Genomic DNA, 113,310 nt, shown 5'->3' with positions numbered 1-113,310 from the left:
TACAAATCAGTTTCCTTGGATCCGTGGAGTTTCGCGGAGGAAAAATGCCACTCAAAGCGTAGCTGTTACGACAGTTGTCGTAAAGCAGGACTGGCTGGTTGCTGCGGCGACGCTGTGTGGCTCCTGTGCCACGCCACAGCTAAACTTCGCATGTGGACATCCCAAACTTTTAGAGCTTTCAAGTTTTTAAAAGAAGAATTGTGCAACATGTCTGTGTCACGGACCGACGTCGCACAGAGAGAGGATGGCGAGAAAGACTGTTTGAAAAAGTCTTATAAGGACAAGAATCCGTGGAATCGTCGCTGGCTTCATCAACACACCTGAAAGATAAAAGAAACGGGAAAAGTGAACTGTGCCCTCTCAGGAAACACAGTAAGAATTTTTATCTCCCTGAAAAATAAACATTCTGCTGTTCAAACAGGATTTTAGACAAGATTATGTGACTTTTTTCACTAATCTAGACTCTTTCATTGTAAAAAAAAAAAAAAAAAGACATTGTGGCTTTGAATGGATTTAGGCTGCATGAATTTACACAAGAATATAACTGACTTTTTATTATGAGGTATGTTATTAATATTTTACCATGATTTTCCAAATATTCTACAAGCTTTAGCTGTGGTTTTTGAAGTCTTCATAAATTTCATGTAGTTTAATTGTTCTGAGTTAATGCATAATTTGGTTTACAATTAAAAGGAAAATCATTCCAGGTCCTACTTCCACGTCATATTCTGTTATTTCAACATCATCATTGACAGGTCAAATAAAAGGTTGAATATAGGATCATTTAAATATCCACTAATTTTGAGATTTGTTCTTCCAGGAGATGCTGAAAAAGTATCATTTATTTCTGGGCCCCCACAGTGCCCTAGACCCGGGCTCCTGGGGTGCTGAACCCCCCCCCCCCCCCCCCCCCAGACCCCCTGCAAATTTTCCTCGGATTTCACAATTTTCATTTCACAGCCCTGATAAATGGCATCAAAAGCCCCCCCCCCCCAAAAGAAAGTGATTAATTGAAAATGAGTGCAGTCTTACTTTTTTTTTCCCTCCTCTGTGTTGCACTTTTTGTTTACTCAACTTAAACTTTATTTATATAGCACATTTAAAACAACAGAGGTTGACCAAATTGCTGTACACATTAAAACAGATTAATCAATAAAATGCAGCAATTACAATAAATAGTACTAATATACACAACACAGTACTATGTTGTTGCCTTTATATCAATTAGGGAAACTGTTTGAATGAGGTGCATATACAACCCCTGGGAATAATTATGGAATCACCGCCCTCGGAGGATGTTCATTCAGTTGTTTAATTTTGTAGAAAAAAAAGCAGATCACAGACATGACACAAAACTAAAGTCATTTCATATGGCAACTTTCTGGCTTTAAGAAACACTATAAGAAATCAGGAAAAATAATTGTGGCAGTCAGTAACGGTTACTTTTTTAGACCAAGCAGAGGGAAAAAAATATAGACTCACTCAATTCTGAGGAATAAATTATGGAATCACCCTGTAAATTTTCATCCCCAAAACTAACACCTGCGTCAAATCAGATCTGCTCGTTAGTCTAAAAAGGAGTGATCACACCTTGGAGAGCTGTTGCACCAAGTGGACTGACATGAATCATGGCTCCAACATGAGAGATGTCAATTGAAACAAAGGAGAGGATTATCAAACTCTTAAGAGGGTAAATCATCACGCAATATTGCAAAAGATGTTGGTTGTTCACAGTCAGCTATGTCTAAACTCTGGGCCAAATACAAACAACATGGGAAGGTTGTTAAAGGCAAACATACTGGTAGACCAAGGAAGACATCAGAGCGTCAAGACAGAAAACTTAAAGCAATATGTCTCAAAAATCGAAAATGCACAACAAAACAAATGAGGAATGAATGGGAGGAAACTGGAGTCAACGTCTGTAACCGAACTGTAAGAAACCGCCTAAAGGAAATGGGATTTACATACAGAAAATCTAAACAAAAGCCATCATTAACACCTAAACAGAAAAAACAAGGTTACAATGGGCTAAGGAAAAGCAGTCGTGGACTGTGGATGACTGGATGAAAGTCATATTCAGTGATGAATCTCAAATCTGCATTGGGCAAGGTGATGATGCTGGAACTTTTGTTTGGTGTCGTTCCAATGAGATTTATAAAGATGACTGCCTGAAGAGAACATGTAAATTTCCACAGTCATTGATGATATGGGGCTGCATGTCAGGTAAAGGCACTGGGGAGATGGCTGTCATTACATCATCAATAAATGCACAAGTTTACGTTGATATTTTGGACACTTTTCTTATCCCATCAATTGAAAGGATGTTTGGGGATGATGAAATCATTTTTCAAGATGATAATGCATCTTGCCATAGAACAAAAACTGTGAAAACATTCCTTGCAAAAAGACACATAGGGTCAATGTCATGGCCTGCAAATAGTCCGGCTCTTAATCCAATTGAAAATCTTTGGTGGAAGTTGAAGAAAATGGTCCATGACAAGGCTCCAACCTGCAAAGCTGATCTGGCAACAGCAATCAGACAAAGTTGGAGCCAGATTGATGAAGAGTACTGTTTGTCACTCATTAAGTCCATGCCTCAGAGACTGCAAGCTGTTATACAAGCCAGAGGTGGTGCAACAAAATACTAGTGATGTGTTGGAGCATTCTTTTGTTTTTCATGATTCCATAATTTTTTCCTCAGAATTGAGTGATTCCATATTTTTTTCCCTCTGCTTGGTCTAAAAAAGTAACCATTACTGACTGCCACAATTTTTTTTTTCCTGATTTCTTATAGTGTTTCTTAAAGCCAGAAAGTTGCCATTTGAAATGACTTTAGTTTTGTGTCATGTCTGTGATCTGCTTTTTTTCTACAAAATTAAACAACTGAATGAACATCCTCCGAGGCCGGTGATTCCATAATTTTAGCCAGGGGTTGTATATCGGTGCTGGTCTGAAATCAGCTTAAAGTCCATGTTGCGTATCAAGCATTCAAAGCCTACTGTCTGTGTGATTTGCTCCTTCACAAAGAGCAGCTGGAATGATGAACTTGAATTCATATCGGTCAGGGTGAAATCCACTGCTGGCAGGATTTACAGCAGAAGAAAACTGGAACTTTCAGCCTATCAAGTCAGTCTGGTTCTATTCTGCTAGGTGACATGTAGACTGCAGTACGTAATAGCCACCAGGGGACACTGCTCTTATAAGTGTCTTTGTCTATTTATTTGTACTGTGAACTGATTTTAATGGTTCCCCTCTGCACTCAAAATGACTTTAAATATTTTTCCTCCAGTCTTTTAAGTTTGAAAAAGCCATGCCATATGTACAGACAGTAAGGGCTTTTTCCAGTTCTGTGATTGCACTGTGCAAAAGCTGTACTTCCTTGTTTCGATGTTGACAAATTGTATTTTACTACCTTATGGCAGAATGTGAAATGTGTATTTTTTTTTTCTTAGTTTGTAACTTGTGTAAGATTTCTGATACAAAAGAATTTCTAATGTAAACTAAGAATGAAGACAGAGATGTGATATGAAGCAGCTTTAATTCCACATTGTTGATTTACATATACATATAATATGTGAATCAGGAAATGAATTCCATTGCCTTAACCCATAGTTGTATATTGAGTGCATTGCATCCTTTTTTATAGCCTACATCCAACTTCAACTTTTGATGTCATAGTTAAGTTAGCCTTGCATGATTTTGGTAATAATACTTGTGAACATAAAAGAAGACACCACTGTAAGTGTTAGTACTTGTTCCTAAAGTACCACTCTGTATGCAGTATATACTGTAATATTCTTCCAAGATCAAAATGCAGGCTTTGGGAGGGGCATCCAGTTTAATAGAACAGAGTGGCGTAGTCTGTTGCATCTCGTGTATCAAGACATTGATCAGCTGATGGTGGTACGTTATCTTTATCTAAAGTTGCTGGTAGACACGATTACGTATAACATGTTTCTGTGGCTGCAGATGCCCTCAATTTTTACTGATGGTGATTATTCAATCAATGTATTTATATATTTGTCACTAGGAAATAGTTTTGTGACTGGTTTTGTTTGACAGATATTTCTATGTTTATTTGGTTAAAGATGAAAAATAAATAAGTGCTTGAAATTACAGTTTTATTTCCTTGCATTTTTAACTGCTTGTTTACTTAAACTGGAAGGACATTTAGAAAATAACACACCAGCATTGTGTTTGAGCTTTGAAGTTAACCATCTACAGAATAAACATAATTAATAATACATTTATTGGTATACCGCTTTCAAGAAAACTAATTCAAAGTGGTTTATAGTGAGTCAAATTTAGAATGGCATTCAATAAGCACAGAGAAAAGGGAAACAAATGAGTTGCATAAAAGCTTGACAGTCCAGGAAGTCTTAGGAAAACAATAAGCCTGAATCCTGAGACTGCAAGACAAGTTCTGTAAGATGACAAGTGGTTGCACAATCATTCCATGTTGACTCTCACATCACTAGCAATCAGTGGGGGGAGATAAATACAGGGGTGAGGTGATGGAATTTCTTAGCTCTATTTAAAACTCTAGCAACCATACAATGTAAACTGACCAAGAAGTGCAACCTCAAGGGAGAATAGTAGTAGGCCAAAAACAACCCTGAACTACCCTTCACTTAACTGGAATATTAAAGGTAGTGATGTTATTTAAAAAAAATAATAAAATACAGCACAAACAACCAAAAAAGTAAGATCTCAATCATTAAAGTACTAGACCACACATACCAAAATAACTTTTACATAATTTGCTGTGGAACTTCAGATAAATTTTATTTTTTCAGACAGATGCAGATTCTTCACTTTGTACACTGACCTTATGTATGTTAGCCAGAAAAAAAAGAGCCTGTTGTCCACTTTCAAGCTTCTGTGAAACATGTCTCAGTGAGCAACCACAGCCGTTACATATGTCAAGTCTAAAACAAGCAATTTCAGTCCTACATGTTATATTAATCGTTCTACATGCACAGATGTAGAAATGTTTTAACATGAATGCCGAAGCAGATTTAACTACAAAAGGCAGCACACATGTTGATACACTGTGTGGGGTTTATTCTCCAGCATTTATGAGACCAAAATAATAATAATCTTAAAAGGAATCTTATTTCCTGTAATTAAATCAGACCTGTTTTAATACCTGCACAATTGCTTCTAATTCAAACATTGTAAGTTTTATTAAAGTCTTTGACAGTATAGGTTAAAAAAGTAAAGAGTGAAATTTTGATCTTAAAAATGCAGTCTGGTCAATGTTAAGTCAAGGCAAGAGGGGAAAATCCCTGATGTTTTGATGATGCAGTCTGCCCACCAGGTCCATCTGTCAGTGTGTTTGCACAACCGGGGTGAGGGGTGACAGGAAATCTGAACTGATTTATTTATTTATTCTAATGCCAATGTGGCCAAAAAACAAGGCCATCTTAAGTTATTGATTTTTTTTTAACTAATTTATTAGGTTCCAAAGAAAAAATAACCTGATTTGCTAACAAATAATGTATGTGCTAGTCCGTCTACACAACATACACTGACTTCAGATATTAAATTTGTAATTTGAAATGGATGCACATTTCTAAACATTCTAGCAGGTGGCAGTACAGCATGTATAATGCGTTGTTATGTCCACGGTTGTATTACAGACGTAATAAAATCATTGGCGTTTATTTGTTTGTCAATTTCAATTTATTTTCATTTATATAGCGCCAAATCACAACAAGGCGCTTCAGACAAGTAAGGTCTAACCTTACTAAACCCCAGAGCAGCAGTGGTAAGAAAAAACTCCCTCTGAGGAAGAAACCTCAAGCAGACCAGACTCAAAGGGGTGACCCTCTGTTTGGGCCATGCTACAGACACAAATTACAGAACAATTCACAAAATGAATATACAAGAAATGCTGTTGGAGCACAGGACAGGTGGGTCTTCAGCACAAATACCACACCCATTTCTGGATGGAGCTGCACCTTAAACAGAATGAAAAAACTGAATTGGGCACCAGAAAGACAATAAATACAGTATAATTTGCCAGCATCAAACAAGAAAAACAGGATATTAAGGTGATCGCCGGCCACAAAGCCTAAGCTTCACTAAAAGACCAAGAATTTAGGTAAAGTTGAGGCCATGGCACGCTCCGTTTCCTAATAAAATGAATTAGAGTAAAAAGCGCAGAACTATACTATGCCAGTATGCTAGCCTGTCTGTCTTTTAGCAAGATAATGTCAAAACTACTGCACGGATTTTGACTAAATTTTCACCACAGATAGACAGACCAAGGAAGACTACATTAAATTGTAGAGGTCTGAATCCGGATTCTGGATCAAGTTTCACTTTATATAGGCCTTGAAGGATTACTGTTGGCAGGATTACGTCAAAGCTACTGCACAGATTTTGATGACATTTTCACCACAGATAGATATTAGGGCATGGAAGACTCCATTACATTTTGGAGGTGATCCAGATCAGGATTCTGGATCAAGTTTCACTTTATATAGGCTTTAAAGGATTACATCAAAACTACTGCATGGGTCGTCACCAAATTTTCACCACAGACACATATTAGGCCATGGAAGACCCCATTAAATTTTGGAGGTGATCCAGATCTGGATCCGGATTTTGAGATTTCCCTTTATATAGGCTTTGAAGGATTACTTCAAAATGACTTAATGTATTCTCACCAAATTTGCACCATAGATAGATATTAGGGCATGGAAGACTTCATTGCATTTTGGAGGTGAACAGTCCCCCCCAAAAGTCGCCTCCCACCCCACCTTCACTGTGCATGCATCATTTCGTAGCGTCAGCAGTGATTACCGATTATCACCTAATTTCTGCTTAAAACTGCACTTGTCATCATCTATCTCAGCGACAAATATCTGAAGCTTTTGTACAACAATAATTTCCACATAAATTCAGCATTATTTCATAATAAAAGATGGGGGGAAGTGATCAGAGTGCCACAGCAGCATGTCTGAGTCTGACATGCTGCAGCTGCACCTATGTCATTTCAGAGCGTCAGTAGTGACTCACCAATTATTGCCTCATTTCTGCTTAAAACGGCCTCGCTTCTGCTTAAAACTGACTTTAGAATGATTTCAGAGGTTTTACTTTGTCATCAGATGGTTAATAATCACATTATTCCCTTTCATCGTTGCTGCAGTGGTCCAAAATGACGCATGCACAGTGAAGGCACAGGATTTTTAGAGGGGACCGTCCAGATTGGCAGACGTCAGAAATCTCTGATTGCTCTTGTTTTTCATGTAGACCTCATTTTAACATTTTGCCATGGGTAATATGCAGATTATGTTTTCTCTCTATCGAATATATGTTGGAACACATTTTCAAAGCTAATATTACAAGGTGTTTCACAAATATGACTACCCTAAGATCGCAAAGAATTATCAGCAGGGCAAACTGCAACTGTCAAAACTTTTCTTAAGTGTCTTTTTACCTGAATATTTGGGGAAAGAACTGTGACTCAATTATTTTCATGCATATTTGTTGTAAGGAATCATACTCTCACGAGCGCCACCAGCTTAGCTTATAGCAAACTAAAAGTGGACGCTCTTGTTTTGGCCGAACTACTATACAGTTTCTGTATATTCTGTGGTGGCATGAGCCCGCGGCCGACGTGCTTGATGAATTCCCAGATAATTAGGCTTAAAACTTTCCTTTTTGCTAAAGCTTATAGTTAGGGCTGGATCAGGTGACCCTAAACCATCCCTTAGTTATGCTGCTATAGACGTAGACTGCTGGGGGGTTCCCATGATGCACTGTTTCTTTCTCCTTTTGCTCTGTATGCACCACTCTGCATTTAATCATTAGTGATTGATCTCTGCTCCCCTCCACAGCATGTCTTTTTCCTGGTTCTCTCCCTCAGCCCCAACCAGTCCCAGCAGAAGACTGCCCCTCCCTGAGCCTGGTTCTGCTGGAGGTTTCTTCCTGTTAAAAGGGAGTTTTTCCTTCCCACTGTAGCCAAGTGCTTGCTCACAGGGGGTCGTTTTGACCGTTGGGGTTTTACATAATTATTGTATGGCCTTGCCTTACAATATAAAGCGCCTTGGGGCAACTGTTTGTTGTGATTTGGCGCTATATAAAAAAATGGATTGATTGATTGATTGATAATGCTGTATTTGCAATGACAGTGCATTTTTGTGGGTAATAAAAACATAAGGAGTAAATTTAGCACAAGAACTTCTGTATATCGTGTGTTTTTATGCCTAAATGATCGCAAGTCAATATACTCACACTCGTAGCATCTTCTCATGTTGGAAAATTCAGCGCTGGGTCAGGCAAAAGTAGTCCGGCAAGCTATCCCTCAATGCCAAAATAGCAGAGATGTCGCTCCAGCAAGAGCGGCACGCTGAGCAGTGTGGTAAGAATGCAACATTGCATGATAGGTAACACACACACACACACACACACACACACACACACACACACACACACACACACACACACACACACACACACACACACACACACACACAAAAACCCACCAAATGTAACACTCAACCCACCATGACCACCTCACCTATAAAATCTGGAGCCGCCCCTGCGCAATAACCAGACCGCTCTGGGGAGCGATTATATCATTTGAGTGTGTTTCTATATAAATTAAAAACTGACATAAAATGGGAAGAAAAGTATAGGCAACGATCTCAGAGATGATTTGTTCTAGTTTCATTTGATACTAATCAGCATGTTTGAACTGTTCCCGAGTGAGGCAGTGAAACCTGATCACCCTCCCCTCATAAACGTGAGTAAAATAATATTTAGACAACTAAATGTTTTTGGATCGTTGTGTGAAAAGCCAGTGTCAACCATGGTGTCAACTAGCCCGACAACCGGCCCTGAATTGGGACCACTGATCTCAGATCAGTGATTGGGACAGATACTGGCCTCCATTTTGGAGTGGGCATTCCCACCTAAACGACCAATAGGAGAGCAGCGCTCGCGCCACATCAACGTGAAGCCGGCGTCAGCGTCTCGACCGCCAACCAATCACAGGCTAGGAGAGAGAGGCCTGTATCTGGCCCAATTTCGGGCTGTTTTCGGACTAGTGTTCCACCTCCCCCCACCCCGCGCGCGCTGGTCACGTGGTTCCGGGATGAGCCAGATTAATTTGCCTGGAGTCCTCACAGGGAGCACATCATTGTCTCAAACGGTCGTTAATGCAGCGGTTGTAACGCTAAGAACTCCTTTAGTTTTGGGGATAAATATTCATTTCCAGCAGCATTCATGAAATAGCGTGGAATTATTGGCAGAGTTAACGATGATTTCGCCTTGGGACCGCTGGTACTCGACAAACTGCTGCCTTTGTTGCCATGTCCGGACGGGCACCATTATCCTGGGAATATGGTACATGGTCAGTGAGCTTTTCTCCTTTATTTAATGTCAAATGTCAAAAGCGCGCGGAACACGCCGTGGAATATTTAATTCAAACGAAAAAACACGAGTTTAAAGATGCCCGCTAACGCTCGTTATTCCTTTCTCCTGTATGTAATTTAGGCTTAAATTATTTTTTTTAAACATAACAGTAAAAGTTTGAAAAACCTTTGTAAATCTGCGACCTTTAGGGAGTCACTGGGTTTTTTCCAAGTGTTAACGAGCACTGGGAAGCCACGGTATTTATAAAAGTTAATTTCGGGAAAATGGGTCAGAATACAAACCATAAATATTCCCAAGGTTTCACTTTTTTCCCACATTTTGTTATATTACAGCTTTATTCTAAAAGTAAGAAAAATATTCCCTCTTAACGATTCGCATGATATAATATTATTATTTGAAAATTTATTGATAAAAAAAAATCTAAGAAGTCACGTATACATAAATATTCACAGCCTTTGCTCAGTATTTTGTTGATGTACCTAGGGCCGCAACAAACGACTATTTGGATCATCGATGAATCTGATGGGGTTTCGACACGATTAATCGATTAATAGGATTAGCGGGGAATTTAAAAAAAAAAAGTGCCAGGGAAACAGTTTTTCTCTCCTTCCATCACTTTATTTAACAGCTGAACATTATTTGAAAACTTAAAATACTTGAAAATCAGCATATCGTCAAATCAATCAATCAATTTTTTTTTTTATATAGCGCCAAATCACAACAAACAGTTGCCCCAAGGCGCTTTATATTGTAAGGCAAGGCCATACAATAATGATGTAAAACCCCAACGGTCAAAACGACCCCCTGTGAGCAAGCACTTGGCTACAGTGGGAAGGAAAAACTCCCTTTTAACAGGAAGAAACCTCCAGCAGAACCAGGCTCAGGGAGGGGCAGTCTTCTGCTGGGACTGGTTGGGGCTGAGGGAGAGAACCAGGAAAAAGATATGCTGTGGAGGGGAGCAGAGATCGATCACTAATGATTAAATGCAGAGTGGTGCATACAGAGCAAAAAGAGAAAGAAACAGTGCATCATGGGAACCCCCCAGCAGTCTACGTCTATAGCAGCATAACTAAGGGATGGTTCAGGGTCACCTGATCCAGCCCTAACTATAAGCTTTAGCAAAAAGGAAAGTTTTAAGCCTAATCTTAAAAGTAGAGAGGGTGTCTGTCTCCCTGATCTGAATTGGGAGCTGGTTCCACAGGAGAGGAGCCTGAAAGCTGAAGGCTCTGCCTCCCATTCTACTCTTACAAACCCTAGGAACTACAAGTAAGCCTGCAGTCTGAGAGCGAAGCGCTCTATTGGGGTGATATGGTACTACGAGGTCCCTAAGATAAGATGGGACCTGATTATTCAAAACCTTATAAGTAAGAAGAAGAATTTTAAATTCTATTCTAGAATTAACAGGAAGCCAATGAAGAGAGGCCAATATGGGTGAGATATGCTCTCTCCTTCTAGTCCCCGTCAGCACTCTAGCTGCAGCATTTTGAATTAACTGAAGGCTTTTTAGGGAACTTTTAGGACAACCTGATAATAATGAATTACAATAGTCCAGCCTAGAGGAAATAAATGCATGAATTAGTTTTTCAGCATCACTCTGAGACAAGACCTTTCTGATTTTAGAGATATTGCGTAAATGCAAAAAAGCAGTCCTACATATTTGTTTAATATGCGCTTTGAATGACATATCCTGATCAAAAATGACTCCAAGATTTCTCACAGTATTACTAGAGGTCAGGGTAATGCCATCCAGAGTAAGGATCTGGTTAGACACCATGTTTCTAAGATTTGTGGGGCCAAGTACAATAACTTCAGTTTTATCTGAGTTTAAAAGCAGGAAATTAGAGGTCATCCATGTCTTTATGTCTGTAAGACAATCCTGCAGTTTAGCTAATTGGTGTGTGTCCTCTGGCTTCATGGATAGATAAAGCTGGGTATCATCTGCGTAACAATGAAAATTTAAGCAATACCGTCTAATAATACTGCCTAAGGGAAGCATATATAAAGTGAATAAAATTGGTCCTAGCACAGAACCTTGTGGAACTCCATAATTAACTTTAGTCTGTGAAGAAGATTCCCCATTTACATGAACAAATTGTAATCTATTAGACAAATATGATTCAAACCACCGCAGCGCAGTGCCTTTAATACCTATGGCATGCTCTAATCTCTGTAATAAAATTTTATGGTCAACATTATCAAAAGCAGCACTGAGGTCTAACAGAACAAGCACAGAGATGAGTCCACTGTCCGAGGCCATAAGAAGATCATTTGTAACCTTCACTAATGCTGTTTCTGTACTATGATGAATTCTAAAACCTGACTGAAACTCTTCAAATAGACCATTCCTCTGCAGATGATCAGTTAGCTGTTTTACAACTACCCTTTCAAGAATTTTTGAGAGAAAAGGAAGGTTGGAGATTGGCCTATAATTAGCTAAGATAGCTGGGTCAAGTGATGGCTTTTTAAGTAATGGTTTAATTACTGCCACCTTAAAAGCCTGTGGTACATAGCCAACTAACAAAGATAGATTGATCATATTTAAGATCGAAGCATTAAATAATGGTAGGGCTTCCTTGAGCAGCCTGGTAGGAATGGGGTCTAATAAACATGTTGATGGTTTGGATGAAGTAACTAATGAAAATAACTCAGACAGAACAATCGGAGAGAAAGAGTCTAACCAAATACCGGCATTACTGAAAGCAGCCAAAGATAACGATACGTCTTTGGGATGGTTATGAGTAATTTTTTCTCTAATAGTTAAAATTTTGTTAGCAAAGAAAGTCATGAACTCATTACTAGTTAAAGATAATGGAATATTCAGCTCAATAGAGCTCTGACTCTTTGTCAGCCTGGCTACAGTGCTGAAAAGAAACCTGGGGTTGTTCTTATTTTCTTCAATTAGTGATGAGTAGAAAGATGTCCTAGCTTTACGGAGGGCTTTTTTATAGAGCAACAGACTCTTTTTCCAGGCTAAGTGAAGATCTTCTAAATTAGTGAGACGCCATTTCCTCTCCAACTTACGGGTTATCTGCTTTAAGCTACGAGTTTGAGAGTTATACCATGGAGTCAGACACTTCTGATTTAAAGCTCTCTTTTTCAGAGGAGCTACAGCATCCAAAGTTGTCTTCAATGAGGATGTAAAACTATTGACGAGATACTCTATCTCCCTTACAGAGTTTAGGTAGCTACTCTGCACTGTGTTGTTATATGGCATTAGAGAACATAAAGAAGGAATCATATCCTTAAACCTAGTTACAGCGCTTTCTGAAAGACTTCTAGTGTAATGAAACTTATTCCCTACTGCTGGGTAGTCCATCAGAGTAAATGTAAATGTTATTAAAAAATGATCAGACAGAAGGGAGTTTTCAGGGAATACTGTTAAGTCTTCTATTTCCATACCATAAGTCAGAACAAGATCTAAGATATGATTAAAGTGGTGGGTGGACTCATTTACTTTTTGAGCAAAGCCAATAGAGTCTAATAATAGATTAAATGCAGTGTTGAGGCTGTCATTCTCAGCATCTGTGTGGATGTTAAAATCGCCCACTATAATTATCTTATCTGAGCTAAGCACTAAGTCAGACAAAAGGTCTGAAAATTCACAGAGAAACTCACAGTAACGACCAGGTGGACGATAGATAATAACAAATAAAACTGGTTTTTGGGACTTCCAATTTGGATGGACAAGACTAAGAGTCAAGCTTTCAAATGAATTAAAGCTCTGTCTGGGTTTTTGATTAATTAATAAGCTGGAATGGAAGATTGCTGCTAATCCACCGCCCCGGCCCGTGCTACGAGCATTCTGACAGTTAGTGTGACTCGGGGGTGTTGACTCATTTAAACTAACATATTCATCCTGCTGTAACCAGGTTTCTGTTAGGCAGAATAAATCAATATGTTGATCAATTATTATATCATTTACCAACAGGGACTTAGAAGAGAGAGACCTAATGTTTAATAGACCACATTTAACTGTTTTAGTCTGTGGTGCAGTTGAAGGTGCTATATTATTTTTTCTTTTTGAATTTTTATGCTTAAATAGATTTTTGCTGGTTATTGGTAGTCTGGGAGCAGGCACCGTCTCTACGGGGATGGGGTAATGAGGGGATGGCAGGGGGAGAGAAGCTGCAGAGAGGTGTGTAAGACTACAACTCTGCTTCCTGGTCCCAACCCTGGATAGTCACGGTTTGGAGGATTTAAGAAAATTAGCCAGATTTCTAGAAATGAGAGCTGCTCCATCCAAAGTGGGATGGATGCCGTCTCTCCTAACAAGACCAGGTTTTCCCCAGAAGCTTTGCCAATTATCTATGAAGCCCACCTCATTTTTTGGTGACCTCAAATGTCCCTTGGCTGTTTGAAATATAAAATAATAAAGAATAAAACAGTTTATAATAAAGAAAAAAATAATTATTTCAAATGTCATTGCTTTATCAAAGTGCCGAGTTGCCATAAAACAACATTGAATCATGTATGTTATAAAATATATGGTGAAAAAAGAGGTATTTTTGTTGCTGCAAATGGGCAATTAGCATAACCAGTTAACCATAAAACCTAAAACAAAAACTGTAGCCTGACTCATATGTGCAACATTCTGTGTATAACTTGTAACCTATGTGGTCATTTCACAATGACACATGTGACTCATGTCTTTCTCTAAAATTGTATTGTAGCATTATTAGTTATTATTACTATTATTATTGTTGCTATTATTATTAATATATAAATAAAAATAAATTAAAAAATATAATTTGTAATACATTTGACTCTTTTATGACAACAAACGCTGAGCCATTAATTATACAGAAAACAAATGCACAAACATGCTGAAATGCCAGCAGCTTCATGCTAACTTTAACATTGAAAACGCCATAGACATGCTAATGCATTAGAATCGGCGTTAGCATAAAATACATCTATCAACTGTTTCAGAAGACCATAACAGGTCAGTTTAACATAAAAAAGGTAAATATTCCTCACAGACATATGCTCTTTAGGGTTTTAGTCGGGAAAATTTAAGATAAAGCGAAATAAAACAAATGAAAACAATGAAACAACAGCTCGAAGCACTCCATTGGTTCAAGATTCAAAGCAAAGCTCCGTTGATTATATGGAAGAAACAAAACATTTGCGGTAAAACAAAGTTATTTAGCAACTAATTAATGACTAAATTAGTTGACAACTATTTTAATAATCGATTTTAATCTATTAACTCGATTAGTTGTTTCAGCTCTTGATGTACCTTTTGGCAGCAATTACAACCTCAAGTCCTCTTGAATGTGATGCCACAAGCTTGGTGCACCTATCTTTGGGGGGGTTTGTCCATTCCTCTTTGCAGCACCTCTCAAGCTCCATCAGGTTGGATAGGGAGCATCGGTGCACAGCCATTTTCAGATCTCTCCAGAGATGTTCAATTCAGGGCTCTGGCTGGGACACTCAATGACATTCACAGAGTTGTCCTGAAACCACTCCTTTGATATCTTGGCTGGGTGCTTAGGGTCATTGTTGTGCTGACAGATGAACCGTCTCCCAGTTTGAAGTCAAGAACACTCTGGAGCAGGTTTTCATCCAGGATATCTCTGTACATAGCTGCATTCATCGTTCCCTCAATCCTGACTAGTCTCCCAGTTCCTGCTGCTGAAGAACATCCCCACAGCATGATGCTGCCATCACCATGCTTCACTGTAGGGATGGTGCCTGGTTTCCTCCAAACATGATGTCTGGCATTCAGGCCGAAGAGTTCAATCTTTGTCTCATCAGATCAGAGAATTTTGTTTCTCACTGCCTGAGAGTCTTTCAGGTGCCTTTTGGCAAACTCCAGGCGGGCTTCCGGCTCTAGGAAGAGATCAGTCATGGTGGATCTGAGCTTCTTCCATTTATGGATGATGGGAGGCCACTGTGTTCATTGAGACCCTCAAAGGAGCTGAAATGTTTCTGTACCCTTCCTCAGATTTGGGCCTCGAGACAATTCCGTCTCTGAGGTCTACAGACAATTCTTTTGACTCCATGTTTGGTTTGTGGTCTGACATGTTCTGTCAGCTGTGGGACCTTATATGTGGACAGGTGTGTGCCTTTCCAAATCATGTCCACTCAACTGAATTTACACCTGGGCTCAATTTTGAGCTTGATGGCAAAGGCTGTGAATACTTAAGTACACGTGACTTTTGTTTGTTTGTTTTTTTGTTTTTATAAATTTGCAAAAATCTCAAATTAAAGTTTTCATGTTGTCATTATGGGGTATTGTGTGTAGAATTTTGACGGGAAAAAATTAATTTACTACATTTTTGAATAAGGCTGTAACATAACAATATGTGGAAAAGGCGAAGTACTGTGAATGCTTTCCAGATGCACTGCTTTATGAAACCTATGCTTGCAAAGCGACCATTGTCTCTTGTTGCTGCAAAGAACCCACTGGAATTGAAAATGAATGACAAGTGGTTGTTTTGCCTCTATGGCTTGTGGCTAATGTGTCCGTAGGGTTAGTGCATGAAAGTAGCATTTGCTTTTATTTATAATCACTATTTCACATCAAAATTCTAATATCTGAATATTTAAAGAAAGCCTTCATACTCCAGAGAGTAGAAGCATTAGCATTTTATATTTGTGTATTTATATTTGCAAACTGTTTTTACTTTTGGTGCTCCATGTCCTTCTTACGCTGCTGGAACTTCAATTTCCCTGAGGCAGTCTTCCCAAAGGATTAATAAAGTTCTGTCTAATCTAATGTAATCTAATCTCTAATAGATAGATAACACACAAATAATGAATGTTTGAGTGCAATGGTACAAATATTTCATGCGGTGAAAGATTGAATGTTTCATTCAACTCGGCTGTGCCTCGTTCCCACAAGCACTGCCTCTGGCAAACACTACTTTCTCAGCCCCCCCCCCCCCCAATCACTTCTGAACCCCCTCGGCACAGCTAACCTTCCCGTCCATTACCCAGCATGTCTGGTCACTGTCGGACCGTTGTTTGTTTTTAAGCTAAGCGCCGTTGCTGCTAGTGTGAGCGTGCGGCGGCATACAATAGCAGAAAACGTATAGAACCAAATTGCATGGTAAATAGAACACAATGGTAAAGGGTACCGTATCACATGACATACAAACCACCAGTTAAATGAGAAGGCTCTATTCAGCTGACCCACCGCTGAGCTGAGTGGGAGCCCGTAGGAGCGCAGTGGTATGTGTGGAAATGCACGTCTACTTTCCTGAATCCAGCAAAAAAAGAAAAAAAAAAAACGAAGCTGCTGCGGTCACTAAAAATGTCAAACATTGCTGCTCCTAGATTTAGCTTCCTGGAACCATGGAAATGTTTTTACAAAAAGCTAATGGGGCTGTGCAATAGAGTGGAACATGTGGAAGAAAAATTCACACTAGTGACAAAACCCATACAGTGGGACAAATACTGAATGTCACATGATACAGAATCCACCAATTAAATGAGAAGGATCCATTTAGGTGTCATATAATGAGCAACATTGTAGAATGCTATTCAGAGTAAATGGGTTAAGAGACACCTGTGGTTTGGGTTAAACAATGATATGAAGTCATATCACTTCATGAATGGATGTTTTATATTGGTTTACTTTTCCCCTACAGCTCATTAATGCAGTGGTACTACTCATCTTATTGTCAGCGCTCAGTGATCCGGTCCAGTATCGTTACCACCTGACCAGCTCTGAGCTGGGAACAGACATTGACGTCATGGATGATGCAAGTGAGTGTAATTAACCTTGTAGTTGTCACAAGTCTTATTGTCTAAAGAAAAGTTGAGATGTCCTCAGTGGGGATTTAAAGGGGGCATGTGATCTGTGATAATGGTGTCCTGGGAATTACCAGATTTCCTGATTTGGAGCATAGCCAAGGATTAAAGTTCTCCATCACTATGATTGATTTCCATCAGCTGGACTCCAGAAAGGCCACACATGAGATCAGTGCAGACCTGAAGTAAAAATAAATAAGGGGGGGGTGCACAGTTGAACCCGTAATGAAAACAAATATCAACATTAATCATCGTAAATTGTCAACTTTTTTTTTTGGATAGAAGCATCAAAATCTATCTTCAAGCAGGGTTAGATCAACTGTTTGTATATGACCATTTTTAGGATTGAAAAGTAAACTTTATTTTTAAGAATCATCTTCTCCTGATGTCCTTTTTCCACAAAGCTTGTGTTTGAATGACCTCTGGGAAGGAGGTGTAGAAACCGAACACATTTTATTTTGCAAATATTTATAATATCAAAAGTTACATGAATAATTTTAACATTTTGAAGAAGAATCTGCAAAAGAGAAAAAAAAACTTGAGTTTCTGCAACTATAGATATCAAAATTGTAAAATTATTCATGTAACATTTGATATAATAACTATTTGAAACCAAGGAGTGTTTTTGTGTTCACTCTGTATTATAAATTGGTGGATCTGGGCTCAGCCATCTAACAGTTATACATTTTAATGCAGCTGTGAATAAAATATTCAGGAGATATTTTGTGGCCCTCTCCTCTAATCCTCCAGGAATTTCCCCCAATAATGCTACTGTAGGCTCCCATGGGATATCTTGATGGAAAACCACTTTGAGGGTGTCAAATACCTCTCCAATAAACACTCAGCTTGGCACAGGACCAGAATATGAGAGTGTGATTAGCGATAAGTGCTCCACAGTTCCACCAGTCTGAGCTGGGCTCATCTTGGCTACTATTTCTTTTGTCCTGAAATAAAATCTAGTTTCCTAATTTCCTTCCATGTGTTTGAATTTGTGGCCAGGTGTGCCTCAGTGCACCCCTAGTTCCAAGTATCCTGTGATATGATCTTGCTCATCTCCACCTCCCACCTCTGCTTTATCTGTAGAGAGTTATGCAGATTCATGGATAAGAACAGATGGTATAATTTGCCAGTTATTTTCTTATCTCTAGTCCCCATTTGTATTTCAATTAGAAACTTTTCTCTGGAGGTAGGATTTGTGAGTTTTGTCCATTTCTTGTGTGCTGTCAGGAAAGTTCTTAGCTGTAAATATGTAAAGAAATCTGTCTTTGGAAGATCAAAGTAATTTTTCAACTTTTCAAATGTTTTCACCGTTAGATAATTGGTGTAAATGAGTCAGTCTATGATCAGATCATTTTCTAAAGCAGGTATCCAAGTTGTTCAGGTATGAATGTCTTCATAAATCCAATACTTGTTAATGGTGACATTATCTTTGATAGTCCAAAAGCTGACTATCTTTTCCAGATTTTAAAAATAATCTTGGTCCAGTCTGGCAATTCTTTGATGGGTGTGTCTAAAAAGGGTAGTATTTGCATGGGCTCTGGGCACAAACTTTGTTTAATATTAAGATATTGCGTATATGTGCCATTCTGGATCCACACTATTAGGGGCTTCAGTTGTGCAGACCAGAAATAATATTTCAAGTTTGGAAGCTTAAGACCACCATCTAGTTTAGATAACTGTATGGTTTTCAGTCTTACAGTTAGGGTGCTTTTTTGCCATATGAAATGTGTGATTATTCAAAAATTGACTTTGGGATTTCTACAGGTAACATCTGAAATAAAACAGCCTTGGCAGAACATTCATACAGATAATTTCAACATGGCCAAGCAGAGAGGGAGTGAGCACAGACCATCGTTCCAAGTCATTAATAATGCACTGAATCATTTTACCACAATTTGCTTCATAGAGATGGGGGAATATATATATATAATATATATATATATATATATATATATATATATATATGCTCTTCTTTATCTATGACAATTTTTCTATTATCATTGTCTCTAATGTGCTGGGCCAGTGGTTCAATGTTAATGGTGAACAGCAGGGGTGATAGAGAGCAGCCTTGTCTGCATCATCGTTCCAGTGTGAATCTCTCTGTTCTATACCCATTGACTTTAATTCCCGCTTGTGGAAATGGGTATAATGTTTGTATCCAATTTATAAAATTAGGGCCGAATTTAAATTGCTCTAATCTGTGGAACAAATATTGATAGGAAACCTGGCCAAATGCCTTTTGGGCATGTAGGGATATAATCATTGATTCTGGTTTCTGTCCTTTTTTTGTTGGGATATTATGTTTAATAGGTGCTGTAAATTGTCTCCATAGTATCTCCTAGTGATAAATCCAGTCTGATCAGGATGAATAATTTGGGTGATTATCTGATTAACTTGTCTGGCTAAAATTGTTGTGAGTATACGCAGATCACTACTGGTCTATAGGGCTGGCATTCAGAGGGGTCTTTACCCTCTTTATGTATGACTACTATGGTTGCTTCAGTCCAGGATGGTGCCATAGTTTTAGATCTAGTGCATGAATATATGCTTTTAACAATAGGGGAGACAGCAAGTCTTTAAAAGTTTTCTAAAACTCATTAACATATCTATCTGGCCCAGGGCTGCTGCTGTTGTTGTGTTGTTGTTTTTTTTACATTGAGATCATTTGCTTAATCTCCCCATTCCTTGATGGACTCATCTAACTCCTTGGTGTTGGTTCTGGTGCTAGTTCTGTCAATTTTATACGGTTTAAAACCATGACTTTTGCATCATCCGTACATGTATCTTTATTCTTAAATAAGGATTTGTAAAACTCCACAAAGGATTCAGCTTTTTTTTTTTTTCTGGTTTTGTGGCATCAGTGCCATGTGGTTTTATTCTGTACTATATTGGATGATTGCAGTTTCCTCAATCTAAATGCCAATAATGTACTTTCCTTGCTACCATATTCATAGTATCTTTGGTTAGTGAATCTTAAGTTTCCCTCAGTCTTATCCAATAAAAGATTATTAAGTTCTCTTCGAACTGCATTTAAATTATTTCAGACTAATTGAAGTAGATTGTTCGTGTTTACATTCTGATTCTTTTATCCTCTAAGATTGTTGTTTAGCATCTCTCTCCTTTTTTCTAGCCGAAGTAAGCCCCTAATCTATGCCTTTGCTCAGTCCCATAGTATGAGGCATTGTTTCACGCGAGGCATTGGTACCCTGATAGCTCTTGAGCTCTGCTGTGATAAAATAGGTGTTTTTTTTTTAATCATTAAGGAGGGATGCATTAAATTTCCATTGCTTGAACATTGGTCTTTGGCCTATATACCATTTTTAACACAACCGGTGCATGATCAGAGATAGTAATAGGTAGTATCCCAGTGTCAACAATCCTATGTAATTCTACCTTGGGTGTAAAGACGTAATCAATCCGTGAATAAGAGGTATGTCTACTTGAATAGAAAGTGAAGTCCCTGCTTCTTGGAAATTTACTCCCATACACACACGAGGCCCACTTCTACAGATTGATATTTGAGGACTTTGCTTATTCTAGATAGGGGAGCTTTAGAGAGAGGTTGTTGGTCCATTAGTTGCAACAACAGACAGTTAAAAATCTCCTCCCATCAAAAGCAGTTGAGAGCTGTATTGTAGTATCCTAGTAAACAGTGCTATGATGAAACTAGGATCATCCTCATTGGGTGCATATACATTTGAGGGACACTGATATACCATCAATTAAACATTAACCAAAGTATATCTCCCTGCAGTGTCTCTATGTAGCAAAGTTTGTCTGTGTATAAGAATGGATACTCCCCTCTTCCTGGCCGATCGACGTGAAGAATAGTATATTTTGTCTGCCCAAGATTTTCTTAGCTTTTCATGTTCCACCTCACATAAATGGGTTTCCTGTAGAAATGCTATTTGATGGTTGGCTTGTTTCAGTTGATGTAGAATTTTCTTTCTTTTAACAAGACTAAGAAGACTGCTAACATTATAGCTCACAATATTTTGCGTGCCTATTAGTTAGAATTCACAGTTTATATCATAATTCCCTGATATGGTACACTAGCAGAAAGATGTGGGGAGTGGAGATGAACAGTACACACGGATCATATCATTTTGCCCTGCAAGTTATGGGGAGTGGAGCCGTAGAGGGAGTAGAATGAACAAAAATGCTTACTACAGCTATACCAAGAATTTTTTAACTTCAGTAGGAGTAAAGGGAGTCTGAATAAAAAAAATTGAATGATAACACTGTTTCTGTATTTAGCACAGGATCCTCAGGAAAAAAAAACTGCAACTAACAAACATACAATAAATACTGAGACCTTGTCCCTAGCTATTAAAACAAGCAGCAAAAGTACACAGTCTAGCTTGAATTAGACTGTGCTTCAAGTGTGCTAAGATAAGGAGCAAGAAAGTAGTTAGTAAAAAAGAACAGATATTAGCTTTTCAGGCTCTTGGAGAACTTAACAAATATAAAAATCAAGCAGCTCCTTGTGGTAGAATGCTGTCCGTCTTCATTTGTGGATTATTAAGGCAGATAGTAATAACCTTCAAAGCAGCAGAAATGCTTCTGTACCCTTCCCCAGATTTGTGCCTCAAGACAATCCTGTCTATGAGGTCTCCAGACAGTTCTTTTGACTTCATGCTTGGTTTGTGCTCGGGCATGTTCTGTCAACTATGGGACCTTATATGTAGACAGGTGTGTGTCTTTCGAAGTCATGTCCAGTCCACTGAATTTACCTCAGCTGGACTCTAAACTGTAAAAACATCTCAAGGATGATAAGTGGAAACAGGATGCACCTGAGCTCAATTTTAAGCTTCATGGCAAAGGCTGTGAATACTAATCTACATGTGAGTTCTTAGTTTTGTTTTTTAATAAGTTTACAAAAATCTTTAAAAAAAAAACTTTCACATTGTCATTATGGGGTATTGTGTGTAGAATGTTTGAGGAAAAAAATCTGAATTTAATCCATTTTGTAATACGGTTGTAATATAACAAAATGTGGAAAAAGTGAAGCACTGAATATTTTCAGAATGCACTGTATTATAAAGGACGGGGAAACCCAACACCCTCACAGTTTTTTTCCCCCATAGATTGTGTATAAATACATGTTTTTATCTCTGTGATTGACTGCTTAATGGAACCTATGTTTGCATAGTGACTGTTGTCTCTAGTCCCTGCAAAGGGTCCACTCGAATTAAAAATGAATGGCAAGTGGTTGTTTTGCCTCTATCGCTTGTAGCTAATGTGTCCATAGGGTTAGTGCCTGTAAGTAGCATTTGCTTTTATTTATAATCACTTTTTCTCCATAAAATGGCAATATCTGAATATCTACAGAAAGCCTTCATACTCCAGAGAGTAGAAGCATGACATTTCTTGAGTATGTGCCGTACTGAAATAAATCCAACAAAATCACCAGCTACCTTCTGAGGTAAATAATCAGTATATTGCCTTTTTATTTCATTATTCCCAGAGTCACGAATTTTGTTCTATTATTATATTTGATATTTGAGAAGTGAAATGAAGTTCATAGGATTAACAGAAAGTGCGCAATAGTTCTTTAAACAAAATTAGGCAGGTGCATAAATTTGGGCACCCCAATAGAAAAAATACATCAATATTTAGTAGATCTCCTTTTGCAGAAATAACAGCCTCTAAACACTTCCTATAGCTTCTATTGAGAGTCTGGATTGTGGTTGAAGATATTTTGGACCATTCTTCTTTACAAAACATCTCCAGTTCAGTCAGGTTTGTTGATTTCTGAGCATGGACAGCCCGCTTACAGTTACACCACAGATTTTCAATAATATTCAGGTCTAGGGACTGAGATGGCCATTCCAGAACATTGTACTTGTTCTCTGCACGAATGCTTTAGTAGATTTTCAGCAGTGTTTAGGGTCGTTGTCTTGTTGAAAGTTCCAGGCCCAGCGCAACTTCAACTTTGTCACTGATTGTTGAACATTGCTCTCAAGAATCTGCTGATATTGACTGGAATCCATGTGACCCTCAACTTTAACAAGATTCCTGGTACATGCATTGGCCACACAGCCCCACAGCATGATGAAACCACTTCCAAATTTAACTGTCGGTAACAAGTGTTTTTCTTAGAATGCTGTGTTCTTTTTCAGCCACACATACCACCCCTTATGTCCAAATAACTCAATTTTAGTTTCATCAGTCCTCAGCACCTTATTCCAAAATGAAGCTGGCTTGTCCAAATGTGCTTTAGCATACCTCAAGCAATTCTGTTTGTGGCGTATACGCAGAAAAGGCTTCCTCTGCATTACAGCATCATCCAGCATCTCCTTCTGCAAAGTGCACTGTATAGTTGAATGATGCACAGAGACACTATCTGCAGCAAGGTCATGTTGTAGGTCTTTGGAGCAGGTCTGTGGGTTGACTGACTGTTCTCACCATCCTTCAGCTTATCTGAGATTTTTCTTGGCCTGCCACTTCGGGCCTTAACTAGTACTGTGCCTGTGGTCTTCCAGTTCCTCACAGTGGAAACTGACAGCTGAAACCCCTAAACCATGATGTTGAACAATTTTTGTTTTCAGGTCATTTGAGAGTTGTTTAGAGGTTTCCATGTTGCCACTTATTAGAAGAGATGCAAAGAGGGGAAACACTTGCAAATGGCCACCTTAAATGCCCTTTCTCATGATTGGATTCACCTGTGTAAGGAGGTCAAGGGTCAGTGAGCTTACCAAACCAATTTTGTGTTCCAATATTTATTGCTAAAAGTATTCAAATCAATAAAATGACAAGGGTGCCCAAATTTATGCACCTGCCTAATTTTGTTTAAATAATTATTGCACGTTTTCTGTAAATACTTCAAATGTCATTTCACTTCTCAAATATCAGTGTGTTCCTCTGCTATATGATATATTTAACTGAAATTTCTGATCCAGACAACCAATGATTTATAAAGGAAAATCATGAAAATTATCAGGGGTGCCCAAATGCATACAACTGTAAAAGTGACATGCCTAGTGGTTTGGGGGGTGGCGGCGGCACAGTGTTTCCTCATGTGTAGTTTGTGAGCACATCTTGCGTATGGAAGAGTATCAATTCATATCTTAGCGCGGTTTTCACTGATGTAACAGTCACTGCTGTTGATTGCACAAGTTTCTTTGTTTATTCAATGGAGCTGAAACAATGAGTCATTTAAAAGTAGCCAGTTTTTTTTTTTTTTATATATCATTTGTCATGGACCTGGTTTCACTTTCACAGATATGAATAACTGCAGTGCCTGTCATTATCTGACAGAAAATTGCACCTTGATTTTAAAATTACCATTTTATGTTGCAGTGAAAGAAAACACACTTTTGGGATTAACTCTGCACCAGTTTTTTTTTTTTTTTTTTTTTATAGATTATACTGTATTCTCTGTGTAGGGCTAAGGGGATTCCCCATTGACATCATGGGGAAAACCCCCCAAAACAACAACAACAAAATACACAGGGTTGCTATTGGTAATGAATCTTGTGTGGATAGAAGATTTAACACTACTGTATTTTATGTCAAAAACAAACAAAACAATTTACTGTGGTAATATCTTGGCGAAATATAAAGTGGATGCAGTTCTTGACAGTTGTTAATATTTGGAGAATTCTTGACGAGTAGCAAAAATCTATTGATGTCTTCTCTTTTGTCCTCATCCAACATCGTTCTCCTGAGGTTCAGTCATAATCAAAACCCATCAACTGTCATTGTGCAAAATTTGTTCAGAAAAACATTTTATGAGAACAGGCTCCAGATTGATATATTGAGGATAGTTAAGTGTTGCTGATACTGCACGTGGAGCTGTACATTTATTGAACGGTACTGTTGCCACATTCCTGAATCATTTTTGAGAGTTGCTGTGTTGAGTGGTAGCGTTAGCGTGCATGGTTTTGTTAAATTACATACCACTTGCATAACAGTTATACCCAGATGTTTGTTTATATCCAGGACAGATTGAGTGCAAAATACTTAAGTGCTTAGTCTTAAAAAAAAAAAAGCAAAAAAAAAAAAGCATAAACCTTGGTTTTTGTCACACGTAGTCCAGTAAATTATGACAAACAAGATTTGCTGTTCTTATATTTGTTTTCATTTGTTTTTCGCAGATATCTGTATAGCCACTGCAATATCCCTCCTCATGATTCTTATATGTGGCATGGCAACATATGGCGCCTATAAGGTAACTAAGCACTTCATATGAGATGGGGTTCATACAGTACATGAAGATGGATCACTGGCTTGATATTATCCACACAGCTTTTTGAAATTGAGGAACAATGTTTGTGTGCTCGTTCTGAGTTGATTTTCATTTCCTGCATAGCAACACGCCGCCTGGATCATTCCATTCTTCTGTTACCAAATCTTCGACTTTGCCCTTAACATGCTGGTAGCCATAAGTGTGGTGGTTTATCCCAACACCGTGCAGGACTACCTCCAGCAGCTGGTGAGAATCCTCTGCTTACCAAAAAACCTAAGCCATATATGTTCTGGCCCATAAGTCGTGTGCATGTTTTTTTTGTTTTTTTTTGAGAGAGAGGTTCTGCATCTTAGATTCCAAAGCAATTTATATATGAAAAATACTGCAGTATCATCTAGGGCAGTGGTGTCCAAACTATTCCAGAAAGGGCCGAGAGGGTGCAGGTTTTCCTTGCAGCCACTGACTCCAGCAGGTGATTTCACTGGTTAACATCACTTTGAGCAGGTGGGATGAGTTCATCAGTGAAATCACCTGCTGGAGTCAGTGGCTGCAAGGAAAACCTGCACCCTCTCGGCCCTTTCTGGAATAGTTTGGACACCACTGATCTAGGGTCATAAGATGGTAACATCTACACACGTGACAAGCTACTCCTGTGTACTTAATGAGGTACTGTGATTCACACTCCGGAGCAGAAAATGTCAGTAATGCAACATGAAGCTGGATGCTACCCACTATAAAACAAGAAGTTATGAATGAGAAAAACATTCTTTGCCTTATAGAATAAGTGAATTCAATAATCATGCTCTCAAACTGAAAGGCCACATTCTGGGATAAAAGGAGGTAATGGTAATTAATTACACTGCATGTTTACCTTACCTATGTTCATCTGTTCAATGGCAAAAAAAGCAGTTTACTCGAGTTTTTCAGCTCGTACAGCATTTATTAGCTTGTTAGCTTCTGCTTGCTAACATGATGCATGTATTATAAATAACATAATTCCATTAATTTTGCTTTCTTGTTACACAAGGTAGTAGAATAGTGTTTCAAAAATAATTGTGACTTGTAAACCTATGCGACTTATATAGGTTTTCTTTCCTGTTCATGACACGTTTGGATAGATGCAGTGAATACTCGACTCAGCGAGTATGACTTACTCCAGAAAATACTGTGTGCTGCAGGTTTCTATTGTTCTCAATGGAAATGCAGTTATTAGGAGGTGGAAGAAAAGATATATTTCAGGTTTTTGGCTGTCATCAAGTTGTTCCAATCTGATTTGGGGAAAAATAAATTCTTAATTATATTATGTCACATTTCCCTGTATTGTCTTTTGTTTTACATCTCCCCTCCCAACCACCCATCTTAACTGATCCCATGCTATCTCTCTCTCAGCCAGGAACATTCCCTTACAAAGAGGACATCATGTCCACCAACAACATGTGCCTAGTTTTTGTCATCCTCCTCTTCATTGGCTGCATCCTCTCCTTCAAGGTAAGTCTGCACACAGTGGTGGTCTTACTGCAGCCTCTCCACAGCCATCAAACACTTAGCTCAGGCTATATTTTGCCAAGTTATTGTGCAGTTATCACAGTACTTTTTGGGGGGGCTCAAAAGAAAAAACATGCAACAGTATAAATATACATTACATATGAGTAAATCTGTTGTACAAAAAAGTTGTAATGTGCTGCAATGTATAAATATTACAAGTAGAAATGTGCAGACTCATCACATTTGCTTGCCTGCCAGTCTACACATTGTCGTCTTCATAGAATCATCATACAGTCAGGGACAGCATAGAAAATTGGCTGCAGTCAGGTTAATTCCTGTTTAATGCCGAGATGCTTCTCCAGGCGCAGCTCTGCTCTTGGATGCTGCGATGAAAGCGGACATGAAGTTACGGTCGTCTGTACAATCAAATCGAGTTGTGTCCCCTAAACGTTTCCTCAAAACATGATTTTTGTTTCACGCAGAAGCTGGTTTTCAGCAACGGGCCGCATACACGTCTGCAGTGGTGCGTACTGGCCTGTTTTCCCGGGAGTGATGATAGTCGAATCATTCAGCTGGAACAATGGCCAGATAGGAAATTGCAAGGACTCACTGAGCTCTCGTGGCCAGTGGCTACACCTGCTGAAGTCCTCGAGGAATCCAGCATCCTCCGGTTGGCTGCTCTTGGTGTAAATCAGGCAGATGGGAAGGTGGAGCCCTGCAAAGAACCAACAAAGGGAATGCAGCAGAAAGGAAGAGATGAGTGCAGCGAGGGATGGATAGATGGAGAGGCAGCCAACATTTCATCTCTGATGTACAGTTCTGTGCAAAAGTCATAAGCACCCTAGTGTACCCATGTTAATGTGTGGAGGAAGTTTTCTTCATTTTCTGCCAATAAAAGGCCACATTTTAAATTCTAAATGTTAATTTCAAAACACAAAACTATGTATTTTATTAAACAAAGTAAGCGACATCTGAACACTTCCCATTTTTACAATTCAGTGCATGATTCCACAAATAATAGTAATCAACAAATAATTAATTGACAGCATGTTTTTGCAACACTATGGGATAATTCGTCTAAATTTTAGTTAAAGGCAATTAGTCTACTTTGTAGTACTCCTGTACTGTACTACATTTGTCTGTTTTAGTTACTTACAGTACCGGTAAGTTTTTTATATATATATATATATATATATATATATATATATATATATATATATATATATATATATATACTGGAACTTCATTTCTGCTCTCACCTATGTCATGAGCAGGGCTGTGAAAACTCCGCGATTTCATCATGGGGAAATCTTTAATCGTGAACATCACCAAGTTTTTAAAATGCTTATCGCAAAGCGTTCGCTTTTTTTACGACATCATGTAAGTTTTATAAGTCCGCGGACACTGATCTGTGTGTTACAGATACAAATCAGTTTCTTCGGATCCGCGGAGTTTCGCGGAGGAAAAATGCCACTCAAAGTGTAGCTGTTACGACAGCTGTCGTAAAGCAGGATTGGTTGGTTGCTGCAGCGACGCTGTGCGGCGCTTAAGCTAAATGTAGCATGTGGACATCCCAAACTTTTAGAGCTTTCAAGTTTTTAAAAGAAGAATTGTGCAGCCTGTCTGTGTCACGGAGCGACGTCGCACAGAGAGAACGATGGCGAGAAAGACTGTTGGAAAAAGTCTTATAAGGACAAGAATCCGTGGAATCGTCACTGGCTTCATCAACACACCTGAAAGATAAAAGAAACGTGAAAAGTGAACTGTCCCCTCTCAGGAAAACACGGTAAGAATTTTTCTCTCCCTGGAAAATAAACATTCTGCTGTTCAAACAGGATTTTAGACAAGATTGTGACTTTTTCACTAATCTAGACTTTCTTTCATTGTAAAAAAGACATTGTGGCTTTGAATGGATTTAGGCTGCATGAATTTACACAAGAATATAACTGACTTTTTACTATAAGGCATGTTACTGATATTTTACCATGATTTTCCAAATATTCACAGCTTTAGCTTTGGTTTTTGAAATGCTGTAAAAGTCTTTTCAGTCTTCATAAATTTCATGTAGTTAATTGTTCTGAGTTAATGCATAATTTGGTTTACAATTAAAAGGAAAATCATTCCAGGTCCTACTTCCACGTCATATTCTGTTATTTCAACATCATCATTGACAGGTCAACTAAAAGGTTGAATGTAGGATCATTTAAATATGCACAAATTTTGAGATTTGTTCTTCCAGGAGATGCTGAAAAAGTATCATTAGATAACTAAAAGCACTCGGAGAGTGCAAACCTCCGCCAAGGCCATGGGTTCACTGATGCCATAACATCTACACACCGTGGAATCATTGAACCTAAAAAAAGTTTAGTAAAAAAAAGTTTCATCTGCTGTGACTGGACAGCATGTATCCTTAGCGCTTGGCATCAGTTTATTGCAACTTGCACCTTTCCCGGAAGCTACTGTCATCTGAGCACTGATATTGATATTGCATGTGCTTATAGACGAAAACAAATGAGACAAAATTCAATTTATTATTCAACTAAACTGCAAATATATGATTTTTTTTTTTTAACATTTCTGAAACACTTCTCTAAATAAATAGTAAATTCTGAAATAGAACTATTTTTTTTAAGTGTTGCATGTGCTACACAAGACCATAGGGTCACTGACCCTAAAGAGATTCCCTCCTTGGCACAGTGATCTAGTCAACAATTCAGTGTTACAACCAAAACTATGATACATACACTTTTCTTTCCTTTATATTTGACATCCTTGACCATGAAAACATACCACTAGAACTTGGAATCACTTTTATGTCTTTATTAGTTCAAAAGTTATTAATGGCGGTTTTCTTCTGGATCTAGCTCCATAACATTTGAAGCTACATCAAATCTGATGACACGTTACTGAATCAGTACAGATTCAGCTACAATTTGGTGTTGTGCATCTCTAGCTTCATTTGTCACCTCACACTGACACATTTTCTATTTTCCCTATATTTTTGCACATTCTGGATCACCAGATCAGGAATCCGGATCTGATCATCACCAAACTTTGTTGTTTGATAGAACATTTGACTGTTACACCTTAATTTTTTTTCAAGCCTTTCTGTCTTGTTTTTGTGGAGTTAGAAACTAGAATGTCAAAATTCCCCCTATCCCGCAATGGTGAAGAATCTTTTAAAAATTTCTGGATCCGGATCGTGATCCGGATCACCACTAAAATTTAATCACTTGTTCCTCTTGTCATTTCCAACCACTCCACAAAATTTCATCAAAATCCGTTCAAAACCTTTTGAGTTATCCTGCTGACAGACAGACAAACAAACAAACTCGACCGAAAACATAAAAGGTAAAAATTTAATTCTGGGGCCCTACAGGGCCATAGACCCCGGCTCCTGGACACTGCACCCACCCCCAACCCCCTGCAAATTTTCCTCGGATTTCGCAATTTTCATTTCACAGCCCTGGTCATGAGTGTTGGGTCATGACAGAAAGAACTAGATTGCACGTACCCACTGACACAGAAGTCATAAGAGACTCTTATTTTAATACTTTTTAGCCTTGCATATTGATATTTCTGAGCTTTTTTTTTCCTACTCCAGCACCTTTGCTCTGGGGTTTGTTTGTTTATTAATGCTTACATTTTTGCACAAAGCTGTATTTATCAAGAGTTCAGAGAAAAATATTAACTATTTGTTTAACTGATGAATCGTTGAAATCAGTTATCAGTCAAAGCTGCAACCATTTGACAAGTTGTACTTTTTAAAATACAAGGATTTTTGCATAATTTGGTTTTCAGTATGAATACTACAAAACTGTTATATGCAGTTTTTGTTGTTTTTACATTTTATTGATTAAGCAGTTAATCATAGAATATGCTGACAAATTAAGTAGTTGTTTGTCACAGAGCCATAGCTGCCTACCAAAAATTGTCTTTTTTTTAAATGATAAAGAGTTAAACAAAAAAATAAATAATTTTTTGACACAGAAGGTATCAAAATGATAAATGTCTGGTATCATTTTCTGATTCTGAAATGAGTTCAAATATAACCATTTATACATTTATTTAGTAAAGTATAAAATGATGATCATCTGACGTGTTACACAGTGCGTTGCGACCTTCGTTCACGGTTGTGATCACACTGAGGAGCTCCAGTCAGCAGGTTGTTTGCTCTTGCTGGCAGTTTTTAACTCGGCAGGCTGCTCACACACTCACAGCGACGCTCCAGTTCCTCTGCCAAGTCACACCAACCTAAGCAGAGCTGACGTGTCTCGTGGGCTCACAGAGGCAGTGATGGCTGTACCGCAGCCTTCATCACCACCACATTTAATGCATCAGCAGTGTTGAAATAAGTTTAATAAATGAATGATAGCATGACAAGCATCCTTAATATTTTTTTTATTGTGGTGTTGATGATTGTCCTTGTGTTTGTTGCTTTCAGGCCTACCTGATCGGCTGTGTGTGGAACTGCTACAGATATGTGAGTGGCAGGGGAACCACCGAGGTTCTGGTGTATGTAACCACGAACGACACCACAGTGAGTCCCCCATCGGCTGCATGAAAATGTTTTTTGTTTTGTTTTTTTGTTTTGTTTTGTTTTTTTGGTTGTAAAACTTTGCATTCCACCCTCAAGTCAGAGTCCCCCCCTGAGGTGAGCGCCAAAGATCGCAGTGGGTGCCCAAATTATATCAGTTCTGAGCTTGTCAGAATTACAAACTCACATTTTAAAACTAGAGCTGCGCTCAGAGCACAAATACCTCCAGTTGTTACTTTTGCTGTCACACTATGAAATAAAACGTTGGCCTTCAAAATGGTCAAACTCAAGTTGGATCAAACATTTCTGAAATAGCTGTGGCATGAAAGCCAACCGTGTCTTTCAAGTGGTTCCTCTTAATAATTCCGACTAAACATTGATCAAAATGACACTTCAGAATGGTGGGATCTAAAACGATGCATTTTTCATGTTTTTGTGACCTTGAAATTTGGACTGTGACCTTGAAAAGTGAACTGTATTGAAGGGCACAATACACCATCTCCATGCATCAGATTTAAATATAGAATATTCTTTTTTTGGGGGGGGGGGTCAACTTTGAACTTGACTGAACTTTTGAAGGTCAAGGTCTAAGGCCAGGATCAACCAGAAAGTGTCTCCCTAAGAGGACCGATGTGAGCCAAATTGGAAGTAGTAGTAGTAGTTTCGAATTTATGGCTAATTATGAGAGATTTCTTTTCCGTGACCTTGAAACTTGAGCTATGACCTTGAAAAATGAAATCGCTCTGTTGTAAGATTACCTGAGCTGCATATCCAAATTTTATGATGATAGTTGCGGCGATGTGCCCGTGAGACTAACTACCCCACAAACACAGGCAATCACATAACGGCCGTCCAACTTCATTGGTGGAGGTAATAATCAGGGCTGTGAAAACTCTGTGGATTTCATCATGGGCGGGGTGGGGGGGATGTTAGTGTTGTACTCTTTAATCGTGATCGTTACTGAGTTTTTAAAATGCTTATCACAAAGCGTTCTTTTTTTTTTTTTTTACGACATCATGCAAGTTTTATAAGTCTGCGGACACTGATCTGTGTGTTACAGATACATATGTTTCCTCGGATCCACGGATATTCGCGGAGGAAAAATGCCACTCAAAGCCTGGCTGTTATGACAGTTGTCGTAAAGCGGGAATTTTGTTGTCGTAAAAGAAGAATTTTGCAGCATGTCTGTGTCACGGAGCGATATCAGATAGAGCGAAGATGGCGAGAAAGACGGTTTGAAAAAGTGTGATAAGGACAAGAATCCGTGGAATTGTTGCTGGCTTCATGAACACACCTGAAAGATAAATGGGAAAAGCGAACTGGTAAGAATTTTTTTCTCTCTCTCTGGAAAATAAACATTGTGCTGTTCAAACAGAATTTCAGAAAAGATTGTGCCTTTTTTTTTTCTTTCATTAATCGAGACTTACTTTCATTGAAAAAAAAAATGACATTGTGGCTTTGAGTGGATTTACAGGACTTTACCCAGGAATGTAAATTAGTTTTTATTAATGTAGACTTTTTTTTTCATAGGAAAAAAGACACTGGCTTTGAGTGGATTTACAGGACTTTACCCAGGAATGTAAATTAGTTTTTATTAATGTAGACTTTTTTCATGGGACAAAGGACACTGTGGCTTTGAGTGGATTTACAGGACTTTACCCAGGAATGTAAATTAGTTTTTATTAATGTAGACTTTTTTCATGGGACAAAAGACACTGGCTTTGAGTGGATTTACAGGACTTTACCCAGGAATGTAAATTAGTTTTTATTAATGTAGACTTTTTTCATGGGACAAAGGACACTGTGGCTTTGAGTGGATTTACAGGACTTTACCCAGGAATGTAAATTAGTTTTTATTAATGTAGACTTTTTTCATGGGAAAAAAGACACTGGCTTTGAGTGGATTTACAGGACTTTACCCAGGAATGTAAATTAGTTTTTATTAATGTAGACTTTTTTCATGGGAAAAAAGACACTGTGGCTTTGAGTGGATTTACAGGAATTTACACAAGAATGTGTGGCTTTTTTACTATAAGGTATGTTATTGATATTTTACTCTGATTTTTAAAATATTCCACAAGCTTTAGCTATGGTTTTTGACATGATTTAACAGTCTTTTCAGTCTTCATGAATTTCATGTAGTTTAATTGTTCTGAGTTAATGTATAATTTGGTTTATAATTAAAAGGAAAATCATTCCAGGTCCTACTTTCACATCATATTCTGTTATTTCAACATGATCATTGATGATTCAAATGAAAGGTTGAATCTAGGATCATTTAAATATGCACTAATTTGAGATTTGTTCTTCCAGGAGATGTTGAAATGTGTCAGTAGATGAAATTTAATTTGGTTTGTGGGGCCCCACAAGGCCCTAGACCCCGGCTCTTGGGGAGCTGCGCCCCCCAGACCCCCTGCAAATTTTCCTCGGATTTTACAATTTTCATTTCACAGCCCTGAATAATGTCATAGTGACGCACTTCTTGATCATAGTGTTTTAAAATGTAAGCAGAAATGATTTGTCACATCATTTGTTCTGCTGCTTGGTGAGCCTTGTATTTGTTGCGGTCATGAAAGAGTGAAAATGCACAGGTTTGCAGTTCTGCTGACGAGCACTTTAGTGGCTCGGACCCATCATTGTGTAAATGTCATTGAAGGGACACTGATGCCGCTGGTAACTGAAGGTCGTGCCGGACATCCTGACATGTGATTGGCTGGCTGCAGAGAGGCGGGTGCCATTCATCCCTCATGTCCTTCCCCTTACCGTTGACTCGGAGGCTTTCTGAGAGGCTTTGCCATCGTCATGGTTTCCATTTGTCTGCCCGCTGTAATCCTCCACACTGATACATAAGATGATAAGCTGTCTCGCCCCCGCTCCGCTGGCCCCAGCACGCAGCAGTTCATCTGTCTGTCATTTTGTCCTTGTGCTGTTGTGGCCCCGAGTCACACTGCCAGTGTTTTTCTTATGAAACCTGTTTGGAATTTAACATCTACTGCAGGTCTGGTATTAACTATCATGTATTCTTTAAGGAAATACTGATACTTGCCGGGCAGTTTTGTCCACTGAAGCTGTTATTGAAGTATTATGGTCAGTTTGACAACACAAAATAATTAAAGTAAGGTGGAACACTTAAACATTTAGAAATAAAATCCAAAATAAAATAAATAGTTAGCTGAATAGAGTTAGAACTTCACTCAGGCAGCAGTTGATCCTCTTGTAGCAGAAGCAATAGGCCCGGGTGCCAACACCTGGACAGATACACACACCAACAGGGCCGGAACGTGAAGTTCCGAGAAAAAACTTAGTTGGAGAAACACAAAAGAAGATTATAGTGTGAAAATACCTTGTTTACAAATAAATGAAATGTTTGAGAAACAACTAATTTGGGTAAATTTATTTGGACAACTGTTAAAAAAACAAACAAAAAAAACATCATATTAGTAAAATTACAATGATTGTACAAATTATATATTTATTTTTATTTAATAATTGAATAATGAAATGTCCCTGTACAGAATGTTGGATAAATCAAATCTAATTTTTTTTTAATCGCAATTAAACTAGTATGAATGAAATCTTAACATGTATAAATGCACAGGGGGAAAAAAAATCTTGCTGCTGTCACACTCTGATCACATCTAATCATCTGAGTCCTTCTAGATTCATGCATATTGTTCGATTCTGATCATCTGAAGATCTTTTGTATCCTGTCTGACGTCGCTGGTTTTTATGTCGCAGGGATGCAGACACACAATGCAGTCAAGCAAAACCACCTCAGTCGTCTTCTTATTATGTTTGAGTGACTTTTGGAACAGCTTTGCACTACAGTGCCACAAATCATTCTGGCGTTAAAGTGCAGTCTGTGTGCACGTACCTCTCACACTTCTACAGATTGTCAGGAACAAAAGGATACGCACATTCTATGTGATGGACTTTAGAGTCTCTACTTGTGTTCTGAGAACATTTGCTATAAATGGACCCAGCTCCACGTGGGGAAAAGGAAATTTAGACGCCATCCATTAGCCCGGCGTAATTAAATGTGCTAACCAGTTTTCAACCTAGTTAGCACACGGTGACTGAAGGATGTGAGTTAGGGAAATTACAAAGAATCTATTTAAAACAAATACAGCTAACAACTAGGTCGAAGTAATATAATTTTAATTTCAGCTGTATGCAGAAATAAACGTGTGGCACAGGATATTTAACAGATTTAACAGGCCTTGATGACTAGAAAAGCAACCTCATGGTTCTTTCACAGTATTTCTTTGTTGAGCCGCCAGCGCACAGTGAATAGAGCGTTTCTTCTCCAACTGTTTTTGATGATAGACAGCCAGCAGCGTATCTAAATTAGTTTTTTTATTATTTTTTTCCCCACAGCCTTGAACCTGAAGTACCCAGCTGCTTGTCTGTCACCCTTTTACAAAATGTCTGTTAAAATGCACTGGTTCCCACCCTTCCTCTCTGTCCTTCATATTTCTGTCTGTCCTTCTCTTTTCTTCTGGACATGTTTTGTAATTGTCTGCTTGTCCACTTCATTGCAAATCATCCCTGTGATGTGTTCGCTGGGCATCCCAAGCTGTCTCGCAGTTCCGTCCCCTCATAGCGGCTCACATGCTCTCTTCTCCCTGAATTAAGCCTCGGTCCCACCGAATAATGAAGGCTGAAGAAGGAGCCACGCATGGGTGTGGGGTGTTTATTTGAAGAATGACCCACATTTTCATCTTAACACGTATCCACTATGAAGGTGCCACTATGTGCCTCTCTGTACCCCGCATGTGCCGCGTAGGAGCCTCTAGTGAGCCACGACCGACCTGTCATTACAGCCTTGAATGGCTCGCATCAGCCACACTAAGCTACGTAGTGCCATGATAACGCCATGTTGGCGCATGTTAAGGCGTGAGTTTGGTCCAAACCTCCAGCTCTCCCATACCTGGTCCCTTTAAAGTGTGGGTTTTCAATTCACAGATTCACAGCAGCATTTGAAGATGTCCCTTTTTTTTTTTTTTTAACACAGTCCAAAAATAGACACTCCATCACAGTTCAGTTGTGCGCTGTGCGCCAGGCTGCAGTCCACCTGTAATGCACCAGACCAGCTAGACCCGAACCACGGGTTCCTGGAGAGCCGCCTCTGTGCTCCTCACTGGCTCCGCGGCTCTCTGGCTTTTTTTTTTTTTTTTGCGGCTTTAAACACACAAAACTTTGTTTGTGCTTTTATTTCTGCAAAATCGCTCTTTTGCGCGCGCGCTGCTGTTGTCCTTTCATGGACAGCCGCCTCTCTGCTCTTTCTGGCTTCCGTTCCATCCGTGACTTGCTGGCTTTATTTTTTCCCTGGCTTTAAGCACAATCATTTTTACAACGCGATTCCACTTTAACTTTGTGTTCGTCTGTTTATTTCTGCAAAAGTGCTCTTTTGCACGCGGTGCCATTCTGCATACAGAATGAGGTGGCCGTTTTATTATATACACCTGTGGATCATTTTCAATATATATATTTCTTTATTTCCACAGCTTACAAGTCACCATGATACAACTTTTAACTGTGTTGTCTTCAAAATCGCTCTTTTGCGCGCTCTCCACCTGTGTTGCTGCACAGCTTCTGCTCTTAGCTGCTACACTGGAGTTATTATCTTCCATGGCTGTAAACACACATCCACTTTCACGCAGTCACCCAAATTTTAACTTTGTGTTCGTCCAATATTGACTGAAATATCACTCTTTTGTGAGCTGGCGTTCTGCCTAAATGCTCGTTTGAAGCGTGATGAGGAGTCACTACTGCCTCAGTGCGCACACACAGCGGAGCTCATGTGATACATTAATTGCAGAAGTGATTACAGGTATTTTCGGCATCAAAGGTTTGACAGAAAATGATTAATCCGCTACAAAATAATTATTTTATATAGAGTCCAGCACACAGAGCAGGTGGAATTTGGTGCGCAAAGAGGAGACCCGCTCCAAAAATAGCCTCTCAGGTCTTGCTTCAGTGCGCACACACAGTGATCCATTAACAAGATATTAAATCAACATACTTTTACATACAACAGACATCAACATACATACTTTTATAGCAAGGAACTGTTTATCAAGCTATAAAAAACTTAAAATAATTACCTTAAGCTGCTCAAAATACATTCCACATGGAGCAGGAAAGAGAGGGAAAAAAAGTGTCCAGATGAAACAGTCCTCTGTGATGCCAGAAGTGATTAGAAGTGTTTTCAACATCCAAGGTTTAGCAGAAAATGATTACTCCACTACAAAATATATAGAGTCCAGCGCACAGTGCAGGTGCAGTTGTGTGCGCAAGAGGAGGAGCCGCTCCAAAAATAGCCTCTCGGGTCCTGCGAAGGTGCCAGGCGCACGGATAATGGACTTTTTGTAGACTCGTAAGCACCACGCAAATGCCTCTAAGCTGTCGCAGTAACTCGAACACAAACTGCGCCACGCTGTTGTGCTAAATTTTGAACATCTTGAATTAGCGCCACGCTCAGAGAGGAGCCTCGTTAACTGAAGATAATGCCTCTAAGAGCCACTCTGAGCCACTATAATGCCAGGATAGCTCACGAAACAAAAAAACAGGGTGCGTGGCTCCTTCTTCACTCCTCCTTCACTCGGTGGGACCGAGGCTTTAGAAGCATTGTTTATATGTATGTATGTATGTGTGTATGTATGTGTATGTATGTAGATATGTATTTATTTTGACAGTACTATTGTCACAGCAGTAAAATCTGAACAACTAGAAAGTTCAGGGTTTGCCATTTAAAAATCAAAACAAAAATGCTGATATTAAAAATTAACACTGCAGTGTGGAAGATTTAAAACTAGGTCTTAGTGATGTCATTCTAAGAAAAGCTAAGAATTCCTGAATTCTAAGACATTTCTTCATATTTTCTCTTGGTAAGATAAGTTATTCACAAAGCATCTTAGGCCTTAAGAGTTTCTAAGGTGAAAAACTCTTAAGAGCAGGACTTTAAGAAGCCTAATGGGCCTTTCACACTGAACACGTCAGAAGCGTCAAAAATCGGTCTAAAAAGCATTATTTTCTATGAGACATGTTGCTTTTTAGACGCGTCAGAAGCGTCGTTTTAGCTCGGCTTTTGACGCGACACTTCTGACGGGAGCGCGCATTGCCGCTTGTCGCAGGCTGACGCGGTCAAAATTCAATCCAATCCAACTTTTGACGCGCTGAGCAGTGACGTAGCTTCACGCTGTCCAATAGGAACGACGTGTCGGGCCAAAACACGGAAGACTAGTGGCAGAAACCACTGATCTGTACAAAAACAGAAACATGTCACAGGGACTGTTCGTTTATAGAGCAGTTTCTGAAGAAAAATCCTTGGAAATTTTTGTTGTTACCTCAGAATTTCTGATTGCTGTTAAAAAAAAGTTTAGAACACTTGCAATTAAAATAGCTAAATAAATCAATAAATGGTTCTTTAGAAACCTTTCATCTGTAAATTAAAACCACCTGTTATTTCAGATTAGATAATTTCTTGTTTAACATAAGGAACCACAGACATTTATTTTTAGACAAATAAAATAACATGGAAACTTGTACATTTTTTTTAAGTCTGGTAGATTATTTATATCTCATCTCAACCATAAAAAGACACTGTAAATAAATACAAATGTTTATTATAAATGCAACGTTTTATTTTATTCTCACCTTGATAAAGCTGCAGAACTCAACTACGTTGGGCAAACTGGGACTTTGCATATATCCAAAAAGTGGGAGATTTCGTACTGAGGGGGTTTGCTCCATCCCCCCAGTTAGAATCGTTCTACTGCTGTTTTTTTTTTTTTTTTAAAGCTTTTTTTTTTTTTTTTTTTTTGTGGTTCAGGCGACCCAAATTCAAGATGGCGATTGCTGAACTTTTTCAGGTTGTGGAAACAGCCAGAGTGTGACGTAGCAATGTCCACCCCCTTGCCGCTTCCGAAGCGAACCGTGACGTCACGTATCAGACGCGTTGGAAACGCATCAAACAGATTGGGAAGCGTTGACGGATTGGCCTGAGGTATTCAGTGTGACAGGCCCGTAAGAGTGTCTTAAACTTGCTGGTGCAGGGATAGTGTTTGTCGTTGACCTCATCAGGAATCGTCTTACTTTTCCCACCCAGCGTAGCAACGTAATAATGCCTGAGATGAAGTTCATCACAACATTGTGATACTTAGCTACAGGAAAAATGTAAATTCTCTAACATGCATACAATTATAATATCAAAGTGATGCCAGCAGCCAGAGCCTAAACTCACCTGTTTGAAAAAAAAAAACTCTGCTTGTTTGCTGCAATCCCTACTCTTGCTTTGGATTGCAGGACATACCAGCACTCTTTGCTTGTGTGCAATTACCAGCCATGGAAAGTAAACATAACAATGACCTAATCAATATAATAATCGGCATGTAAATGAGACACGTTCAAACATTTTGAAGCTGTGTATCAATTAATTTAATTTTGCTGAGTTCCATCTTCATGATATTAAATTATTTCACGATTATAACTTTCTTAATACAGTTCAGGTTATATAGTCGGTTTGACTTTACTTTCCATTCATAACTAACAGCGCAGAATGCATTTGTTTGTTTTTTTTTCCTCTCTTTCTCTTTTTGTGACAACCAATTACAGCCCTTAGATGACTGCGTCGTACCTAGCAATGGGATCAACCCTGCCTTTTCACAAAAATAAACATTTCTGTCCCCTCCTTGCTCAGAGTTGCTCTCACACTTCCTGGATCACTGTTAGGCTAAGATTCCTTAATAGGAATCTTTACACTAAGTTGGGAGCTCTCTGAGAGGACTTTGTGAATACGGGCCCTGTTCATTAGTGTATAATTAACTACTTACAACAAGGAATCAATGGATTTTTATAACTTTAGAACGAGTCCTTCATATTACATGGGCGGCACTTGTTTTTTGTGTGTTTTGTTTTTCAGTATTTTGGTACAACAGACGGTAACACTTCAAGGTCTCGTCATATAGTGACATGACACTGTCATAACTGTTGTAACAGTTATGACAAACAGTTATGACGGTGTCAAGTAAAGGTTACCCAACAGACCCATGTTTTTCACCCTTTTGTGATAATTGAACCCATTATTTTTCATATGAAAGCATGGTGGGTTTAATTACCCTGTGAAATAAATACCTGATTTTTCTTGTTTTAAAGTTGCATTTGAGGTTGACCGACTGCTGTTCCTTCTGCTGCATTTCAGGTTCTGCTGCCGCCCCACGAGGAAGCCATCGCCATCCCGCCGAAGGAGCCCCCACCCCAATATACAGAGACATGAGAAATCCCATCCCTGCACCCTAAACGTCAACCAATCTGCCAATCCCCCCCCCCACACACACACACCAGATGTCCCTCCAGCCCTCGGACCCCAACACTGGCCTGAACCATGTTGTTCTAAAACACTTTCTTAGAGGCTGGTTTCAAGCTTGGGTGTATAAATATGCAGACTCTAGATTAGTTAATAGTGACTCTTGAGTGAGTGTAACTCTTCCCTCTCGTCTCTCCTGTCCTCCTTTAAGGACTGTATTACAGAAACTCCTCCCCCTTCTGCAGCCTCCTCTCTCTTGGCATCTGCTGTCTCCTGGCAACATTCAGACTCTTGCTTGCCATGAACATTTTGTTCCAACTTAATCTGCACTTTTCTGTGAAGGAAATGTGCTGCTTTTAAACCCCAAATACTGTGAATTTCCCTTATGGTCTTATCTAGAAACAAACTACCTGAAAAACAGCTTAGAAGAAAAGAGTGAGAGAGAAGGAAAGCAACACGCGATCAGTTATGCAAGAGCACTTTCTCAGCAAACGATAAATTCCTTTATTGAATGTAATGTTGGGGTATTTTTGTATGACTTTTTTGTCTTTGTTTTGTAAAAAGTAAGATCTGAGAGAAAAAGAATAACGAGAAGAGCATTCTCTTGTGGTTAAAATGTGTACTGACCCTGCCGCTCATCCAGCAGAAAATACCGGAAAGATTTCCTTAATCTGTCGCGTTTTCCACTGCCATCTATGTAATATGTCTGTAACTTGCCTGTAGAAGATCAGTTGATTCCAGTTTACGATCTCAAACAAACGTTCTGATTTTTGTGTAAGCCCTGTGTAGACTTGCCTCCTAACACTGATCTGTGATCCTTTTTATTTGACATTTCAATTTTGACATGTTGCAGTGATTGTTTTTATTAAAGCTACAGTCTGTGGGATTTAGTGCCATCTAGTGGTGAGATTGCATTATGCCAACGCCGGTCACTGTTATGTTGGCCTTCACATTTTGCTTCTTTGGCGAAAGGGACTCGTGCACCTTCGCCTTTTCTTGTGATAAGATATATATATATATATATATATATATATATATATATATATATATATATATATATATATATATATATATATATAATATATATATATATATATATATATATATATATCTATATATATATATATATATATATATATATATATATATATATATATATATATATATAATGAACCTCAATCTGACGAACAGGAGCATTCTCAAGCTAGTTAACCTGCATTAGCAACCAACAGAGTATGTTTAGGGGCGCAACCACTGAGTCTACTTGTGTTTTCTTCAGTCTTCCAGTCGTGCTGCAAACGCGAAAGATGGATTGTGTCCCTTTGGGCTACCATATCAACACGGTGGCATCATGATGGGGCCCGCGCCCATGTTGATATGAAGGACTTGATCCAATCTTAAGAAAATACATTGATTCATTGCTGAGTAATTATACATTAAATAACACCTAAATAGATTCTGGTCATTTGATTGGTGGTTTGTAGGTCATGTGTTTTTGCAATTTTGGTTCCATACATTATGTAACCGCGATCACCTCAGCGCAAAAACACGCAGCAATCAAGCATTGACGGACCCGCGCACTCACACTAGCACCTTTCGCAAACCTTTGACAGGGGCAACGGTGCTTAGTTTAAAAACAAACATGGCAGGGTTGGTCGTCTCTAGCTGAAGTAGAAGCTCTGTGGGATGAATGAGCTGTTGCCATTTTTCACTGGACTGAGGAAAGCAGACGGCAGTGTGTACACGAAAAAGTCATTGCACAACATCAGATGCAGACTACATCATCACCAAAACTGATGTTTCATATTGGATTGGATTGCTATTTAAAGTTTGCATTGGACTGTTTGGATCCTCTTGACCTGAAAGGACCAGTAACACACACCCTTTTCTCGTTTATGAATTCATAAAAAAATAAAAAAAATGACAAGGATCCATTTTAGGTGTTATGTTTTGTTTTTTTTTCCCCTATTTGTGTAATAGAATCTTTCACCTCATGAAATATTCTTACCTTTGCACTCGTAAATATTATTTGTATGATGGATATTATGAATGCTGTATACATATCTGCTAATAACACCCCTAAATCTCCTCATTGTAGCTTTAATGATGTATTACGAGGGCATTTGTAATGACAGTGTGACCCACTGCTGTACAGACGGTGTGTTTACTGTGTGTGATGTTATGGTGTTACTCTCGGGTACTTGACCCATACTGTAGTATGTTAAGGACGTCCTTGTATTTCCCTGTGCTGTTGACCTTTTTAAAAAGGACGGGCAGATGGTAAATTGAAAGCATTAATTTTGCAGGCTGAAGTAGATCAGCGCAGCTTTACGCTGTCTGCAGTTAAGATTTCAAATGCTGGACGTATGCCTGGGGATATTGAGGCAATAAATGGAAGTGTTATAAAATTGTTTTGGAATAAGTACAACTAGATGTGCTGCCTAATCCCCAAGTAGTGTTTAACACAAATCTCTTAAAATCATTACGTTCATTTATCATTCAGACTATGCAACGATTGCTTTATCAGAACTGGAAATAGAGCAGTACCGTGTAGTATTCCATGCTGTGTTGTTAATGTGGCCATTTGTTGGCTCCTTCATTGTGGTCTTTGGTGAATTATCACTGCTTTTTGCAGATCCAACAAAACCAATAAAGTTCTTTTAGTCAGTGTGAGTACATGAAATCTGTTTTAAATAGTAATGCTGCAGCTGTTTTATTGCTGCTGATTGACACTAGTTGTAAACTGATTACAAAAAAAAAAATGGCAGCACAAACAGACGTGACTGAAGGAGAATTTCGGCTGCCACTCCGGCTCAGCACAGATGTGGGTCATACAGGATTTAGAGTTTGTAGCTGGATTGAGAGTGATATCAGATTAACTTTGTTAGTTCTGGTTAATAAAAAAAAAGTTAAACTTCATAGTTTGTCACTGAAACTGAGTTAACCTATTTAATGCCAAGTGGCTGGAACATGTTAATACTCTTTCAACTGAGGCACTTTGACAGAGTAAATCAGATCACTTGTTTTTTCTTTTGATACAACCACAATAATGCTCATTACAGATGCATCCAGATTCTTGCTTGAATCTTCACTAGCTCGCTATTGGATTCCTTAGGAATTTACCAGTTTCAGTTTGATCAGATACTCACAATCCACCCTCAGCTGGGTGGGACAGGTGTGTTTGCAGATAAAATGATTTAGCTGCCTGCCTCAAAAGCCTGACTGGTGTTGCCTTACAAGCTGATTATGAAAACTCATCTGGATGAAGATCAGTGAAAATGTCTCCCTGTGAACATTTATAATTCCAAGCACGAAAGCACGCCCACATTCCATTCAGGTTGTTAGCTCCATCTTTACCAGTATTCCCCACCCATTCCCCAGATGGATGTTAACTAATGAAGTTGATCCAGCTGGTACAATGCAACAAATGTGAGTACTATGGTACGTAACTTTTTGCTATGGTGTATTACTACATTAACTTGTGCTTTTCTGCAACTTAGATAATTTTTTTTTGCAAGCTGGGGCCATGTGCAAACATGCACAGATTATCCAAGCGAGTCATTCAATGTAACTAAACAAAAAAAAAAAAAAAATAGGTACAGTGGAAAAACTGGGCCAACTCACTCTGTGGGTCAACACTTCTGGGTAGATGCATGTCAGGGTTTTAATCTGATTTTAAAGCTAGGTTGTGATATTTGTATTCACATAAGAGACAATCACCAAGTAGAATAAGGAAGAGCAGATGCTAAATTAAGACTTGCATAGCAGCCATCAGTCAGGGGATATTTGTGCAAACAATGCTGTTGTGCTTTAAGAACAACGTTACCTTGCTGAAAGTATTTTAAAATTTCAACTCCAGGCATCGGAGTGTTGACCTGACAATCTTGTAACAGCGGCCAACGCAGCTGTGGAAATTTTGAGACACTGGTCCCCTCTTGTGGACACCTGCAAGTTTGAAACAGTCTCACGGTCCGAAGAACTCAGAAACTCAACTGCAGCATGTTTCATTTACAGCAACTTTATTTGAACAAGGAGAGAGAGCCACAGCTTACATGCGGCTGTGGCTGCTGATCTGGCATGCTCCTAATGATGTCAGAATCACCTGTTAAAAATAAGTATAACAGTTGTGGATGAAAATAAAAAAGAATCATCACATTAACAGCATTCACCAGTACTTCTTTAATAAAGGTCCTCTGGAAATAGTGAACACAGGTGAGATAATGGCTGAGTGTGTTCCAGAAGAACGATCACATGGTCAGGTGGTAAAGGCCACATGGACTTGACGCTCAGACTGGTTTTCATTTAGTGAACCACTCGTCCTGAACTGGACCACTGCAGCAGCAGATCCAACAGGCGCAAAAAGTCACACACATTGAAAAGCAGAACAGACGAATTTAAAATCCCCGTGAGACACCGAGATCAGGCTCACTGACGGAATGCTCATCCCAATTTCTAGGTAATATATGGAATGCTAATAAAAAAATTAAAAAAAAAAAACCCTCTTGCTCCTCCTCTGGCTTTTATGATTGACTGTATCCTTTGGGGCGTGGATTTGTTTTCTCAAATAACTTGGCAGATGACCTTTGCAGAACAGAACCTATTCACAGTTTGGCTGCAGCCAGACTGCACTTTGATTTCTAGTTTATATTTGTTCTTGTGCAGGGCTGCAGGTCTGCGTTCTGTTATAGTTTATCTTTCCTCCTGTGACCGCGAGATGAGCATGCGCGAACGAACCGTCCGTGAGTGGACCGGAGATGTCCGGACATTTTAGTGGATGTGGACATGTCCTGTCTCTGGCAATCAGTCTGTAAGCAGGACTTAGGGATTTTATTTAAACACTTTTGTGAGAGAAGAGCCAGGAGCTGCAATCAGCATTTTTTTTTCTGTGCTCTTTTTTGAGCATGTAGTTTTTACTGCATTGTGTACACAGTATAAAAACAATCCTGCATGATTTATACTTCGAGAACAATTGAACACAGCAGGAATCATAAATTGGCGTCAGGTAATGTGAGTGGGTAGCTTCCAGTCACGCTGAGTATCGTCTGTTGCTCTGACTTGCTCAGAAACCACTTAATTCTGTGTCGAGCATTGGACGTAAACAAGAATTAAACATGTTTAATTTTTGGCGTCCGATTTGCTTCGTCCTTTGCAGTGCTGAGCTGCATCGTCTCGGCACTAGGTTGCTTCCACGTGGTGTCATGACGACGCACAACGCAACTGGGAGCAGTGTGAAAGGGGCTTTACAGTTCTGACAAACAGCAACTCCTGTTTGCGCCGATTTGTTTGGTGGTGAAGGCTGATTAACATTTTTAGATTTGTGCTGCCATTTGTTGTAGAAATGCAAATTGCAAGACGATTCTATTATGTGTTTACTGAACACCGAGTCATGCCAGAATGTCTTTTCCTCTGATCTGGAAGTAGTGTGAGGTACGTTTCACAAAGCCAGAGTGTTCAGTTGTTGCATAAAAATTCTAATCTACGAGCCATTTATTTCATATGAAGTTACAAAAAAATAAAAAAAACTTAAACACTACGTTAATGTTAGTGAAGTCTCGAGCATGTTTTTTGTGCCCCACCAGTCATTTAACATTGTTTTTTTCCTAGATATTGCACTTCCAGAGCACACTGCAAGCATTTTAAAGTCAATCCAATGTATATGCTCAGTAATTTAACAGCTACACTGGGTGAAAACACAAAAACCAAAAATGACTTCAAGCCGCTTCTTAATATTTAATTTTTAAAGTAAAATTTTTTTAATGTCTCATCAATTCCACTGTGGCAGTAAAACTAGGACACAGTAACGCTGGCTGATATTTTAGTTCTTAAAAATATATTAATCATTACATACAAAAAATGTCTTCAAAAGTGTATCTTTATAGGTGGATCTCAATCTGGCTGTGCACCTGCAGTGTCTGTGTGCAGCATGACAACAAACATGAGAAGGAAAAATATGTAGAAAGCACTACCTGACTAACCAGCGAGAACAGTATAGCACGTGCCACCCTTTCAGAAACAGACTGTGCGCATTTGAAGCACAGAAGAGTGAAATGTTTGTAAAACTTGCAATGTGGTTGTGCTGGCTGTATTAGCACTGAGCTATGAAACAGAGCAAGACTGGCACTGTTGATCTGTGTGAATAAAATAGACCTGTTGTACAACCCCTGGCAAAAATTATGGAATCACCGGCCTCAGAGAATGTTCATTCAGTTGTTTAATTTTGTAGAAAAAAAGCAGATCACAGACATGACACAAAACTCAAGTCATTTCAAATGGCAACTTTCTGGCTTTAAGAAACACTATAAGAAATCAAGAAAAAAAGATTGTGGCAATCAGTAACGGTTACTTTTTTGGACCAAGCAGAGGAAAAAAATATGGAATCACTCAATTCTGAGGAAAAAATTATGGAATCAACCCTGTAAATTTTCATCCCCCAAATTAACACCTGCAGCAAATCAGAATCTGCTCATTGACATTGACCCTATGCCATGACATTGACCCTATGTGTCTTTTGCAAGGAATGTTTTTAACAGTTTTTGCTCTATGGCAAGATGCATTATCATCTTGAAAAAATGATTTCATCATCCCCAAACATCCTTTCAATTGTCCAAAATATCAACATAACTTGTGCATTTATTGATGATGTAATGACAGCCATCTCCCCAGTGCCTTTACATGACAACGCAGCCCCATATCATCAATGACTGTGGAAATTTACATGTTCTCTTCAGGCAGTCATCTTTATAAATCTCATTGGAAAGGCACCAAACAAAAGTTCCAGCATCATCACCTTGCCCAATGCAGATTCGAGATTCATCACTGAATATGACTTTCATCCAGTCATCCACAAGCCACAATTGCTTTCCTTAGCCCATTGTAACCTTGTTTTTTTTCTGTTTAGGTGTTAATGATGCCTTGCGGTTAGGCTTTTCTGTATGTAAATCCCATTTCCTTTAGGCGGTTTCTTACAGTTCGGTCACAGACATTGACTCCAGTTTCCTCCCATTCGCTCTTCATTTGTTTAGTTGTACATTTTTTCGATTTTTTGAGACTATGGCTTTAAGTTTTCTGTCTTGACGCTTTGATGTCTTCCTTTGTCTACCAGTATGTTTGCCTTTAACAACCTTCCCATGTTGTTTGTATTTGGTCCAGAGTTTAGACACAGCTGACTGTGAACAACCAACATCTTTTGCAACATTGGCGTGATGATTTACTCTCTTTTAAGAGTTTGATAATCCTCTCCTTGTTTCAATTGACATCTCTCATGTTGGAGCCATGATTCATGTCAGTCCACTTGGTGCAACAGCTCTCCAAGGTGTGTTCACTCCTTTTTAGATGCAGACTAACAAGCAGATCTGATATGATGCAGGTGTTAGTTTTGGGGATGAAAATTTACAGGGTGATTCCATAATTTTTTCCTCAGAATTGAGTGATTCCATATTTTATTCCTCTGCTTGGTCTAAAAAAGTAACCGTTACTGACTGCCACAATCTTTTTTTCTTGATTTCTTATAGTGTTTCTTAAAGCCAGAAAGTTGCCATTTGAAATGACTTTAGTTTTGTGTCATGTCTGTGATCTGCTTTTTTTCCACAAAATTAAACAACTGAACGAACATCCTCCGAGGCCGGTGATTCCATAATTTTTGCCAGGGGTTGTATATTTAAAATGAAGGAGAGCCTTAATGTACTTTTAAAATCTTAGCTCTGTGATGAACTCGCGCCAAGCACGAGGGAACGTGCCAATTTGGTGACTCAGTATAATTTATCTGATACCAATGAATTAAAAAAGAAAAAAGTCCACCTTGTTAGGCCCAGTTACGATCACTTCTATTGGATCAGGACATCGCTACAATGTGATGAGAAATTTTGCTACTAGTCGTACTCACTGACTGAATAATTTACACCACGCATATATAACATACCTACAGTACAGAGCTTTAGTGCACTTCCAGTATATGAATGAATAGGTCCTTAACTTAACAACTGTTAGGAGAATATAAGAATGGGCAATCAAATATTGGTCCCACAGACTAAATATTGCCCATACATTATTTCTTCAACCCAAGTATAACTGGCACAAATGGACCAACATCATAACAGAATTATTTGTGCAGGGTAAACAAACAGGCTCAACTGACTGGGTAATAACAGTATTTGATTGATGGTGGCCACTTACCAGGGTCAATGATGGCCAGCGTGCAAACCCTGTAGTATTTCCCACAAGCTGTGCCAAGCTCAATGTTATTTCCACTGTAATGGTGGACACCCGTCTTGGCCAGCATGGCGTAGTACTCAATCTCAGATTTCCTGGGCAGAAAACAGACAGGAATGTAAGAATAAAAAAAAACAAAAAACAAAGTAACCGAGAAAACACACAAACTCAGAGAGAAAGAAAAAAGACAAATCTAGTTACACTGTGCACCAGAAGTAGTACATAAAGGGTACTGCAATCGCTTGCGTGGGTGTCGGTGTACAGAATAAACAGGTGATCAGAACTTCAAATATTTCTTGGGTGAGCAACTCCAGAATAAAAGATCAATGAAAGGTAAAGCTCAAGGTTCTCAGCAACAGACTGAAAAACACATTTTCTAGGACATCAGCACCAGCAAAGAAGGGTGACTACGTAAGACAGAAGCTCTGGTTTGTTGTTTGTTTTTGTGATCACTTTTGATTTTACTCAGAAGACTTGACGAAGCTTAAATGCGAAACTAGTGTGCCTTGATAGAGTGGCGACATGACGAGTGGAGAAAAAAAAAAAAATCAGTCACGTGACTCATGGTGCCATCTTGGGTTCAAAATAACATTCACTGTTTATCCGTCTACATGTAAATCCAGTTATTTTATTTATTTGCTGAAAATGCTGGGTTGCTGTGCATTTGGAGGCACAAATAGACACAAAAAGGGCTTCAAGATGTACAGATCCTCTTCAGATCCAAACAGAAGAAAAAATTTGGGAAAATAAAGTCACCCGTGTGGGATGGAAGCAACTTCATCGTCAAAGCTTTTAGAGGTAAGTTATTGTTCAGTCCCACATACAGTAAAACTCACCTAAACCGTCATCGTATAAACCGGATATTCGCAATCACCTGACAAAAAGTCCCAAAGTTTTTGTATTGTTTTTCCAAGTAAGAAACACCAAATATAAGATTTTGTACAACAGATTTTTTTCTCTCATCGGATAAAATGTCCTGTTCAATCGCAATGTATTTCCATTAAACCCATCGCATGTGGGACTGGAGTCATTTCCGTGATTAAAGTACGACCATTTTTTTTTTCCAACACGGTGCTCAGACTCACACTCGCAGCCTGTAGCAGTCCGAAACACAAAGCAGCAAACATGTTGCTCCTTATACATTTTGATAATGAATCAAATACATTTGGCAGAAAAAAAAAAAATTCAAGAGAAAACTTTGACCGATACTAATATATGAAATGTTAAAAAAAAAAAAAAAAAGAGAAATTGGGCCTAAGATTACAGGGCAATTCAATACATGCACTCACTTCTGACAAAACGAAATTTAGATCATAGATTACTCAGATAATAAAACATGCTTAATGCAAAATAGATGCCACACTGCATTACAGAAGCCAATACTAACATTTCATCCTATTTAACCAATTATTGGTAATCGTCAATACGTGGTAGCACATTTGATCCCATTTGGCATGTTATAACCGATCATCACCACGTTATGTATTTCATGAAATTAACATTTATTGATTTCGTGATTATTTAACCCCATTTCATATTAAGTCCCCATTTCACTCAATTTCATTACATTTTAACCCATTTTCTAATTATCTGTCCCCATTTCACTTTGTAAAAGTTACATGTTACAAGTTACATGTTTTTACATTTCACAATGTAAAAACATTTTACCCCCATTTTGTAATTAGCAGTGTCCATTTCGTTCCATTTCATATTTTAGTACAACTGCTGACAAAGATGCAACTGCTACCTCCCTCAGGAAGGTTCCGCTGCCCAGCCTTGTTGCTGATGATTCAGCAAGCAGCTCTTCCCACCAGTAAGTAATGCATCCTAGGTGGTCTGTGCACCGTGGCCACCAAACCTCTGTAGCGAGTCTGAGATGCCCCATCTCTCACAGCTGTCATCCAACAGCGCTTGCAACACACCAGTGGCACCAGGCTGGAAGGCGGTAGGGGCATTCCTCTAAATTACAAGTAAAACTTCTTGCCGTATCTGGTCCTGGCTTATGGTGGGACTTCATCATAATACTGGTATGACATCAGGACACCACTGTCGCACCAGTCTTCTTGTTTGTACCTTAAAGTGGCCGCTAAGCCCCACCAAATTTCCAGATATGTACAGATCACTTAACTATCTTTGGTGTACTCAGCCAATCAACATACTTCACTGATCAGCTGTGGTTACTGTACAGACAACATGCAGGAACAGGGGTGGTGACGACTTCTTTAGGTGACTGGAAAGAATGGTTTGACAGTCTAGTTGTTACTGTGGGTACCTGAGGGCAGGACAGTTGTTAGCCAGGATGACCAGCTTGGCTTTCCCCTGACGGATCATCTTCTGGGACTGTTTGTAGCCAAGAACATACTTCCCACTTTTCATCACTAGTTGGAGCCGAGAGTTGATGGACTCCATCGACTTTTTCTGCACAGCAGACATAAAGTAACTCACTGACAACGAACACAAACTACAGAACAAAGTCCCACAGACAATATACACACGAGAAGTATAACGTGGAACGTAAACGTAGCATTCAGTGTAAAAAAGAAAAAAAAGAATAAATCGCTGACTGATCCTTACTTAGCCATTAGCATTAGCTTCAAATGTTAGGGGACATCACCACAAGCAAACACACTGTGTAATAGCAGCAGCTAAAGTTAAGACATGCGACATTTGTATTTTTAAAGAGTTTAAGACAACCCACTTGAAGCTAAAAGAGCTAACGTTAGCTAGCAGGCCGTGCACGTGAAGCAGCCACTCACCGTCTTTTTAGCGGCCACCATCTTCGCTGTTTATTCGAATCCGACCGACCGACCGACCTACAAAGCAAATGACACAAGATGACAAGACTACCGTCAGTCTCCGGGTGATAACCAAAAGACCAAACAGGGCAAATCCCTATGAATTTATTGCGAAAACTCGGAACCCATCTTACTATCAATGATCGGCAACGAGGCCACGGAAAGAAAGGAAGTCCCATGGTGCATTGCGCTACTTTCCGTCAGTGAGCATGCGCAATCAAACGTCCAAGATGTCAAACACTTCCAAGATAATAAACACCCCTAAATTATCACCTTTTTTTCTACCTGCACACATTCTTTGTGTTTTTGACAGTTATTGTTTGCTTCTAAAACTATGTATAAACACTACACATTACGATTATTTGCATCAATAATATCTATAATGACAAAATGTCAATATGATATGCTTTTTTAATGATAATATTTGTATATATTAATATATCACCACCTTATTATTTTAATATACATGTAAAATATGGTAATATTTATAACAAATTTTAATATGATGTGTGTACAAATTCCACTTCCCTGAGGATAGGGAAGTGTGAACTGAGCTGCTTGGTCTACTGCCACAGACTTGGATCCGGATAAGTGGCAAAAAGTAAATGAATGAATATACAAATTTGGAAATGTTGGCATCATCATCATCATCATAATTTTGTTTATTTCTTTACAAGGAGCTATAACATGTATATAACATGTCAATTGTGGTTCATGGGCACACCGGCAGTGAGGAGGGGAGGGTGCGTTCGGTTCACTGTCCCCGCCCCGTCAGTCTCCGCTGCAGACTGATTGAATAATGTATTTGTGTCCTCGCGCCAGCCTCCTGGAAACAACCTAAGTTACACTACACAACACACTATACATTTCACTTGCGTGTCAAACTCTTTAGAAACTTGTACTCAAAGTTCTGCGCGCAGAGCACTTTTTTTTTTTTATCCAAGTACGCGATGCGTAATTACGCACGGGACTAGGGGAATGTGAGACGGTGGCACTTTCCCCATCGCGCGCACATTTGAGAACACTTCGTTTGCAAAGACAACATCTATGCACGGCGTCATCAGCGCGGCCAGATCCACATCTCCCCCTCAGCTCCAAACTCCCAATTTAACCACCCAGTGCTCTATGCGCACAGGACAGGATGGGCTGCTCCACCAGCTCCCAAACTGCAGCCGTGGATCCAAGTCGACCCAGTGCGAAACCCGAGGAGAGCAACGGAACCAGCACCACAGGCAAGTCCCACTTTGGATTAAGTTACAGCGAACATCCAGGTCAGAAAAAAAATATGGAATATACAGACGGCTGATACTTAAACGCACATCATCAGGATGTATGCTGTCATTTTATACTTTCAGAATGTTTTGCGTAATTTTTAAAAATGACCTTTCAACTGGTTGACACATCTGGATACTTTCCACAAGAAAACCAGTATGTCTGTAAATGAATATTTAAAGGAAATGCACTAATGGAAAAGTTACTACATATGTTACTGCCTTACAATAACATCACTTAATTACAGTGAGTCTGATACTGTCTATATGCAAATCACCAATCATGAATAATGTGTTTTAAACAATACTTCAGTTGTTTTTGTAACAAGCAGTTGGCAGTGAGAGAATGGGGAACTTTACTGTCATTATTTAACAGTGGAGAAGCAGAGATAGTGGCATGAGATCAGATTTGGTGACAGTCTACAGTTGCAGCAGGAACTGGAGAAGACGCTTTATTTATGTTGTAGTGGTGGATTCTTATTGTAGCACGCTTTTCAAACTAAATCCTCAATGCCAGAGCTTGGCCGTGTGTTACTGAACGTGGCAAACTTTGTTTTTGCCACGTCTTTGAGTCCTGTTTGTATAAAATGACAAATGTGATTCTGTTATTATAATTTAAGACGCACTAAATAACAAGTAGAGGTGGCCTTAATTGGTGGCCACCAGACTTAAACACTATGGAAAGGGGGGGGGGGGGGGTGTACAAATATGTTGTGAGTAGATTCATCAAATTATTTCCTTTGAAGGCTCATAAATTAACTAAAAGGCCACAGTTTCTCAAATAGAAACATCAGAAAATTATGTTATTTACAACCGATACATGTTAAAGTTGTGCTTTCTTTTTTCAGTGGCAAGAGCCTAAGCAAGCCTAGATTTGTTGTTTTTTTAAGTCTTTGTTTGGTCAAGCAACACACAAAAGTTGCTGTTTGCCTAGATTCTGCAATCACAGTCACATGGTTCCACTTCCTTCGGAGCTGTCAGTGGGCTCTTAGAAGCTTTCCTCATGAAAGAACATGAACATCCTGGGACCCATTGGTTCTTATCCCCAGATAGACTAGTGTGAAGTGCAATGGGACAACCTTCCATCACAGGTTACATCCCCGGCCAAGGCCGATAACAATTCCCAAGTGTCTTATCCAAGGAGGCAGACAGGTCGTGTGACTGGGAATCAAACCCAGGTCTACGTATTGGTTGTGTTGTATGGCTGGGGGGCCTGGCTGCCTTTTTGTTTCTGTCTTTTGTTTTTCCTTCCAGGTGGCTTGCATTTGGGACTGAGTGCTGTGTAGCTGAGTTTATCAGGACCTCACCCTGATCACCTGAGGCTGATCACCTGTGGCTCGTCAGGACTCACAGCTGTGGTGCATCTACATGGATTGGAACATGGTGGCATTTAAGACTGGAGTACACAGTGTGTATTTGCCAGAGACTCGACCTTGTGACCAGACGGGTGAGATCGTCGTCTCGGGAGCCATCTCATCATCAGTGGATGCAGAGAACGTCCAGGTTTGATGCATGGTCTGTGAAAGAGGAGGGGGTGAGGTCTCACGCTCGTCAGCACACTTCCTGAGGTACGTTAGATTTTGTGACTAACATTTATACAGTCAGTAAATGTGGTGTCCCTCACACCTTATTATATTGAGCTGTATGTTGGTCGTTTAAATCAGCTTCCACTGCAGTGGAGTTTTGTTAACTGGATGTTCCATGCCTGCAGGGTGGGAAGCTGATTAGTAATTAAGCCAGGAAGTGTTTGCTGTTTGTGCACCTTTGAGCGTTCTGTGTGTTGAGTGTGGACTCACATAATGATTCCTTCTTTCACAGACTCGGTTTGTCGCGGCCACCTGGGGGGTGTCGGCGGGGTCCTTGGGTCCGAACCAGTTCTGGCTCCGGACCGTTAGCGCTGCTGGGAGCGCACCGCAATCCACCACGCCAGACCGCGCACTTTTATATTTTTCACAGCACTGTTATGTTCATTAAACTCTGTTATCCTTTGTACCGTGCTCTGCTTATTTTATACTGGGTCCTTCAAACGCTGGTCGGTTCTCCGGGCTGCGTCCGACACATAACAGGTTGCCCATCCCTCTGATCTATTTGCTCTGCATTTATGAAATTGTCATATTGTTTCTTTTTATTGCTGACTGATCTAAATAAACTAAGTTAACTTAAATGAAGCAACTTTAGAAAAACTTAAAAAAAAATGATTGTAAATCTTAGTTAGCTTTTAGAAAGTGTGTAAACCTGTACTGACTTTTCTTGCACTGGGTTTCTACTTTTGGGGCCTTTAGTTTCAACATTGTCTTTCTGAAGTATTTATTGTTGAGTGTTCATTCGAGGAAACATTATTTTGTCAATTTGGATACAATACAATTTTGAACTAGAGCACCACACTCGTAGAGCACAAACTTCCACCACCTCGAGTTTACAATTCCACAAATTTTTAGCTTGTAAAAAAAAAAAAAAAAAAATTCAAGGTCAAAGTCCTGTTAGAAGTGACTTTTCATAAGCTCACAAAATCCAATAACCGCTAAATCCACAAAAAGGATCAGATGCAGATCAAACTTAGTCTATTCATTGAAAGTGCCAGTTTGCATCTCATTGTCACAAATGAGAGTGATTGAGGGACTTTGGTTTGAGATACAATGCAAAGTCAGAACCAGAATCAAATGTATTACCAAGTAAGTTCTCACAAGGAATTTGATCTGGTGTCACTGGTGCATAAACAACAATAAAAAGAAAATGAAAAAAAAAAAACTTCTGTAAGAAGTAATTGGTGCATAAACAACAACAGAAATAAAAAGGAAAAAATACTTCTGTAAGAAGTGGATTTAAATAGACAAATGGGCAAAACTATGTTCACTGTCAAATAAATATAACATAGTGGAATGGGGCTGTGCAAAGCATGCACAGTGCAGGGATGATCAATGTGTAATTTGTGGGGGGGGGGGCAGGGTAAATGAGGGCCTCTCGCATTATTTATAAGTCTAGCTGTGGACAGAAAGAAGCTGTTTTTACATCAAATGTACACCAAATGGGCTTTTCAATATTAAATTCAAATGTCCAAAAAATCCACAATCCAGATCAGATCTGGATTAAACTTTGTCAGGCGATAGTGAGTGCCAGTCTGCACCTCACTTTCAAATATGAGAGTGATTGAGGCATGTCTGATTAAGATATAATGTAAAATATACATTCAATGGTGTTTTCAATGTTAAATTTAAATGACCCCAAAATCTGTAATCTGGGTTAGATCTGGATCAAACTTTGTCAGACGATAAAGGATACCATCCTACATAACACACTCAAATATGAAAGAATTTTGACAGAGTTATGTATTTTTGAAAATTTGTTCAATGTTAAAAGATAGTTTCCAATATTCCACCCTTAACAATTGAATCAGTTCGTGTCTATGAGGATATGAATCTTCAGTTAAAAAAAGAAATTATAATGACATATGAAAAATTGTCAGCTCCAAGCTGTTCAAAACAGGTGAAAACATATGATATGGCCTTGAGGTGATATTGTGTTGTAGCAGTAATATCTAAAAGAAGATATATGCACATTCAATCCAGTGAAAATGTATGCTTCTTCTTTCTGACGAAGAACTATAATAATAGAATTATAATTTAATCGACTGTCATGACTTCTATTTGTGCAAATACTTCCAAATTCTTTAAGACCCCCCCCCCCCCCCCCACACACACACACATACCTGCTTGTTGTTGGAGGTTTGAGGCTGTTAACGTTTAGCAACAACAATTCACATAATAATTATTAACTCTGTGGGTCATATTAAGTGCAAACAGGACTCAAAGTACTTTAAATACTTTTTCTTCTTCTTCTTTCTTAAAATGTGTAAAGTGTTTATACACACATTTCTGTTGTTTTCCATTTTGGTGAAATGTGGACCGATCACACCACCAAATTACACCAAAATCTATTTGTCTGTTTTAGATATATTCTGTTGAAAATCAAACAAGCAAAAACAATTTTTTTTTCATATGTTGGTCCCCATCTTCAGTGAGGTGTCTTTGACTGTCCTAAAAATTTGAGTTCAGTCCATCACCAGGATCAACCGGATCTGCATCAGGATAAAAACAAATTTGTTTTATTTCTTAAAACATTTTAAATATCCAGACACAAAGTGCTTTACATTTTGTACAGAATTAACATCAAATAAAAACAGTCAACACACAAATGACAAAACATGACAAAATAAAACCTGCAGTTCACTATAAATGACAAGAAAAAAATCAAATCAAAATTATATCAAAACCAATTTATAAAGCATAAACATAGAGAAAATATATTTTTTAAGGTTTGACTTAAAAGCTTCCCCAGTTTGTCCGCCTGATATCAGCCAGCAGTCTATTCCATTTTTATTTATTTATTTATTTATTTTTCCAATTTATTATTAATAGCTTCTTACCACAAAAGGGCGGGACCATTTTCAATATTTTGGATGTTTTTCCATCTCTAATCTAAAAAATAAACCAGAATATTCACTCAGTATTGACAGATAGTAATGAATTATCCAACCCAAAGGTAGAAAATGTTTGTGTCTGTGTCGTCCTGATGCACTCGCTCTGTGACTCCTGATTAAATGATGCTTTAGTCTGAATAAAAAATGAAGTCAAAAAAGAGGGAAAGTGAAGAGCAGAGAGCTGAAGCTCCAAACTGTCTCAGCCTTAAATAATGAAACTCCAGTGCTTGTTTTCAGACACTTAGCTGTTTGTGGTGACTTCCGGTCATTCTATAACCAACATGGGGTGAAAGTGATGCCCACTGTCCTCGGCTGAACCATAACAGATGCATTCCTGCCCTTTAAATGTACTTTTCCAGAGAAGGGAAATAGAAGACTACTTTGTCCTTTGAGCCCTGGTGCCCCAATGTGCATCACTGCTATTAAGCATCTCACATGAGACTGGGTGTCAAAAAATGCTAAATCTCTCTGTGTGTTTTGCACCTGAGATCTAACATAACTAGAGCACCACGCTCCAATTCCACAAAAATTTACTTTAGAAAAAATGATTCAAGGTCAAAGTTCTGTTAGAAGTGGCTTTTCATAAGCTAAATCGGATGTGATCAAATGGCAGGTGGATGTATTTAATTCATGCACTTGAATCAAAGTTTTTTTGTCAGGTTTTTTCAGCTTTTTCAGTTTCTGAATTATTTTTCAGGTCATTTTCACAGAACATTGATTATCTCTGTTATGCACAATTTGTCATTGCTTTTTGGTGCTTGGTTTCCAACTAATAAATGGAATATAGACAAACAAGCATAAAATTGGAACCCTCATCCAATTTTGGTGGTGTAGGTAAATCCATAACAGAAAAATGAGAGTGACTGAGGCACTTTTGATTGACATATAATGCAAAATACACATTAAATGGGGTTTTCAATTTTAAATGTAAATGGTAATAAAATCTGTAATCCGGATCAAACTTTGTCCTTCGATAAAGGATACCATCCCACACAATGCTCTCAAACATGAAAGAAATTTGATCTTTTTTGACCGAGTTATGAATTTTTGAAAATTCATTCAGTGTTAAAGACACTGATTTTGTTTTCAGTTTTCCAAGATTTTTCTTGACCTTGACCTTTTTTTCTTGATCTTTGACCTTGAAAATGGAATCAGTCCTTGCCTATCAGGATGTGAATAATCAGTAAAAATTTCATAATGATGTATGAAATATTGTGGGCTCCAGGCTGTTCAGAAACAAACAGACAAACAAACAACAGGGTGAGACTGTTTCATAACCTCCGCCAACTTTGGCAGAGGTTATGAAACAGTCATACTTGCTTACGGTCTCTTCTTATTTTTCTTGCCAATGCTTTATAGTAGTATACTTGTAATAAGCGTTAGTTAACTGGTAATAAAGCATTCCTAAGTATTACACAATGTTTATTAACATTATTATGTTAGTTCTTGCAGAAACTGTGGCTCAGTGTCTCAAAGCTGTAAAAGAGTTAAAGTTCTTTGTCAAAACACCACAAATCTCTTGCAGCATGAAACACAGCACTCAAAACTGATCTCTTTCACCAAAACAATCCACACAACTATTGGCTGTTTCTGTCTTACAGAGCATCAAATAAACTCTGATGTGATAAATGCAAAACAGCATGGGTGTGTCTTGGCTTGATGAAGCCATGTTGCATATTCAAATGTGTAAAAGTGTGTGCAAAGCTTCCTTTCTTCTTTTTGGTGAATTGTTTTTGTCCCAAAATAGCACTACATTAAGAAGCAGTACAAAGAAAACCAGTGCACAGATATAAAATCGTAATAAAATAAATTTTTATTTGTTACTGCAACACAAATTGTTCAGCTGAGCTGATGTGACCGTTTGCCTCCTCCTGGCCTGCTGGAGCTCCTCTTACTCCCACTCTTAATTTTTCTTTGTCTTCTCGCTGCTCCATCTTCTTGCCAAACACCTGTAGAAGCCTCTCAAGGCGTCTTTTATACTCAGACACATGACTGAAGCATTCTTCTAATTGAGTTTGCACAGGTGCAACATGAGTAAGAGTAATGATCAGGGTGTTGCATTTTGAAAGCCCATGTTTCTAAGTGAACAAAGTGATGCAATCTGTGTTCAGAGATTTGCAATTCAGTTCAAGTTATTTAATTGATATAGCGCCAAATCACAACAAAGTGGCCTCAATGCACTTCACACAAGTAAGGTCGAACCTTACCAACCCCCATAGCAAGCACACAGGTGACAGTGGTTAAGAAAAACTCCCTCTGATGATTTGAGGAAGAAACCTCAAGCAGACCAGACTCAAAGGGGTGACCCACTGCTTGGGTCATGCTACCGACACAATTGACAAAACGAATATACTGGAAATTTTGGGCGTCCATGCTGGTGCACAGGACAGGAGGCCTGCAGAAGAAGACAACCACTCCCATCTCTGGATGGAGCTGCACCTCAAACAGAGAGAAAAAACAGAATCAGGCATCAGAAAGACAACAAATACAGTGTAATTTGTCAGCATTAACCAACAAGAAAAACAAAAGAAATACTAAGGTGATCGCTGGCCACTAGCCCTAAGCTTCACTAAAAGACCCAGAATTGAGATAAAGTTGAGGCCTCGGCCCGCTCCGTTTCCTAAAAAAATGAATTAAAAGAGTAAAAAGCGTAGTAACATACTATGCCAGTATGCTAGCCATACAAAAGAGAAAATAAGTGCGTCTTAAGTCTGGACTTAAAAGTATCCACAGAATCTGACTGTTTTATTGACGCAGGGAGATCATTCCACAGAACAGGGGCACGATAAGAGAAAGCTCTGTGACCCATAGACTTTTTATTCACCTTAGGGACACAAAGTAGTCCTGCACCCTGAGAACGCAAAGCCCGGGCCGGTACGTAGGGTTTAATTAGGTCAGCTAAGTAGGGAGGTGCCAGTCCATGAATAATTTTATAGGTTAGTAACAGAACCTTAAAATCTGATCTCACTGGGACAGGAAGACAGTGAAGAGATGCCAAAATGGGTGTAATGTGGTCAAACTTTCTGCTTCGTGTCAAAAGTCTGGCAGCAGCATTTTGAACCAATTGGAGAGCCCTAATGCTAGACTGCGGTAAACCAGAAAATAGAACATTGCAGTAGTCCAATCTAGAAGAGATAAATGCATGGATCAGGGTCTCAGCATCAGCCATAGACAGGATAGGACGAATCTTCGCTATATTTTGCAGGTGGAAGAAAGCAGTCCTAGTAATATCTCTAATGTGGAGGTCAAACACACACATCTGTGTATGTGTCACATTTGCACAACTGTGATTTGGAATGATATTTGAGTGAGACCAATGGTTAGAGTTGGACAGTTTGGAGTCATGTTGTTGGTTCAGGTTTTCATAATTGTGTGCGAAAACCATTTTTGTGAGTGTACAATGGAGGAAAACTGTTTTGCATCGTTTAGACACTGCTTTTGCGTTAGATCAAGTACAACGCAAAATTCATACATCCAAAAATCCATGATTTAACACTCAGTGAAGTAACAAACAAACAAAACATAATGAATTTAAAGCATTTTCTCCATGGTGGCCTCTTCTGGATGTTTCGGTATGTGATGTTTTAACACTTTTGTGCTTGACAGGTGCGGTCAGCGACAGCGGCAAAGCAGCAGAGGACAGTGAAACTATACCAGACCAGATGCCTGTGGAGGAGAGCACTAACCCTAAACCTGCAGAGGAAGCTGCTGCAGCTGCTACGACTGCAGAAGGCACCACTGCAGCTCCATCGGCAGGGGAGGAGAACAAGCCTGCTGCAGACAGCCCTCCTGCAGCAGCACCTGTAGATGTTACAGCATCAACTGCACCATCAGAAGTGACGCCTCCTGCAGAGCAGGCAACACCTGCAGACACGGCAGCACCAGCAGAGGCAGCCGATGCATCTGCTGTATCTCCACAAGGTAGTTCAAACTGAAAATACATCCTGTCAAGTCAGTGACAAATTCATAGTTTTGCGTTTTATGTACAGGCTGTATGTGTGTGGGGGGAGGGTGCGTGTGATGGAGTTATCATTGTTATAGCATCAAAGATGGAATTAAGTCACATTATAGCCACACTTAACCTTCCTCAATTAACTCAAGGATCAATAGTTTTGTCTAGATTTCCTGGTTCAAATCCCACCCCTGCCACATTTCTCCATGCAATGTGGAGTTTCGTCAGAAAGGGCATCCAGTGTAAAACCTTTGCCAAATCAACATGCAGATCCACCTTGGATCTGCTGTGGTGACCCCGAGTAAAAATAAGGGAGCAGTTGAAGGGACTTACTTAGATTAGATTAGATTAGATAGAACTTTATTGATCCCTTGAGAAGACTCCTTCGGGAAATTGAGGTTCTAGCAGCATTGTATAGCAGCACACAGGGTAAGAAGCACACAGAGTATCAAACGTGAAAGTTAAAAAAAAACAACAACAAAAAACAATTTGCAATATAAATACACAATATAAATATCAGACATACTGATCAATACTGGTTTACTGGTTACTACTGTTTCTCTCATTCCTGTCCTCTGTCTTCCTGTTACTCCTCCTCCTCCTGAGTGAGGAGTTTTTCAGTCTGTTTGTCCTGCATTTGGGCTGAAAAGGCTCCTCTGGTTGCCAGTTAACACTAGGAGCTAAAGTTTGCAAAGTATTTGTGTGTGTGTGTGTGTGTGTGTGTGTGTGTGTGTGTGTGTGTGTGTGTGTGTGTGTGTGTGTGTGTGGTGGGGGGGGGGGGGGGGGTGTATGTCAGGAGGTTGCCTTGGATACATTTGTCAGGCAATAGGCCAGTCAAAGGTGGACATATGTACCCACATATTTATATATGCAATTGCATAGGAAAGTGACTGGTACTGTGCACATACTGAATTTTACTTTATAGATATGCAATTATGAGATATATAACACTATAAATATAGAACACTGACACTTAGGAAGGTTTTTTCCATTTTGACACCAGCGGAAACTTTAGAGCTCCTCTTACCCGAGATAAATCAGCTGCATTTATACAGGACTATTCCATCTATATCACAAACTAAAAGTGCTTTACAGTAATGCCTCACATTCACCCCTTCACACACACACACACACACACACACACACACACACACACACAAACACACACACACACCGACATCAGGGTGCTGCCATGCAAGGCGCTCACAGCACATCAGGAGCAACATGGGGATTAAGGACCTTCAATCAATCAATCAATTTTTTTTTTATATAGCGCCAAATCACAACAAACAGTTGCCCCAAGGCGCTTTATATTGTAAGGCAAGGCCATACAATAATGATGTAAAACCCCAACGGTCAAAACGACCCCCTGTGAGCAAGCACTTGGCTACAGTGGGAAGGAAAAACTCCCTTTTAACAGGAAGAAACCTCCAGCAGAACCAGGCTCAGGGAGGGGCAGTCTTCTGCTGGGACTGGTTGGGGCTGAGGGAGAGAACCAGGAAAAAGACATGCTGTGGAGGGGAGCAGAGATCGATCACTAATGATTAAATGCAGAGTGGTGCATACAGAGCAAAAAGAGAAAGAAACAGTGCATCATGGGAACCCCCCAGCAGTCTACGTCTATAGCAGCATAACTAAGGGATGGTTCAGGGTCACCCGATCCAGCCCTAACTATAAGCTTTAGCAAAAAGGAAAGTTTTAAGCCTAATCTTAAAAGTAGAGAGGGAGTCTGTCTCCCTGATCTGAATTGGGAGCTGGTTCCACAGGAGAGGAGCCTGAAAGCTGAAGGCTCTGCCTCCCATTCTACTCTTACAAACCCTAGGAACTACAAGTAAGCCTGCAGTCTGAGAGCGAAGCGCTCTATTGGGGTGATATGGTACTATGAGGTCCCTAAGATAAGATGGGACCTGATTATTCAAAACCTTATAAGTAAGAAGAAGAATTTTAAATTCTATTCTAGAATTAACAGGAAGCCAATGAAGAGAGGCCAATATGGGTGAGATATGCTCTCTCCTTCTAGTCCCCGTCAGCACTCTAGCTGCAGCATTTTGAATTAACTGAAGGCTTTTTAGGGAACTTTTAGGACAACCTGATAATAATGAATTACAATAGTCCAGCCTAGAGGGCACTTAGTGATTCTCCAGCCAGATGGGGGTTTGAGACGAGAATCCTCTGGTCTCAAGCCCACTGCTTAACCACTAGACCAGGGGTATTCAACTCGTTCCAGAAGGGGGCGAGAGGGTGCAGGTTTCCTTTCCACCCACCCACTCCACCAGGTGATTTCACCCTCTTGCCCCCTTTCTGGAACGAGTTGAATACCCCTGCTCTAGACCATCACCCCCCCCCCCCCCCCCCCCCCCCCGAAACACTTTAGATAGAAAACAATAGTCCTGTTACATACACTCCCTATGAGGGAAGGAGAATTTACAGACATAATACACAATAGTTTCCACTGACCAACAGTAACCTGAGCAGTGCTCTGCCTCCTGCTGAGTGACCTGGTGAACCCTGGCTGCCATAGCGTCCAGGTACATATTGTCCTTTCCCTGTTTCCAGACCATCCACAGTCCCTGTGCAACGGCAGTAACCAGGTGGTATCCAACAACACACAACTTCAGTTTCTAATAAACACACAGGAATGTGTTTATCTTCTACTAATAACTGTTCATCCTCTGTGGTTCTCAACCAATGGCCTGTTACGTAGCATTTATTATATTTTTAATATAGTTCATGCTTATTTGGACTCATCAAACTGAAGAACTGTGAAATGAAACTGCTGTTGAAGTGATGTGTTACGCCCCCTGTGGATGGCATTAAGGTTGTGTCATCGCTGCCTCTTTCATTTAATACAAGAGTCATGATACTGACTCTTCATCATCAGGTGTCTCACAAAGAAACAGTCTGTTTTATTGCTGTTTCACTTTGGAGAGGATGCAGGTGTGCGCACCGGAATCTGTGTTTTATATTTTTATATTTGATACAGGAAAACATTCAGCGTTACATAATGTCATTTGCATTGACATTTTCCATTTTCCTTCAAGGAAATTAGTTGACGTGCTGACTGATCCTACTTTCCATCACTAAGCAATAAGGAAATGCCTTATTGCTTAGTGATGCAAATTAGAAGCAGTGAAAAGTCACAAAGTCTGCTCTCTGATTTCCTCTTTGTCCAATGCAAACGGTGTATACTATTATTTAGACCAAAAACTGCAAGCCCATATTAGAACAAAATGGAAAATGATAATTAAAAAAACCCCCTCCAGAGATTCTTACATTTTCTTTCATTTCTATGTCATTGCAGACACCATGACCCCAAGATATTTCATGTTTTATGTGGTTAACTTCATGTCATTTGTTCTAATTCTTGTATTAAGGCCTGCAACATGTTCAAAAAAAAAAAAAAAAAAAAGAGATGGGGTAATTTAGGAGTAGTAATGAGGTAAAAGAGAGAGAAAAAGTTATTTCTGTGATAGACTGGTGTGCTGCCAAGGTGTACTCCACCTCACACCCTGTGACTGCTGGGTTAGGCTGCAGTCCCCCATTAACCTTGATTGAAGTAAGCAGGTATAGAAAAAGAATGAATGAATGTTATTTCAGACAGGTGACATCAACAGACGATTGTCATCTTGATTGGTTACTAATGTATTATCCTCAAAAGGCCGAGTCTCTGAGGAGCAAAGATAGGCAAAGGATCTCCAGTTTGTCAGGAAATGCATGAGAAGATTTAATGAGCCTTCTCAGAGAAAATCATGCAGAAAAACAGAAGTTGGCTGGATGACCATCACTGATTTCCATGAAACTTTCCAGAAGTGAAGAACAAACATAAAAACTTGGACCCATACCATTTTTTCACTCCATAAAACATACTGAACAACTTTAGACAATTTAAAAAATGATCCACTTTTGGCCATGCTTGTCATCTAATATAGAGTAAAAAACCCAATTTTGAAAGTGAATATTCTCAATTCTCCACATCTGTATTGCTATTCCCTGTGTACCAGAATTTAGGAAATATATTTTTCTAAATGTTTTTAGTATCTGTGGCCCTGACATTTCAAAATTAGAAATACTCAGCACATAGCAGAAATTCAGACAAACCCCCAGATACAAAGTCTTCGGGTAACACTGCAATATTCTGATTACACATGGGACATATCTTATGGTAAATGTATATTGGTATAAAAAAAAAATTTAACAAGATTTTCATCAACTTCTTCTGCGTTTAGAATGCTCGGTTTGATAACCTCATGGAATGTAAAGCTACTTAAATTTGTGCATGTTAGCAATTAACTTTATGCTAACAATATGTTCTATCAATTGATGTATTCACAAACTAAATTTTATCAGTTCAGCTGCTAAAATGTCCTGTTAAGCATGTGAAAATTTGTAAAATTTGAGAATGACCTTGACCTTTATCAATGCACTTGACCTCTAATCACCAAAATAACCATATAAATTAATTCTGCATACTGGAAAACATAGGAAAGCACATCTTATTCGCTGAAATAAGCAGAAAATTGACTGATTTATGAGAAATTACAAATTTTCCGCTCACCCAGATTTGGGTGGTTGCTCAACTATAGGATTCAAAAAGCATTGATTACAGAAACTTAAGGAAATATGCCACAGAACAAACAATGGTTTTTGAGGGTCACTGACACCCCGTATGAGGAATCACACTCACTTTTTCTATCGACCCATCAAGAATTGAGAACTGATTGTCAAAGTCGGCCATTTTTACTATGTGTTTTTACTATTACAGCTGTAAATTACAGATGTAAATTAATATTCAAAGTTTTCAGCTATTTGACAGTAGGGCTGTACAAAATGGTCAAATTATCGTATCTCAATATTACCATATAAATTGTCATATAAATGTCACTTATATACATGCTGTCCATATTCTTGGGCCGCTTAGGTGGGTAGGGAGAGTTCCCATGGGATAAAAAAGCTTTTCAACCTACCATTCCTGGTTCTCAAGACCAGGCACCTAAGTGGCTCTACTAATTTATTTATTTTTAAGATATTTAGGTGTACCTTAGTAAACACTAGTGGAGTTTCACCTTAGATTTGGAATGTATAATAGAAGATATACCTTACTGAATGTTCAACAGTGACAATTAAACATTTTAAACAAAACAGTAATAATACCACACTCATTTTGTACTCATCATAAAGTTAGGATACTGTGTCCCTCCAAAAGTATTGGAACACTTGGAATTTCACACATTTTAATTTGTTTATGCCATTTTAAATACAAGAATTCCAAAATAATAAAGAATAAAAATTTCGAGAATTATCTTCCTCAAACTCAAACTGAAAGCAAATCTCTAAAACTTGATAAAACCTGGAAATAATAATCAGTTTTATTGCCAGTTTTCTTTAGACAAGTCAGGGGATGGAAACATGAACATTTCCAAGTCACTGAATAAGTCTTGGACTTTATTTACATCAGTTATGAAGAAAAACAAAAGTTTCTTTCACCAAAACATCAAATCTAGGCTTTCATCTCAAATGTACTTTCTGTCAAACTGTAGCTGAACTTTCAGGTCTTCTTTTTAAGAAAATCCTCCTCTACACCACTTCATCAGGAAGCTGGATTTTATATTTTTAATTCATTTATATGAAGTTGTAGAGATCTGCTTTCAGTTTGAGTTAAGGAAGATAATTTTAGGAAAAAAAATGTATTTGAAATGGAACAAACAAATTTAAATATGTGAAATACCAAGTGTTCCAATACTTTTGAGGGCAATTGAGAAACACTGAGGAGCAGCATCTTACATCTCATATATAGAGCAGCAGATAAGAGAATATTTAGAGTGGAATCCTGCAAATGGTGATACAAGCATCAATAGACATGAACTCTTTTGAAAAAACTGATTTGCCACTTTAATTTTCAATAGGCAGCCAGGTTGGGGTCAATTGAAGAATTACACAGGGGTCAAAATTAAAAGATGCTCCAATCAAGAAAAGAAAAAAAACAAAAAACAGCTGCACTTTAATGGATTTTAAATACAAAAATCTCCAGCACTGCACAGTTCCAGACAGAGCGAAGTCACCACTAAGTGCACATGTAAAAGGTAAAGTACTCATAAAAAGTATGAGGCAGAAAATAATTCCTATTAAAAAAAAAACAAACAAAAAACGTTGGTTCCTGCCTCTGTTGTTAATTCTCCACAGATTATCACTAACTGTGACCTACAGCAAACTCAACACAGAACTAGTCAGTTGTCCAGATCAGGTGTCGGACACAGCAGGGATCGAACGCACCTTCACGGCTTCCCACGACCACGTTTCTATGCGCTGCGCCACCTGATCACATCAACGGTTTATATTTATCCTTGAAAAACATTACAGGCCTCACCCCTCCCCACAGTGAGAATTATTCAGTTGAAAAGGCTTTATGAAACACCGATAACGTCATTTTATCCTATAGTGCAACGGTAAAAGAGTCCGTAGTGCAATCAACTGCTCACTGGTTCGAGGCCCGGTGTAGTGACTCTTCATTTTTCATACAGCCTATTTAAATAGCTTCCCTTTAAATACACAGCCATTTATGGTTTTTTTAATGATTATTATTACTATTACAAGAAATTGACATTACATGTAGAATAACTGAACAGATGAACAGTGTAAAAAACGACAAAACCAAACAGTTCAACATGTCAAGCTAGTCGGAGCAGATCTAAATGAAAACACTTATAGTGGTACAAGTTCTAGTTTTCATTGCCCTTTGCTTTGGAAAATAATTAAAAAAACATTTAAACGCCTCACAGAAGTCAAAGTATTTTTTTAAAGATATTAACTGACATTAACGAATATGATATTTGGCCGTTAATATGTCTGTGTCAGCTGTGTCAGAAGATCGATGAGATTTTCAACATTATAGCTTCAGATGGTTTTGTAATTTGCCAACTCTAATCATTATATTTTACTGTTTGCAGGGAAGCATGGCCAGCAGACCAAAAATAGCAAGATTTACAGCTGTACAAGCATTGAGACCCAGAGTGAGGATGAAAAGGATGACGGACAAATATATTAGAGAGTGAGATAAATATGAAGAACCCTAAATAATCACTTATATAGAAGTATCCTAATATAAAGTCAGTGGAGTCATAAATAACCCAACTCATATTAGTTGCTAAAATAACTTAGCTGCTTGGTCTCACACACATATGGCTCAGTGAGATATTGAGACCTTAGGACCTGGAGGAAGAAGCCACTGGGTCTGAAGTAACCAACACTGACATACAAATTTGAGAAAGGTTTGTCTGTTTGTCTGTCTGATTTCCACCAAACTTGGCTTATGGATGAAGGTCAATCCCAGAATTGACCTTAAAGGGTTAGTTTAGGCACAGGTCAAGCTTTTGGAGTCAAAGGCCAAAATTTTGATATTCACTTCAGTGTCCATCAAACTTGGCACACATGGGTGATTCTTAGACTACGGGCACTTATTATGTCCTTGGATCATATTGTATGAAAAACAGAAAAAAGGGGAAATTTCACACTTTTATAGTTATCTTTACAATGAAAGTGTGTTAAGAAATTTGTTCTAGTAGTCTATGATGACTTTTTCACCTTTTTTCAGCATCATTATATGCAAATATTGCCGTTTTGTGCTTGTCCCACACCCAGACTTTTGATCTTCAATGATAAAAATGAATGGTAAAGAAACGTTTTTTCTAATGTTTTAAAATATCTGTGAATAAAATATCAGTAAAATAATCAAAACATAATTGGGGTATTCAATGTCATACAACTGTTGTGATTTTTTTAAACAAAATGTAGTTGTCCCACACTATTGCTGTAATTTCCACCACAACACTGTAATTGTTGGGAAGGTGTCGTAGCACGGACCCACAACAGGGGGCGCAAATGAACGGACAATGAATAAGCCAAAAAGTAACAATTTAATGTTGTGATAATACACAACTAAATACACAGAATTTGCAAAGTCAATTGACACCAGGTGACGTGTGGGCAGGCTCGAAGATAGAAGACCCCCGACGAGAGAGAAGCCGCGTCCCACACGGCTTCCACCACCAACGGTATGAAGAACACCGGAGCCGCCAAGTCCCGAGTCCCCAGGTGGCCTCTGTCTTCGGCTGTCGACCCTGGTACTGCTGGCAGAAAGCAGAGACAAGATGAATGAGTGTGAGTCCGCACACTCAGTAATCCACAGTCTGTACACAGTTAGGAGGGAGCACCTCCACCTCCAATCACACACTCGTGCAGCTCCTGATTAACCACTTATCTGGTTTGGAGTGTGAGGCGAAGCCGTCGCTGTCACACCAAACGCCAATCCCATAGACAAGGAAAACACCAGGAAAACGGCTGCAACAGAAGTTCAGATTATTACACAACGTATTAATCAGCAGAGAAATTACCTCTTCAGTAGTCGATTTCTTGGCGAGGAGGTGGAGTTGCAGTCCGGCCTTTATGGTGATGATGATGATGATGAACGAGTGACAGCTGGTGCAGAGAATGAATGACAGCTGTCACTTCTTCTGGGTCTGGCGCCCTCTCGTGCTTGGAGCCCGCACTCCAAGCAGGGCGCCCTCTGGTGGTGGTGGGCCAGCAGTACCTCCTCTTCAGCGGCCCACATAACAGGACCCCCCCCACCCTCAACGGGTGCCTCCTGGCGTCCGACCAGGCTTGTCCGGATGTCTCGTGTAGAAATCGGCCAGGAGGGCCGGGTCCAGGATGAAGCTCCTCTTCACCCAGGAGCGTTCTTCAGGTCCATACCCCTCCCAGTCCACCAGATATTGGAACCCCCGGCCCTTACGACAGACATCCAGGAGCCTGCGGACTGTCCAGGCAGGCTCCCCGTCAATGAGCCGGGCAGGAGGCGGCGTAGGTCCCGGAGCACAGAGGGGCGAGGTGTGGTGTGGTTTCAGACGGGACACATGAAAAACAGGGTGAATCCGCAGTGAAGCCGGGAGTTGGAGCTTCACTGCGGCCGGGTTGATGATCTTGAGGATACGAAATGGACCGATGAACCTGTCTTTCAGTTTTGGGGAGTCAACATGGAGAGGGATGTCCTTGGTCGAGAGCCACACCTCCTGCCCGGGCTGGTATGTGGGGGCCGGGGAACGCCGGCGGTCCGCATGGGTCTTGGCCCTCGTCCGGGCCTTTAACAGGGCAGAGCGGGCGGTCCGCCACACCCGGCGGCACCTCCTGAGGTGGGCCTGGACCGAGGGCACACCGACCTCTCCCTCCACCAGCGGGAACAATGGGGGCTGGTACCCCAAACATGCCTCAAAAGGGGAGAGGCCGGTAGCAGACGAGACTTGGCTGTTATGGGCATACTCGATCCAGCCCAGATGGTGACTCCAGGCCGCTGGGTGCGCGGAGGTGACGCAGCGAAGGGCCTGTTCCAACTCCTGGTTAGCCTGCTCTGCCTGGCCGTTTGTCTGGGTGGTACCCGGACGAGAGACTCACGGTGGCCCCCAGCTCCTTACAGAAACTCTTCCACACCTGCGAAGAGAACTGGGGACCACGATCTGATACAATGTCCGATGGTATCCATGACGTGGTGGACCAGGAGGTCTGCCGTCTCCTGGGCCGTCGGGAGCTTCGGGAGGGCCATGAAGTGGGCCGCCTTGGAGAACTGGTCCACTATCGTGAGAATAATGGTGTTGCCCTGGGACGGCGGGAGGCCCGTGATGAAGTCCAGGCCGATGTGAGACCAGGGGCGATGAGGCACCGGCAGGGGTTGGAGGAGTCCCGAGGTCCTCCGATGGTCTGCCTTGCCCCTGGCGCAGATGGTACAGGCCTGGACGTAGTCCCGGACGTCGGTTTCCAGGGACGCCCACCAGAAGCGCTGCTGGACTACTGCCACGGTCCTACGCACTCCGGGATGACAGGAGAGCTTGGACCCGTGACAGAAGTCCAATACGGCAGCTCTTGCCTCTGGTGGGACGTACATTCTGTTCTTGGGGCCGGTCCACGGGTCCGGGCTCCTTGCCAGGGCCTCCCGGACGGTCTTCTCCACGTCCCAGGTGAGGGAGGCCACGACAGTGGACTCGGGGATGATGGTCTCGGTGGGGTTCGACAGCCCCGCTTTGGCTTCTTCTTCGTGCACCCGGGACAATGCATCTGATTTTTGGTTTTTGGTCCCGGGGCGGTACGTGATCCGGAAGTCAAAGCACCCGAAGAACAGAGACCAGCAGGCTTGCCTGGGGTTCAGCCGCTTGGCGGTCCGGATGTACTCCAGGTTCCGATGGTCCGTGAAAACCGTGAAAGGCAACGGCGCCCCCTCCAGCAGGTGTCTCCACTCTTCAAGAGCCTCCTTCACCGCGAGGAGCTCCCGATTGCCAACAGCTTCTTACTCCGCAGGGGTCCTAACAGTGAAACACGAAGGGCCGGGCAAGCTGATTACATAAACAACAGGGGCAGATGGTTGACTGCGCTTGGCACAATGCAGTGAGTGATCAGAGTCCACATACATTTTATCGAGACATCTTTGGAAACAATCAATGGGAGATGGCTTGGCAGAGGACCTGCCAGGAAAAAAGATGTGTGCCTTATCTCATTAACATGTCAGGCGGGGAGCACAGTAAGCTTGAGTGGTGGACATGTGAACAGGTTTAACATATGCAGGTCTTGGCTCATCAATATGTGTAAAGCAGGGAACACAATGTAATTGTAAATGGCTGGCATTTATGTGTGAACAGGTTTAACCTGGAGCGGGCCACCGGTGGTGGTCTGACTTGGTGAATTATGTTTGATGAATTATGTGCACGCTACACAACGATCAATAAATAATCATATTTCACCCACTATGCACATAATATGCAGATAATAACTAATCAGTACTCTTCTTAATCTTGCTGTTTGCTTGATCTTGACCCCTTTGAACTCAGATCAGTTGAATCTTGAAAGCAGTCCTTTTGGATGCCTGCACACAGACTACTACATCTTTGCAGTACTTTGTTGTCACCGTGGTCTTATTAAGATGCAATATGAGTCCACAGACGCACTTCCAGCAGTAATGAATGATGTTGGCCCGGCTGTTCTTGCCTGACTTGGTTTCACAGCCAATGGAGAAAAGAGATTGAGTGTCAGAGCAGAAGCAGCTGATCTGTATCTGCATTGGGGAGGAAATAGCTTTGTGGAATAACATGGAATCAAAGTCTACAAGAGAAAAAAATGATTAAGAAGTATTTTTTCCTTGTTGTGACTGTCTCTTAATAAATGGCATTATGGGTTGCAGAATTAGTATTCGGATGTGTGGTGCTTTTTATATTTGTTTGATGGTTTGTATTTTGCGCACAATTCACAAATCTCTGTCTCCACACAGAAAAGACTGAGACCACAGCTGCAGAAAACTCAGAGTCCAAAACAGAGACACCAGGTGAGCAGGGGTTAGTTTGACCATTGTGTCACATGATCCTTGTAACACTATAGCTGTATAGTTCTAACCACCCCCCCATCCCAAACTTTGTCTTTCCAGCTCCCACTGAATGAGGTGCAAAGTGCACACAGCACAGACGTGTTCTTCTCAAAGCGTCCCACCTCATCTGTATGCATGACTGAAAGTTTGAGCACTGAGCGTATGTGAGCGTGTGAATAACCGCAACATGGTGCCAAGACGCAGACCCCGTGACATCTCAGTCGTCACTGTGCCTCCTGCTCCCCACAATGAAGTACAGCTGCAACAGCTGCCCACAAACTGTACATAAATCTCAACAGAACTTAGCAATTGTGTCTAATTTCAGACAATGTATAATCTTTTACATGAACTCAAATAATCACTGAAAAATTCTATTTATTTTCCTGTACATTTATGATAGTGATTTGTGAAATGTGTCTTTAACTTGATTCCACAAATGCATTCTGTACTTTTCTGCAAAATTATAGCTAAAACTGAAGCCAAAATACAAATAATCATGAAATGATCTTTTTGTGTAGGTGGACTTGATTTTTATTGCATGTTGATAATGAATATAAAAATACTGCACACCATAGCTGTACAACACTGTGCAAAAGTCTTAAGCACCCTAATGTAGTTTTTGGCATTTTGTATTCATTAGTATGTCAGTAAAATATATCCAAATGCTATTTTTTAATCTAATCTCACACAAAATTTTAAGAAAATAATATTATAGTTCTTTTAAGATTTTTAAGAATCTGACTTTGTAGGTTTGCAGCTCACCACAATTCCTCACAAACTGGATAGTAATCAATGATTTAATCAACATGATTTTCCAATAAAACCATGATATAATTCATATAAAGGAATTCAATTTATTTGCTTTCTATCAGTCATGTTTAGAAACTTGAGATTTTTTGTAATTATGCCTAAGATATTTGCACAGTACTCTACGAACACAGTTTGAGTATCCTACTGATTCTAAACACCAATGTGGATTTTTGACAGGATAGTGTTTTTTTCCCCTTATAATGTGTAATTTATCTCCAATCTTTAAAAAAAAATCAAAATTTTATATTTGTGACCATTTATAAAAAAATAAAATGCAGCCTTAAAATTCATACATATTTCATTTAGTATAACAGTTGTCGAGATGACAAGAGGTTTTACAGCTTTTGTTTTTCCTCTAGCTTACCAACAAATGGCAATGAGGTAACACCCAACGTGATCAATCATTTTAATTTCAAACTATATGTTAAAGTTAGGGTTAGGTTTCCATGGCATACCAAGGTCACTTGAGAGAGAGAGAGACTACAACTTGTGTCTAAAACGGTCGGTTAGTCAAGATGAGTCTGAGAGAGGTCCGAGAACAGCAACCGCCTCGATTTCCACCAGTCCGCCCTGACAAGACAGACAGAGTGTAGACAGAGAGACATGCAGGAAACCAGGAAAAACTTACATAAATATTGCAATATTACATCATTCCAGTATTTTATTGCCACCAAAAAAAAAAAACCCCAACTGCAAAACCATTGTCAAACTTTGGTGTAAAAGCTTGTTTCAATCTTTAAAATGTGTTTATTTTATTTTTATCCATTTTTTTCTTTGTTAGCATTTAAAATTTTTGAGATTGTTAGGTTTTGGGTTTTGAGTTGTAATGACGTTTGTGGGAGAATATTTAACGGGAACAGCCGAAAGACAAAGAAGAAGAAGATTAAAAACCTGCTTCTCTTTAACAGCTTGTTGCTTAAGATATGGAATTAGAATTGCAAAAGGTACTACCCAGCAATTTAGGCTTTTTAGCTGCCAAACTCTTTTTCGATATCATTATGCTGTTTGATTTTAAGCTTTTTAAACTCATGCTTTTTAAAAACTTTCAGCTTTGTCTGTCTTCAGTGATTGCGTCCATCTTGTAAACTTTGCATTACAATTTTAGTTCCCTTTACTTTCTCTACCTTTAGCTAGCTAAATTTAGCTTTCTCCAACTTTATGGAGACAGCATTAATTTTCTCTAACTTCAGCTAGATAAGTTTCCACTGCTTTTTGCGAACTAACTTTCTCCAACTTCATCAAGATAGCATTAGCTTTGTTCAATTTTAGTGAGATGAGTTTTCTCTGATTTTAGCTAGCTAACGTTCTCTAATTATACTCAAATAGTTGCTGACAAATTTTAGCTTTTCTCTACACTCATACATGAACACATTCAGCACACAGGTTTTCTCAAGCCTTTTGCTGGCTAACTTTCTCCAACTTTATCGAGATAGCATTAGCTCAGGATGTCTTGTGTGTTTCTCTCAGAAGAAGGATGACACAGACACACCAATTAGTAAAGACCAGTTAAACTCCAGTTTTGAACATGTTCAAAACTTGTAGGTGCTCAACTGCTTTTGCAGCCACTTCCACCAAATCATAATTTGCTCAAGACAATCTGAGACTCTGTGCTGCTGTAGGGTGCAATTCAGAGTCCAGTTTTCATGCTGAGGGACAACTTTTCCTGACTTTGGCCGAGTGGTGTGCCTGTTTTGAATGACTCGGCACTGAGAGCAGCCATGCGAAAACCGCGTGGCAGCCAGCTGATGTACACTTAGTTTGTATCTTGGATCCTTACAGTGCAAAATGGTGCCAAACTCAACCCAGTCTGAGAGCACCTTAACCAACTTCTATTAGCATTGTCATACTTTAGCAAGCAAACTTGAACTTTCTCTAACATTAGCTAAATGACTTTAGATATCTCAAACGTTAACTGCTAACCTTATCTTAAATAAAAATAAAATAATCTAGCTACTAAATCTTACTTGGGGCAGGAGTCGATCCACTTTTAAGAAAGAATGAGCCAAAATGTAACATTTAAACAATGCAGTTTTTGCTTTTCTGTGGGTTTTGAGGAACTATAAAAATTGTTTGTGTAGAATGTGATGCACTGTTATACTATGTTGGTGTAAAGTATTTTAAAATACTTACTCTGGGTAGTGCAGCCACTTGGTAGGCAGCTCTGGCAGGGAAGTTACTGCTGAAAACTACAGAAAAAAGTAAATAAATAAATAAAAATTATATTAAAAATTAATAGTGAAAAATGATCATCTTTGAATAACATTTGAATTTTGGGTATCAAATTCCAATACACTTCAAAAAAGGCTTTATAGAATATAAGTAATGCCTGCTCCTCATTTTTCTTTTCTTTTCTCGCTAGGGAATTTTTTTCCTGTATTTTAAAAATAATTTCTCATTAAATAAAGCACGAACGTCAATATTTATTAGAGTAGGAATCAAATTATTACAATATGTGCTGGAAGTGTTGCAACTTGGCAGAGGCATGAACTCTACTGAGTGCCTTCTAATTTGAAATAAAAGTTATAATTGTGTTAATACTGTGCAGGTCTTTCCGGTAGTGTCTTTTACTCTTCAACCCAAAAGTGTTTGAATCAATTGTTCAATTTCTCTTAATAAAGTGCAACTTCTAACAATCTGTCACCGAACTCTGAAGTTAGAGACAAACAGGATTTAGTGATGACTGAAAATATTCACCCTCAAACTCCCATATTTGAAATTAATGTCTAATTTCCTAAAGAGTTAAACTTCACATGGCTGTCAGGATTCATTCCCGGCCTGTGGTTTAGGGTTCCGTCCTGGTCTGTGGAGGAGACAGGGGTTCGGGTCTGTGTGTGGGTCAGCAGCAGCCACGGCACCGAGAACTTGGGTTACATGTGTTTGGCTGCACAGTGGTGTCCACTTACTCCTCACCGGGCACTGAAGCTTCCATTACACCTGTCTGCTGTGATCCAACTGGAAACGGCCACAATGTGTTCAGAGGGACAGTAACTCCACCGTGTCAGCAGAGCTACGTGGACGGATTTCAGGTTTATACCCCTCTCAAATATTCCACACATAGTGATGGCTGAAACGAGGTTTTATAAAACGTGAAACCAGTTGTATCACAAAATGATTCTTTGTGTTGGCACATTTGAAAAACTAAATAAACCAGTTGTTTAAAAAAGATCAGCTGTTGCAAAACATTAAATGACTCAATTGTTTCACTGTGTTAAAAAGGTTGGAAAACTAAATGGAAATGACCCAGTTATTTCAAAAATGGTTCACTAGTTTGAAATGCTCAAAACACTACACAAAAGAATTCACAAGATGATTTACTCTGTTGAAATTCTTGGAAAAACACTAAATTAATCTGATGTTGCAAAATTGCTCTACCCTTTCAAAATTATGGAAACATTAGTTGACCCAGTTGTTTCAGAAAATCATTTGCTGTTTTTAAAGGTTCAAAACACAAAATGAACCAGTTGCTTCAGAAAATGATTCACTGTTTTGAAATGCTTGAACTGCTTAAGGCCCCCTGACACTTGCATGACTTTGATGCATGCACTTGCACGCACTGTGCCATGCACGAGAGTAAACTCATCTCAAACTGGTGTAAACTGTGCACAGCTTCGTGCAAGTGCGCAAGGAAAATTTTGAAATGTTCAAAATCTCCATCACCCATTAATGACGTGAACTTCAAGTGAATATTGCACAAACAATTCAAAAACACTGCGTGAGAGTGCGAGTGATTGCATCAGTCAGCGCACCACATCAGAGCGCAGCTCGTCTGAATGATTTTAATGCGATGTTAAATCTATCATAAACATACTTTTACAGCTGCACACAAGAAGGGATGAACATGCAACTGTTTTACCAACCTATTACAATATAAACATGACAAATAATTACCTTTTGAGATGGTTCCAAATGCTTTCTCTACCTCGTTCAGCACATGGGCGAGAAAAGCTGCACCTTGAACAGCGCTCTGTGATTCTGGAAGCGATTAGGGCCGTTTTCAACAGCCAACTCAGACAGAAAAGGATTAATCCGCTACGAAATAATTATTTTATATATGCAATGTCCAGTGCACAACGCCTGGCAACCAGTGGAACAAACTGTGGCATCCAGCTGGGAACACAGTGGATGGGATCATCACTACGATGTGTGTGCAAGTGTGCAGACGCCTTTAGTGTAACAGTGAATCCTTTTTTTTTTTTTTGACACAATGGGTTAAGTTCTTCAGCAAATACTTCAGTGTTTTGAAATGATCAAAACACACAAACAGTTGCCTTAGAAAATTGCTCACTGCTTTCATATGCTTGAAACAGTAAGTGTATTTCTCAATATTTTTATGAATTAACTAGTTCATTGTTTCAGAAAACAATTCCCTGTTTTACAACACTTAAATAAAACAATTGCTTCAGGAAGATTTGCAATTTTCAAACACTTGAAACATGAGAACAATTGGTAAACAAAGGAGCACTAAAACAAATAACTGTTTCAGAAGATTCTATGCGGCTGTTTCAAAATGCAACCCCCTCCACCCCGCCAAATGACATTTGCTTCATTATTGCAAAACAGTAAACGAACCAGTTCCAACAGAAAATGATATTTAGTAGTACACCTGGTAGTACACCAAAGTAGCCCCCATGTGGCTACTTTGGTGTACTACCAGGCACATAATTATGACAAAAACAAAACCTGCTGTCAGAAAAGAATCTACAACCCCTGGCAAAAATTATGGAATCACCGACCTCGGAGGATGTTCATTCAGTTGTTTAATTTTGCAGAAAAAAAGCAGATCACAGACATGACACAAAACTAAAGTCATTTCAAATGGCAACTTTCTGGCTTTAAGAAACACTATAAGAAATCAAGAAAAAAAATTGTGGCAGTCAGTAACGGTTACTTAATTAGACCAAGCAGAGGGGAAAAAAATATGGAATCACTCAATTCTGAGGAATAAATTATGGAATCACCCTGTAAATTTTCATCCCCAAAACTAACACCTGCATCAAATCAGATCTGCTCGTTAGTCTGCATCTAAAAAGGAGTGATCACACCTTGGAGAGCTGTTGCACCAAGTGGACTGACATGAATTATGGCTCCAACACGAGAGATGTCAATTGAAACAAAGGACAGGCTTATCAAACTCTTAAAAGAGGGTAAATCATCACGCAATGTTGCAAAAGATGTTGGTTGTTCACAGTCAGCTGTGTCTAAACTCTGGACCAAATACAAACAACATGGGAAGGTTGTTAAAGGCAAACATACTGGTAGACCAAGGAAGACATCAAAGCGTCAAGACAGAAAACTTAAAGCAATATGTCTCAAAAATCGAAAATGCACAACAAAACAAATGAGGAACGAATGGGAGGAAACTGGAGTCAACGTCTGTGACCGAACCGTAAGAAACCGCCTAAAGGAAATGGGATTTACATACAGAAAAGCTAAACGAAAGCCATCATTAACACCTAAACAGAAAAAACAAGGTTACAATGGGCTAAGGAAAAGCAATCGTGGACTGTGGATGAAAGTCATATTCAGTGATGAATCTCGAATCTGCATTGGGCAAGGTGATGATGCTGGAACTTTTGTTTGGTGCCGTTCCAATGAGATTTATAAAGATGACTGCCTGAAGAGAACATGTAAATTTCCACAGTCATTGATGATATGGGGCTGCATGTCATGTAAAGGCACTGGGGAGATCATTACATCATCAATAAATGCACAAGTTTATGTTGATATTTTGGACACTTTTCTTATCCCATCAATTGAAAGGATGTTTGGGGATAATGAAATCATTTTTCAAGATGATAATGCAACTTGCCATAGAGCAAAAACTGTGAAAACATTCCTTGCAAAAAGACACATAGGGTCAATGTCATGGCCTGCAAATAGTCCGGATCTTAATCCAATTGAAAATCTTTGGTGGAAATTGAAGAAAATGGTCCATGACAAGGCTCCAACCTGCAAAACTGATCTGGCAACAGCAATCAGATAAAGTTGGAGCCAGATTGATGAAGAGTACTGTTTGTCACTCATTAAGTCCATGCCTCAGAGACTGCAAGCTGTTATAAAAGCCAGAGGTGGTGCAACAAAATACTAGTGATGTGTTGGAGCGTTCTTTTGTTTTTCATGATTCCATAATTTTTTCCTCAGAATTGAGTGATTCCATATTTTTTTCCCCTCTGCTTAGTCTAAAAAAGTAACCGTTACTGACTGCCACAATTTTTTTTCCTGATTTCTTATAGTGTTTCTTAAAGCCAGAAAGTTGCCATTTGAAATGACTTTAGTTTTGTGTCATGTCTGTGATCTGCTTTTTTTCTACAAAATTAAACAACTGAATGAACATCCTCTGAGGCCGGTGATTCCATAATTTTTGCCAGGGGTTGTAAGATTACTCTAAGAAGAATAAATAAACAAATAACTGGGCTTACATGTCTTGTAGACTTCATTAACGCTGTTGAAATCATTTATATCTGCAAGCAACACGGTGGTCTTCACCACTGAAATGGAAAAATTGAATTGAAAATCGAACCAGCAGCTGCAGGAGAGCCTGAGAGGACTGAGATCTCACCGTTACTGTAGTCACATCCAGCTGCTTTAAGGATCTCACCCATATTGATGAGTGCCTGAGAAATCAGAAGGACAGACGGACTGAACTTCAACACAACCGCTCAGTATTTAATACCTCAACAACTATAAATTAAATTTACCAAACAATAGTCATAAATACTAATGTTGCCTATATGCAGTAACTATGCTATATTCTTGATCTGCTGCATGACGTTAAACTCTGCTTTTACTGAAGCATCGCTTTCATTGTTTGATGCTCCTTATTAATCCTAAATGATTTTCTAAATGGTGTGTGTCCTTATGAGGGGAGCCTGACCTTTTTGGCCTGGGCTTGAACCCCACCATCAACCAGCTGACCAGAGGCCACGTCCATGCCCAGCTGTCCTGAAATGTACATGGTTTTATCCACGACCACCGCCTGACTGAGAGAGAGACAGAGAGAGGCACAGAGAAAGAAACCTTCATTTGAATCACTGAACAGATGTTATTTCTTGGATCCCACATCTACATGTTTAGCCCATTTGATGAACAATGTCATAAAATATTTCTAACCACACAGATGTTTAGACATATAGGGGTAGCCACAGTGGGCCTGTGTATTATAACCGTAAACTGGCCCTTTTCCTACACCTAACCATAATCCTAACCTCAATTCCAACCTAACGTTGAGGGTATATAATGAGGACAAACTCAAAATTGGGGGACTTTTCAAGATTTCAAGCAGTTTTGTCTATGTAATACCCCATAGACATGTCTGCCACCTGCTGGATGGTTAACAGATGCTGGATTGCTGATGGATTAGGAGAAGGTGTGGCTGCTTATGGAATGCACTGTGATCAACGTGGTAATTAACATTAACACAACTTAAAATGTATTTATTTATTTATTTTTCCAATTTCTTTCGCGATGCTAGGATGATCAAAAATAGATTGTCAAACATGTCTGTCCAGGAACCAGAACCTGGTGACATAAAAAAAAAAAACAGCAGTACTGTACAAGATTCAGAAAGAGTGCAGGTGAACAGGGCCACCTAAAGGACAGTAGCTCCTATCTTGCCTGTGTTGTCTGTTGTTGGTTGTATCTTTTTTTTATTGTTCTGTCTGCAAATTTTGTCAAATGTTTCAATTTGAACTTGTGTATTCTCAAAGTCGGCGCTACGTCACTTCAGCAAAGTGACCAATCGGAAGGCGAGAATTCATATTTCCGTGACTGGCCCCTCGGTGAAAACACGCTCGGGCTGTATGCTGTTTTATTGAAATCAGCCAGGTTTTTACTGTCTCTAACTTGCTTCTAATGACCAGCTGACCACTATCATTGCCTGGAATGATGAGATTTACACTAAGCTGACCTAAAATGAACTGTCTGGCCAGTTTGAAAAGTGACCAAATTACATGTATTTATATAGAATTCGGTGATGTTTTCACCGAGAAACTCCACCCCTCGAGGTTAACCTGCCTGGATACCGACCTTGAGAATTGTTATGTCTTTTTTTAAAAAACAACTACAAGTAGTTCTATCTGTTGTGCTTTGAATGTGAGAATAAATGCTCATAATTTGCTTTATAGCGATCAAGTGCAGATTCAGAAGCAGTTCTGCTCCCTGGCCATCAATTATCAAGTCCCCACCAAGAAAAATCATCTCTGGAGCAGCCGCTGTCAAGCAGGACCAGCGCGTGCGCAACAATAACTCCGCCCACTGCCGAGAGAAAACACGCCCCACATTTGTGCTGGAAGGGAAAACGTATATATATATATATATATATATATATGTATTTATTTATTTTATTTTTTATAATTTGGTGCAGATTTACGTGTAGCAGTTAAACGCACACATAAATCCTTACCTGTATATTCCCTGTCTGACGGGCGCCTTTGGCGTGTAAGGGAACTGTCGACGAACGCTTTCCATTTTGATTGTGGAGACTGTCTGACAGATTTGTGCTCTGAAAGAAACCTTTGAGCTCTTTCGACAGACTTCATGTGGGGTCACAGACCAAATCAACTCTAGGACACGCCCCCTTTCCCAACTTGATAACCGTGCAAATAGTAAAATGCGCCCATATGGCGTTAAAACAGTATGAGCCACATTAAATACCTCCTACCTGTACGGTCCAATAGCAGCTGGGGCTGATGCGGTATTGATTATCTTTTTGGTGATTCCAGACATATTTTAATTGCAGTTTTTTTTTCAAAGTTCTACACCGTGGAATAAACGTGCAACAAGCTAACAAAAAGGAGCTCGTTTACTGCATTTTACCGTAATGCCTGTCAACATGATCGCTACGAGTTTCCATCGTAGTTTTTTAGCATATTTATTTTGGTAGCAAACACTTGATGCATATGTGAATAAGAAAGTGAGGTAAAGTATTCAGGCGCTAGCAATTTCAGATCTCATGCACATCAAAGTTAAAGCAACTACAAAAATAACTGCATTCATATTAGAAGAATTACGGTAGCCACTTTTGATCCTGCAAGAGTCCAACCGGGTTTAAATGTAATCCAATTCAAAGCCAGAGAACATAAGAAAGAAAAGAAACTCCCTTAACTGTATGCAACTTTTATTTATATATCATCAAAATTTTATAAAGTATTACAAAGATAAATTAAATGATTCAAGCACAGGTTTACATTCCACTATGCACGCTCTCGTCATTATAATGCAGAAATAACTGAAAAATCATATTGCTATTCACAAATGATTTCATATCAAAACATTTTACAATATATGGCAGATCCTCACCACGTTTTATTGTACAGAAAGAAAGAGTTTTGTTAAATGCTGACAAATTCAGCTTCTGTCAACACTATTCTTATACACTTGGTTAATAACAACAGCATTTTACTACATCTCAAACAGAAACATGCATAGACTAGGGCAAGGATGAATAAAGTCACGATGCAAAATTATTAACAGCCAAATCTAAACCAGTGAGACAAAAAGAAACATTAACACATAATAGAGTGAAGGTTTGTGTGGAAGCTGGAGGCCTTCTGCAGACTTCAGCATGGCCTTAATTTGACAAGTATCGATAAGAGGATTAATGGTACCAAAAAGAAAAACATATATATATATATATATATACACACACACACATATAACCACAAACATATTCATTCAAAGATGATATTTCACCCAATACAATTTGGATTTGTGCATTAAAAATGTAAGTTAATTCTGGATGCTCAGATAAAAGATCCACAACAATGTAACAGCCAAAACTGCATATCAGCATTCATATGTAACAGAACAATGCATTTAGTATTATAAAGGACCATCATGATTCTTTCTATTATTAACACAGAACATCCCACAGCCACACATGATGTTTGTTCCAAATGGTTTTTAATGGCATGTTTTTTGTGTGTGCATAACTTTTAACTTTACTTTAGCAACAGCACAGCAGTAACGCAGCTTTTAAAGCCATCAGATTGTGTCCCAACACACAAAGTGTACAAGCATCATCAGAACATCTTTCATTAATGACATCAAGCCTCCACATCAGCAAAATGGAACACATTATCACATATGACTGCAGAAACACAAAAACAAGCTGCAGGGAAAATGAATAAAGAAAAAAAAATAACGTGTGTTGAAGTGTTATAAATGATTTGAACCCGCACTGGATACAGTCATACAACAGGTTAAACATTGCTGTTTATTTTTCTCCCCTAACCTGTTCACCATCTTCTTCTCCACTTTAAACCTTTGTAAAGCATTTTTTTAAATTCCTGTTGAGAAATTTATTCCAGCATGGTTGGAACAATCTCTTTGAGCACAGTTTTTTCTTTGGAATGATTTTGTTTATATATAAAAGGGCATCAGATGATTTATGCCAACATTGGAATGAATTTCTGCACCACATTTTGCTTCATTTCCTTGTCAAATTAACGTTCATAATGAGCGGCTATCGAGCGTGTGCTCACAGCAGATAAACATGGAGCGGAGCTGCTATGAAGCACAGCACACTGAAGGTGTCGAACCGCGCGGCAAACACCTGAGGGGGGGGTCTGAATATTTTTCTGCACCATGCATGATTCAGAACATGCACACACACATTCTTCTACACATCCAGATTATCGCAGTCATTTTTCCATCTTTTCTTAATCCACTTCATTCTGAGTGATGAAACAAATTTATGCACCATGTGACTTGTTTTATTACATTTCTTTTGTCTAAACCAGCTTTCAGATATTTTAAGGCATTCTCATCTTACCAGTAATCAGCATCACCTTGATTGTCTTTGGTCAGGAACAAACCGCCACACCGTTTGCTTAAGTCTGTTATATTTACATTGTTGAAATATATGAGAGGAAAAAGTGTGCTGGTCACCGAGGACTTCACAGGAATCATAGAAATAAGTATGTCCAGAAAATAAAAGGGAGTAGTACAACTTAGACAAACTCCAACAAAGACTTGTGAGACTGGATTACAGCAGCCCAAACTGATGCTACCCAGGAAAAGAACCATCCAATTTCACATACAACCATGAAGACCAAGTTGCATCAGAACCCCAGTGAGCTTCCAACACCACCACCAAGGTCTTCTTAGCTCTTCACTGTCAGTGGGTCATACAGACGGGTGACAACTTAAAAGAAAAACCTGAACACAGGAGCAGAGAAACACAACAAATATACCCATCTACAGGGCAGGAGAGGTCAATGAACAGTTTGATGGGTAAAAAAAAAAAAAAATCAGGTCAATCGTACATTATGGCCTTTACACTCACCGCATCTCAACCATACCTTATGGGAGCATTTAGGCCAAAGTCTTAAGATGGTGCACTCCACCACCATAAAAAAAACAAACAAAATGAAACCAAAACCAGAGTGCACCAGGTACACAGCACTGTGCTACTGAAGAAGTGGACAGTGAAAGGATTCTGCTACATTAACAGATTAGTGCCGACCTGTCAAAGCTGACAGCGGCCACCAAAGCTGAGGTGAAGCAGTAAAGTGAGGTCCCCTAGTATTTAATAGTTGTTGTCATATTAATATTAAACTGTTACAGATGACTGGTAATGACATGTACCAGAAAGCAGGGTGTACATGCAACATGAAGCAGCGTAGGTAAACCTTGTCTCACTGGCGTGCTCTTTGTAAGGTACTACACAGCTCAGGACTTTAGACCAGGTTATTTAGTGGTCTAAAGACCAAACACTTTCTAGTGATGGACAATATCAACACAGTACCTCTGCAGCAAATCACACCTCAACTTTTAGACCAACACTTTCACTTGGGTGAAAGTGTTATTGTGAATTACAGCGTGTCGGGCATTAAAATGACAACTGCATCAGGTGGAAAACAGCAATGACACTTGGTCTGTGTCCCACTTTGCTTTGCACTGGGAACAGCATAGACCCCTTTATATTGTGTTTTCTTTTAATTTGTCACCTGTCTATTTTATGGTAGTGGTATCTTGGACAGTCCCAGTGGAGGTGAAAACCTGGCACAAAAGAGCCCTCAAAAGTTCTGTTGTCGCCTTTTCTTAGCATCCATCGCATCTAGGATTGGTTGCCTCTTGGCGGTGTAGCGTTGCCTGAGCTCCTCAATCTCCCGCTCCATCATGGGATCCAAGGCACTGAGGCGCATCTGCAGTTCCTCAAAATCCAGATTCTTCAACTAAGAGGTAACACATACACACACACAAAACAACAACAGAAGTTATCAGTCAACTCACAGCAGCGAGTGTTCTTCCCATCATTTGACCACACAGCATAAAGTGGTGATGCAGGTTTGAGACATCAAAATGATTTAAAGTTTTGGGTTGGCAGGTCTAAATGAATTGTAAGAAAGCTTAAGTAATTCCAAAATAAAGATATCAAAGTGGTTAAAATTACGTTAGCCGTAAGTCTAAGTCTTGGGGCCATTCTTACAGCAGCCACAGTAACTGATATTGTGACTCGGTGTGTGTTGCTAGCTCCTCATTAGCATAGTGGTAAATATCCACGCTTGCAATGCAGAAGGCAGGGGTTTGATTTGCAGACTGAAGAATTTTTTTTTTTGCCTCTGCCCTCAGCCTTTCGGCCACACGGGATCTTTGTAAAGTTGTTTTGTTATGAGTTTTTTGTTATGAGTTTTTTTGTTGTCGAACTGCGTGCCAAATAAATTCATTCATTCAACTCCTTTTATATGAACCAACAGTTCCCGTTTAAGCGATTATTTGGGTTCATGTATCTCTGTAACATTTAGGTTATTTGGGCAATTAAAGTGAGGGTGTCACGTCACCGCCGTAAGAATAAGCTACCAACACATAGTTACGGTTACCATAACAATATCCACGGCCTAAAACTTTTTATGAGCAATTTTCCCCATTTTAAGAGTCATGTCTGCTGAGATGGAGCACTATGAAATATTTTACTTTCAGCTGTGTACAACAACACAGAGGAACTTGGACATTCATTCACTGGGCTTCTCCTTTTCTCCCGAAGTTCCCATGAATTATTAGCTTGATTTCAAATCTCTAACATGCCACAAAAATCAATATAAAACACTGGAAAATTCTCCTCACAAAGTCAAAGTCTCCATCCTGGGGCACCTTCCAGTTGTCGGGGAAGATGTTCTTGGACTGGATGTGGTAGCCGGGCTTCTCCTGTGGCTGGTTATGGTTGTAATTCTCTTGCTGCTGGGATGCCTTGTTGTCTTGTTTGTCAAAATAGTCCATGAAAGATGGACGTATAGGCTGCTGAGGAGTGGCATTTCCTGTGGGAGAGGAGGTGAAAGAATGTCCTATTACAATTCATCAGGAACAAGATTATATCTTTAAAAACCATATCTTTTTAATCCATTCAGCAGTGTGACATTTCTTAAGTGATATGATGGAAAAGTTCTAAGCATGGAGAAAAATAGTGGCCTCACTCCTCATTGATCCCTGGTCTTCCTCCTCTTCTTCTTCATCACTGTTGATGACCATAGTTCCTAAGTCTGACTCCAACATGGTGCTACTGTGTTCAATCATGGTCTGTGCTCCATCACTCATAGTGCTCGTGGCACGCATGGTCCCTGCACCCTCGGAGCCAGACTTCACCATCGTGTGAGAGTCCACCTCAGTCTCTTCTTCCTGCAGGACACACGACATTTGGGGAATTTATGTATTTGCAAGGTGCACTGCTCTGCCAGAATTCCACTCAAACTTTAACTTCTCAGCACGCGTACAGAGTTGTCATCTTCCTCCTCCAGCTCTCTCTGCTGCTCCTGCTGTCGCTTCGCTTTCATTTCCATGGCCTCAGTGATCAGGTCCCTCAGGATGGTGACTGGCTTGGCTTGGCTGATGAACGGATGCTGAATGGTTGAAAAAATAAAAATAAAAAAAGCACTGTACATACATTTTCAGTAAAAAAAAAACAAAAAAAAAAACACAAACCTGGCAATGTTTACCAATGGCTTTGTTTACCCGTTTTTAACATCTTTAAACTTCAGTGCCTATTTGGCTGAAGTACACACTTTTAAGACTGTATGCTTATGTCTGTAAAAACCTGTAGGAGCTGTGTGGCAGTCGCCCTCTGCTCTGGATTCTTGACCAGACACTTTTTGACAAAGTCTGTGAAGTCATCTGTCCACAGTTCAGGCTTTCTAAATGTTGGAGGTGGATTGGTGGGAATCATAAATATGGCCTGTCAAAAGACACAAAGGAAGCAAAGTGAAGATTACAATGTTTTATCAAACATTGAAACAACCACTTCTAACATGTTATATCCAAGCCCCCACATCTTCAAAAAGGCCTGCCTAAATTTATACTCACTCTCATGGGGTGGATGTCAGCGTAGGGGGGCTTGCCCTCTGCCATCTCTATTGAAGTGATGCCAAGGGACCACATGTCAGCCACACAGTTGTAGCCAATCTCTTGGATCACTTCTGGTGCCATCCAGAACGGTGTACCTATCACGGTGTTTCTTTTTGCCATAGTGTCCTTTGAGATGAGAGAGAAAGAGAGAGACAGATAGATAGAGAGAGAGAACATGTTTCCATTCAGGTAATTACACTGTGAACAAAGGTTACAAATCAGTCAACAAGGATTCACAAAAATTAGTGAAAGCTCATGGACAAAGTAGAAATATGGCATTATTTGAATGAGACAATGCATCAATTTTGTAATCAAGCCAAATGTACTGCCTCTTGCAAGTAAATATGCAGAAATAATAGCACGCTGAAAGAAGCACTTCCACTGTCTTTGTTGCAGACGGGCGGTATAAATGGTATAATTTTGCTCTGTGGTAGAGTTTTGATTATACCGCACCATCAGGCAGAGCAGACTTTTTCTTCAACCTATCCGGTTGTTAAGCTCTGACGTAATGCATCACATGATAAATCTGTTTCCGGGTCCAAAGACCTGCAAGTTTACAATTAAAGTTACATCTGTATGATCCTTTTAAGGATCTACATTTTAAGTTTAGTTTGTGTTTACAGTGTGCGCAAACCTACGTCCCTCCCTTCTCCGCCTCCTTTAACCGCATTTGTCTGTTTCTAATGGCCCAGTCACACGGCGATTCCTGAATGAAGGGGAAAAAGTAAAAAACGTCACAATTTGTTGAGAAAAGTTGGACAAAAGAGCTTTTATCACCGAACAATCTGCGAAGCAAGAGTGCAAAAGGGACGAAAGAGGAACTCAACAAAACCGAAGCTCATGATCTGAACGCTTTAACGAAACGCGCCTGGAGCCACAGCTGGAGCAGTGTGTGTCTGCATCTCTGTGTTCCAGGACTCGGCGCTGGGTACTGGAGAAACTGCAAACAGAATCTGTGGAGATCTGTGCGCACGTTGGTGGACCACCTGCTCCTCGTCCAGAACAAAAGAGGGATCATCTCCATCATTATCAGAATCCACACTGTCTGTTGACACGCTGCGCGCTCCGTCTTCCTCTAATTAAAAAAAAAGAAATAAAAAGAAAAAACTGTGCCGTGGTCACTGCTGTATCACTGTATTATGTTCTAAGCCATATATATTGATTTATAACAGAAAACTGTCAAAACGGAGAATAAATATAAGTGTAAAGATCATTGAATATATCAGAGCAGTAAATTAATCAGTGCGTGTGAACACGCGCATTGACTCACATGTGCAGTTATTCCACCAGCTGATCATTGATCCACAACGTGAATTCTTCCTTCCAGAACAGCTCTTTAAATAATCATTTTGATTCAACTACCTGTTGCCACATGTACAGAAGGACTGGATTGTCATTCCTACACTCATATTGTTATATTTAATACAAAATAATACGCGCACGCAGCAGCTCCTGCTGCCGCTGATGCTGCATTCAAGTACTGTCGGAAATTACACAACTTTTTTGTTGTTTCAAATTCAAGTTGCTTGTGGCAAAATAATTAATTATATCCACACAAAAGATTAATTCTGGCCTATGTAAGGTGCCTGAGCCCATTGAAGCTGACCCCCCACACAGATAAAAAAAAAAAAAAAAATCCAAGCAAGTAGGCTGTTTGCCCTGTAATTTCCAACGGTACATGAAGCAGCAGCAGCCTCAGCGCTCAGAAACCGGCTTCTGCACTGTGTGAAAACGTTCAGCTGCTCCAACGAAGTCAAATTAAACAATAACGTTACAAAAACTACACAAATGATTAAAAAACGTCAAGAACGACAGCAAAACGAGACACAGACGAATTGAGGTTTTCGTTGCCTGTCGTTCAAAATTTTCAAGTTTAAAAATCCTGACGTAGCGCCAGCTGCAGGAACGAGGCTGCACGAAGGTTAAACGATGCCAACGACAGTCAACAAAAGTCCAGATTTTTTGTTTCGCCAGGGCGTCGTCACCCTTTGTTAAGTGCCGTGTGACTGGGCCTTAAGGTAAGAACACTTAATAAAACTTTTTTCCTTTTACTTTATATATTTTATTATTCATTCATTCATCTTCTACCGCTTAATCCAATTAAGGGTCACGGGAGGCTGGAGCCTATCCCAGCAGTCATAGAGCGCGAGGCGGGGTACACCCAGGACCGGACGCCAGTCTGTCGCAGGGCCACAAACAGACAAACAAACACAGACACACACACACACCTACGGACAATTTTAAAGACTCCAATCCACCTAACCCGCATGTCTTTGGATGTGGAGGAAACTGGAGCACCCAGAGGAAACCCATGCACACACGGGGAGAACATGCAGGCCACGGGAATTGAACCCACAACCTTCTTGCTGTGAGGCAACAGTGCTAACCACTAAGCTACCGTGCTTCCTATATTTTATTATGCACGGGTAAAATATACATGTCTGTTTGTTAATAAAAAAAAATATTTTTCCATAATTTAGAGTGATTTGGGGATGTTTTACAAGGCTGGAACGGATTAAAATTATTTTAGTTATTTTCAATGGGGGAAATTCGTTTGAAATATGAGCAGATTGGCTTACGATCTTGGTCATGGAACAAATTAAACTCGTAAATCAAGGTTCCACTGTACTAGTAAAATGTAATTTTTTAATGCTTTTCATCATGTTAATAAAAGACTGCATCCATGAGACCCTGAAAACTTGCTAAAACAAATACGTATTACCAGTGATGTGTGCCTGCTACGTTTAACCTGCTTGGAATTGAATAAACACAAACCGAATTTCAGACATCTTATATATATTGCTCTGGAACAAAGAGGATAAGAAGGATGTTAAAGTGCAAACTTCACTTTCCCCCGAACGACATGAAGAGGAAGCAATCGCAGCTCACAGCAACTCCCATTGAAAATAACGGAGAAACGACCTGAGCTTCTGGCATTTATTATTATAAACATTATAACATATTATTATTTTACTGTTGTCTTTGCTATCTATAAAATTACCGTTAGTTGCCCAGCCACTCCAAAGTCTGCCAGTTTGGCATGTCCCTCCGTGTTCAGAAGTATGTTGCCTGCCTTGATATCCCGATGGATCTTTCTCATGAAATGAAGGTATTCCAGCCCTTTTAGTGTTGATTTCAGGATGGTGGCAATCTCATCCTCTGTCAGCTGAAAAGGATAGGGAAAAATTAAGAACGTAGATAAACTACTATTCACAAATAAATAAATAATTTACATCAGAGAAACTGTTAATTATTATAATGAATGCCATATTTGAAATGTTACAATTATTTACAATTATAAACACTCATTAATAAAAATCATAGAAAATGTTGACTATTATCATTCATTAACGACCAAAACTGCATCTCTGTCAGAACACACCGTTTTGTTGCGCAGTCTAATGATGTCAGAGACAGAACCAGCTCCGCAGTACTCCATGACAATCCACAGGTCTGTGTTCTTGAAGTAACTGCCATAATACTTGACTACATAAGGGCTAAGAGGAAATGTAAACACAGTGGTTATAGAAGAAAGGACAAAGTTCTGTTTTCTACAAAAATAGGAGAAGTGGAAAATTGTCTCACATATCATCACACGTCAGCTATTCAGGCAACAGCAGGTGATGATAGGTTTGCTAACTGAACCATATAACTTGGGTGCAATGTAGACGTTATATGTTTTTTGTGTATTCAGTTTTGGGTTCTCCAATTTTCATTAAATTGGATAAACCTTAAAGCATCTGTGTAAAGAAACAAGTTAATTATCTCCCCCCCCCCCACAATTTTCTAATCTTGTCTCCAAAAATGCTTTGCAACCATGATATTGTTTTAATTTTGCTTGGGGTTCAGTTTAAAAATCCCTGCATCACAGTTACACTATATGTGAATGAATAAGTAATGAAAATCAAAATTTTCCTTGTAGTTGAAAGAACTTTTACAGTGGGAAGTGCTTAGGCTTTTAGAATGATTCTCTCTCTCCCTACCTGTCACACTGTTGCATGATGGAAATTTCTTTGATGATCTCCTGCAGATCAGATTCCACAGGAACCTGTTTGATGGCCACCACTTGACCCGACTCTTTATGGATGGCCTTGAACACACTGCCATAGGAACTATGCACACAGACCCAGGAACAATATATAATTTTTTAATAACTTGCAGTGTGAGATATATGGTCCATGGAATAAGACAAGCAAATCTTCAAATGACTGACCACTGGTTCAGATTTTTTTTTTTTTTAGTGACAAGGAAAAGGTTAAAAAAAAAAAAAAAAAAAAAAAAAAGACATGCCAGGCAAGTAATACAGCCAGTGGTGGAAACACAGGTCTTCTTACCCTTCACCTAGTTTCTCTAGAACATCAAAAACTTCCTCTGGTTGTTTGGTTAAACTGTCTTCACTCAGCTTCTTCAGCTTGCTGAAGGAAAAACACAATTATGTAAACAAAGATTTATTTTGGAAAAAAAAAAGAATTAAATGTGCAAGTAAAAATCAAAATACAAGTGACAGGACTTTACATTTTCTCAACAACTAGTCATGCTTTAATTACATCTTAATGTATAAAATATCAGAAAAATGCAGATCAAAATTTCTGGATGATAAAAAGTCTTTATAATTTCTTATTAGCATAGAGCTTAGAAAGCAAAAACTTTCGGAGTGACTTATCCAGCCAGCTTGTCCAAGCAGTAAAACAAAAGCCATAAACAAAGTGGGTATTGACACTGTACTGTATTCCTTTTTCCACAAGGCTATTTGTACAACATCCAATAAGAAAAAGTCCTGATTACTGGGACATAAAAACAGACATCATGGCCTTGAATTGGCACCTGACAAATTTAAAGCTCAAAACTTAAGGTTAAGGTTACTAGAGTAAGGGTTGTTTATGAACTTTGACATTGGATACATTAAATAATAAAGTCAATATCAACAGCAACAATAAATGCTACCAAACCATAACACACCAAATTAAAAGCATGCACAATGAGACTGGAGTCATCAGACAATGGTTAAATGCACCAGTAAGTCCTTATTGTGCCTGAGGTCCATCGGGTTGGTGCTTAGTTCTGGTCTGTGTGGCGTGAAACGGACGAGAGTCCACAAGTCCCCTGGATGGGATGCCAGCCCATCGCAGGTCAATTCCCAGCCAAAGCCGGTGCCTGTTTACAGCTGACTGGACTAAGACAATGCAGACAAAGTGTGTTGTTCAAGGACACAGGCAGGTAGCATGAGCGGGGCTCGAACCCAGGTCTATGTATTGGCAGCTCTGTTCCTTATCCACTGAGCTACTTGCTCAACTTTGTTGTGTTTATGTAAAATACCACAGTCCTGTCTGGCACCTTGTAAACACTCCCACCTGCTGACCGGTTCAGGAATGTGTATCCATATAATACATGAATTTCATATTTAAAAACTACAGACAGCGCAAGGTCTGAAAGGCATTCAATTTACAAATATATCTCGCACAAAAAGCAACATGACTGATGATTCAGAAAAGTTGTTAATTTTCGTTATTTTACTGCTGTTCATAATGAGCCGGTTATCACGCTAACAATGTGTCACTTGATACATAGCGGTATGAGACTGTGTCGAATGGAAAACATATTTTTTTGTGTGTGTGTACTGAGCAACGCAGTTAATGACAAGAATGTCCTTTAACGTCGCTAACACTGGAAAGTTGAAGAGAAACCTGGCTAAGCTAATTAGCATTTCGCTAGCACACATACAACACAATTAAACCAAGTAGTTATTAGCAAGCAAGCACGTGTTAAGTCGCTGAGATGGTAAGCACAAACCTTTTCGGCGCCGACGGCTCCATATTTAAAACTTTAAAGACAATAACAAGGCACCAAAAAATAAGCTGTAAGTCACGATGTGAGCATTGTTCACATTCGTTGTTGTCAAAAGAAAGTAGAAGCCAACCCAGCTGAGTTCTTGGAAGTGTATGTTTTACGGCAGCGCCCCCTGTAGGGTAGGAGGAGACCGCAACAATAAATTAAAAAAGAAAATTATATGAGCCATACAATAACGTATTTTAAACACGGCAATATAGTTAATATACACAAATATACAGAAAGTTTGATTAAACACAATAGAAATCTGGACTATTTTCGGGTGAAACACAAGTAAACAGAAACATATAAAATATTAGCCAATCACAAGCCGTTTTACTGCGGGGATCAGACGTTCGTACACATGCGCGTGTAGCCTGGTGGCGGTAATGCATCGTGTTGGTTTAGAAGAAGAAGCAGCCAATGTGATAGTGGTAATAAAAGTGGTGAGATACGGTTTTATTTATTATTATTAATGACACACATGTGATTCAGATTAGTTGTTGACGTGTTACATGTTGAGTTTCTTTAATGACGCAGTTAAGTTTTTGAGGGTGGTTGAGGTCGCTGCCATGCTGTTGTCTGTGTTAGCAAGATGCTAACAACTCTTCTGTCGTTACAGAAATTTTAAAAAGAAATGGATTCACAGAAAGATCTACAGCCGCCAAAGCAGCAGCCCATGATCTACATATGTGGAGGTAGTATGGAAAGTGCTAAGAAATTGGAGATACAGCAGGAGTTAGTTGTGTGTAATAATGTGGTCTTTAGTTCATGTTGGAGTTGTAACGTGATTATAAGTAACCTCTCCAGAGGTCCAGAACCAGGTAAGCAATCAGGCCTACCTCAACTGTAAACGCTGACCAGGTAAATATATTTTTGTGCATATAAAATGGCTTGGACAACAACTGGAAGTCTTTGGTATGGTAGCGAATGAAGTCACCCCACTGCGAACTAACCTCAAGTGAAGTCACCCCACTCCAGCTACCATGATTATTTTCTTAAATAATTAAGAATGTCCTCAACTTTAGTTTAAAGTTGAGGACCTGCTGGTGTGATGTATAGAACTGGCCAGTGCTCCCTGCTTCTCCCATCAATGGGGTTTTTATCTGACAATTACGTTTCCCCTACCTTAAACATCATCTCACTTACAAAAACTTGAGTAAGACCAGTGTATTATGCCACTGGTGTGTATGAATAATTTATTACATGAACATATCAGAATTAAAATATTGTTACTAGAGTGGGGTGACTTCACCTCGACTGGGGTGACTTAAGCTGGGGCAATTTTGCAGTGGGATGACTTAACCTGGTGTGAGTTTGGAGTGACTTCACTATGAACCCTTTGGCACCAGATCTCTCCAGATGATCCCTAGCTGAAAGGAACGGTTACAAAGGGAGACACAGATGAGATGTTCTACTTGCATTTGAAGGATGAAAGGAAGTGGCTATCTGTATGTAAGCAGAATTATTTATCCCATAGTTTTATTCTTTATCCCATAGTCATTCATATGTGGCATAGATAACTTCAAGCTATGACCCACTGCAGAGTAGAAGAGTAAGACTGGTGTAAGTTGTAGGGTGTGGGACTTCCGAGCCAAAGGCCTCAGGTTTGAATCCCAGTGATATTTAACATTTTTTTTTTCTACTTCAAGTGTAAAATGCATGAATAACAATCATAGATAATAACAAACATTTTGGATCCAAAGAAAATGTTTAAGATTGCCACTTCAAAAATGTAATTTCAGCCTTATGTACAAATAGAAAACAGAAGTAAAGGTATGCAGCCTCATAATAACGTGACCTTGATAGACCAAATGGAAGTGTTACACAAGAATACAATTGTGTCTTATCATTACAGCAGCTATGTATGGCTAGCCACTGCCTTGAAGGAACATTAGCTAGGACATATCGTTCTGTGGTACACTTGTCTGTGCATGATCCAGAATTCAGGTGTTTCACTGTTGAAAACCCCAAGAACTGTAAACAGCCAAGCGGACGTTATACCTGGCTGTGGCAGACAGATGGTTGCTTTGGACTGGTTGTCTGTCTGGGTAGTTTCCAACCAGGACCCAGGGCAGTTCTGTAGTGTGGAGGATGTGGGAAAATATATGCTACCAGACCTGACCTAGAAGAAGACTAAAAAGCCAGTGCCACGGCAACTTTTCAAACTTGCAGAGCACTTTTTCTAACAAGATGTAGGGTTTTATTTCTCTGAAATGCACAAAAAAGAATAATAAATTTCCTATGTGGTTCATCTTCTGTAAACTTGTACATGCATTTTTGAAATCGCAGTATGGTTTTGTCTGTGTGATGGGCCAGATGTTGTAGTTGGTTGGGTCATTCTGTGTCACATCAATGAAGAATCTGCTGACATCTTACAGAATTGTGTAGGTCTTAATTGTTGGTATTCATGAGTAACGCCCAGAACTCTCATCTGTTTGCTCATGTTCTCTTAATTATAGAGATACGCAGAATGAATTTTAATCTAATCAGTGCACCGTCACAAATTTAAATGTCCATATCTCAGAAGGTACAGCAGTTTGAGAGCTTGTTTTGGTGTAATTTTAAAGCTCTTTTCAACACCTTTTTCATAGTATCAACCAGAATAAACTTACAACAAATTAAATTCTTCAGATGTGCCCCCCCGCGCAAATAAATAAAGTAATATTCATCTTTCAAATTTTTCGATATTCTTGTCAATGTTAGTTTATTGTCTCCGTGGCATTCCCTGAAAGTTTTGTAATGGTCACTCTAACAGCCTCTGATCTATGGCCAAATATATGAATCATGTTCACTTGAAAATTGCCATTGGTAACACATCTTACTGTAACTACTTTTGCCAGCACTTCCTCATTGGGTACTTTCATTTTCAACTTTGTGTCGAAAGAAATTGATTGCTAGAGTGCTCCTGACAACGGCGCCAGGCCCATCACCACTTCTTGTTTTTATTTATTTATTTTTTTTTAAACAAAGGTTTTATTGAACATCCACAAGTCTTAAGATTTTTCAATTATCCTTCCAAACTAGGTTTTGCTGGAAATGTTCAACAAAACAAACTTTATTCCTGAATAATTACATAGGTGTACTTTGTGGATCGTGTCATTATTGTAAGAGTATTTTTTTAACACAGTTTCTGTCGTTACTTACAGAATGTCACGCTGAGAATGAAATCAAGGCCCGTGATCCAATCCGATGTAGAGAATGCGGCTACAGGATCATGTACAAGAAGAGAACAAAAAGATGTATCCTTTAAGAAAAATGTTTTTTTTTTTTTTTTTTATGTTTGTTTGTTTGTTTATAAACAAATAAAATGTTTAGCTGTTTATGTGTCTGTAATGCTTGGTTCACACGGCAAGATAATTAGGCCAATAGCTGACCCGATCTTCCCCTTCCGACAATTTTAAGGATGCCCCGACAATCGTGATGACGCTAAAGATGATAATATCAGATATTCCTGCTGTGTGTGGTGTCTTAACAGCGTTCTGATCTGCTCAGAAGGACATCAGGAGCTCTCCGATCGCAGATTGGGGATATTCAACATGTTGGATTGTCTTGGCCCAATATCGCAGTGTGTGTGGTGTCCTCCAACCACAAACGAGCACATAGCCTGCTGAATGTGACGTGCAGCCAAACAAAGCGAGGTGACGGATGCATGGAGCAGAAAATAAAATCAAAACAGCTGTTCTGACTTACCAGAAAGTCCGGTGGTCGCATTGTCTCCACTCCTTTAAAGAATGCCTTTTCCTTTTCTTATTGTGTCGTCGTCCCCCCCCCGTTTTAAATAGTCCACAAAGTATCTCCGTTTGTTTACTCTTAATTCACGTTTAATCTTGAGAGATTTTGCAAGATTTCCTGTCTGACCTGGGAATGTTCATGTGTGAAAGTGTGGCTAAACGCCACACACTGGACGACCAAACCTGTTAGATCTATGATTTTTTTTTTTTTTTTTTTTCTCCACGTGTGTGCCATGTGAACCAGGCTTAAGGTGTACATGACAGCATGAACTAGAGTGGGAGACATTAGCTGAAGGAAATTTACTCATTTTGAGGTGAATAAGAACTGGCTGTCCTGTTGAATAACACTGAGATCGAGGAAATGTATTTTGTGCCATAAGATTAATGGATTTTTGAGTCTAATTTATGTGCATACAAGAACTTTGTTTCCTTGACTGTTTAATTTCAGTGGTGGTTTTTGATGCACGATGAAGATGACAGTTAAAGTTTTATAGTTTTTTGTGTGTGTGTGTGTGTGTGTGTGTGTGTTTGTGTTTATTTACTCTTTTTGTAGTGTGACAATGTAAATAAAAAAGATTACCAACTCATAAGTCCACCAATGCTGTCTAAAGAGTCCAGTTATGGATCCCACAAGAGTAATATGGTGGTGCAGCTTAGCTAAAAATTCCATTAAAAAATGTTCATTTTGTGATAAAAGCATGGAATAATGTTTATTTTCATATATGGAGCCATCGTGGAGCTGACCTACTGAGCTACAGGGGTCAATAAAGAATTACACAGGGGTCAAAATTTAAAAATGCTCCAGTCATGCTGAAAACTATACCACAATATTTGTCTGATCATAACAATTACAAAAAGGTATAGTTTGTACTATCTATGACTGAATTCCATGGAGTTATGCGGTAAACACAGCAAAAATGGTGAAAAAGGTCAGTTTAAGTTTGTACAGGGGTCAAAAGTTAAAGTTGCTCCAATTTTGGTAAAAAAAAAAATGCTAATTATTGGTTGCATTAATAGCATTTAAAAGGAATAGTTTGCACCATCTCTCATCCTTAGTTATGTTACGGGGTAACATATGTCATACGTCATAGAATCCAATTGATGTCGACCTTGTTTGACCTTTATTTTGGAGACCAAACAACTATTCCATTTATTAATCCTTTTATTTCAACCTCAGCCGGTGATGTTGGGAGGTGATCTGAGCAGCTCTTGCTTCTGGTGTCAAGCACCCGACCCCACTGGTTGTGTCCTGCTCTGGGGACGGTGTCAGGTGAGGACTTTGACTGGGATAGTCCACCCGTCAAACTCACAGAGGACAGAAACCTCCCCCTCCGGTAAATGGCTCAATAATCTTAAGAGAAACGTACAAAAATAAGCAACACTAATTTCTAACCTCAGGAAGGTAGACAACAAGCTACAACCTCATTTTTGTCCATATAAGCCGTCCTCTGAGCCGGAAAAATAAATGTAGGAGCAGGTGGCTGTGAAACAGAAGCTTAGGGACCATCTACAAAGTGAAAAAATGTTCATGTATCCATCCCATGACTTGTCTAAAGAAAATACTGTAAAAGTGATGATTTACTGTAAATTCATCACGGAGTGCCAATAATTGTGTCCGGCATGCTTTTTATGTCTGGACTTTTTGCTTCACTTTATGAAAGCATTTTGTTTTATTCTTGTTGCCAAATACTTTGGACATTAAAAATACATATATTTTGATTAAACAAAATTGTTTTGTTTGCATTTATTTCTGGTCATATATTAAAATGTGTACATAAAATATAAACATACCAACAATTTTGTCCATGTGTGTATTAACCCAAATCAGTACTGCTGGGGTCCAAACCCCAGGGTTTTTTGTAATGGTATATTTTCTGAACCATTACACTTATTCAGCTGTAATTTTAGGTAATTATTGCTTATACAGTTATCTTCAATTTCACTTATTTTGACCCAGTTTCATTAAATACTGTGGGCTGTGTAATCATTTCTCTTCTGGGGTGCCCAGTTTTCTGTAATGGCATCTGGTTGAACACCATATCATAAATTTTGAACTTACTGTCAGTCTTTTAATTCATCAGAGCAGCTGCAGGGAGCAGAGGGAAGTGCTGAATATTTGTCTTTTAAAGACATGAATGCAAGAATGACATGAATAAAAGCATTAATAGTATTAAAACTAAGGTGCTTCCATTATGTACAGATTAGTGAATTTCATGACTTGTATTGATGAGGGTTCATGTGGCAGTGACAGCAAGAACTGAGGAGAAAACCGTCTTGGATTGGTCATACATACTCTCCAGCAAATACCAACTAGTATCACACCCTCGGGAGATGGGATCCATGTTGGAGAGAGCTGGAACCACAGGCCTAAATAATGTGACCTATATTCAATAAAACAGTTAAAATGCCATCACAGTCCAACTGTTTGCAAACTAATTTATTTATTTCTCCGCATTTACATCTTGTTCCTGTTTTATTCTTCACACTCTGTGTTTTCATATTCCTGAATGTTTTGTCTCATTGGAGTGTGAAGTTAGGTTTTCCCGTCAGTGCAAACCTGCTGCAGCTCTGCAACATTATCAGCCTACACCCCCCCAATCCCCAATCCAGTGACGTCACACGTGGGGGGCGTGTCCAACAGAAATCCCCAGCCGGTGAGTTAGATGTAGCTGCGGCTTTTGAGAGGAGAGGCTGGGAGGGAGTGAGGCAGGAAGAGTTTGGACAGACTGCAGACAGCTATGGGGAACACACAGGAAAAACCCCCAGGCGGCGGAGGAGGGGGCGTTAGACCGGATCAGGCCTCAGCGGGGAGCAGGACACGCAACCAGGGAGCTGGCAGCTTGAAGAACCCCCCTGTTCAGAGAGATTCCGAGAAAGGGGTGGCCAACGGCACTCGGAGAGAAAAGAGTCCTGCCGGTGGACAGATGGAGCTGAGCAGCTCTGCGGTGGACATGAGTTATCTGGACGCCCCGGCTGGGGCCTTACCTCCTCACCTGGGCAGACTCAAGAACGAGGGGAACCACCTCTTCAAACACGGCCAGTTTGGGGATGCCCTGGACAAGTACACCCGAGCCATTGATGGATGTGCTGAAGCAGGTGATGGACAGACAGTACTGTGTCTTAATGCTGGAACAACAGATGGGCGACCGACTAAAAGCTGCTTCTTACTGGTGTATTAGTCTCTGCGAGAGTATCGGGTGCAAGTCAACTTGTTCATCTCAATAATTCATTGCATCTCATGTCAGTTTTCAGTTCACATTTTACTCACCAGATTGGCGAGCACAGTGGTGTGTGTTATGGTGGATTTGGGATGAACTCAGTAGTAGCTCAAGTCAACAGTACTGTACTTACTCGAATGGAGTCGTAGGGTTCTGGGGTAGGATTGAATGCTGTGCCTTACTTGTAAAAGCATTTTGCTAACATTTGCTTTTGTAGCTGATCCGCGTAAAAACCTTTTTCTGCAGCTAATGTATTGGACTTAGTCTTTCAGTATCACTTAAATGTTTCCGTCTAACAAGCAGTGTGCCTCCTGCAGGAGTGTGACCTCTGCAACGGTCTCTTAGCGATCGCCAGAATGCTGATAAGGCCTACAGGAGTAGAAAATAATTGATGAGCAAGACATCCATCTTTCTATCATCCACTCAGCATCTTAGGACAGTCTCATTATCGCCACGTAGACTACGTATGCCACCGTGATGCTGCTTTTGGTCATCACTCCTGCAAATTATTTTCTGTGTACCAGAGTAAATGTTAATATAATGTACTTGAATTTTTTGTCCTGCAGGCATTGACAGTCCAGAAGACTTGTGCATCCTCTACTCCAACAGAGCGGCCTGCTACCTCAAGGATGGAAACAGCGCCGACTGCATTCAGGACTGCACCAAGTACGTAACTGCCGGCGACACCTGCATGTGTGCTTTCTGCTTTTTAATGAAGAGCTGCAGATCTACCTGTGACAGTGTGTGCAGGGTGTTGAGAGTTTCATCCGTCATGCCTCTCTGATCCTCTTAGGGCTCTGGAGCTGCAGCCCTACTCTTTGAAGCCTTTGCTGCGCAGAGCTATGGCTTATGAGTCACTGGAGCGCTACAGAAAGGCCTACGTAGATTACAAGACTGTCCTGCAGATAGACACGGGGGTACAAGCAGCCCACGACAGCATCCACAGGTTATCTCAACACACTTAGCTATCTTAGTTGTAATGTACCCCAGACTTTTTTTTAACTGATTTATAACTAACAAATGTACATGCTATTATCTTGTGACTCACAACATTAAAAGGGCATATAATGAGGGCAAAGCCTTTCAAGTCTAGTGAATTTTGACATGGCACATCATCCCAAAATTCAACTTTGTCTTCTTTATGTAATATACCATAGATGTCTAAAATACATTAAGGACTGTGCAGGAACTAAACGATATAGAAATGTGATATTCTGCATAGACTTGTGTACACCTGGGGCTCACAAATATATCACACCCCTGAAGTCTTAAAAAAAAACAGCAGCAGCGAGGAAGTGCAACCATCTGGTGGCCTTGTTACATCTACCAAGGATGTAATAAAATCATCAGTGTTCATTTATTTCCCTGTCTTTCTGTCTGTTAGCAGGATTACGTCAAAACTACTGCACAGATTTTGACGAAATTTGCACCACACATAGGTATTAGGGCATGGAACACTCTCTTGAATGTTGGAGGTCATCCGGATTGGTGGACCTTAGAAATCTCAGATTGCTCTTGTTTTCCAATTGTTTTCACGGTGGCTGCATGATAAAATTCAAATAACACGGTCTCAAATCTACACAACCCTGCAGAAGCAATATTTGTCTAAATGTAGCAGAAGCTAACACTTCTTCATTCTCTCTCAACATATGTGTAGTTTTGAAGTCACACATAGATTGAAATGAGCTTGTTTTATCAGTTTATTTAATTTCTAAAGCTGAGGTTTGGTGACCATCAACATTACCACTGGTTGTATTGAAAATGCAAAATCAAAGATGACAATGTGATGTCATATTTCACATGTGACATTGAGCTGCGCTTAATCATGCAACCGGCTACTTCGATTACATTCACAAGAAGCACCATTCACCCTGCACCTCATGTGAAACAGTTAATGTTCAAGTGGCCCTTGTAGGAGGCAACAACCTTCTCTGTAGACTCCTTATAATTGATTTTGAGAGCGTTGCCACAGAAACAGGATTTTTTTTTTTCTTCATTAGACCGTTATGCAACATTTTATACACTCTCATCACATAACCTTTCAGGATTTTAAAATAAAGTCAATAAAGTTAGGTTTCCCTGGTCTTTATTCCTATAAAAACTCAGAATTCTACTTAACAGAGTTGGGTCAGAAATGATGCTGTTCTCTCATGATGATGAGTCTGCATGATTTCCTTTCTAAGCATCCTGTAACTTTTTAATGCTCTCTGCCACTAGGACACAGCAATGGGATTCAATAGGCAATAACATTGTAACCAATATAGCATCAAAGTGTCACAAATGATTATGTGCAGTTTGGCTTCCTACTATTGCTACTTTTTGGTGTTTTTATTATTATTGCAATTTTTGTTGGTTTTTAACATTTTTATTATTAGTAGTAGTATTACTACTAATACTACTATTTTGTTGGTGTTCAGCATTGTTTATTATCAACCCAGATTTTTTGTGTATAGCACTGTTTTGTCAGTGTTCAGTGTTATTTATTATTAATCCTGTTTTTCGTGTATAGCACTGTTTTTGAAATTATTATAATTATTATTATTATTACTTTTGTTGTTGGTGTTCAGCATTCTTTATTATTAATCCAGCTTTTTGGGTGTATAGCACCATTTATTTTGTTATTATTAATATTATTTTGTTGGTATTCAACATTGTTTATTATTAATCCAGATTTTTGGTGTATAGCACTATTTATTTTATTATTATTAATATTATTTTGTTGGTATTCAACATTGTTTATTATTAATCCAGATTTTTGGTGTATAGCACTATTTATTTTATTATTATTAATATTATTTTGTTGGTGCTCAACATTGTTTATTAATCCAGTTTTTTGTGTATAGCACTATTTTTTTATTATTAATACTATTTTGTTGGTGTTCAACATTGTTTATTATTAATCCTGTTTTTTATGTATAGCACTGTTTTTTGTGATTATTAATACTATTTTGTTGGTGTTCAACACTGTTAATTATTAGTCCTGTTTTTCGTGTATAGCACTGTTTTTTAAATTAGTATTATATAATTATTACTATTGTTTTGTTGGTGTTCAGCATTGTTTATTATTAATCCCTTTTTGGGTGTACATTTAGCACTGTTTTTCATTATTATTTCTGTTCTTGTTGGCCTTTAACACTTTTATTATTGTTGATGTTCAAGACTGTTTTTATTTCCATTATTACTATTTGTTTGGTGTTTAACATGGATTGTTATCATTATTATTAATGGTATTATTATTATTATTATTGTTTTTAATAACAATATTTTTGTTGTTGTGCTTGATGTTTTGGGTGTTCTTGGTGTGCACCCAGAACACTGCGTCACAGTGTAGAGTTCAGGTAACTTGTTCAGCACCATGGACAGTGCCCTCATGACTGGTTACTCATTCATTAACATTTAACCACAAAAAAACAAACAAAAAAGTGTGCAAATCAATCCTTTCAATCACCTTTGTCATTTTTATGCTCAACTCTGTGTTACCTACCAGGATCACCAAATTACTGATTGAGCAGGACGGGCCTGAATGGAGAGAGAAGCTTCCAGACATTCCTGTGGTCCCTCTGTCCATTCAGCAGCAGCACAGAGAGAAGCCGATCAGTGTGGAACAGGCTCGGGCCCGAGCCGCCAGGGCCGCACAGGAGGAGGGTCAGTGACATCACGCTGTCTGTCATCACACAAGGGTTAAATAAGAAACATGCACAAGCTATATAAAGACCTCCACAAATCACACACATTCACACAGCTGGTCTAATTGCTCTATAAAAATCTGAATGAAAGCTATGTGAAACCTTCACGCTTTGACAAGCTGGGGTTGGTCAAATCTGTAGTAGTAAACTGTTGAATTGTGGGATTTCACAGCAGCAGAAGTCAGTCAGAGAATCAGTGTGTAAATCCTCAGCAGTGGAGAAGAGGCTCCAGCGGGGGTGGGGGGGGGGGGGGGGGGGGTGGATCATCAATAATGTAGATGAGAAGGTGATCCACACAGACTGTAGTGCTGCTGTAATGGAACAATCCAGGTCAGGTTTCCTATCACTTGCACATGCATTTATCACATGTACTATGATATATGCATGTATATTCACACATGAACCTGCGATGATGAATTTAAAACCCGTGCACAAAATTAGATGAACATGCACGTTGAATTTGAAGCATTAGTTTCTGCTCAGATGAATCAGTTTGATTATGTCGATAAATGGGTCACTGGGTGATGGCCGAATCAGGATGATCTCTGTGGATACGTTCAAGTGTCTGTGTGTCTGAGTCAGAAGATACATGGTGGCTTCCTCAGCACAGAGCTCAGTAAGCACAAGTTGATTCATCCAATGGCTTCAGTTAACTATTTTAAACTGTTTGCATCCTGATGGACATCGTCATTTACGATCGCATTTCACTGCTGACTGTCAACCAGCCAAAACCCCCAGTAAATTTTTCCAAACTTTACTTATAATTTGAACTTTTTTGCTCTTTCATTGGCGATTTTTAATTTTTTGTTTAATTGCAACAGCAAGAAGACGAGAAACCCGTTTCACAGCACTGAAACAGGAAGGCAATGAGATGGTGAAGCAAGGACATTTCAGCGACGCTCTGGAGAAGTACAGCGAATGTCTCGCCATAAAACCTAAGGAATGTGCCGTCTACACCAACAGGTATGTGCAACAAAACACCTGCCATGGACGCCCCGCTCATGAAGTATGCAATGGCATGGCTCATATATAAACACTTGTACAGCTCTGTGCAAAAACGCCATGTAAATCTCTGCATGATCAATGTTACATACAAAATATAAAATATAAAAGCCAAAATAATGGATTGCATAAGTACTGCAATGTTTTATAGCCAAGTCATACATGTTTATGTTCCTCAGGAGTGCCCGATATGCGTATAACTTTATATACGCACACCCTGAGTTCAAATTTCTGAACTCCACTTGCAGAGTTGATGAAAATTAGCGATCTTATTAAGCATGTGGGTGTAATACACACCTCTTTGGCTATATATACTTAGAATTACACGCATAACTGAGATAAGTTATACTGTACCTCTGCTGAGACTAGGATGGACTAGGATTATGTGCTGGGCCCCCTGTCACCACATCCACCACCCTACAGAACCATCTTGGGTCCTGGTTGGCACTACCCAGGAGCTCCAGAAAAGCAGCCAGCTGCCACAGCCTGGTGAGGCGTGGGTAACCTCTTGGGCTTTTCCAGTTTTGGGGATCTGCAGGGCTAAAGATCCTGTGTGCTGGGTCGTGTTCAGTGAAGCTCACCTCGTGGACAAAATGTCATAGATGCTCCCTTACAATACAATAGTACTCCTCATCTGAGTCTCCCTAAATACCTGTTTGACATGTCATTCCAGCGCTACCCAAGGATCCTTCGAAGAGACCGAGTACCGACAACATAGAGTTGTTCCCTTTTTGTCCCTGGTTAATCAGCCCACACAGTCCCTTTTGTGTAAATTAAACCCTAAATCACTTTCCATCTCTTAATTCACCCTAATTTATTTTGTACAGGTATACTTTGGACTAAACTACATCTATTGGTAAAGAATGCTGGGATACTGCAGACTCGCCTTTGATCCTGATGGTTCTAATAATTCTTTTATCTTTGATCCTGATCGTGGTTCCTTATTGTTGCCCTTTGATCCAGATTACACATCTTTGATCATGTTCCTTTCCTGTGAGCTGGATTTCCGACCTTTGAATAAAAAATACTTTGATCTTTATTGCTGAATTTTGATCCATTAACCATGTTCATGACCTTTGATCCTGTATTCCTGACCAAAGATTTAAAAAAAAAAAATCAACATTAATGATCAAACTTTGAATCTGCCCCTTGATCCAGTTCCACAACCAAATTTAAAAGCTTCTTCCTTGAAACCATGTCCCATCCCTCCATAAATTTAGTAAAATAGGTTAGTTCTTTTTTACATAATCCTGTTGATAAACACACACACACACACACACACACACACACACACACACACACACACACACACACACACACACACACACACACACACACACACACACACACACACACACACACACACACACACACACACACACACACACACACACACAATGGAATCAAATGTTAGGCTCACATTAGTGATATTGTGTGAACGAGGCGTATCTATAGTCCTACTCGTGTTGGTCACCATTTCATTAAACTTCAACTGTGTTAAGAATGTTACTATTCTGAAAGTGTCCAGTTACCATTAAGGACAGTATAATACGAATATCAGTAGAGGGCACTATAAGATTAACTCTTCACCAAATCTAGCCTTTAAATTTTTTTTTGCTGGATAAATCAGATATAACCACGCTTGCTATAATGACAACTGCAGTTTTAAAATTCCAGGATGCCTCATCCATGACATGAAACACACTCTGGCCCTGGAATGAGAAAACTCAGTACACAGACGTGTTGATGCAGTTACGAAGAAATGACTCAAAAACAGAAAAAAAAAAAACAGGAGAATTCGAGATTTCTGATGTCCGCCAAGGGTTGACGAGGACTCAAAATAACAGATATGTGATTCACATCATGTCTCAGGCTTTACCTGGATCCCGATTCCACAACACAATGCAATAGTTGCATACTGATCCAGAATGGTCTGACTGATCAAGATGTTGCACAAGCTGAAACAAAATAGTGTCTTCATGACCTTGGTTTTACATTGTGATGTTGTATCTGTGAAGTAGTTTTGATGTAATCTTCAGAAGTCTACAAAGTGAAGTCCTGATCCAGAATCTGGATCCGGATCACCTCCAAAATTCATTGGCGTCTTCCATGGGCTAAATCTAGTGGTGAAAATTTGGTGAGAATCTCTGAAGTAGTTTTGACTGCTAACAGACAGACAGACAAATAAACACCAATGATTTTATTATGTCCTTGGTGGACGTAAAAAGCGAGCTCATCAGAGAAGAGCAGTTGCAGATGTTGCACAGGGGAGTAGACCTCACCAATGAGAAATCAGGTCAGAGTCAGTAACCCCTGACGAGGAGGCTGGAGACGGAACAGAAGAGTAAAATTTCAAGTTGGCAGATGCCGTTTTAACTGATGATTTCCATTTCTGTTAAACCCTGTGAGAGTTGGGATGTTTATATTGGATCCTCTGTGGTGACCCCGAGCAAAAATGGGAGAAACCAAAAGAAATTAGTATCCAGTTGATGGGTTCTCAAACCCAGTATATGGTGACATCTGGACATATTCTACTTCTGTCCTTTTCTTCCCTCTTGTCCAGAGCCATTTGTTTCCTCAAACTGCACCGCTTTGAAGAGGCCAAACAGGACTGCGACTCAGTGCTGGAGCTCGAACCGTCCAACAAGAAAGCTTTTTACAGACGGGCCCTGGCTCATAAAGGACTACAGGTGGTCATGAGTCTGTTTTTAACTCAAGAGTTTAGGCAGATTTCTGTATTTTAAAATCAATACTGTGTGTGTTAACCCAGGACTACCTGTCAGCCAGCACCGACCTCCAGGAAGTCCTACAGCTGGACCCCAACGTTCACGAGGCCGAGCAGGAGCTTGAGGTGGTGACGGAATTGTTGAGGAGGAGCCTGATGGACACGCCAAGGGTAAAAGAGCTCCACCATGCACACAAAAATGCAGCACCTCTTCAGTAAATAACTCCCATCACCTTTAATGTCCTGCAGGTTTGACACTTATTTGAGGTGCAATGTGGTAACAGAGGGATGAACTACGTACTGTAGTATGCCTGCAAGAAAGGCTTTTCTTTTTTCTTTTTTTTTGCCTCAGCAAAAAAACACGCAGAAATGACTAGCTCCTTGGATGACAGGCTTTCCAGCGCTGCGCCATCTCCAACGTGTGCAAACCACCAATTCACAATTATACAACTGTACGTAATGAAGGGCAGCTTTATTTTTAAAAAGCTAACTTCAAAAGTATTTTGTGACTTGCTTGCATTATACAGCAAGCCATTCAAACTACCACGCAATGTACTGTAGAGTTTGTACCAGGTTAGAGTGATAGGAGGGAAGAATGAATGTATTATGTGTGCCTTAATGAGATTTCTACCACATTTAGGGTGAAATAAGCCAAGATGCATTTTTGTTGTTGTTGTTTTTAGCAAAATGAGTTGATTTGAAATACACTCTGTGGAAAGTTTGAGATGCTGATTTATACAGAGATAAGAAAAGTAGAAATATCTCAAAAACATGTAAATGTAGAAGACTGATGTCAGGGTTCCAGATAATTTAAAAGAAGACCATTTGTCATTGTTTACACTCATCTGCTACCAGCTTCAGGAAGACAAGCCAAGGATTTACTGTACTACAAGACCACCAACCATACTGCTACATACAGTAGTGTTCAGAATAATAGTAGTGCTATGTGACTAAAAAGATTAATGCAGGTTTTGAGTATATTTCTTATTGTTACATGGGAAACAAGGTACCAGTAGATTCAGTAGATTCTCACAAATCCAACAAGACCAAGCATTCATGATATACACACTCTTAAGGCTATGAAATTGGGCTATTAGTAAAAAAAAAAGTAGAAAAGGGGGTGTTCACAATAATAGTAGCATCTGCTGTTGATGCTACAAACTCAAAACTATTATGTTCAAACTGCTTTTTTAGCAATCCTGTGAATCACTAAACTAGTATTTAGTTGTATAACCACAGTTTTTCATGATTTCTCCACATCTGCGAGGCATTAATTTTGTTGGTTTGGAACCGAGATTTTGCTCGGTTACTAGTGTGCTTGGGGTCATTGTCTTGTTGAAACACCCATTTCAAGGGCATGTCCTCTTCAGCATAAGGCAACATGACCTCTTCAAGTATTTTGACATATCCAAACTGATCCATGATACCTGGTATGCAATATACAACTCCTGGCAAAAATTATGTTTAATTTTGTAGAAAAAAAAGCAGATCACAGACATGACACAAAACTAAAGTCATTTCAAATGGCAACTTTCTGGCTTTAAGAAACATTATAAGAAATCAGGAAAAAAAATTGTGGCAGTCAGTAACGGTTACTTTTTTAGACCAAGCAGAGGGAAAAAAATATGGAATCACTCAATTCTGAGGAAAAAAATATGGAATCATGAAAAACAAAAGAATGCTCCAACACATCACTAGTATTTTGTTGCACCACCTCTGGCTTTTATAACAGCTTGCAGTCTCTGAGGCATGGATTTAATGAGTGACAAACAGTACTCTTCATCAATCTGGCTCCAACTTTCTCTGATTGCTGTTGCCAGATCAGCTTTGCAGGTTGGAGCCTTGTCATGGACCATTTTCTTCAACTTCCACCAAAGATTTTCAATTGGATTAAGATCCGGACTATTTGCAGGCCATGACATTGATCCTATGTGTCTTTTTGCAAGGAATGTTTTCACAGTTTTTGCTCTATGGCAAGATGCATTATCATCTTGAAAAATGATTTCATCATCCCCAAATATCCTTTCAATTTATGGGATAAGAAAAGTGTCCAAAATATCAACGTAAACTTGTGCATTTATTGATGATGTAATGACAGCCATCTCCCCAGTGCCTTTACCTGACATGCAGCCCCATATCATCAATGACTGTGGAAATTTACATGTTCTCTTCAGGCAGTCATCTTTATAAATCTCATTGGAACGGCACCAAACAAAAGTTCCAGCATCATCACCTTGCCCAATGCAGATTCGAGATTCATCACTAAATATGACTTTCATCCAGTCATCCACAGTCCATGATTGCTTTTCCTTAACCCATTGTAACCTTGTTTTTTTCTGTTTAGGTGTTAATGATGGCTTTCGTTTAGCTTTTCTGTATGTAAATCCCATTTCCTTTAGGCGGTTTCTTACAGTTCGGTCACAGAAGTTGACTCCAGTTTCCTCCCATTCGTTCCTCATTTGTATTGTTGTGCATTTTCGATTTTTGAGACATATTGCTTTAAGTTTTCTGTCTTGACGCTTTGATGTCTTCCTTGGTCTACCAGTATGTTTGCCTTTAACAACCTTCCCATGTTGTTTGTATTTGGTCCAGAGTTAAGACACAGCTGACTGTGAACGACCAACATCTTTTGCAACATTGCGTGATGATTTGCCCTCTTTTAAGAGTTTGATAATCCTCTCCTTTGTTTCAATTGACATCTCTCGTGTTGGAGCCATGATTCATGTCAGTCCACTTGGTGCAACAGCTCTCCAAGGTGTGATCACTCCTTTTTAGATGCAGACTAACGAGCAGGTCTGATTTGATGCAGGTGTTAGTTTTGGGGATGAAAATTTACAGGGTGATTCCATAATTTATTCCTCAGAATTGAGTGAGTCCATATTTTTTTCCCTCCCTTGGTCTAAAAAAGTAACCGTTACTGACTGCCACAATTTTTTTTCTTGATTTCTTATAGTGTTTCTTAAAGCCAGAAAGTTGCCATTTGAAATGACTTTAGTTTTGTGTCATGTCTGTGCTTTTTTTCTACAAAATTAAACAACTGAATGAACATCCTCTGAGGCCAGTGATTCCATAATTTTTGCCAGGGGTTGTATAGGCCCAACACCATAGTAGGAGAAACATGCCCATATCATGATGCTTGCACCACCATGCTTCACTGTCTTCACTGTGAACTGTGGCTTGAATTCAGAGTTTGGGGGTCGTCTCACAAACTGTCTGTGGCCCTTGGAACCAAAAAGAACAATTTTACTCTCATCAGTCCACAAAATATTCCTCCATTTCTCTTTAGGCCAGTTGATGTGTTCTTTGGCAAATTGTAACCTCTTCTGCACGTCTTCTGTCACAGCACTTACAGGTAACTCCAGACTGTCTTTGATCATCCTGGAGCTGATCAATGGGTGAGCCTTTGCCATTCTGGTTATTCTTCTATCCATTTTGATGGTTGTTTTCCTTTTTCTTCCATGCGTGTTTTTTTTTTTTTGTCCATTTTAAAGCATTGGAGATCACTGTAGATGAACAGCCTATAATTTTTTGCACCTGCGTATAAGTCTTCCCCTCTCCAGTCAACTTTTTAATCAAACTACACTGTTCTTCTGAACAATGTTTTGAACGTCCCATTTTCCTCAGGCTTTCAAAGAGAAAAGCATGTTCAACAGGTGCTGGCTTCATCCTTAAATAGGGGACACCTGATTCACACCTGTTTGTTCCACAAAATTGACGAATTCACTGACTGAATGCCACACTACTATTATTGTGAACACCCCCTTTTCTACTTTTTTTTTTTACTAATAGCCCAATTTCATAGCCTTAAGGATTCAAATGATTATAAAGAATTTTATTGTCATATGCACAAAGGAACATGTTCCCTGCACAATGAAATGTGTCTACTGCATTTAACCCATCCTAATTGCCAGTTAGGATCAGAAGTCGCCATTAGGCACCTGGGGACCAGCTCCAGATGTACACCCCTGCCTTGGTCAACAGCAGAGGGCTGAGCAAACCAAGACCGACCCATAACAAACGACACACACATAACACACAACATAAGAGTGTGCATATCATGAATGCTTGGTCTTGTTGGATTTGTGAGAATCTACTGAATCTACTGGTACCTTGTTTCCCATGTAACAATAAGAAATATACTCAAAACCTGGATTAATCTTTTTAGTCACATAGCACTACTATTATTCTGAACACTACTGTACTGGTGGTAGTTGCTTTAAGACTGAAAACCACGACACTTGTCAAGTTCTACAGCTTGATCATGTTGATGGTGTTTAAGACGATTCTAGATCCTTTTATATAAGAGGAGCAATCATCTATGTAAAAGGGTGATTCTTAGACTACGGGCACTTATGTGCTTTGATCATATTGTATGAAAAACAGGAGAAAGGGGGAAATTTCACACTTTTATAGTTATCTTTACAATGAAAGTGTGTTAAGAAATTTGTTCTAGTAGTCTATGATGACTTTTTCACCTTTTTTCAGCATCATTATATGCAAATATTGCTGTTTTGTGCTTGTCCCACACCCAGACTTTAGATCTTCAATAATAAAATTGAATTGTAAAGAAACATTTTTTCTAATGTTTTAAAGTATCTCTGAATAAAATATCAGTAAAATAATCAAAACATAATTGGGGTATTCAATGTCATACAACTGTTGTGATTTTTTTTTAAACAAAATGTAGTTGTCCCACACTATTGCCGTAATTTCCACCACAACATTCTAATGTCCCTTTAAACCAGGGGTGGCCAAGTTCGGTCCTCGAGAGCCACCTTCCTGACACTCTTAGTTGTCTCCCTGCTCCAACACACCTGAATCCAATGAAAGACTCGTTAGCAGACTTTTAATGAGTCTTTCATTGGATTCAGGTGTGTTGGAGCAGGGAGACAACTAAGAGTGTCAGGAAGGTGGCTCTCGAGGACCGAACTTGGCCACCCCTGCTTTAAACAGTTTGTATGAAAGATTGTTTGGGTAGTTTCTATGGAGATAAACAGTGACATCAGAGCACATGTATATAGCGCCAAATCACAACAAACAGTTGCCCCAAGGCGCTTTATATTGTAAGGCAATGGTGTGGTGGAAATTACATTTACAAGGCCAATAGTGCCCGTAGTTAAAGAATCACCCAAAAATGGATGATTTAAATTTGATCTTGCTGCTGCTGTCGGTTATAGATTATGTAGGCACATACTCTGTGATGGAAGTC

At 39.4% G+C, this 113,310-nt stretch overlaps 7 protein-coding genes and 1 long non-coding RNA gene across 11 annotated transcripts; 4 read left to right on the top strand and 4 right to left on the bottom strand.

The window, feature by feature from the left end:
• Window positions 1-9,133: 9,133 nt before the first annotated feature.
• On the top strand, window positions 9,134-41,228 carry laptm4b (lysosomal protein transmembrane 4 beta). The gene is made up of 7 exons (XM_034160981.1): window positions 9,134-9,364; window positions 16,983-17,100; window positions 25,245-25,318; window positions 25,460-25,582; window positions 26,726-26,824; window positions 31,266-31,361; window positions 40,561-41,228. Exons 1-7 carry the CDS (start codon window positions 9,272-9,274, stop codon window positions 40,633-40,635), a joined length of 678 nt encoding a protein of 225 aa, XP_034016872.1. The 5' UTR covers window positions 9,134-9,271; the 3' UTR covers window positions 40,636-41,228.
• A 3,443-nt stretch (window positions 41,229-44,671) lies between these two features.
• rpl30 (ribosomal protein L30) lies at window positions 44,672-51,849 on the bottom strand. 2 transcript variants are annotated; one of them, XM_034161134.1, is made up of 5 exons: window positions 51,803-51,849; window positions 51,630-51,678; window positions 51,146-51,291; window positions 48,838-48,968; window positions 44,672-44,767 (listed from the first exon to the last, which is right to left on the bottom strand). In XM_034161134.1, exons 2-5 carry the CDS (start codon window positions 51,648-51,650, stop codon window positions 44,685-44,687), a joined length of 381 nt encoding a protein of 126 aa, XP_034017025.1. In that variant the 5' UTR covers window positions 51,651-51,678; window positions 51,803-51,849; the 3' UTR covers window positions 44,672-44,684. The 2 variants fall into 2 exon arrangements, with proteins under 2 accessions (XP_034017025.1, XP_034017024.1); XM_034161133.1 differs by having other exon boundaries at window positions 51,630-51,686; window positions 51,803-51,842.
• A 540-nt stretch (window positions 51,850-52,389) lies between these two features.
• On the top strand, window positions 52,390-73,796 carry LOC117501421 (skin secretory protein xP2-like). Of its 2 annotated transcripts, XM_034160309.1 has the most exons (4): window positions 52,390-52,900; window positions 61,023-61,337; window positions 72,671-72,724; window positions 72,824-73,796. In XM_034160309.1, the coding sequence occupies exons 1-4, from the start codon at window positions 52,810-52,812 to the stop codon at window positions 72,835-72,837; spliced, it is 474 nt and encodes a 157-aa protein (XP_034016200.1). In that variant the 5' UTR covers window positions 52,390-52,809; the 3' UTR covers window positions 72,838-73,796. The 2 variants fall into 2 exon arrangements, with proteins under 2 accessions (XP_034016200.1, XP_034016199.1); XM_034160308.1 differs by lacking the exon at window positions 72,824-73,796 and having other exon boundaries at window positions 72,671-72,802.
• On the bottom strand, window positions 73,519-82,372 carry rida (reactive intermediate imine deaminase A homolog). 2 transcript variants are annotated; one of them, XM_034160310.1, is made up of 6 exons: window positions 82,233-82,372; window positions 80,448-80,553; window positions 80,133-80,187; window positions 79,993-80,061; window positions 75,704-75,759; window positions 73,519-74,143 (listed from the first exon to the last, which is right to left on the bottom strand). In XM_034160310.1, exons 1-6 carry the CDS (start codon window positions 82,295-82,297, stop codon window positions 74,084-74,086), a joined length of 411 nt encoding a protein of 136 aa, XP_034016201.1. In that variant the 5' UTR covers window positions 82,298-82,372; the 3' UTR covers window positions 73,519-74,083. The 2 variants fall into 2 exon arrangements, with proteins under 2 accessions (XP_034016201.1, XP_034016202.1); XM_034160311.1 differs by lacking the exon at window positions 82,233-82,372 and adding an exon at window positions 81,975-82,105.
• On the top strand, window positions 76,070-110,998 carry polr2k (polymerase (RNA) II (DNA directed) polypeptide K). The gene is made up of 7 exons (XM_034160313.1): window positions 76,070-76,112; window positions 86,120-86,130; window positions 94,368-94,434; window positions 96,886-96,978; window positions 97,919-97,946; window positions 103,201-103,208; window positions 110,982-110,998. The coding sequence occupies exons 3-5, from the start codon at window positions 94,374-94,376 to the stop codon at window positions 97,939-97,941; spliced, it is 177 nt and encodes a 58-aa protein (XP_034016204.1). The 5' UTR covers window positions 76,070-76,112; window positions 86,120-86,130; window positions 94,368-94,373; the 3' UTR covers window positions 97,942-97,946; window positions 103,201-103,208; window positions 110,982-110,998.
• Window positions 82,672-93,842, bottom strand: stk3 (serine/threonine kinase 3 (STE20 homolog, yeast)). The gene is made up of 11 exons (XM_034160287.1): window positions 93,701-93,842; window positions 92,245-92,325; window positions 91,894-92,022; window positions 91,293-91,407; window positions 90,912-91,076; window positions 87,869-88,036; window positions 87,603-87,740; window positions 87,283-87,408; window positions 86,986-87,187; window positions 86,639-86,829; window positions 82,672-85,749 (listed from the first exon to the last, which is right to left on the bottom strand). Exons 1-11 carry the CDS (start codon window positions 93,721-93,723, stop codon window positions 85,591-85,593), a joined length of 1,497 nt encoding a protein of 498 aa, XP_034016178.1. The 5' UTR covers window positions 93,724-93,842; the 3' UTR covers window positions 82,672-85,590.
• Window positions 95,469-108,790, bottom strand: LOC117501426. Its single transcript, XR_004558031.1, has 3 exons — window positions 108,646-108,790; window positions 106,217-106,226; window positions 95,469-95,482 (listed from the first exon to the last, which is right to left on the bottom strand). It is a non-coding gene; the product is annotated as an uncharacterized LOC117501426 (long non-coding RNA).
• spag1a (sperm associated antigen 1a) lies at window positions 100,161-108,534 on the top strand. The gene is made up of 8 exons (XM_034160291.1): window positions 100,161-100,566; window positions 101,255-101,354; window positions 101,482-101,634; window positions 104,176-104,333; window positions 105,196-105,337; window positions 107,940-108,066; window positions 108,147-108,272; window positions 108,351-108,534. The coding sequence occupies exons 1-8, from the start codon at window positions 100,209-100,211 to the stop codon at window positions 108,354-108,356; spliced, it is 1,170 nt and encodes a 389-aa protein (XP_034016182.1). The 5' UTR covers window positions 100,161-100,208; the 3' UTR covers window positions 108,357-108,534.
• Window positions 110,999-113,310: the final 2,312 nt, after the last annotated feature.

This window comes from Thalassophryne amazonica, chromosome 20 (genome assembly GCF_902500255.1).
Source record: "Thalassophryne amazonica chromosome 20, fThaAma1.1, whole genome shotgun sequence".
Classification (NCBI taxonomy): Eukaryota; Metazoa; Chordata; class Actinopteri; order Batrachoidiformes; family Batrachoididae; genus Thalassophryne; species Thalassophryne amazonica.
The sequence above is the reverse complement of the archived record's forward strand: the minus strand, read 5'-3'. Positions and strand labels throughout refer to the sequence as shown.

Bases quoted from the DNA above. Each gene is read 5' to 3' on its own strand.
- polr2k (XM_034160313.1), top strand. From the start codon at position 94,374: ATGGATTCACAGAAAGATCTACAGCCGCCAAAGCAGCAGCCCATGATC. The intron at 94,435-96,885 runs GTAGTATGGAAA...CGTTACTTACAG, and splicing joins CATGATCTACATATGTGGAG to AATGTCACGCTGAGAATGAA. The intron at 96,979-97,918 runs GTATCCTTTAAG...GTTTAATTTCAG, and splicing joins CAAGAAGAGAACAAAAAGAT to TGGTGGTTTTTGATGCACGA.
- spag1a (XM_034160291.1), top strand. From the start codon at position 100,209: ATGGGGAACACACAGGAAAAACCCCCAGGCGGCGGAGGAGGGGGCGTT. The intron at 105,338-107,939 runs GTATGTGCAACA...CCTCTTGTCCAG, and splicing joins TGTGCCGTCTACACCAACAG to AGCCATTTGTTTCCTCAAAC. The intron at 108,067-108,146 runs GTGGTCATGAGT...GTGTTAACCCAG, and splicing joins TGGCTCATAAAGGACTACAG to GACTACCTGTCAGCCAGCAC.
- rida (XM_034160310.1), bottom strand. From the start codon at position 82,297: ATGTCTGGAATCACCAAAAAGATAATCAATACCGCATCAGCCCCAGCT. The intron at 80,062-80,132 runs GTGAGATCTCAG...TTTCCATTTCAG, and splicing joins TGGATGTGACTACAGTAACG to TGGTGAAGACCACCGTGTTG. The intron at 74,144-75,703 runs GTAAGTATTTTA...CTGTCTTGTCAG, and splicing joins AAGTGGCTGCACTACCCAGA to GGCGGACTGGTGGAAATCGA.
- rpl30 (XM_034161134.1), bottom strand. From the start codon at position 51,650: ATGGTGGCCGCTAAAAAGACG. The intron at 51,292-51,629 runs GTGAGTGGCTGC...TCTGCTGTGCAG, and splicing joins TGGTGGCCGCTAAAAAGACG to AAAAAGTCGATGGAGTCCAT. The intron at 48,969-51,145 runs GTACCCACAGTA...TTTTCTGCCCAG, and splicing joins AACAACTGTCCTGCCCTCAG to GAAATCTGAGATTGAGTACT.
- LOC117501421 (XM_034160308.1), top strand. From the start codon at position 52,810: ATGGGCTGCTCCACCAGCTCCCAAACTGCAGCCGTGGATCCAAGTCGA. The intron at 52,901-61,022 runs GCAAGTCCCACT...TGTGCTTGACAG, and splicing joins CAACGGAACCAGCACCACAG to GTGCGGTCAGCGACAGCGGC. The intron at 61,338-72,670 runs GTAGTTCAAACT...GTCTCCACACAG, and splicing joins ATCTGCTGTATCTCCACAAG to AAAAGACTGAGACCACAGCT.
- stk3 (XM_034160287.1), bottom strand. From the start codon at position 93,723: ATGGAGCCGTCGGCGCCGAAAAG. The intron at 92,326-93,700 runs GTTTGTGCTTAC...TTTTTCCTTCAG, and splicing joins GAGCCGTCGGCGCCGAAAAG to CAAGCTGAAGAAGCTGAGTG. The intron at 91,077-91,292 runs GTGTGTTCTGAC...TATCCTTTTCAG, and splicing joins TTAGACTGCGCAACAAAACG to CTGACAGAGGATGAGATTGC.
- laptm4b (XM_034160981.1), top strand. From the start codon at position 9,272: ATGATTTCGCCTTGGGACCGCTGGTACTCGACAAACTGCTGCCTTTGT. The intron at 9,365-16,982 runs GTCAGTGAGCTT...TTTCCCCTACAG, and splicing joins TCCTGGGAATATGGTACATG to CTCATTAATGCAGTGGTACT. The intron at 17,101-25,244 runs GTGAGTGTAATT...TGTTTTTCGCAG, and splicing joins TGACGTCATGGATGATGCAA to ATATCTGTATAGCCACTGCA.